The sequence below is a fragment of the Lissotriton helveticus genome, chromosome 3_1, assembly GCF_964261635.1.
Source record: "Lissotriton helveticus chromosome 3_1, aLisHel1.1, whole genome shotgun sequence".
Classification (NCBI taxonomy): domain Eukaryota; kingdom Metazoa; phylum Chordata; class Amphibia; order Caudata; family Salamandridae; genus Lissotriton; species Lissotriton helveticus.
In genome coordinates, this window is record NC_136061.1 from 259,511,530 (window position 1) to 259,655,708 (window position 144,179).

Consider the following 144,179-nt stretch of genomic DNA (forward strand, 5'->3'; position numbering starts at 1 on the left):
CAGAGATTGTGAAATGAAAGGCTGTAGGATGTCCATTTGTTTCTAATACAACAAAATGTGAATACCTGTAAATGAATTGTAGAAATATTTCAAACTATATCAGCAGTTAGGAAAGGATACATGGAGTTCGTATTTTTGTAATACTGAACTGTGCTGGAAACAGATTTTAATAGGATGAAAGAAAAATTAAGACACTTTCTTGATGTGCAAATAAACACACATTATCTTTGTGTGCTATATTGTTTTATTAGTGAAACTGAACATCTGTGCAAATTCAATCAATCAATCAGTGACACTTATAGAGCGCGCTACATACCCGTAGGGTCTCAAGGCGCTGGGGGGGGGGGGGGTGCCGCTACTGCTCGAACAGCCAGGTCTTCAGCTTCTTCCTGAAGGAGAGGTGGTCTTGGGTCAGGCGCAGGTCGGTCGGGAGGGAGTTCCAGGTCTTGGCGGCCAGGTAGGAGAAGGACCTTCCTCCTGTAGTCGCTCTTCGGATGCGGGGGACGGCGGCGAGGGCGTGGTTGGCTGATCGGAGGTGGCGTTTGGGAGCGTAGAAGTTGATCCGGCTGTTGAGGTAGCTCGGGCCTTGGTCGTGTAGGGCTTTGTGTGCGTGGGTGAGGAGGCGGAAGGTGATTCTTTTGTTGACGGGGAGCCAGTGAAGGTCTCTCAGGTGTCCGGTGATGTGGCTGGTTCGTGGGATGTCGAGGATGAGTCTGGCTGAGGCGTTCTGGATCCGCTGGAGTCTCTTCTGGGTCTTGGCGGTGGTACCGGCGTAGAGGGCGTTGCCGTAGTCCAGTCGGCTGGTGACGAGGGCCTGGGTGACGGTCTTCCTGGTCTCGGTGGGGATCCACCAGAAGATCTTCCGTAGCATGCGTAGGATGTTGAAGCACGCCGAGGAGACGTTGTTGACTTGCCTGGTCATGGAGAGGGAGGAGTCCAGGATGAAGCCCAGGTTGCGTGCATGGTCTGTCGGTTTGGGTGCGGTGCCCAGGGCGGGAGGCCACCAGGAGTCGTCCCAGGCGGAGGGTGAAGAGCCCAGGATGAGGACCTCCGTCTTGTCAGAGTTCAGTTTCAGGCGGCTGGTCGTCATCCACTCGGCTACCTCTTTCATCCCTTCGTGCAGGTTGGCTCTGGCGGAGGCGGGGTCGTTGGTCAGGGAGAGGATCAGCTGGGTGTCGTCGGCGTAGGAGATTATGCTGAGGTTGTGTTTGCGTACGATGGCCGCGAGGGGGCTCATGTAGACGTTGAAGAGGGTGGGGCTCAGCGATGATCCTTGAGGGACGCCGCAGATGACTTCGGAGGCCTCTGACTTGTACGGTGGTAGGCGGACTCTCTGTGTTCTTCCGTCGAGGAAGGAGATGATCCATTCCAGCGCCTTGTCCTGGATTCCGATGTTGCTGAGGCGCTGTACTAGGGTGCGGTGGCAGACCGTGTCGAATGCAGCGGAGAGGTCTAGGAGGATGAGGGCCGCTGTATCTCCGTTGTCCATCAGGGACACATTTAGCAGCCATTCCAATGGTAAATGTGCTATTGGGAAAAATGAGAAAGCGCAACCACACCATGGTACACGTACAGCACTATATTTGTGTCACTGCGATCTAAATTGCACCACTCTCTACATACCATAGCCTTACACTCTCCTTCTGAATAGTGGCTCATGTGTTACCCTTGCTCTTCGTGGCACTTGAATTGTTCACGATCACTTTGACTTCAGTGATGTCACTTTGATGGCAGCACCCCGGCTCCGAAGGTTGTCCCTCGCCACTCTGCCATTACAAACAACACACGAAGTACCGGCCTTTGTGCCAGGTATTCTGGGAGTTGTGAAATATTCACAACATTGATACACACATAGGCAGAGGCGGACGGAGGCACAGAGACGCACACCCACTGTTTACAACCTGTTTGATAGGTGTGTGCACACACTCCTCGCGCACCTGCGCCACGCACGCACAGTACGTGCGTGGCGCAGGTGCGCGAGGAGTGCGCACAGACGCCAACGTCACTGTCATGGCTGTTGTGGCTGGAGATTCGATACTCAGGACCGGGCAGTGGAGGATAAATCTAGAAATGAGTGTACTTTGTAGCATTCTCGTCTTGGAAGGGAGAGATTATCAACACAGAGTTTCACTTTCCCCCGGAGATATAAACGTGCGGCCCTCGGTGTTTAACAAATCACCGGCCGCGTCACGGGGCCACGGTGTCCCCGCCAGGAGAGCAGGCGTGACGTCTAGATCTAAGGTCGAGACCCTTCAATCACATCCGGCTCGGGGTCCGCCGGGCGGTGTCTCCGGCGGGGACTCTTCAGGGCCCTTTCGTTCATCTCGTTTGTTTGTGACAAACATTTACCCCACAGACCCCTAAGCTGCCCTTCCTTGGGTTGAGCGGCGCCTCTGCAGTGCCCTCCACAACCCCATCACCCTCTCTCTGCCCCCACAGCTCATGAGCACGCGCGGTCCCGAATGTGCAGCTGAACACGGCACTGCACACGCACTGCACTCCACCGTCACAGCGACACACTGCAGCCTGACCCGCGCATGCAAACAACACAATCTGATCTGATCAATAATAAACAGAAATATGAAAAAACTAGAGAAATAATCAATACATGTATTGAGAATATAAAGGGATACAATATATGTTCATCACAAAATAAATTCTAATGCTGCGCGTAAAATGTAGAAATAATACTATAAATGTTAATCGTACGGATAATAATAAAAGATATACCATACATTAACACAATGATGGTAAAACATAATTTGAAATAAGGATAGGACTGATAATAATAGCATATAATAATGTATCTTTAATAATATGTTTGTAATAATAATAATAATTATGTATTAGACAGTCCCATACAGTACAATAATAGCAATGGTAAAAGTAAGAGCAGGAATGAGACTATTAACAATAACAACAAAAATATTAATGTCAAGAAAAATAGTAATAACAAAACAGATATTGTCGTTATTATTATTATTATTTTTGTGTGTGTTTTTATTATCATCGGTAATATTATTGTTCTTGTTGTTAATATTAATATCGTTGTTATTATCATTATTATTAGGAGTATCATCTTTCAGAAATACAATCCCCGCATAATCGAATGAAAGCCCTCAGAGTGTAGAACGCTCACTCTAATGTCACACTCTTGGCAGCGCGAGCCGTGCTCCGTGGCTCAGACTCTGACAAGGATACACTTCTGCGAGTCAAACCCATGTCCCGATGGCCTTTTCCCGCAGTTTGGCGCCTGGCACGGGGCACTGCAGCGTCCGATCCGTGGTTGACTCTACCAGGGCTCTAAGTGAAAGTACCAAATGCCACCTGGAAATGATGTTTCCCCAGCCGCCCGGGAGCTTTGGGTCCGCTGTGCCCACCGCCTGCCACCACTTGCGTCCCCGGTGTCATGGCCATGCTGCTGCCCTGTCAGAATCTGGACAGGTGGCACACCGCTGTGCCCGAGGGTACCCTGGCATCCATGGTTTCCTGTGGACACAGCAGCTGTCCCTGGGAACATCTGTCCGGTGGTGGACAGGTGATACACCGCGGTGCCGGAGGGTACCCTGGCATCCCTGGTTTCCTGTGGACACAGCTATCCCTGGCAAAATCTGTCCGGTGGTGAACAGGTGGTACACAGCGGTGCCCGATGGGTACCCTGGCATCCTTGGTTTCACAGAGATACATCTGCCCCTGGCGGAATCCGTCCTCCAGAGGTGGACAGACAGGCGGTGCAATGGTGGCACGGCGGCGGTGCCCCGGCCTGTGCACAGACTCACCTGTCTGTCCCTCGCCGGCTGCAGCCTGCAGGGCCGGCAGCCACCGCGCGGTGTTTTTTGCACTTGGCTGCGCAAGTCTAAAGTTCACCTAAAGTTTGGCTGATAAACAGCGCCAATGGGGCGAGTTTGAGGAGCCGGCGCGCACACAATGGACTCCGGAGGGCAGCCTCCCCCTCCATTTGCATCCTGTAGGAATGTCCCCTGCCCTCCCCGCCCATTTGCATAAGTTATATGGGCTCCTGAGGGATGGAGGGCCGCTAGAAGTGTCAGGCGCTGGGAGGCCGGAGAGGAGCAGGTGGGATCTCCGGACTCAGGAGGACTGTGGTGGTGTCTGTGGTGGACTGTCGCTGCCCCTTCCCCGGCTCGCCATGGTGTCCAAGCTCAGCTCCCTGCAGCAGGAGCTGCTGCACGCCCTACTTGCCTCGGGGGTGACCAAGGAGGCGCTGCTGCAGGCCATCGAGGAGCTACTTCCCGCGCCCCCCTTCGGGGTCAAGCTGGAGAACCTGCACATGTCCCCCGGGGAGCCGGACCCCGACACCAAGCCCGTCTTCCACACGCTGACCAACGGCCACGGGAAGGGCCGCCTCTCGGCCGACGAGGGCTCAGAGGACGGCGACGACTTCGACACCCCTCCCATCCTGCGGGAGCTGCAGTCCCTCAACACGGAGGAGGCGGCGGAGCAGAGGGCAGAGGTGGACAGGATGCTGAGGTGAGGGCCGCGGGAGGTGGGGGCTCTGGTGACCCTCTCTATATAGGACAGGTGTGCTGTGCTGTGCTGTGCTGGCAGCTCCTCACACCTGCGGGGCTTTGAAGACCCCGGGCCCCCCTGGCACAGCGGGGAGGGCCCCGGCTTCACAGCGCTCCCTGGCTGCAGCCGGGGCCGGAAGAGGTCCCGCGATCTCTGGGCCCCAGCCCCACAGCGGCCCGCACGGGGCTCACTTATCCAGTCACTTCTTCATGGGCCCTTAGCGGGGGCTTTTACTTGCAGCAAGCCAGGGCCCCTCCAGAAAGGCCCCTTACTTTAATGTCATCCTTTCCGTTCCACTCGGACGCATAATTGCTGTTCATATCGCATATTTGTTTCCTAATGGATGCCTAGTGTATGGTGTGTGTTGTGTGTGGGAAAGTACGGTTACACACACACATAAACCGAAAGACACAGACTCAGATATATTCATAGATACATCCATATACAATGCTCACACACACGGGAATATATATATATATATACATATATATATATATATATATATATATGTGTGTGTGTGTGTGTGTGTGTGTGTGTGTTTACGCGCATGTATATTATATATGTGCATATGTATATATATATATATATATATATATATATATATATATATATATATTTATATATATATATATATATATATATATATTGCAGATTAGGGCTAGTTATGGCTCAATGGCATTACACATTGGGTCCAGAAAAAAATCTTAATTATATATATATAGAGAGAGAGGTAGGCACTCAGTTTACATAATTGTTTTACATGTTAGCGTTCGTTTTCAAGCCTAGCTTGTGATGGCCGAAGTTACATTCTCTCTATGGACTCTGTCCGAAATGCCATCGGACTCTGAGGGTCGAGGGGTTTAAAACGCCGAGGACAGAGCAGGTCAAATGTTACAATGTCCTCTGAAGTTAGGGACGTCCCTGTAAAGTGAGGCCAGACTCGGCCCACGTCGTAAACGAAAAAACAGAGCGCGTGAGGTCCGGGAGGGCCGGATTGGATTTTACTCCCCACGAGACAACTTTCGGGTTACAAATTAGAGGAAATATTGTGTCTAAAACGGGGTACAGTGACTGGGGAAGTAAGGATGAAAAGAAAGGACACACCCCGCCCCCAAACCGGCCAGAGCTCCCGAGTGAAAGTGACAACGACTCTAGCGTCATGACACTGGCTTTTTAAACCGCTCTTTAGTTTTTAAAACGAAACAACCTGCCCCGTATCCATTAATATTGGAAGTCTGACGTTTAGCCTTCTGACAGTCACCTAGCAAAACTAAAACTGCAGGAAAGCCCTTCCTGAATGACTGCTCTAAGCACAAGCACAAATTCCTGTTCACTTCAAGGGCTTTTTATAACTCGCTTACCCCACCTTGTCCCGCGACCAAGGGCACAGTCTGAAAAGTGGGGTGAGGGGACATAAATTACCCCGGCACTCGCACCCCTGGGGATAGAACAACACTTTTAAAAAGTTAAAGTGCCCGCCTTATCCCCAGCTCCCAGGAGCCGATTACTAATTATCTAAGCTGGTGGTTATTTCTCGTCTTAATCACAATATTTGCCAGATCTGCGCATTGTGTCTTATTAACCCTAAAAGATGAATGCTGCGGGCTGCGTCTGCGGGTCCGGCTCGGCTTCACACAGCCCAGATACGTTTTAAAATGTTTTTTGTTTTTGTGTATAAAGCGGTTTTTGGCTCTCGCGTTGTTAAACCGAGTTATCAGCCGCAGAACCCAGTATGGCCCCGAAAACAGCGCAGACAAAGCCGCAGAGTGTCAAAATTTGACAGTCGAAATGTCAAATGCACTTCTGGGCGGATCTTCCAAAAGAGGCAGTGGTCTTTCCACACCCGCTAAATAGGAAATGTGGTTTACAGATCCAAGTATGGAGGAAGTATGCTAAAAGCGCTATATCAATTAAATATTATTAGAATATTTTAAACAGTAGAGTGTAAATAATAGAAACGCTCGTGACAGGTATTTTTACGGAACGGTGTGTTGCCTTTCCACAGTTCTCTCGTCATTGTTGTTTCGATATTTATGTATGAACATATTTTTACTTAACCGCTGAAGGTTCACCTGGTTGGGACACGTACTGCTATACCTAATTCGTGTTACATACATTTAAATAGTTCGTGTTACATTCATTTAAATAATGTATTCTCTGTTTTACTATCACTGTCAACCAATGACCGTACGGCGCCGGATACACAATTGGCCCAAAAGTAAAATACAAGATATAGAATTACACGGACACAACCACCAAACACACAATCCTCCCCCCTCCCCCATTCTTATATTTGTCTCTCATCATAAAAAAAAATACACCGGGGACTTGTTTCCCTTTTAGACCGAAACTTTTCATTTATTTTAACTTAAAAATGTCTTTCTCAAATATCTTCTCTTTAAATGGAATTCATTAGATTTTCGGCGCACATAGTAATAATATAATACCTTCATACTTTTCACCACGATCTTAATTAAATGGGATTAGACTAGTAAATAATACTAAAGATTAATATATAATATTTTATTGTTACTTATGATTCCAAATCTCTCTCTCTCTCTCTCTCTATATATATATATATATATATATATATACATACACACACACACACACATATATATATATATATATATATATATATATATATATATATATATATATACTAATTGTGAATCCAAATATATAATATAAATATATACTGTAGATATATGTTTACGTATATGTGTGTGTGTATAAGTGTGTATATATATATATACACCCATCCTCAGGCCTCGCAGCGACTGTAATGAGCATTAATATTTAATATCTCTGATTTTCACATCTCTCCTGCCTGCTCGGAGTATTGCTTTTGTTGTTTCTTCACACATTTTGAGAGGTGGTGGGACACTTTCGAGAGCAGGGACTTGAGCACTGGCTGAGTGGTTTAATGAGGGATGATTTGCATTTCAGGCATGATAGGGAGGTGTAGGGAGAAGAAAGGGGGGTGGGCCCTTGAGGTCCGTCTCGCGTGTGACCTGGGCCGTCTTGCACTTTTCTGGCTCTTAAATGTCTCTGCTCAGACAGGCTGTCTCCGCACAGGGTCTGGTAGCTCAGCGGGTTTTGAGGGGTTGATAGTAACTTTTCACGTGCAAACCTGTGAACATTTTATTTCATTGGGAACATATCAAAATAATAATAATTGTCCCCCGAAAACAGGGACGGGAGATCCTGTCACTTTCACGAACCGAAAGTCGGTGTTTTTTTTTTACCAGTGGGTGAAAAGGGCTCAGACACCAAAACAAAGCGTACCCGGAAGCACGTGTAGTCGGCGTTATTAATTTATTTCTATAAATCATCAACGGAAGACACACAAAGAGCCCGAAGAGGGTGAATGGGAGGCGGGTTACTCATTGCCGAAGTTGTAAAAACCCCAGGCTGCCGGGAGTGGACACGGGGAGGCCGCTCTCGGCTTCCACCAAAGTGACAGTCTGCGGGGCAAGGAGAGCACCGCACCGAGCGGGGCGCCAGGATCCGGGGTGTGCGGGGACCGGAGTCCACTCCGGGGGATGTGTGAGGCACAGGGGCACGGACACCGACGAGGGCTATTGGTCCGTTGCCAGGTCCTTCTGAGGCCCGGCCAGTCTGTAGGTATTAATGGACTATAAAGGCTTCTCTGTCTGAGGGTATTAATGGAGAAGAGAGGCCCGCTTTCCAGGCCAGTGCAGAGGACTGATAGTTTGATTGACCCAGGTGGCTAGCTGTCCTCCGAAAGCCCCGAGATTGGGAATTGGCGCCGGTAGTGCGAACGTTCAGATAGAAACTTCAGGAATAAAACAGCTCTGTCTCACGTTGCTTCGGCGAGGTGACCCCAGAGTTGAATCGGCCAGCCGGTAGGCCCTGTCGGGGGACTTTTTACAGGGGGCGTACAGCGGCATCGAAGCGAACAGTAAGACCTGCTTAAGATTGTCTACAAACATTACAAGGTGAAATGATATTCAAGTTACAAAGTACTAACATTTCGGTTCTTATCTTGAAAAAACGTACCTGTAAAACTATTATAATTTACGAGTTTAGCTGCTATTTATGCTAATCACTTTTTCTGCCCCCCAAAAAATTCAACATCACTGAAATACACCAGTGCAACTGATGTTCTTAATAATAATTAAGAACAATAAACTGTCAAACTCACTGAAATCCAATTGAAGGCGGTTTTCGTATTATTCAGATAGATAAGAAGGATACACCCTAAAAAACATTGAAGCTTAAAAAAACAGCATTGTGCCCCCTAAAGTCCGAGACATTAGGAAGGCGGGGGAGGATGTGGTGTTCGGAGCTGGGGAACCAGGTTCGAGGCTCGCCAGCAGCCAAATCACTTCATCTCCTCGTGCCTACAAAAACCCTATATGACCTTGTGTAATGTGACTGGTGATCATGTAAAGCGATCCAATATAGCTCCTTCGAGCTACAGAAAACCGCAAAAAAAAAATGTCACCACATTCTGGGGATATGGACACCTGCTATCGCGTGTGGCTGCTATAGATTGTTGCTGTATTTAATAAATATGGGCTATTTGTGATGTACAGTCTTTTAAAACACTAGACCTTCCTTTTAACCGGGATTTTAGAGTTATGCTGCAGCACACACACACACGGTTTGTTTTTTTAAATCTTTGAAGTCTGGTACTTTTAGGACTTTTTGCTTGGACGTACCCGTAAACCTAGGTGATGGCGAATTCGAATTTTCGAAAACACTGGGAAATCTGAAATAAAATATCATTTGTGGCCACAAGCGTTTACAATCCTATTGCTCTGACGATGGTTTCTGATTAGTAAAATTGCGGACTGCATGGTAGCCAAGGACTTCTCCTGCTGTTTTTTGGGGCGGGGCGAGTGTTGGGGCCACAGACACTAACTCAGATGTCTTATGAAGGCAGTAAATACACCCAGCTGTGAATATTACCCTAGGATGGGGGCGGCTGGTTGAAATTCATGTCGTCAGGGGTGTGATTTATATTTGCATAATCGCATGCTCACATTGTGCATTGGGTTCCTGTGCTGTTTCCCATCCCCAGAAACGTACACACCTGCAGGGTGAAAGCAGTGGAGCGATGCAGGGTGAAAGCAGTGGAGCGATGCAGGGGAAAGCAGTGGAGTGATGCAGGGTGAAAGCAGTGGAGTGATGCAGGGTGAAAGAATGTAATGATGCAGGGTGGAAACAGTGGTGTGATGCAGGGTGAAAGAATGTAGTGATGCAGGGTGGAAGCAGTGGAGCGATGCAGGGTGAAAGCAGTGGAGTGATGCAGGGTGAAAGCAGTGGAGTGATGCAGGGTGAAAGAATGTAATGATGCAGGGTGGAAACAGTGGTGTGATGCAGGGTGAAAGAATGTAGTGATGCAGGGTGGAAGCAGTGGAGCGATGCAGGGTGAAAGCAGTGGAGCGATGCAGGGTGAAAGCAGTGGAGTGATGCAGGGTGAAAGAATGTAATGATGCAGGGTGGAAACAGTGGTGTGATGCAGGGCGAAAGAATGTAGTGATGCAGGGTGGAAGCAGTGGAGCGATGCAGGGTGAAAGCAGTGGAGTGATGCAGGGTGGAAGCAGTGGAGTGATGCAGGGTGAAAGAATGGAGTGATGCAGGGTGGAAACAGTGGAGTGATGCAGGGTGGAAGCAGTGGAGCGATGCAGGGTGGAAGCAGTGAGTGATGCAGGGTGGAAACAGTGGAGTGATGCAGGGTGGAAGCAGTGGAGTGATGCAGGGTGGAAGCAGTGGAGTGATGCAGGGTGAAAGAATGGAGTGATGCAGGGTGGAAACAGTGGAGTGATGCAGGGTGGAAGCAGTGGAGTGATGCAGGGTGGAAGCAGTGGAGTGATGCAGGGTGGAAGCAGTGAGTGATGCAGGGTGAAAGAATGGAGTGATGCAGGGTGGAAACAGTGGAGTGATGCAGGGTGGAAGCAGTGGAGTGATGGTGGGTGGAAGTAGTGGAGTGACGCAGCAGGGTGCCTTGTTCCAACCAAGGCTTCAGGGGTGAATGGGAGGGTGTTCTGGGTGGCCTCAAGTCACACAAGGTGCATGCTTGCCTGAGTAGAGAGGGGTTAATGTCCCGCCCGGGCCTACATTGCTCCGCTGTGCTGAAGGCGCGGGCTCCGAAGTCCAGGGCTCCCATAAACGGGAGTCTGCAGGGCGCAGAGCTGAGGGCGCTCCGGGAGCGGAGGGCCAGGTCAGTAGTGGGCTTCCGTGGGGCTCCCCCATACACCCCTATCCCTCAGTCTGACGGCTTCATTGCTGGCGCGAGGGCACCTTCGGGCCGTGTCCCTGGCACTGCGTGTGGTGAGTGTACACCTGTACATGGACGTCCAGAGTAGAGAAAGGGAGTTCTTTCTACTCAGACCTGCGGCTCTAACAGAACCACCAATAAACACTTGAGTACGTGGCTGGATGTCACCCCGGGCTTTCCGACGCCGTGTGACGTCATTTGCCGGCTCTCCCGTTGAAAGGCGTGTCCCGATTGCTCTTAGGCTATCCTGTCAACACGCATAGCGCCTTGTCTCTCTGGCTAGGTCTGCGCTTTATAAAAGCCCCTCAGAAAGTGTTCCAAGGAATTGACACCAAACAGTAATCGTTTGTAAAAGGCAAAGTGTGGTCCTCCAACTCATCCCAAAAAGATACGCACAGGCACAATAATCATTTTTGGGAAAGTATGAGTAACGTTTGGCAACTTTCAAAGCAACTTTGTTCCTGTTTAAAACGTTAACCTGTCGGGGAACAGAAGATTGAAACAACAGTTGACAAATAATTATTTTCATAAGGAATATATTCTTGCATCTGGCCGAACAATTTGCGGTCCGCATTGCTCCAACCCAGAAGCCACTTCAGTTACTCGATAGCCCAGCGTAGAGGATTGACAGGTCTAACCCACCTGCACGATCATAGCAAAAGATGACTACCTTGTCACTGCGCTCTTTCTGTAGGGGCATCACGGCCGGTGACAAAGGTGTCAGAAGCGTTGCCAGACTCCCTCCCCAGCCAAGCTCACTGGTGGGCCCACAATGGACTGGGAACCAAAAACAGTCCCGGTAAAAATGCTCAACCGGCCACGCCCACTCTTCGTGCACTGTCTCTCCAGCCCGCCGGGGAATGCCAGGTGGAATAGAGGCCTGGCAAGGCCTTCAGGTATAAACTGTGAGTTCCCCAAAACACTCAAAACAAACCTAACAGGAGCCATTCTAACACCCTCTCTCATCCGGCAGCCAGAAGCGGCATTGCCCCCAAACAGTAATGACAGCCTCAACACACACTGGAAAGAATGGCTGCACAGGGCAACGAGCACAAGAGGGCATCTTAGTACTTCTGCGCCACGCCTGCTTGCAACAACGACAGCAACAAACGCCAGACACAGGGCAGAGGAGTGCTCTCACTCCGACAAGCAACTACTCACTGCGAGCACACCTGACGAGCGGGGAACGCGCATCAACTCTGCCCTGACACGACATGCGGGGATGGGGCACCTGATTGATGCCACCAATACAAGGCGAGACTCTTGCGGGCAAAACACAAGACCCATGGTAATGTACCGACCTGTCCCGAGGCGCTACAGCGTGCAAAAAACAGTTAATAGAGGTGCCATCAGCAGGGAAATAGTGCAGGTGCAAGATATGGCTTCGGACTCTGCCTTTCACCATCGTAAAGCCGATAAAATGAGTGCAGCTGAGGTGGGTAAGACCTGGGTAGGATCTGTTGCATCCAGCACTAGGAAGCTTCAAGGCTGGGTAGCAAGCGCTATGTCCATGTTATTCCTTCTAGCTGATGCCCCTTGGTGGTGGCTGAAGGTCGGATGCTCAGGGCTGGACGCACCCTTCTTGCTTTGAACACAAGGTGGGCGTGCTGTCAGCCACCTGCCCGTTTTAGGGCAGACATCTCAAAGGTTTGTGCGGCGTGGGTGTGTGATCGTCGGTGTGTGCGGTGTTGTATGAATGTGAGCCCGCGGGTGTGTGAGACCGTCGGTGCCTCCGGTGGAGTTTGAGCGCGTGCTTGAGTGCGTGTGGCCCCGTGGCTCTCTGCTGGTGTGTGAGTGCATGCGAGCTTGCATGTGTCCGCGCAGGTGTGTCTGTGTGTAAATAACGGTGTCCATGGGTTTGGGACTGTGTGCTAGTGTGCGGTGTGTGCGAGCATCGTCGAGTGTGAGTGCGTCTGAGTGTGTGTATCTGTGTGTGAGTGTGTGCACGTCTCAGTCTGCCGGGCCCACAGCCTGTTCATTCCATTTATTCAAAAACAAAAAGAAAGGAAACCAAAGTCCCATACAAACAGCCCAGGCGGATCTCAGTTTTACTTTGTTCCTGTGTGAAGTTGGCCTTTTGAGGAACGCTTGTGTGTTTCGGTGGTGAAATAGTTCAAACAAGACGGGCACAGACGTGAGGCAGGAGCCTCTGCTGTGTTTGCTCTCCTGGGGCCTTCAGGCTGTCAGAACAAACCGGCATCTTCTGTGCTCCGATTATTAATCATGTTAGCAGCAAAGTGAGCCAGGCCGCGTCACATTTCTATGAAGAGGCGCCTTGTACAAGGGCAGACCCATGGCTATGTCATATCTCCTTAGACAATGTCAACACCCAACCCGAGGGCATTCGTCAAAACTTAAAATTGAGTTCTTTCCGGAAAACAATCACACGAACTCTAGGTTATGGCACCACCGGTCTACCATTCGCTCAGTAGTGACCACTATATGGACTTACTGAATCCATCCATTTATCCATCAATCCACAGATGCACCCAACCACCCCCCACCCATCCATCCATCTATCTATCCACCCATCCATCCACCTACCCACCCAACCTGCTACCCACCCACCAGGCACGGCCTGTGCCGGGCGTTATACTGGGGCGGTGACGTCAGGCAGGGGAGGGTCAGGGTGGGCAGTTGTAAAATGCGGGATATGGACCATTAGAGGTAAGTACCGATAAAAATAAATAAAACAAATTTCGTTGCCCACGCTGCATCGCCAAATGTGATGCAGCGTGGGCAACGAAATTCGTTTTATTTATTTTTATCGGTACTTACCTCTAATGGTCCATATCTCGCATTTTACAACCCCCCACCCTGACCTTCCCCTGCCTGACGTCACCGCCCCAGTATAACGCCCGGCACGGGCCGTGCCTACCACCCACCCATCCCCATCCACCCACCCATCCATACATCCACCCATCCATCTATCCACCCACCCATCCATCCAAATCCATCCATTCACCCACCCATCCGTCCATCCAGCAACCCACCCACCCACCCACCCATCCACCAACCCACCCACCCACCCACCTATCCACCCTGTAGTAACTCCTGCACTATTATTTAGTATTTTGACGAGTAGAGAATGAACATTATGCATTCCCAAGCACTTCATGCAATATAACATTTATCTAAGCATCCTGCAAAGAATGAGAAATTAATGCAATATTACACCACCAACTGATAAATACAGGCTGTATAATTAATCTGCATAACAACCACCCAGAAGTTAACTCAATTATTCCACATTCACAAACCATTCCACACAACCAGCAAAGGTGCATCCGAACCTAACAACCATGAATGGACAGCAGTTCACTTCACCAGATGGCAACACACTTCAAAGACCTTTGGCACACACATCCGCACACATAATGATCCACACAGGTCCCTGACTGGATCTAGATAGTCACCATCCAAGGAAATCCATCAATATACACCACGTTCGTCTGCCTCCTCTAATCAACATGATTCATCTCCAACGACTACAAAACACAACCAAATACAATATCAACGCAACCAACAACCTCAACACCTGTCGACAAGAATCCCAGGGCCCCAAGGAGCTTTGAGATTTCCAGGGCACCATGGAATAATACCAGAGGAATGTGCTCTAAAATGCACATAACCCAACAAAATACACAAAACACTAGTAATAGCAATAGAAAGCACGCATCCCAACAAAATACACAAAACACCAGTAATAGCAATGAAAAAAACATGCACTTCCTTTGTAGTTAAAATGAAACAACAAAATCAGGCAATGAGTTTGTTATTTAATCTGGAAACTGCCGATATCTGTTTTTTTTACTGCTACTTTTTTAAATCAGTCTATTAGGGCACGTAAGAGCATGTTATTTTAAGAATCATGTTTTAACCCTTGATTGTAATCATGTTTTATCCATTTTTTATTTGCTGTTGCGCTTTTATTGTTATCTTGTATGCACCGAATAAAGCTTCATGAATTGAATTGAATTGAATTGAAACAAGAAATGCTGAAGTCCAGGGTACAAAGACTTGCTTCAAGACCTTCTTTCTGCAGAGTTTGTGTGACTAATGATGTGACAGAAGAACTGAAACAAGTCCTGTTGTGGCCACATACTGTCGCGGCCAACAGCGTTGTTTAAGCATGCTCCTAGCATGTTCGTTACATGCATGCACTTTTTATTTCTCTAAAATTAGCAGAACAGAGGACAGGATCAGTCGAAGAAGATTACGTAAAGAGTGGTGTCACTAAAAGGGATTTTCTTCTGGGAGTATGGGGGGACGCAATGGACCACAGCCAGTACTAGTAGGGCCACCTTCAAATGGTAGTACTGAGGAGTGTGTGTGTATATATAGATATATATGTGTGTGTGTGTCTGTGTGTGTACAGGGAAGTAGCCAGAATAAAATACCCCCCACTTTGAACCATTTGGCATGACCATGTGTGAGTGAACGTGGGAAATGGCCATGACCAAATTTACCAAGGGTGGTTGGACGTAGTGGACTTTGTAGAGTATCATTTTTGAAGAATTTAGCAAAAAGCTTCACTTTTTGCGGGCATTTTTCGAGGAGTGCTAAAAAAAACTCAGGGTCTGCTCTCTGAGGTTGGCCTTCCACAGAGTTTTTTTGTGGGTCAAGAACGTAGACCTGCCTATAACTTAGAAACAATTCAAATGGTGCATCTAACCAATTTACCCAGATCGCACACCTAATCTGCTTTCATCCACTCCTGTGTTCGTATTTCGGTTTTCCAAGTTAGAAATGCAGCAACCAGTGCATATGCAATTATTTTTCGTTTGATATCTTTGAGAAAATGGGTAATACCAATTTTTGATGAGAAATATCTTGCATTTTTTCATCATTTAAGACTGAGAGCTGTTGAAGGGGAATTCGGCCATTCAAAAACGAATACTATCAAGTAACAGGCAGGCACAGCACAATTCAACTGGGCATATATTAAAGCTCTTCTCCATTCAACTTCAACTGCAAGATCGGGGAAGAAGAAAAATTACGTTTCCATGTAATTCAGCCATATATGTGAAGGGATACAGGTTTGGTTTGCAGCAGTACATTTATTAATGCCAATAACTTTAGTGTAGTTTTATTCCAAACGAGAGAGGGAAAAACAGTGAACAAAACAGTGGTGCTCACATCCAGTGTCAATGTCGCCCACGTCGAGTGTCAATGTTCAGTGGCATGTGTTGTGGCAAGCGAAAACAAGCCCCTGCTGCACTCCTCAGTCACAAAAGCAATCGTAAGAGGCCCTCTGGAGAAGAACGTTCTGCTTGTGGAGTACAGCTGCTGTAGAGCAGCAATGCGCCAGTTACTGGGAGGTGCGACCCTCACTGGGCTGTCTACACTGATAGAGCTGCTCGATTCTGGCTCAGTAGGAGCTCCGCAGGACCCTGCTTAAGCTGATGGAGCTGGGGCCTTGTGACGCCACTGTGTGTGTAAATATAAATAACATATATATTTACGTGCTTGTGTGTTTTTTAAAGTGTGTATTCATCTATGCAGATATAGGTAAATACACACATACCTACAAAGCCATATTTAAACATTTTAAGCAACAATGTATGCTCGTTTATAGGACCAGGACCCCCCAGGTTGTCCCTGCCCCCACTCCCATAAGCCCCACAAATCAATGATATGCCATCAAGCATTGTGGGTAAAAAGAAGCCATGTTTATTACAAATAATCTTGACCAATAAACATGACAATACATATCTTTGCATATTCAAATCTCCATATGAAGTTGACGATAAAACATTATCAAATGTAATATTTACAAGCAAGTTCGTCATCGAACCAAAAAATGACCAAATCTAATTCTATACAGAAGACATGTTAATTATCACTCCAGCACCAAGGGGCCTTCAAGGCTTGCGCCCCCCCAAAATGAGAACCATGCAGGTGCAACCCACCTGCGTCCTTGAGAGGTGAGCCCCTGCCATCTGCTCCTTGTGGGCAACCCTAGGATCCCACCCCCAACAACACTAGGTTGTCCCAAAGGGGGTGCTTGTAAGGTATAACCAGGGGCAACAGCCCCATGCCCTAGTTTGTATCCTGGTGCCCTCGCCCCCCTAGCCGGTGTACCCATTCTCTCCAGGGTGAGCTTACTGTCTCCCCCCCTCAGTGCTGGCCTAGGGATTATGCAGGAGGTCTCCCCTTAACGATATAAGTCAATTTATGAGGCCTCCTTACCGCCATGCTTTTCTAACCTCTAACTTAAAGGGATGGGCGGGTGGGAGGAATGAAGATGCTCCACAGGTCGCAGGGCCGGCGCTGAAGGAAAGAGGACGTGGGCCTCGGCAGAGTGCCCTAAATAGGCCCCACTCCCCCATCGGCACCGGCGGAAGTGACGTTGGCCTTCCCCTGAAAGGGATCCTTAGCCATGGGCCAAGAGTCATGTAGGCGTGGCCGGGACCTGCGGCATGAGTCCTAATGCCTCACTCCCCGAAAGTCTGCGCTTCGCCATTGCCTCAAACAATAAAGAATCACTGCTTTACTGTGAAAGGTAGTTGGATATATTAATGTATGTGGCACAGAGTGACTGCATTTTCTTTCTGTGCCATCCCCGGGCACGGTTTGACTTTTAACATATGTAGGTGGGGTCTAAGGATGAGTTAGGACAAGTGAAGCTGGGGTCCTATAGGCAGGGCCACTGGAATTAGGCGATGTTGTGACTTTTTGCATAAATATTGATTAGGCACATTTGCCACATAATCCATCACCTACTGCATAATCTGCAGATTTTAACCAAAAAATGTGTTTCTAGCTCAAATGGACAACAAGTCTCTAAAAATGTGGCAAAGTGTTTTTGGTCACAGTGGAAGGCCCTTCGCAAAGGTCAATCGATCATCTTTCAGCTGCTTATTTCTGTATTTGGTTGTTAAAATGGTACTAATGAGCTAACATTTTTGGCCAGACAGTATTATCATGTGTAAAAATGACAAAATGAGAATATACTATCAAAAGATTTACCGCATTATGACGCATAATTTGACTCTTCTAGCAGCATAATTTAGTCAACCCTGCCACATAATTTGGTACTCCATGCCACATAATTCCAGTGGCCCTGCTTATTGGCCTCATTGCCTCCACAGACACCAGAGATGTTAAATCAGAGAAATGTGTTTCATTTGCGCAGTGACCTGGCCTATCTTCATATTCAAGATATAATGAATTCATGATCTTAACTAAGTTTACCAGTTGGCATTCATTGATGGCACCCCAGTCTTGGGAAGTCACTTAACATTGCAGGTTCCATTGCAGTTAAACAAGACTACTCCCAGAATGCATGAGGTTGGTCAATAAAAAGTCCAGCGCTAAAACCATGGTGTGCCTGAAGGGATGGATTCCCCTGCTAGTGCTGACACTATTCACCGCCAGATATTTTGTAAATCCTAATGTTGGCTTTCTCTCCAAACGGGTTTAACCTCATAAATGGAGCCTGCAGGGCCTGAAAGAATTGGCAGCTCTTACCTGTCATTGACTTCCTCCGTTGGCTAATGAGAAAGTTGGAAAGCTTAAAAGGCCTGCACACTCCAACGCATATAATGAAACTTCCATCCTTGAGGCCCAGGGACATTTAATGAGCGGTGCATTATGGGATCTGCATTGAAGGGAGAAGTGTAGCATTGATTGAGGTCATGACTTGTGGAGGAGAACAGGTTCTGGGGCAGGTGCAGATTTCTCTGTACAGGATAGATGGTTTGACAATGGTGCTTGCCGTACTCGCAGACATGGTGAAAGCACAGATTCTGTGCTGATGAGATGATAGCGTCTAGCAAAGAAATTTTAAGGCACGAGTAAAGTGAGCTCTGGCCCAGGGCACCAGGTTTGCAGGGCCCCTTGTGATAGAGCAAGCTGTGTTCTGCAAAGAGTCTTGCCATGATGACCTTGAATACTTCTTAAACAGATTGTTTTAAATACTCTTTCCCTTTAATTTGTTTTTAATGCGGGTGTTGTGTGAGAGTACATTACAGACATTTTGTAAAGAAACATCAGTGGGCTGCTGCTATTACAATATTGAAAGCCCGTCACTATCCCCGAATATTAGATGTAAACACATTTACAGCGTGCCCTGCATGTTAGCGGCCTCGTCAAAGAGGGATGAAAAAGTTAGAAATTGATCATAAAATCATAGCTGGATCGAACAGTCCCCCCCAAAATACATTCGGCCAGGCCACACAAAATACTGTCCGTGGCGCCTAGTTGCACCTGTTGGGAGTCGCTTTGTGAATCTGGCCACGTGGAAAAGGACCAAGCCTGCTCAGGGTGGTGTCTTTTGAAATTCTCCAGGCAAGTAAACATAACTCCGATTCCCCTCACTGGACAGTGTGCACTGCTGTTTATTTACCTGAGAGTTAATGTGCTTCCTTTGTGTACACTTGTTTCTTGAACAAGAGGGCACGTGGGCAAGACTGGCTTTTCCAGCTACGGATGCCACGCAGGACTGCTCCCTTCGGACGTCCGCGAGAGACCAAAACAAAATCAGTCAGCGCATTAATTGGGCACAGGATGAACTCTCGAGACGCCCTTGAGCTCAGACTGGCTTCCTGCTTCCTGAGTCGGTTACAATGCCTGACAGAGCCGAGGGAGCGGTGGCCGATGGGAGAGGAAGTGACTTCATTCTTCAAGCCCATTCCACGTTCCCAGTCAGGCATTGCGCCCCGGGACAGCAGTCATGACGTCATAAATGGTGCCTAGTAACAGCATTCGGCCCTTCCCTAGAGGACGGCCGAAGTTCGTGCTGCCCTTCTTGCCCAGGACCCAAACTGGATCTTATGAGGCCTAAGGTGAGCTCCTCCTGCATGCCTCGATCACTGAGTGCTTAACTTACCCGAGGTCATCCGCCATCTTGCCTCTTGCTCACTGGCCTGATTTTTTTCTTTCTATTTTCTGAAGGTGCTTGTGGTTCCACAGCTCATCTCTAGCAAGGCTTATTGTTTGGCTTTAAGAAAGAACGCAACAAACTTTTTTTATTCACAGCCTCCTCCCCAGCATTCCGAATAAGTGCCGTGCCATGCAGTAATTTCGTTTACAGTGTTGCGGTTCAGATATATTCCATAATATGTTCAGCTGTGTCACCCCGGGAAGCCATCAGTAATGTGGGTGTGTCTAAAAACTAGATGTTGACTGGCCACAGTCCATAAATGGCAACATTTTGGAAAAACATCGCATTTGGTGATGCAGTGCGCGCAACGAAATTCGTTTTATTTATTTATATGTTTACTTACCTGTTAAACTCCGTAATCCATACATTACTACCCCCTCTCTGCCCCTCCCCCTCCCCACGTCACCGCCCTGCAGGAACTCCTACTGCCGACCACGGCTGGTGACAGAGACTTGGTACTATAGTACAGCAGGGTCTTGGTATTATAGTGCAGCAGGTGTGACAGAGTCTTGGTATTATAGTGCAGCAGGTATGAAATTAAATTAAATTAAATTAAAAGGGGTTCTTGTAAAGCGCAGAGCTACCCGGGAGTGTCCCAGCACTGATCAAACCAGAGTGAAAGGAACCAGAGATTAAGGGAAGAGCCAGGTCTTCAGATACCTACGAAAAGTGAGATGGTTGGGTTCTCTACGGAGGTGAAGTGGGAGAGTGTTCCAAAGTTTGGAGGCACTATACGAAAATATCCTGCCCCCACTTCTAGCTCTCTTGATTCTAGTGATTTCAGCTAGGTGGAGTGAATCTGAGCGAAGGTTTCTGGAGGCTTTATACAGACGAATCAGAGCTTTGATGATGGGGGGACCGTTCCCTTCTAGGGACGTATGAGCAACGCATAGGGCCTTAAAGTAGACTCTTTCCAGTGCAGGGAGCGAATTGCGGGCTTTGCAGATCAGCGATGGCTAGTGCCGGTAAGCAATCTTGCCTCCGCATTCTGGACAATCTGAAGTCTCTTAATCACCGCATTAGGCGAACCCAGATAGAGGGCATACCAAAATCTATCCTTGAAAGGATCAGGGCCTGAATCAATGTCTTTCTTGCTGGAAATGGGAGTAAGGGAATTACTTTCCAAATCATTTTCAGCCGACCGTAGCAAGCAGCTTGGTACTATAGTACAGCAGGGTCTTGGTACTATAGTGCAGCAGGTGTGACAGAGTATTGGTGTTGTATAGTTCAGTCAAGTCTAGAGGTGAAGGAGTGAGCTGAAAGTGTGTGTAAGAGTGGGATTAGGAGACCACAATGAGAGTTGGAGTCTGGATGATTGCCACTGAGATGACAAGAGTCTTCCGTCCTTTTTGGGATCCGAAGAAGTCCACTTCAAGTGTCCCATGTTTTGGGAGACCATTTTAGAATAATGAACCTAGTCCAGGAATAGATCTTTCACAAAATTTTTTACATCTGGAGGGGCAAATGGCAGTAGGGTCTGGGAGGTTGACCTCTGCATCAGTGAACATACCTTTGTGTAATGCAAGCCAGCAGGTGTTGGAATGAACCATTCGTGTACGGTGTAATCCACTCTTAAGAGCCCTAGTCATTCACTAGTGGGCACATGCTGCATGCTGTCATATGAGGGAGAAGCCACTTGGGCCCCTGGAGATCTATCCTTTCAAACTCACTGTATGATTCTAAGATAGGTTCCCATTCCTCTCTCCCCTGTATGTTCTCTCTCATTGCAGTTTCCTGTTTTTTAAACTTCTTGGTGGTGACTTCACAGTCTGACTTGTCCTTTGTCTGTCTCCACTCCAGTGAGGACCCGTGGCGGGCCGCGAAGATGATCAAAGGTTACATGCAGCAGCATAACATTCCTCAGCGAGAGGTGGTGGACGTCACCGGCCTCAACCAGTCTCACCTGTCCCAGCACCTCAACAAGGGCACACCAATGAAAACCCAGAAACGGGCAGCCTTATACACCTGGTATGTAAGGAAGCAGAGAGAGATCCTCCGACGTAAGTACATCCAAGCGCATTCCTAACAAACTCTGGCGGGCTCGTCAAACCCATCTCACCCTCTTACGGAAACACAATTATGCCTGCCTCGTTGTAACCTATCTTTTGTTCCACAGTAGTTTCCCATATTCATTCTCATACACAGCGACGTTGGGTAGAAGATATGATGCAAAAAGATGAGTGAAGGGAGCAAGTGCTATAGAGGTCAGGTTTAAACACCAACAGCCTAGGCCAATCTTCCCTCAGATAATACTGTGCCAGGGCTTGCTCTACGCAACCCGAGGGTAGCTTTTCCCTTATACCCTATAGCCTCCCTTCTGCCACAAGCCCAGGGAGTGGGGCTTTTGGGCCAGGGAATCCCTGACACAGTGTGACACTAGGTCAAGAACTGATAAAGAACACATGGACTTGGACCCAGACTACAAGTGAAATGGGGGGAAGGGTACAGATGCGTCCATATTACAAGGAGAGCAGGAACAATGAAGCCAATGTAGGCTTTACCCGACTCAAACCCATGTGGGAACACCCCAGACGGGAATTTAAAGGGTCTTGACATCATCCTGTGAAGACCGACGTGCACCTGCATATGACCTCGGATGGGCACAGGGCCCTTCAGCTCTTGCAGCTTCATTTGAGAAATGACAAGCAATCACGGCCACAGCTGACACAGCTTAGGCAGGAAATAGCAAGACCACCCATTCAGAGCACATCTTAAGGATAACCTCTGACACAGTTAACACTCAGGCAGGTTAGGCTGGAAGATCCACCTTCCAAAGACACCGTGCCCACACTTAAACACTGAACAGGAAGGGTGGTGTTACCCCCTCACCTCTCACCGCAACCTGTGGCTGAGCAAACCCACAATCAAAGACAGCCCCCTGACCAAGAGAATAACATATCTAGAGGCTAAGTGCTTGCAAAAACTGTACAACAGATAGCATAAATGACACAATATGGAGTAGATGCGAAGAGGACCATTAGTAATATTACAAATGCAAGGGTGTAACTTGAGGTTATTTTTGGCCAGGGTGTCAAAAACACACAGAAAATGAACAGGCTGATGGACCAAGAGTTATTGAAATTACATTACTTCTAAATGTTACTACATAAAGACACACACATTCAACTGAAAGCAATGCAATGTCAGTAAGAGAGCCTTCTGTGAACCTAAAAACCCTGACATCCACATAGTATCGCAACCACAACACCGTTGGCACAGTACAGAATCCCAGGCTGGAGATACATCACAAAACAAGCTCTAAGTCCAAGATTTCTATAGTGCCAGCAAACAACATAAAGACTGCGGTTAGGAGTCAGAGAGTAGATAGATAGCAAGGGCAAGTACTCTCAAGCACCAATGACGTCTCAACAACAGGTGTAAGAAGTAAGCAATAGGGTAACAGAGACCTGGGGTGCAAACACGTAGTCATAAGCTGAGGATCACAAGACTCAGGCCCACAATGGAGCTGACTACTTTTTGATGGTCCAATTTGCAGGTTACTAGTATGGGAACACTGCTGTGGGTGTACCACTATCAAAAACTCCACAGAAGAAGAGAAGATGGCACTTTGCAACACTCTCGCTCTTTTCCTATAGTTTTGCTGACGCATTACTCTTACGGCGAACACTTCACCGCTAGCAGTCATGGTATTATTATCTGCCATACTCTACTTCTAACAGTAATTTATCCTGAGTGGTGCAGCGCCACGAAATGCTGCCAAAAAAGCAAAAATAGGCATAGTGACTAGCGTTTATCGGTCTTTTACTTTGAGATGGTTACATCCTTAGAAGCCATTTATAACATGTTGACTCCATGCAGTGGCGGCTGCAACCAAACGGGGGTGGTGGAGAGGGGAGAACGGGGGAATGGAAAATACATTTAAAAAATCACTTACCTGGATACGGCCATCCGCCGGCTCTCCTCCGTCCTCTTCTTCTTCCTGTCTCAAATCCTGGCAGCACAGAAGCACACAGGCTCCCTGACTCCCCTAGCGAATCACGACTCTGCTCTCACCAGCAGCGTTGTTATTGGCCTGAGAGCCCTGGTTCAAAGTTCAGACAGGGACTGGGAGCCTGTGCATGTTCTCCACCTACGTTGTACAATATAGCTGGGTAGAGAGCAAGCTAAATGCGCATGGCTGTTTGGCCGACCCAAGACAGCCAACCAAACCGTCATGCACACTTAGAGAGTGCCACCACGCCTCCCCCCTGCTGTGCCTACCCCCGCCCGCATGAAACTGAGTGAGCCGCTGCAGTACAAAAAATTAAAATGATAATAACGTTGCATTATCATTTTATTTTTCCTTTTTGAACTGCTCAGAGAGCAGTAGGGCGACACTCCTCTGCCTTAGCTCCGTCGCTGACTCAATACACAGATTTGATAGTAGTAGAGTGCTAAATCCCTATGTATATATTTAATCAAAAGTAGGCTATCGTGATGCATGTGTTAAACACAGCAGGAAACACTGTCTACTTGCTCTCAAACTTAAGACAGCTGTGTGCATGTATACATTCTTCATAGAACTGCATACTCGGTACATGTATTTATTTTATCTTATCAGACAAACCTTATGCACGTAGAGGATAATCTTAGAAGGATCTACAGTATCTGAACATTTTTTATAAGATGCCTCTATTTACATGTGATGCACAGACAAAATCATACTATAGGTATCTTCATGAAAGATGTGACTCTTCATGCATGTGATAAGCAGAACAATGGGCATAATGTTAATATTTAGCGATCAAATGGTTGGATGGATGTATATGAAAAACATAATTAATTATTTGTGCATATCTCTTTATGGTAGTGAGGTGCCCCCTTGCACATACACAATATACCTGGGGTAAAGCACATAGCATACATATGTGATAATGAAGTGGGTTAACCTCATAGGTGATGTTATTCACCAGAAACGTGTCATAGGAACTTTTTATCGCACCCAATAAAGTCAAACCTCTGTTGGGTACAATAAACGTCCCACCAAACACTGGGCCACGCGAGGGCCAATGAGCCATTCAAAACTCGGCAGTGGTGAGTATAAGCCACTAATATTTAAGCTGCGTATGGTGGCTTAGTGGATTCATGTGCCTATGGTAGGGGCCTGTGTTCGAACTCATGGTCACAGGATCGAATCCTAGTAGATCCACTCAGCCTTTCATCCTTCTGAGGTCGGTAAAATGAGTACCATTGAGCTGGTTAACAATAAACATCTGTTATTCAGCGCCAAGACACCTTCGGGTGGACGTGGAATTTACAAATACACATGTTATGTAAGCTCCAAGCGCTAGTTTCATCTGTTATTATTTTCCCTTTAAATAAGAACGTACCGGCTTACAACAAAGACAGTTTAGCTCCTTGAAAAGCACGCGCTGAAAGACCTTGCCGCCTAAAATGTTGGCCTGATCCCCGAAGACCGCGCGCCTCCCAAGTGCAGCCGAGAGCCTTTTAATGAAGTGCAAAGGCGCATCCGAGGGGTTATCATGGCGGCGGTAAATCACCAGGGCAAGGGGGCTGTCTTGTTCCTAGGCATGCTAGGCGTCGCCATGGTGATTTCCCACGGTCCTGGACGCCCCTCGCGCTCTATCACCATAACATTGACGCAGGTCTTCCCGGTTCCTCTGTGGTATCAGCAGAACGTGGTCCCCGGCTCAGCCCATGCGCAGTGTGTTCCTTTACACGTGCCACAACATCATGCCCACACTGCACAAAATGAGGATAGTCCAGCGTCTGACGTAAATACACAGGCCCCGGGCTGGGTGGAATCCCTTCCTTGAACGGTGACTCCCCCATCCTACCCAGGGCCGGGCTGGAAATCAAAATCTCCCCTGGCAAAAACTCAAAAGGCACCCACCGCTCTGCAGGGGGCAGGGATCCGAATTGGGCCACGGGCTCTTTCACGGTTGGGCCATGGCAGCTCTGACAGCAGCCCCCTAGCCTGCACGGCCCAGAAAATGGCAGCATAGCCAGTTCGACCCAGCCACGCTTAAGACCTCATACTTTAGAGATGGCGTCGCCCCCACCCTCCCCCACCAGCTGGGTGCAGCCTCTGCCCGAGCAAGAATGCCCTGTAATTGTCCACCTTGAACCATTACTTAAGGGCAAGTACATCCCCTGCATTTCCGATGAGACATGTTATAACAGGAAGTCCCGCCTCAACGGAAAGTCGTGCTTGAAGAACAGAGAGTCAAGCAGCTTAGTGATTGGCACTCTCTAAAATGTCTCTTTTGAAAGGACAATTAACTATACAACGGATATCAGAGGTCCAAAAAAGGAAATAAAGAGTGAAAGTTCCTCTTTGCTCTTTGCCACCTAAGGAGGTGTGCTGTCCTCAACGACAGAAGGAATTTCTAGGTTCAGAAAAAGTAGACTCCTCCTTTTAATGCAGTTTTCCTGCTGCCTTTTATTAAACTATTTTGAGGTTGTGGTGCAGTTGGTGGATGTGTCTTCTTTTTGAGGCGCAACATCCTGTCTGATTTTGCAGAGTCCTCATAGGTGATCACCCACGCCGCAGTCTTGTGTTACCACCTCTTCTCTGTCCAGATTAATTCTTCTTATCTCTATTTTTGTCAACAAAACAGGTCAAAGGTTGTGGCAAAGGGGTCAAACAACTGATATTTTTTTTTACATATTACATGTTATTCGTAATTATTGATTTGTGTTGTGTTGAGTTATTTTAATGGCGAGGCTGCCGGAGACTGGGGAATGGGGATCTGGTATGTGACCCTTAAATAATGAAATGGGAACGGAGTAAGTCAAATGTGACCCAGTCCACCGCGACCCATCGGCCTTTCAGACTCTGTCCCATCCCACTGGTCTTTCAAAGTTGCTTGCCGGATTGGAAATCTCCCCATTTCTCAGTAGACTATAACTACAATGTGGCCTTGTCCCTATTGGTCCTCAAATGTCTCTCTATCGGGGTGAAGGGTGCTCAGTGGTTGAAGTAGCTTAGCATGATTTATTTTGGTCCATGTTGCATTTGTCACTCAATATTGTTGTAGCGGACCACATTGCAAATGGAGTTTACATCTGTCCTTGTAATCACAACAGTTTAGTTAATTAGCTGTCTGAAAATGAGCAATCTCTTATTTTCCCTTCGTCCTCTTTTGGTGAAATGGAAGTGTTCAATTAGCCTGGCTGTCCTGCTGTCATTGTGATCTAAGCTGATGATCAGGGGGCTTGTCTCCTGTAATGATTGCTTTGTGATTGTTTGTGGTGATTTGATCTCTAACATAGACGCAATCTCATCACATTTGTTCTTGATGTCTGGGGCTCCTGCAGACCCGGTCCAATCTACCATTTTGTTTTCTTTCAGAGTTCAACCAGACAGTCCAGGGTTGTGGAAATATGACAGACAAAAGCAGTCAGGATCAGGTGCTGTTTCTCTTTCCAGAGTTCAGCCAGCCAAGCCAGTGCCCGGGCCAGCCGGACGAGTCCTGCACCGAGACAGCCAGCAAGAAGATGAGGCGCAATCGCTTCAAGTGGGGGCCCGCCTCCCAGCAGATCTTGTACCATGCCTACGAGCGACAAAAGAACCCGAGCAAGGAGGAGCGCGAGGCCCTGGTGGAGGAGTGTAACCGGTAAGGGCACGCTTGCTCAAGTGGGTGCTTACGTAGCGCTAAACTGTGGACCGAGGGCTACAGATCGCTTATGTCTGGTCTGGGTCGACACACATATGTGGGTCACACAGGATATGTTAATATAAAGACAAGCCTAAGTCAGGACCCTTAGAGATGGTGCAGTGAGATGGTGGTAGACTTCATTGACATGTTCTCAAATAGCCTTCCTGTTATTCTTCTCCAAACAATGAAAGGTTCAGCAAGATCTTGGAGTTACATCTGCTATCCTAGACGTATTCACATATCTGATAGTCCTAGCACCAAGAGGTGTATAATTAATATGTCACTCACTCGCGCAGTCAATCAGGTAGGTGGTATGGGCAGAAGTAGTGAAACCCAGGACAATGAATATTTTAGGTGTGTTGTTGCAATGTTTAATATACCTCATTGTTTTTTTGGTGCTTTTTTTACATATAAAAGACATTGTAAGGATGGCCAAAAGTTCTTTTGATAGTGAATTCCGCAGTAGGAGTCCCCGAACAGCAGTGATGCTGCCTCTCTATTTCACTGGCAGGATCAGCTTGTCTTTGGCTGATACCTTTTTCCAGGTTGGCTATTTGACTTTTCGGGCGCCTGGTGGTGGCTCTGCAGAAGGGGTAGCAACACAGGGCCTTATTTAGAGTTTGGTGGGGGGGACATCCCCTATAGAGTGGCAGTTGTTCCTGTCTGCTGTATTTAACGTGTCATTGATATCAGTGCACTTTTAATATGGCGAACGGGGCATCTGGCACTTTTTGGCACCAAACTCTATACAAACACCTTGGCCAATCTTGTGTACACAGGGATACACTTACACTTAGAGTGGTTGAATCTCAGGCATACCTTTGTTTTCTGGCTTACAGTGCGGGGGTTCAGGCAACTTTTAGCTTTCAATTCTCTCTCATGCCCCTGGAAGAATGAAACTGGCAGGAGAGGGTGTGGTCTCACGGGTAGACTGCCGAGCTGGGAAACCTAGGTTCGAGCCTCGGGGTCGACTTCACATCCTGTGATTCTGGGCAAATCACTTAATTTCCTCGTGCCTACCAACAAAATCAATGTGTCCTTGTGCAATGTAACTGGTGCTGATGTAAAGCGCTCCAGTACCTTCGGGTCGGGTTTGCGCTATATAAATCTGCAAAAAAGATAAGAGCTACTATTAAATTTCATTGTTTCTTATCTCCCTTGGAAGAATATATATATATATATATATATATATAAAGTTTTATATAGCGCGTACAAGATCCCGCAGGATATCAGAGCACCTTACAAAAGGATGGAAGGAAGGTAATAAATGCAATATCGGCATCAAATAAGAATAACAAACAAGAGTAATTACAGGACAAAGGAGTCAGAGGATAATAATACAATAACTGGTACATAGCAGACCGAGAGGAGAGCAAACAATTAGGTAAAGAAGAATACCATCCATTTAAGGTCTAATGGTTGTAGGATCAGTGACTTAGAGCAGATGATCCTAACCCATTTAAGGTAAGAACTTGTTCATTTGGAATCTTTTGGCTTCCAATTTGAAGGCAACCATGGAGGAGATTCTGCGTACTTCTGTGGAGGAGAGTTCCAGATCTTCGGCGCAGCACAGGAGAAGGCTCGGTGCCAGGTTCTCTTTTTGCTAAAAATGTGTCGTTTCAAGAGGAAAATGTTAGTACTTCTTGAGGGTCTACCACCACCCGATAATTCATGCTTTCTTGCTAGGTAACTGGGGTGTTAATGTGCCTGATGCAGAAATGTGCATGTGTGTAGCAGTTATTTTACGTACCCTCTAAAAAGTGCTCCTTTTTCCATCTTTAGAGCGGAGTGCCTTCAGCGAGGAGTTTCCCCCTCAAAAGCACATGGACTGGGCTCTAACTTGGTAACGGAAGTTCGTGTATATAACTGGTTTGCAAACAGGAGGAAAGAGGAGGCTTTCCGACAGAAATTGGCCATGGACGCTTACACTACAGGGCCATCGCACCCTCTTAGCATGAACAATCTCCTTTCGCACAACTCTCCACACCACCCTCAGCCAAATGCATCCTCGCCCAACAAACTGCCAGGTAAGTGCCTCCTTGTATTTCCTATGTCACCACTGGAGAGAGATCTGCCCTCTTTTTAGGGTATGGTTCTTGTCTGGGTGCAGGATGTGGAACAGATAAACTGAAATGAGCAATTCAATAGTCAAAACCAAAGTGGAACAAGCTGCACCATTCCTAGACATTGTGGAGGGTAGATGGTTTGAGTTTGAGCAAAATGTGATGGAGTGGATAGAGCTACTTCAAGAGATGCATTTAATATACAGGATTTTTTCACATGTGGTTTTCTTCTAAGGGTAGCCTTGTTTGTCAATAATCCTGGTGTTGTTGGGTGTTCCAAAGACTCCTTTCCTCTCACTTAAGTCCAAGATCTACTATTGTATGGGCACTACTGGGCATGGGGATATCAACTGGCTTGCGGTTTCTCCCATACAAAGGAAGTTAGGCCTTCTTCACGACATAGGCTGATGTCTGAACGGCTTATATTTCCAGGTTGGCCATTCACCATTTTGTGATCTGTATTGTGGCCAGAATCATGCCCTGCAGCAGTGACTTCAGCATCCGGCTTCTAGGGGTAGTTATGGCATGTGTCTGGCTTCTAGGGGTAGTTATGGCATGTGTCAGACATCTGCCTGCTTACAGAAAGGCAAAGTCGGCTATATACAGACTGTGGCAGGAGTTTGTCCATGAAGAGGGCCATTGAGGTCATACCAAGTCAGCTGCGGCAGAGTGGCGGGGGGATTGAGAGCTGGTGGTGTCTCTCCTTGTGCATACATCCTCTCTCTAGCAGGGTCATTTCAATTTAGGTTGTTAAATGATGACCATGCCAGATTTGCTTCATGCCCTCAGAAGATACATTTACAAACAATGAATCTAGATGGCAATCAATCTCACTGGCAGTGGATTTCCTGAACATTGGGTATGACTTTTGCCCTGATGGACCAGTGTTGGACTGCCCTCATTGAAAAGGATGACTGCAGTAGATGGCAAAACATTATGAGCATTCTGAAACTATTTCTAGAACTGCAGCCTCTTTCAGATGTTAAAAGCGTGTAAGTGTTCATCTGCTGGACTGGTGAAGATCTTAGATGTAGGCGCTGTTTTCATATGTTACTGAATAAGAAATAAACGAAAGTGGGTAAATATGCTCGTGGGTGTGACTTTTGATAAGACAGACATTAATGACAAATCATGCCACATCCAGACATGTCAGACTGGGACACAGAGTGAGGATGGGCGTCTTTTGTGCCACAGGTCTTTATACCGTTTTACCCTATTAAGGTTCTTTTAGTGCGTTGGCACCAACATTATAACAATGTCAGTGCTCTAGCCGAAGGGAGAAAGGGCTATGTTATATGATGGGGACAATGGTACAGCTTGGGTTTTTCGTACTTTGCCGACCCTTCATGACGATTTGTTTCCATCAGTGAGAACAAATCATCCCATGGGTTACTTTTCAGCGTGCTGGGCCACACGTTTCATAGTGTGAACTTGCTTATGGTCAAGGTCACTGAAATTATGCAGCGGGGGGTTTAAATTATTCAGAAGGGTTGATTATATTATGCAGCAACAAAAGGCAAATTGTGAGGCGTAATGCAGCAAATGTTGTGATAGTATCATTTCATTATTTTGTCATTTTTCCCCGTGTTAACACTATCTGGGCATTGGTGCACATCATTAGTACTAGTTTAACACCCAAAGAGAGTAATAAGCAGCAGAAAGGTGACCAGTCAACCTTTGCAAAGGGCCTTCAACTGAGCAGCAATATGTGTTGCTGCGTTTTTAGTACCTTTTGACCATTATGAAATGGAAATTCTACAAATTATACCGCAGTGAATGGATTATGTGGCAAATGTGTCAAGTCTATAACTGAAAAAAAAACGCAGCAGCACAGTTACATAATTCCAGTGGCCCTTGTTATGGTGTTTCGGAAGACATAATGTTCAGTACATACTGATCACATTCCTATTTATACATATATGATGCCACGTTGTGTTACACATTGTTTGCGTAGCTCAGCATTCATCAATTGCTTCATCTCTTCCTACCTTACATTTTTGGTGCATGTTGATGCCTGCGATTGTAAGTTTACCCGACAGCGTTCTTCTGTTGAGGGGGTGATAAGTCAATTGATCTTTTCCACATCTGAGAAAATGTGGGTGAGCACTCTTCCTGCGGCGATGCCCCTAAGAGTGTGGTGGATGTTGTGTGCTCACCTGTGTGAGAGTAAACTATGTCCTGGATTTTGCCTGATGGGTTTCCGCAGGCCCATTAGGCCTGGTCAAACCTTTCCTCCTTCAACCCTACCCATGCCAGCTATAGCAGTGATGTTTATTGTGTTGGATCCCTGATGGCTATCTGTCTAAACAAAGGATCTTGTGCCCTCTGTACAACTTAGTGCCCCTCTGTGACACTCAGTGCTGGTCAGAGTCTCCATGTTGTGGTGTTTTTAGGTCTCGCCTAGGCACAGCATGCGCTGTCTCTCGAGACATCCTGTAGCTACGTATGGGCTTTCAGCACTCCCATCAGTTTCGATTTGTTCCTTCATGTGACTATCGAAATTCCTTGTTTTCATTGGTGAATAGTTTACATTTGTCCCTCCTTTTGCTGTTGTGGTCATGGCCTGGAGACTGGCTCTGTTACATGGATCACTTGACTATCGGCATATAAGTTAGTTTCAGTGCACTACTTTTTCTTTTGCCTGGGCTTGCTTGGCTTTCCGAACGCGTTCAGCCGAGGGATGCAAATCATGTCCTTATCTTGTTTTCCACTGTCTTTGGTTTCACAAGCACTTTTTCAGCCAGATGTTATGTTGTTTTTCATCCATTAAAAATTTTGATTTCATTAGTTCAGGTGTCCAAACATTAAATAATATCAGTGGCAGCCGGTAAGGTACGGGGGTGGTAAAGCGGGGGAGGGAGGTTTGAATACTTAAAGAAAATCACGTACCTGATCTCGCCACATCTCTCCATCGCCAAGTCTCTCCCACGTCAAGTGAGTCTTCCAGGGACCGGGAAGCTCCCAGGCTCCCCAGAGCCAAACACAACTCTGCAATACAGCGTTAGGATTGATAAGCACCCAAGCTCTCCTGAGCCAATCACAATGCTGCAATGCAGCGTGGTGATTGGTCTGAGTGCCAGGGTTCAGCGCTAAGCCAGGGAATGGGGGCCTGGTCATGTTCTCCATGCAGGCTGAAATGCAGCCTGTATGGAGGACATACGAAGTGTGCATAAATGTTTGGCCGGCCCGAGAGGAACGGTCGTACATTCATGTACACTTTACAGAGTGCAAAACCACTCCTCCTACCCGACGTCAGGGAAGGCAAGCCCCGCACTAGCAAGACCATACAAAAAATTAAATGATAATAACTTCAGTTATTATCATTTAATTTTTTCGTTTACACTGCTCCATGAAAAGTGGGCGATGCTCCTCCGCCTTAGCGGAAGAGCCGCCACTGAATAATATATTTACTTAATAGAAGTGTAATTTAAGAAGATGGTCGACAGGGCAATCAACCTATTTACATTATGCCGTTTACAGCGTGATTATTTGGATACGATTAATGAGGTAAACATGCTGATATTGCTTCGTTTTATGAAAATGGAAGCAGCTTTAAGTTGCACGCTTCTTTTAGGTTTCAATCGTTGGTGAAATGAAACCAATATCAAGGGATGCCTCCTCGTGCTCGCCAAACGCTGCATATAGTGTGAGGTTACTTAACATTATATCCTGCAAGTAGACGGTGCAACACCACCTCAGCATTAGCGCAACACCACTTCAGCAGCAGTCACCGTTACTCAGCACCACAACAACAGTACCACCGCAGCAGCACCTGAGCACCACCACAACACCAGCACAGCACCATCTCATCACTCAGCCCAAGCACAGCACCACTTGCGCTTAAGCGCAGCACCACCTTAGCACCAGCGTACCACCTCAGCACCAGCACAGCACCACCTCTGCACCAGTGCAGCACCACCTTGCTAACAGCGCAGCACAACCTCAGCATCAGTGAAGCATCACCACCTCAGCATCAGCACTGCATCGCTTCTGCATCAGTGCACCACCACCAGAGCAGCGCCAACTCGGCACCAGCGCGGCCCCACCACAGCAACAGCCCAGCATCACCTCAGCACCAGTGCAGCACCACCTCAGCAGAAACTCAGCACCAAAGCAGCACCACTTCACATTAGCGTAGCACCACCTGAGCACCGGTGAAGCATCACCTCAGCACCAGCGCAGCACCAACTCAACATCACTCAGCTCCAGCACAGCATCACTGGGCACCACCAAAGCATCACTCAGCACCACCTTAGTTTCACTCAGAACCACCTTAGCACCCCCTCCTCACAAGCACACCACCACCTCAGCACTGCCTCAGTATTACTCAGCACCAGTGCAGCAGCACCTCAACACCAGCACAGCACCCACTCAGCATCAGAACAGCACCACCTGAGCACCACCACAGCACCATCTCAGCATAGCACTACCTCCGCATCAGTGCAGTCCCACATCACTAGCAGTGCAGCCCCCAACTCACCAGCAACTCAACACCAACGCAGCATCAGCGCAGGATCACCTCAGCATCAGCGCAGCAGCACCTCATCACAGCACCAACTCAGCACCACCTGAGCACAAGCTCAGCACCACCACCTCAGCATGACTCCGCTTCACCTCATCATGACTCAGCACCACCACAGCATCACTCAGCACCACCTCAGCATCAGCACAGCAACACCACAGCACCAGCTCAGCATCAGCACAGCACCATCAGCACAGCACCACTTCAGCACCAGCGCAGCCCAACCTCACCATCAACACAGCACCACCTCCACATCAGTGCACCACCTCCAGCGTAGCGCCACCGCAGCACCAGTGTATCCCCACCTCAGCAACAATGCATCCCCACCTCAGCACCTGCACAGCCCCTCCTCAACAGCAACTCAGCACCAATGCAACACCACTTCAGCATCAGCGTAGCTCCACCACAGCATCAGCCCAGCATCACCTTAGCACAGTACCAACTCTGCATGACTCAGCACCGCCTAAGCACCATCTCAGCACCACCTCAGCACCAGTGCACCACCACTTCAGCACCAATGCAGCACCACTTTAACATTAGCACATCACCACCTCACCACCAGCGCAGCACCAACTCAGCATCACTCAGCACCACCTGAGCACAAGCACAGCACCACCTCAGCACAGCATCGCTTCAGCATCACTTAGCACCACCTCAGTATCACTCAGCACCAACTGAGCACCCCCTTGGCACAAACACACCACTACCTCAGTATCACTCAGCACCACCTCAATACAGCACTACCTCATCCCAACCACAGCACCACCACAGCATCAGCACAGCACCATCTAAACACCAGCACAGCAGCACCTCAGCATCAGTGCACCGCCACCAGTGCACCACCAACTCAGAATCAGTGCAGTAGCACCACCTCATCTGTTGATACTCCCCTAGTGTTCATCTGCTGCTCGTGTTGTAATTCAGGTACTATTTCCCAATCTCCACCCTCCCTTTGTTTATCCCCGCCCCATAACAAAAAAGCTAGAAAAAACAAGCATTAGAACAGGCAGGAAGAAGTTGCCAAAATTGCAAGGACAAAAAAACTAGAAGACATTTTTTATGTTCATTCATTTATTTAATAGTGTCGTTCAGTTGTACATAATGTCTTCTTAGTTATATATAAGGTAACATGCTTATACCACTTTTCTATTATAACTTTGTATCATGCTGCACAGCAGCCACACTGCTCTACAACATAGCTTAAATACATTGGCAAAGCTACGTGCTCTGGCTAAACACTTTTAAGTCCCCAACAGCCTGACCTATTGCCTATGCCAATGCTTGTTGACTCCTGTGTCCTTTCCAGCACATTTGGTTTCAGAACTCATTTGTAACAGACTCCAGGTAGCCCTGTCTTTTTGTTTCCATGTCTTCTTGTATTGAGGCAAATGTGTGTTCTTCTTGCCTTGCTTCTCTTAGTCCTGAGAACTGAGGCTCTGTGTACTTGTGTCGGGCAATTCCTGACCCAGCATCACAGCAAGATTCATCTCAACCTGAGTCCAATGATGTCATTGCTTTTCATATGCATAGAAACTGCTACTTCTACATATAAGTCCCTAGTTATAAATGTACATAACTATTCATGCACACAAGAAATTACATCTATATGCAAACTTCTACTTTTACATGTTAGCTGCTTTTCACACACACACACACACACCGCTTTTTTACATAAAAGATGCTATGTCTTCATACGAACTCCTATCCATACATGCATTTGTACATGCAATGTGCTATTGTGGCAAGCAATCTGCTATGTGTACATAAAAGCCACTTTCAGCACATGGAAGATACATTTCATCCATGTCATCCATGAGAGTAAGACGTGCATAAAAACTGCTATTTGTACACAGAATGTTCTTTTTCATTACATTTCATTCATACTGACTGCCATTTGCGAACCCCATGCACTGAGCCCCGGGGGAGTGATCCATGTGCATGTGGCTGCAGTGAGGGCTGTCTGCGGGTCCTGGGAGGAGAGATGTGACTGTGCATGAAGCTGCGAGGAGGGTTCAGAGAAGGAGGCAGGAGAAAGGGGGACAATGAGGCAGTGCCAGATAATCAGTGAAGGGCCTGAGCGAGTGGCCGGGAAGAGGCATTGTGTGATAAGCGGCGCACATTGTCTTTCCACCTGTAATCTGCACACCAAAGTCAGCAAACTGGAGAGGCAAACAAAAGAAAGGCAGACTGAGAAGCACTGGGGTCAAGAGGGGGCCAGCCGAGGGAAGCTGCCTCTGCCTGCAAGGTGAGCCCCCAGAATCCTCCACTTCTTTCAGAGACTCCCTCAGTTGGGAGCTACAGCTAGCGCTGCCCCTCCCCTACAGACCCAGGCTCGTTACAAGGCCACCTCACCTTACAGGCAGTACCCCTCGCTGAGCAGATGTGGTTCAAGTTGCTTATACCATCTGTGCCTGATCTGTAACCAGGTGCCCATAAGTGCCGATTTCCAATCCTCAATTCCTCCCTTGATCACATTGTGTAATCCTCGCCAATCCTATTACCCATTGTTGGGGTTTTTTCTGGATTGCCCTGGCTCCTGAAAGGTTTACTGGGCAGCCCTTGCTGGGTGTAACAATCTTCCAGGGCACCGTCTTACAGTGTTGACTAATATGCAGGGCCACTGGAATTATGGAGCAGGGGAACGTCAAATTATACGGTAAGAAAAGGCAAATTATGCTGCACATTTTGTGATAGTGTTGCTTCATTATTTAGTCATTTTAAACTTGCTAACACTGGGCATTAGTTGTACCTAATCAATACAAATTTAACACTCAAATATACCAATAAGCTTCAGAAATGTGACCCATAAACCTTTGGAAAGGTCCTTGCATTGCCAGGCAACACGAGTCGCTGTGTTTTTACTTACTTTTGAATTGTTTTGAGCTAGAAACACGTTTTTTTGGTTAAAATCTGCAGATTATGCAGCAGATGGTGGATTAAGTGGCAAATGCAGCAAATCATTGCAGCCACACAATCGCATAATTCCAAAGGGTCTGCTAAAATGTTAAGAAAATTCTAGTGCCCTGTGGGATGCGCTTATGGTTGGTGCACTTAGCACGATTTGCTGATCAATAAACTCTTCCCATGAGGCAGGTTTGCCTCTCCTGCTGTATTTGTGTGGTTCAATGAGTGTGTGGATGGTGGTTCCACAAATTTAAGGATGCCAAGCACCGAAAAGGAGGATAATTTATATTTTAAAGAAGACATTGGAAGCAGACATTAGTTTCTGAGTTGAAATTGAGAGTAGCATCTTTCTTTTGATGTAGATGGTTGAGTTAAAAATAGCACCGACGGATTGTAAATCGAGGACAGTGAAGTTTGTGCTTCCACATTGAAACAGGGTTTTGTTTTTGCGGCTGTGCAGCAAAATGCAGCTCATCAACAGAGACATTTCAATTAGTGGACCCCTGGGAACGTCAATTAAAAATAGTTCCTCTGGCCAAAGTACAATGTTTGTGATTGAAGTGTTTTAGAATGGATATTTTACTTAAGATGTGTGGTTTTAAGGTCTTGCCTAAGCTGTGTAGCTGCGAAAAACCTTAAAGTGGGCTTCTAGTGCACCCATTGCTTACCATTGGTTTACTTCATTGCCACTCTACTTGGCTCGCTTCTCATTCAGTGGCTTGCCTTGTCCATCATGTGGTTTTACTGTCCTGAAGCACAGTCTTTTAACCATCGTTTTGCTTCAATGACTTGTATTCTTCAACTGCTCACATTTAGGGAACTACTTTTTCTTTCGATACTTCATGACAGTGCATGTGTTTTCTAGCTCTCTCCTGTTGTTCTCTTACTGACTGACTGTTGTTCTACCTTGTATACTGATTTCTCATGTACTTCTCCCCTTCCTCATACTCCATGATGTACCCTTCCTTGCTTTTCCCCTTCTTCCCTCACACCGGCTTTCATTTTATTTTATATCCCCCACTATGTTGCTTCCCAACACTCGCTCCTCCGTTGCTTCCCATCCCGCAAGGGCACTTAACCTTTTTTCCCACTTTTAGAGGGCCTGGTAGCTACCAGTTGCTGCTGGAGCTCTGCTACAACAAAAAAGCACTTTCACTGACTTAACGTTGATTTTTCAGTATTTACCAATCAAAGTTTGGGTAACCATCTAAGTTTGGTCAATAAAGAAAAGAAAATAGTGCCCACATCATTCTGTAGGTGACACATGCACGCGCTTACAGAATGACATTACCAGCAACAGCGGGTGCATCATCGAGCCTTCATTTTTTTTTTTGTGCCATTGCTGCAGTATTTCCATTTCAAGAAGCGTTGGCACCATCCCTTTAATACATTGTCTCCATCCTTTAAGCGCCAGTGCTGTTTCTTTAACTCCTTGCATGCTCGTGACAGAACCATTCCGTCACGAGCCACGGTGGTGCTGTGCTGGTGACGGAATGGTTCCGTCATGGCCCGGCCGCCGCGCCTGCGCTGAGGGTTCTATTAGGCAGGCGGGGCCGTAACGGAACCATTCCGTCACAAGCACAGCGCCACCGCGGCTCGTGACGGAGTGGTTCTGTCACGAGCATGGCGGCGTCGCGCGGCCCCCCTCCCTCCTAGCGCCGAGGCTGAATTACCGCCGCGGCCAAGGGGTTAAAACACTGTGGCCATTTTGTGGATTGTTAGAGGTGTTCTTTAAAGTATGGTGTGCTACTCTCCCTTAACCTATTGCGTCTCTCTTGTCAAGTCGCTTTATAAGTATATTAAACTTATTAACAGAGCTTTAAATGGGCCGGTACTGTCCAGTACAGAGTACCGGCACTTTTTTTTTGCGAGGGATAGTACCTGCACTTTTCAAGTGTAACGTAATACTTTTAATTGGCGAGTACTGGCACTTCTTAGAAACAGGCAGGCACTCTGGTACAGAATACCTGCACTTCCATGTTTCCATTTCAAGCACTGCGGCTCTACAGGTTACAGTACACCTTAACCACTAGACCGCACTACATCCTGCACGTTGCACGTCCCCAGTCCGGCGCCATGACAGTTTACTAGTACTGATGTGTGAACCCAGCCAGTTCATAATATCGCCATAATCTCGGGGGCAGCCTGCTCTGCAAATACAGCAATTACATGATGACCAGCGAGTGACCCTGGGCTAGGAATGTCCTGGGCGGTGGGGGGCCGCAGAGCAGAAGCTGGCCTCCCAGCCATGGCCTGATTGCTTACAAGGTGTCCTACGAGCATATTGTCCGCAGCATCAGCTGTTTGCAGTGCTGCGCCCGGGCTCTGCAATAATACACCAGCGTGTCGCCTGCCGTTGTCATGGCATGCCCTTCCATATGCATGCTTAATTGACAATTACGCCCGGGCTTGGAGAGGGTCTTGTCGCCTTTGATGTGCCCCCATCCTCGCAGGCCGCACTCAGTCACCCCAAGACACCCTTTGTTTTCTTGTATTAGGGGGCTGCAATTACTGTAACCGTGTTCATTTATCTTGGCTGGCAGGCCCCCAGATACCAACGCCTTTATTTCCCCCCAGCTCTAGACTCGGCCAGCAGGGGTGTCCGGGCTATAGGCCGGGGTGACAGCCCTTTCTGAGCCCCCTTTCAGCGGGCTGGAGTGATGGTGGCCGCCTGGCTAGGAGTGACCACAATTGGGGAAGCCGCTCTGGAGAGGTCAGAGGGGTCGGCCGGGAATCGATTGTGTGGGCCGGAGACTGGTGCGGCTATTGATCGGCTCCTGAAACAAGGAGGAAATTGGCACAGTTTATGAGCTAGTCTGGCCTTGGGAAGCGGCCCTATTGGCGGGTCTGTTTTATGGTGTCTGTTGACTGTGCTGGAAGTGCCGGGAGAGGGTCTGGGACCTATAAACAAGTATCTGTCAACTGCGTCGCCAGGCAAAGGTTTACACTCCGCCTCCTGGTTCCAACAACGCCACGAGTGTTTGTTTATTTGTATGCACTGACATATTTATTGCGAAATTACACATTTTGCACTATACCTAATACACGCAGAGCATGTGTTCCGATACACATAATTTACTGGAATGACGTTTTATATATATATATATATATATATATATATATATATATATATATATATATATATATTTCCTCTCAAATGCCCTGAGCTTTACATGTGACCTCTGTAAAGCTCAGGGCATTTGGGAGGAAATATATATATATATATATATATATATATATATATATATATATATATATATATATATATATATATATATATATATATATATATATATATATATATATATATATATATATATATATATATATATATATATATATATATATATATATATATATATATATACAGGGCTCGAGTCGGGGTACCACGCGAGTGGACGGCGTCTCCCCACTTATTTTACCGGGTGGACGCCATCCCCCCTGCCAAACAGCTGGACTTCACTCTTTGGCCTCTCTGGGACGAGATCGGAGCTCACAGCACGCTGCTCATGCACTGACTTCTCAGATGCAATCGCATCTAAGGGGTGAGCAAGGGGAGGCAATGAGCCCGATGGTGCAAGCCACCTTTCGTGACGTCACTTCCTGTCATGACGTCACTTCCGGTGACAGCGTCCCCCGACTTCTTTTTTTAGGACTTTTGCCCTGTATATATATATATATATATATATATATATATATATGTGGTATGTGACGCCAACAGCCAATATCTGTAAAAGACGAGACGAGACCCAACGGTTGGTGTTTCCTCAAAGATTTATTTTGCCCAACACCAGTTTGCCACGACGCGTTTCGGCTCTCGTGGAGCCTTGATCACATGACGCAGTACACAGGCCAAATCACCATTTTTAAAGTGCACGAGTGCATAATAAACATAGAAAACATACTGTATGCGTGAATGCACAACTGATATTAACACAATTCAAGCATTTAGCAGCACTGTGACAAGAAAATAAATATAATAAATTCAATTCAATTCAGTACTCCTGTTGTTAAAAAGTAGTTAACTTTGCAATTACTGTATGAATACATAGCATAAAACACATTTCTTGCTATAGAGGAACCATTGGTGAAGTTGCTGGACACTAGAAAACGACTGGTCTGCATGTAGGGGGTCGCCATATACACAACCATGCTAATACCCCAGTTTTTGTTCATGCACCTATATCAATGACCAACTTAAACTCATTTTGCATAGAAGGGTATAACTTTTGCCAACTGTGGGCATACCTCACATTATTATCAACCGTTTGTTTAATATAAAACAACAATAAGATAATTTTAAAACACGTATAAAAATATATATATATATATTCAATATGCTGTATATAAATAAGTTGGTTCAATATTTAAAAACAATATATAAATATATGGTTTTGGTTAATAATGCCCATGTGGGCAAGACCGTCCTCTGTGCAAAGTAGCTAATGGTTTCAGTGCAAATTGGTTGATTGTGCATCTACACGCATTAAAGTGCAAATAACATAGATTAGCAAAAACAGTTGTGCCAAAGAAAAAAAGTGATTAAAAAATGTGATCATAATGATCTACCTGATGGAAAATGTGGAAGATAAGGGAATTAAGTTAATCTAATGGAAAAATAGATGGTAAGTATTTGTTCAGTATAGGCCTTAGAGACAGGAACCCCATAAAGTGACACGGTTAGAGGTATGTGTGGCAGTCTTCACTCTTGTTGAGCCCATTAGGCATCTTACTGTCCAGTAAGATGATGTAGCGGGTCTCAAGTTTACGAAGCAGGCCTTCCCTATCGCCTCCCCTGCGTTGTGGTGGCACCCAATCAATAACAAAATAAGTAAGGCCCTGTGGATTCTTATCGTGGACCAATTCGAAATGTCTTGCCACAGGATATGTGGGATCAGCATTGATGATGGCCCTCAGATGTTGCAATATTCTTTTGTGAACCTGGGGCCTGGTGCTGCCCACATACCTGAGCCCGCATGGACATTGCAAGACATAGACAGCAAATTCTGTTTTGCAGTTGAGCTTCTCTCTGATCTTAAGTGGGACTGGGGAGAAAGGTATTGTGTACTCAGATCTGCTGCTGCCATTTTTACAGGCCTTGCAAGTTGCACATTTTAAAAACCCTTTGCTTCCTGCAAGCCATGTGCCAGTGGGTACCTCGGGGCTGCTGGAGACCAAACTCGTCTCCATGGACCTAGCTTTTCTATAAGTAATGTTAGGCCTGACTGTCACCAAATTACCAATTACAGGGTCACTTCTGATGAGAAACCAATTGTTTTTTACTATATTGCGAATGGTTTTATGCTGGTTACTGAAAGTCATTATCAGTCTTGTTTCATTATTAGCCTCAGCGTGACTGATTTTGCCTTTGGCTTCCGTTGTAGGCAGCAAAAGCTCTCTCTCAACAGAGTTGGCCCTCTTTTGAGCAGAGTTGATGGTAAGCAGATCATAGCCTCTGGCCAGAAATCTAGATCTGCACTCATCTTGTGCTTTGAGACAGTCAAATTCATTGCTACATATCCGTCTGATGCGGAGCATCTCCCCATAGGGGATGCTCTTTATCAGGTGGAGAGGGTGGTGACTGTGGGCATGTAATAAGGTATTACCTGCTGTAGGCTTCCTATGTAATCTGGTGTGCATTTTGTCATGATCAATATAGACCTCCACATCCAGGAATACAATCAATTTTGAACTTATTGTACTAGTGAAATGCAAATTCAAGTTGTTTACATTCAACTGTTCAATAAATGCCTCAGCATCTGCTTCAGAACCATCCCAGATCATAAACAGATCATCAATGTAACGCCACCAACCTTTGACCTTGAGTTCCATGGTGGCTGAGAAATCCACCATGAGGACCTGCTCCTCCCAATAGCCCATATGCAAGCAGGCATAGCTCGGAGAGAAGCAGGCCCCCATTGCCACACCTCTAGTTTGTAAAAAATGTTGATTGGAAAACAAGAACACATTATTTTCTAAACACGATGAAATCATTTCTATCAACATATTGGAGTGTTCTGTACAATTACTCATTCTCTTAGCAAGGTAGTGTTTGACTGCTCTAATTCCATCCCTATGATGAATACTGGTATAGAGGGATGTGACGTCTAATGAGATGAGGAGGTAATTAGGTTGCCATACAAAGTTGGAAAGTTTGTTTATCAGGTCCCCTGTATCGAGAATGAAAGATGGAAGTGACTTAACATACTCTTGTAGAAAGAAGTCAATGTATTTGCTGGTATTCTCCAGGAGACTTCTCTTAGCCGAAATAATCGGCCTCCCTGGAGGTTGCTGTTGATTCTTGTGAATCTTGGGAATGAAATAGATCACAGGTGTGACAGGATGTTCATTTTTAAGGAATTTAAATTCATCCCAAGAGAGGAGACCCTTGCTCCTCCAGGCCATCAATTTAGTGTAGTAGTCATTCCTTGCTGCCTGTATTTCCTGTGCATTAGTTCTCCTGTAGCACTCCCTATCATTCAATTGTTTTAAAGCCTCTTCCATGTACATTGTTCTGGGCCAACTCCACATCATTCGTGAAGAAGACAAAACAGCACTCAAAAAGGAATTTGCCAATCACGCTGATTTTATTTCGCGGAAGGGGCTCACACAGACGCGTTTCGGCGTGCTGCCTTCGTCAGTGTGTGTTACACAAAATGCATTACCGACTTGTTAATAAAGCTTCCAAGTAATCATGGGCATAGACATTGACAAGGGACTCTCATCACATTGGTCAAGGTGCGCGCCATCTTGAAATGACATATAATGTGTCTCATGTCTCAGCTAGTCGATGAATATATATATATTATCTCCAAAAAACAAAGGTTAAAGTAATGTTATAGTTAGGTGCAATTACAGTGACATTAACTTTTTTAACAAAAACCTCCCTAGAAATTCACCAGTTCTAGTTAGCAGAGCTAACTATAACTTGCACCCCTTCATGCTCTGCTTTTTAACACACATATTACATCCCTCATAAAATCTTGTATGACATAATTTATAGCATCACTAATGACATCACTACTAAAATTAAAGGGGGGTTAATGCGGCCCCCGCCTGAGCCTTGTTAGGCCCTGGGGACCGTGTATTTTTTTTAGGGGAAGAGGTCCATGTTCCCCCCCCCCCCCTAAGCTGCTATTGGCCTCAGAAACCCCATCCCCCATGGCCCCCATTTTATAAAGGTGGGTGCCTTGGTGTCCACCCAGGGCACCCACCATATTCTTAATAGGGGCTGTGGGAGGAGCCCCAAGGCCCCAGCCAGCTCCCCGCTTGCAGCGCGAGGTGGCATTGCTCCCATCCAAAGGTATCCTTTCAGAACTAATACTTTCATTCTCAGGTACCTCTAGGAAGTTCACTCTTCATTGTAAATTAGTATTTTTTCCTGTACATTCCTCACCCCTGCTTGCTGTGTTGGATTTTGTGTTTGTGTACCCTTCATTTTAAGTCTCCTGTTTATCTTTGTAATGTTCTATTATGTATCACTTTTCTCTTGTAACGTAACTGGCTCTATTGTACAGCGCTCTGACATCTTCGGGTAATGTTCGCTCTTTATAAAAATGCACTAAATAAATAAAAATAGCAGCTACTGATATTCCTTCCTCCAGGCGGGAGCAACATTTCAATCTGTTTCCCTGCCCGCTTCAATGAAGATCAAAATTCTGCTCCCAGCAGGCAGGAGCATTTTCAAAGCTCCAGCCTGCTGGAAGCAGAGTTTTTGTTTGCTACTGCTTGGCGGGAGATTTGAAAATATTCTACCACACTAAACTAAACGCACATTCCCTGCCTGTGCCGGTGCAGGCAGGGAAACCACTATGTCCCAGAGGTGGGCTCCCCAGGACATATCTAGTGAGCCGGCCCGGGGGATGGGATCCCCAGAGGATTATTGGCCGAGAGGGGGGGGATGCAGCCCCCTCTTAAAGTAATCAGCCTCTGGGGTTGGCTCCCAGGGCCTTTAATGGCTTGGGTAGGGGGCTGTGAGGGGGTGAACTCCCCGGGCTCAGTAAGGGGGTAGCATGGCCCCCATCCTCATATGAACTCATGTTGGCCATGGGGGTAGGCTCCCTGAGGCCTCGGAAGGCTCAGGGAGAGGGGCAGTGCAGGTCCCCCCCAATTTTTAAATTTCAGCCCCAAGAGTGGCCTTTCCGGGGCCTTTTATGGCTCAGGAGTGGGGGTCACGCGGCCCCTCCCCATTTTGTAAAACTTCAGTCAGGGGAGCATTTTGAAGCTTTTGAGACTCAGAGAGGGGGTTTGTGCGTCCCTCCTCCCCATTTTGTTACATTTCAACCTCAGGAGTGGGCTCCACTGGGCCTTTAGAGGCTTGGGGAGGGGGGCCTCATGGCCCTGTCCCCATATAAACTAATTACGCACATGGGGTGTGCTTGAGGAACAAGCCTGCGTAGTCAACCCCCATATAAAGTTATTTCGGCCCCAGGGATGGGATCCACGGGGCCTCTGGAGGCTCAGCCCTAAAGTATAAACAAAGTAAATGCGACCAAGTGCTGTTTTTTTCGTTTTGTTGCCATTTTCAATCACACTGGAGTCTTGCAGGATTGCGGTATTTGTTGCTGATTTCTTTCTTTTATGGCCCCTGGCGGGCGGGGGGGCGGTTCTCAAGTCCCCTTATGGGGCTTAGGATATCCCTACCCTACCCTGCCCCCTTATACTATTTTTCTTTTTTAATTTCATGACAGGAGACTAAGTCTCAGAGGCCAGTAATGGCTGCCAGCAACACTTTTCTCATGTTGCTGGCAGCCAATGAGAGCACTCACCCCTATGGGAGTCAGACTCAAGAAGGCCCAAGGGAAACAAAGCTCCCTGGGCCGATCAGAATGCTCCATATTTAAAGGGGCGCTCCCACAAGAGTCTCAAGAGATTCTAGCGGACCCAACAGTCCAGACATACAATTATTTTTAACCTTAATTTCTCAAAAAGTACTGAATGAATTTACACCAAATCACAAAAAGCACAATCTGTGGACCAAGTTCTATCTTCCTTACACATTTAGTGTAATTCAGTTCAGCAGTTTTTGCTGTAGCTTTGTGTAAAAAAGTTTATGGAAAATGCATGGGGAATTTGCGTTTTGGGGACCCTCTCTTCTCTTGACCCCCTTAAACGGATCACCCCAAACCTTTCCATGCACAAACTAGTCAACAAGTAGCACATTTTCGAAAGTTTTGTTGAGATTCGTCAAAAGGTGCCAAAGTTATTAGCAACGCAAAAAACTTTTTTCCTACAAATGGTGCACTGTGAGTTACCAGTCTTAAATGTCTACCTGTGAAGTAGGAAAGAAGGAAGCAAGAGCAGAAAAGGACGATTGACAGGAGGCAAAAGGAGAGGAAAAAGGTTGACATTAGTAGCATGGGTAACAGTGAGAAGAATCATGGCCTAGCAAAGTATTAGACATCATGGTACGCTATTTGAGAGGTCACAGGGCTGGCCAGAGAGATTTCCCCGAAAGTCAGAATACTTGCTCCTATTTCTCCATGATGTTTTTATAGCTCTCATGCGTGGCTCTTCTGGCAGATTTCATGTACTTGTAGGACTGCAAAGATGTCAACGTACTTGACGTTTGGGTAGGCAGTGACATCTGGACCAGAGACTAGCTGTCTGCAGAGTGCAGGAACTCACTCAAGTTTGAGTGGTCTACACAGCTTCTCAGGCCATCACCCTCATTTTATGTTGCCTAAGTGGTTTGTCAAGTGAGGACAATTATATCTGTGGCAGTGTGAGGATCGGAGCACATGTTTGGGGTATGACCTGAATGCGTAGATGGGCTCAGGGGGAAATCCTGCCACTTTTGCTCTGCGATTTCTGGGTCAATAGCAAGAGGACGAATTTCCAGGCATTGGGACGGTCTGTACAACAGTTGGAGTGGAGAACAAGTGTTTGAAAAATGAGACAATACAGTGAAAAAGGCTCTATTAGCATGTCTTTCCAGACTTCAAAAGGTGGGCTGGGCGGGAACTTGGACTGAGCTGCGGTTTTTCCTCACATTTGTAAAATCAGATATGGTACCTGAATATTATGATCTAAAAATCATCAAGCATAAATATTGTGTCATAAATATTGTTTATTTACATGGAGTTATTAATAGAACATCTACTCCCAATAGAGCAATGTTTTTAGGTCTTGCCTAGGTAACACTTGCACTCTCTCCTCAAGAAATGCCTTATTCAGGTATGGAATTGAAGCTTCGCCCATTTTCCTTAAATCTTTTCAATTGGCTCCTCTTACTGCCCTTTGTAAATGGTAGCTTTTGATTTGTGAATAGGCTTAGTAGTCCCTCCTTAGTACTGCCTTTTCCCATTTTGTAACATCCAATAAGGACTGCCCCTGTAACATGTGTTGTTACTCTGTATGTTTTATTTACATTCTATGAGCACTATTTTATTAATGACTTTCTCCTAGCTGCTGTTGCAGGCACGACAAGCTCTCCCACTTACACCTGTACACGACCTAAATTTAAACCACTATGCATGCCTTCATCTTTAACAATGGCCGCCACACCTTTCTTTTCTTCAGAATTGCTCGCCAAACTCTACTTTTTCAACATTATATGCTTTTAGTAAGCAGCGCGGCACAGGAGGCATGCTGTGCTGCTTACAAAAAACGTACAATATTGAAAAAATAAAAGTTTGGGGAGCCGTGCCTTTCTTCTCTTTGGCGCTGCTCATCAAACTCTATTTTTTCAATATTGTAATTTTATCTTAAGCAGCGCAGCATGTAGCCTTCAACTTTAACAATGGTGGCCTCGCCTTTCTTTTCTTTGACGCCGCTTGCAATACACCATTTTTTAAATATTATATGCTTTCAGTTAGCAGCGCGGCATGCCACTGTCCTGTCCACTGTCAGCCGCTTAAAGATAAAGGCAGCATGCTGCGTTGCTTACTAAAAACATACAATATTGAAAAAACAGAGTTTGGTGAGCCACGCCTTTCTTTTCTTCAGCGTCACTCGCCAAACTCTATTTTTCAATATTGTAATTTTTTCGTAAGCATCCCAGCATGCCACCTTTATTTTCTTCTGCGTGGCTCGCCCAACGACCATCTCTCCCTTTCTCAAGCCGGGCAACTGTGGTAACCAGCATTTGCAATTAATTGGGTCTCGCATTACTGAAAGTTTGAGCTATTGGCGTTGCAAACAATAATGCAATGCCAATAGCTCAAACTTTCAGTAATGCGAGGCCTATTGCATTGCAAATGCTTGTTATAAATTATATTTAAGCTCTATTATTTTTATTTCACAATATATTTTTATTGATCTTCTAACATAACAAATGCTCACATACACATCATTGTCCATTTTTTTATGTTGTTAAGCATGAGCAAACGTTTTTTGCTAATGTTTCTACCATCAGCAAAAAACATTGGCAAAGCCATGAGGTATGCATTGGTAAATCCAAAAGGTGATACCTGTTGACTTTGCTTTTTTACTTTTATGATTTTGCAAAGGAAATTCCCAGCAGAACAGGATTTTGTTGTATGTTGGTTCATCCCAGTGCCATAATCTCACTTTTATCTCCATAGAAGGGGATTTCGCTTTCATCCAATTATAAATGTGATCTAAGCATTTGGTGATGAGTTTCCGGTTCTCCAGTCCAATTTCCAATCCAACATAATATTGTCTATACATTTGATAGTGAACCTGGCAGTGTTTACATACCTGTACTAGTAGGCTCATGCAGATATTAAATGACAGGGGTGAGAAAAGTACCCCTAAAGTTCTCAACAATGCACCCCCCAGTGTGTCCATTTCTACCAGAGCAAACACAAGCAGATGATGGACGGAGCGCTGAAACTTTTCAGACACTCACCCCCAATCATCATCGTTCTTTAGCTCACTTCGCCACCCCAGTTCAGATAAAGCTATATGCAAATCAGCCCTGTGGCGTAAGGAACCTTGAGGGGGCCCCCCTGCAGGGTACGTGAAGGGGCCCCCTCCGGACTCAATCTAGAGCTCCCCAGCAGAAGTGCGGTGCTGACGGGGCCCCCTGGAGGGTGAGGGCCCCCCACACCGCGGGGGCTGCAGGGGCCTGTGTTACGCCCCTGAATCAGTCTTGACCCTGTGCCTCATGGTAACTGTCCAGCCCGAACTGCCAAGCCATGTCTTCCCTGGACCGGAAACAAGCATCCTGGGACCGGTTTCGAGCTAACAGCCCTCATCAGCCAGGCTAGCTTGAAACCAGTGGCAAAGTGAGCAAGGGACCCACATCTGGGAATACCCTGCCAATTTAGGGCGAACAAAGCAAACACAAGGAGATGATGGATGAAGCGCTGAAACTTTTCAGACACTCACCCCCAGTCACAGCCCTGTTCATCCTTGCTGAATTTGTTGGGTGGGGAAATATACTGACTCAAAGGCCTTTCAAGGCAACTTTGTCGGTTTTCTTTTCATATTTTTAGGCATGTAATTGCCACTGGTGGTTGGAGTGTACCAGGGTGATTTCTGTTTGATATAGTGCACACCACAAAGCAAATTGTCTCTGTGAATTTAAAGTCTGAGTAGTATTATCTTCTAAATAAAGCTTACTTTAGTCACATGTCTAATTTAATTTAATGAACTGTGTTAGCTCTACAATGGATTAGAATTAAAAAAAACTAGATGTATCGCCATAATCTAACCTTTGATGTATTCCAATATCACCGGGTATTACCCTGTTGTATATTCCGATCTCAGACTGTACTGACTGGTTGAAATGGTGTGTCACAATGCGACATTCTTGAATGTCCTGGTATCTGCTGTCTTTGTTTACTCGGTTTTAAAAATGCAATAAAAAGAGTCTTAATAAAAATAAAAAAATGTTTTGGAATTATGCAACAGGGCTTGACATCCTTTGTCTGGTGGAATAAGGGGAGCTCCTGCTAGCCTGGTGCCTTTGAGAGGTTGGTCAGATCCAGTTTTACACAGGTACTGGTCTAACAGGAATTCACCTGATTACCAAGAGGCCTCTGCGTTTGGTTATTGCATGAGCACGTATTCATTGAGGTAGAGCTCGGCTGTGCTGCGCAGTGTCAAGCACAGTCCAATTGAGCAAAAACAATTATATAAAAATCAGCCTTCCATGCAGCAGTGGATGACTGGGTCAGCTGCTAAGGTCAGTTCTCCAGAGATTCCAAACTTGTATTCTTCTGGGTAGATGACAGGTCTGTGTTTCTATATTCTTTGGGCTTCCTCCCACACCCTCAAGAATACCTCCATCCCCACATTGTCCTAATTACTCAAGTCAGTTCCATAAAATGGTTTTCCATAAAATGAATTTATGATTTGGCCTCTTCCACGGTGCTGGATAAAATGTGTGTTTGTCTTTTCGCTCATCTTCCATGGAGGGGTTTTGAGAACAAGGAAGGAATGTGTGCTAATTGTATTGAGTGGAATGCTGTGAATAATAACAATAATATTGATTCTTCTCACATCTGCTCTTATTATTATTACCCAACTCAGTCGAACTTATTTTCGGGTTGCAGTAAAACAAATAGAACTAAAAGGGCAGAGTAATAAAAAGGTAAAGATAAAAAGTAATACATCAGACTACAAAAAATAGAATACACAAAAAACAGAAAAAGATATAGTGAAAAAAGTTGGGGAATGGGGTGCAAGAATATGATGGCTTGGGAGATAGGATGCTGTTTCACGCCATGAAATGGCAAAGACCCCAAAATATAAGTGAAAAAGGTTAGGATTTGAGAGGAAGTAACAGTTAGGGGTCAGTAAAAAAGATTAATTTATATCTATGTACAGTTCTCAAATGCAGCAGTAAAAATTCAAACTGTTTACCTAAAGATGTTTGTACTTTCCATCAACATACGTTAGCCACAAACTATTATACCCCTATTTTTTACCTGTGTGTTTTTTTATATCATCGTATTTTCATTGGCCTTGTGTGGTTTAAAGGGATTTCTACATGACCAAAGTGACTGTGGCCAGCTATTATAACGTTATAATGGATCTGCTCAGGAAAGTGTTGAGCAATATATGCTACTGGGTAAAGGAATACCCTCTGTGTGGTCTTTAAGGTGCGTGTTATGGTACCAGTGAGTGTGTCACAAGAGTGAACTGTTGCCCGTTGCCCGCCCAGTTGAGTTGGCTCTGTAGTTGGGAGGCCTTCCATTGCCATAGATATGCTTCCGGGGTCTCCATGCAAAAATGGCAGAAGTTCTAACTGATGATGGGAGGGAAGTGATGGATTAAAGATTGTTGTACAGGGAGTTCTTGTGCAAGGGCCCAAGCAGGCAGCGGGGCATCAAGCAGGGGAGCCAGTGGTATCAGCGCTACTTTTGATTTGCCCTTTCGTACCCCGGGTCTCAGGATTGGGCTTCAGAACCTTGCTTACGTGGTACTGCCTTGCCTTCCACTAGCCCATCACCAGCAAAAGGGAGAGTCTTGAAAGACTAAATGTGGGGCAGGGGATCAGACTGTGATATCATTGGCGACCAAAGGCTGTGATGTCACTTCCACCGCCTCTAGAACTCTGGTGAATTAGCGTCTATGGTAGGCTTAAGGACATGATCTGGATGAAGCACGAGGCAGATTAGTGGTCTGAAGAAGGTAATGCAGGTGGACACATCACTTCTGGTGCAAAGGCAGTACTGGAACTAGTACACTCGAATATCTTTTTTAAAATAGTTGGTTTACTGCGAGTTCTGCAATAAGCGGGTGCGTCAGAGTTAGCGGCTACATGGCCAGCAGACAGGCCAGGTTGTTGAAGATCTAGTCTAGGCTATGCAAGTGGCCTCAGGCCCGCATATCATGTATGCCGCCATCAGCCCGCGCAGCACATTGCCTGGTGTGACCTGAGAATCACTACTTAACACTGTTAAAAGTGGAATTGAAAGCTCCCAAAATTCAATGTGCTGTTTGGTGAAAAAGCAAGGACTGGCTGAAGGTGTCACTGTCATCCCTCACTTCTTAAAGTCATTTGAGACTCCAAGTCAGCAAACCGCGACCCTGAGGAAATGCCATTACATTTCTCAGTTTCATTTAGCTCCCTCGTCTGCTAAAAGTTAGAGATCTGGAGGTTAGACCTACACACATACAACAGGCGCTCAACTCACCGAGCTACCTTTCTGCATACAAAATTACATCCCAAGATAGAGCACGGTTTTCATTAGTGCCTCAGCTGAAAAAGGCAAAAGATAAAAACATGTTATTGATTATTCCGCCCAGGTCTGGCTCTGACGTATGGTTTTGGAAGCCTTGAAACTGCCAGATTAGTTCTGCAGACAGAGCGGCCCTGCTTTGAAAGGGCTCGGCTGCCACTCTGTTGCTGTGCCAGTGCAAGAGGCCGCCCACTTTTATTGCGGCTGCAGTTTTACAACGCTGGTAACGTGGGAAGGGCCCGTCCTCAATAAACACATTTATAATGGACATAAACTCGGCTGCAGCCCTGCCCAGCCCTTGCACTGCCACAGAGAGCGGGAGGCGCGCCAGAGACGTCCAGCAGGCCCCCGTGAAGGGGGAACGGGTAAGTCCGCTGTCGCTTTTTAGCGCACATCCCTCTGCATTCTGGTAGTTGTAGTCTACCAATGTCCTTCATACATGTATTGCTTGAAATGGACAAACAGAAGTGCATGTACCTGAAACCAGAATGCCTACTTGCTTCTGAGAAGCACCCTCCCTGCACATCAGACGCTCCCCCACCCTGCACACGTTCAGGAAGGACCGCAAGACCTGGCTCTTCGACTGACCCTGAGCCCCCCCCCCCCCCCCCCCCCCCCCCCAGCGCCTTGAGACCCTCACGGGTGAGTAGCGTGCTATATCGCTATATAAACCCCCTGATTGATTGATTGAAGTGCCCGTACTCTCCAACTGTGCTGAGAAGTGCAGGTGCTCTCCCTCTCAGAATAAAGTGCCGGTATTCAGTACCTGGCACTACAAAATAGTGTAGGACTGCCCCTCTAGCTCTTTCCGCACCCGGCTGCTCCTACACCTCATTCAGGCATTTTGATCGCTCTATATGCATGAAGTAGCGGTTGAGCCATCATATATCCTTTGACCCCAGTGACGTCACAGGATCGACCCTTTACCCCGCTCTTACGCCACCAGCAGACCCCACCTTGCTGCTGAGGGGTCAGGGAGGAGGACAAGGAGTGTGTCAGCAGAAAGTATAGAAGGCACAGAGCCCTGACCCTTTCATTTCATGCTATTGCCTCCATGACTCTTAAGACCAGGGGTAGCAAGAACAGTGCTGAGGGTAGCAAGGGGTAGCAGCTGCCGCGCTCGTTAATCCTTGCCCTGACTCCACCGGGGCATTTACAATCTGACTTTGAAGGACATTTCACCTCCATGGGACCCCAAGCACTGCAACTTTAAGCGAAAGCTGCCTCTTTCCTATTCATTTTAGCAGCTATTCTTTTCAACAGTAAATAATGGTCCCCTCTTAAATGCAGATTGTTTTTGATTCATTCATTGAATCAAATAATTCACTATTTAAGATGCTGGCTTTCTTTAAAAGCATTCCTGATTTGAACACATCTATTGAGTATCTCCGCTCTGCCTTTTCCCTCGCCCTCTATACTGCCCCCTGTAAAGTTCCCGTATCATACAACACAATGGACTCTGAGATCAGCATAGGTTATGCCAATTCTTGGCCATGGCTTCACCAAGCTTGCCAGGGATATTGAGAAAGGTGGATTTTACAACAGATCTTGAGAATGGCGTGGAACGCATCAATCCTTGGCTGTGACTTTACCAGATGGTGGATAACCCATAGGATCTTAAGAAAGGCATGCAGTGCACCTGTACTTGCCCATTACTTTACCAAGATGGTGACTATCTCAAGGGACTTTATCGTTAGGTACATGCTATGGATATGAAAGTCAATTGCATTGTTTTCCCTACATTCATAGTGTGCGGTCACTTCCTTTTTGCTTTGTAGGTCCTCTCCCTCTAGAAGGATTTAAATCATAGAGAAAAAAACAAATTAGAGCATTCTACCAGAACACTGTGGTTTAAATACTTAACTATACAAATGTACCTTCCCAGAGTGGTGGTAGTCAATTTTCTGGCTAAGTTATTGTTATAAGACAAAACTTAAAGCAGATTATTGTAGCATACATTCCAAATAAGTATCCCTAACTTTGAAATACCACGAAGGCGCTTGCTAGATCACAACATATTCAGGGAATAACCTGCAACACAAGGTCCAAAATGAAAGAACTTATTAGGAAGGGAATTTCCAAGGGAGTTTCTCAGCACTGCAACACTTGGTGAAAAAAAGAATACAGAACAGTCCTTGCAGGTTTTGTATGAAGAACATGGAAGCTTGGCGGGTAGTACATTGTTGACAAACAGTTTTTCATGAATGCTCTGCATGCCCAAAGACACATAGTACAAGAAGTATTAAAACAGCTACATGGGGGTCCGTCCCTCTTCTGAACATACAAGTTTGTAAAAAATCATCAATGTTGAGGCATACTGCATCCAGGATATAAATAAAAGAATGGTCTCCGTTGTGGCCAGTATTTTAGAATTTCCCTATCAAATAATGGGATTCCATAATCTACAATTAGGTGGCTTGGGATCTGATGGACTGTTCTATTATTGTCTTTCAAAAAAAGCCTTTCCGCTTGCAGCGGTACAAATGATCTATTTTGATCAGATCTGAAGCAATTAACTTTCCAAAAATAAAATGAGGTAATTAAACCTGATTGATACCATTCAAAACATACACTGGCTTGCAAAGTAAAAGAGTATTAGTTTCTACACTTGAAAAGAAGGATGTAATTGCAAAAATGTATAGGGACCTAAAGTGAAAGCACTGGGGCTGGGGAAGATGCAGAATATGTTGATAATAGAAGGACCTTTTGCATGAAGCTATATTCTGCCATTAATAATATTTGACCTGCCTTCATCAAAATGGTAGATATCACAATGGAATCTGAGCTAAGCATGGGTTGTACTAATGCTTCGCCATGGCTTCACTAAGATTGCCAGGGATTTTGAGAATGGCTCGAGGTGCCCCACTGTTCTGCAGTGGTGGATTTCAAAGTAGAGTTTCAGAATGGAATGAAATGCTTAAATCCTGGGCCGTGACTTTAGCAGAAGGTGAATAACATATAGGATCTTAAGAAATGTTCTTGGCTATTATTTTACCAAAATGATGAATAACCCAAGAGACTTATGAAATGCTTGGGCTGCGCCTGTGTTAGCCTTACAAAGATGGTAGATCACATGTAGCAATTTGAGAAGAGTGTGGGAGACACCAATAACCAAACTTGGCTTTACCAAGATGGTTGATATCACAGGGGGATTTGAGAAACACGTGTTATCTACCAGTGTTTAGCCATGACTTCATCAAGATGGTGGATACACACAGGTGAATATTACATTTTTTTCAGAGAGCGTGTTTTTAGTTTGCATCAATAATATTCAATTGAAAGAATCTGTTGAGGTGCCCACAGATAGTACAGAAATGTCACCTCGGGTACAAACTACCTTTAAATAGCCATGGAAGATTGTGAATTGTTTGACAATGTCACAAAATTACAGTAGACACTGGTAAAAATAAAATATTGGTGTTGGTTAGTTTTAGCCCTCGAGCTTGTAATTGACAACACTGAGAAGTTCTTAACATAAAGAAACGTTTCGGAGATTGTTGAATATCTTTGACAGAAGTCTGTCTTTTGCTGACATAAACAAGGTTAAAGAGACAATATTCTACTGTCAAAATACTCTGTTTGGAGTCATTCCAGTTAAAAATTAGCATTCTTCTTACAAAATGCATGTACTTACGTTACAAGTTGTGCATTTGTTTGGCTGTCAAATAATAATCTCTCGAAATGTCAACATAGTTATGCAGATGATCTTAGGAACATTTTACTTTGTCCTAAAAAAACACTGGATGATTGGTTTTAGTGTGTTTGTTTGTAATTGCACAGACATTCTAGAGTATATCTACAGGGTGTACGTTAAAGGTCTTTTGAAAAATAATGTAATCAATATCTGCTGAAAGTATTTAATTGTCAATGAGCCCAAATATAATGATTTGCGTGGCTTGCTCCACAGTCTCATAACACCCTTTCGATTCCCCAATTTCTATTTTTGAAGTACATCGTTGAAGAACATTATGCAGATTACTTCTGTAGACCCTAGTTCTGGAGATCGTACTAGGATCGTTCTATGACTGAACCATAGAGAAGACTAGAAGTTATCTGATCCATTCTGTATAAAAGCTGGTTTTCATTAGCCAATATATTTCAGTCCCACTGCTCTAATTTAAAAAATCAGTACGAGTAGGTATGATTTACCAAAGCTGAGAACAGCACTCAAATTACAAAAGTGCAAACACTGATAGGAGTATTTTTGTACTCACTGTACGCTAACTAAAGAATTGTCAAAATTTCTTCCAATATTAGTTTTCTTTGTGGAAACATTGTTGGGGTTGAGATTGACAGCTAAAGTGTATCCGGAGAATATCGGGTATTATAGCTACAAAAAATCTCTTGTTTTCGGTTTAATGGCCAGAAATCTCCCACAAAAAAGTCTTAAAGAACAATGTTACATTTCTATACTGTTAATTGAAGGATATATGTGTGAAAGGCCAGACAGCGGAAGGCAGGTTGAAATGTAATTGATAGCGGTTTTTACTGTGAATATAAATTTACATATCAAAAAAGTTGTTTTTTTTAGATTGGATTAGAAAGTAGGTGGTTAATGTATTGGCTGTGAAACCAAGAGAAAGGGACTTCAATCCTGCCTCCCTGCCTAATTTCTGTAAAAAAATAATTACAAAGGGGTCATGCAGTTGCTTTGTTAACTAAAAGAGGGGTCTGATTTCCACAATCACAACAAAATTGAGAGGGTTTAGAAATGTGATTGTTGCCTGTGTTACACTGTACGCGACAAATAAAACCAGACATTTGCAAGTGTAAATCTGAGGGAGAAGAATTCCTATTTTATTTTTTTGGGTCTAAATATTTCTTTAAAATTGGTCTGTGATCTCAAGAGTGGACGTGCAGTTGTTCACTGGACATGAATGTGATGCACGTATAATATGTTTGCATACAAATATTTTATTTTATGCAGACTGGTTATGGTGTGTGGGTGGTCAAAATGTTATAATTCTTACTTGTGGTCATGAATGAGGCTGTGCAAACTACACTGGCTGTCTGATATATCCTTTCTGTGTTGACTGGGACATGTCACGGGGGCTGGTTACTATACTTTGTGACCTGGGCAAGGCTAGAGCGCAGAAATGCTGGGGCGGCAAGACTGCGGGAGGTTGCGCTGGCTGGGAGGGTGGCTGGACACCTGACGCGCACAGCGATATTAGGGGCGAAACTCACCGCCTCGCCACATCACACCTTGCCAATTGTACTGAACACGTATCAAGATGTTCTAAGGGCCCCAGATAGGGGGATCAATGGGAGTATTTGATACTTGTCACCTTCGGGCCACTGGCGGCACACCCACCTGGGCAACCATCAAGCTGACCTCACACCTCTACTGAGGGTGGATCCTGTTAAAGTTTGGACGTATGCCCCTTCGGGGATTCGCCCTTTTAGTTACAAGGTTATTTTTCATTGTTTGTTTAACATGCGGCACACTGACTTCCCCGCTAGACGCTGCCCGCAGCCCCCCCCCCCGGGGTCCCTCTCAAAGCATGGTGTGGATAAGTTTCACGCAGCTACATGACACGCACTAACATCTTGGCATGGAACATCCGGGGTATGCACACACCGGCACGGCGCTACTCAGTTTTCTCCTACTTGCAGAGGCACGGGGTGGGGATTGCTCTCCTTCAGGAGACACACATGACACAGACTGAGCAAGGAAAATTGCGTAGGCGCTGGCGGGGGCAAATACACGGCACTACCTTTTCAGCATATGCGCGGGGCACATTGAAATGGGTGAGAGCAGGTGTCCCCTTCAAGAGTCAAGATGTGCATGTAAACCCTGAGGGTAGATACTGTCTGGTGCGGGGAAGGTTAAATGGTCAGGAACTCTTGCTGGGCTCCCTATACGCCCCTAACACGAATCAGCCCTCCTTTTTAGAATCCCTAAACCAGGTCCTCCACCCGTATGCTAGCATCCCTTGGCTGATAGGTGGGGATTTCAACATGGTGTTAGACGTAGGACTGGACCGCTCTTTCCCCCTGCTCCGCACTACGACCGCGATGTCCACTGCGCAGGCGTTCAGAGGCTGGCTCGAGCACTGGGGGATACAGGACCTGTGGCGGACACAACATCCCGGAGACAAGGTATACTCGTACTACTCCCCTGTACACGACCTCCATGTCAGACTAGACCGGATAGTTGGCTCACAGTCACTGCTCCCCTTGCTTGCTGAGTCGGAATATCTCGGGAGGACACACTCTGACCACAACCCCCTACGGCTCCAACTTACGTGGGAGGCGGACCGACCACCTGTGCCTACTTAGAGGCTCCAGCCGGCTGCGCTGGAGGACCCTGAGTTTCGCTCATCGTTAGGTGCAGCGGTCTTGAACTACTTTGACACTAATGAGGGGACTGCAAGCAGTGAGGCGGTGGAATGGGACGCACACAAATCGGTCATAAGGGGGCACTGTATGGGGGCCTCATGGAATATTCGCAAGCGGCTGTCCACTTCCCTCACACGCTTGGAAAACGAGCTACTGCAGCAGGAACGGGAGGGCGAGGGGAGCGGGCCGAGTTCGCACACCCTTGGTGACCTGCGAGTTACGCACGCAACCCTTATGGAACAGCTGAGGTGCCACAATTACGCGGCGCACACAGCTAGAACGCATGCCAAGGCAGATAGAGCCGGACGACTGCTAGCCTGGTTGATTCAAAAAGAGGGCCGGGGAACCCCAATCGGAGCTTTGCGCACGCTGGAGGGGCGGATGGTCTACACGCAGCGCGAGATACACCACACCCTGGTTGGGCACTACACGCAGCTGTACCGGGCTCGGGGCACTGGTCCTGTAGGTGCGCTGGGAGGTTTTCTGGACCTGGTCACCTTACCGTTGGTTCCCGAGGACCAACACGACGCTCTAGACGCACCCCTCGCGCTGGAGGAGGTGGGTGATGTGATCCAGTCCCTAGCAACAGGGAAGACTCCGGGACCATACGGCCTGCCGGCCGAATGCTATAAAGCCTACAGGGACACCCTAGCTCCCTTACTCTTGCGCACATATAATGCGGCGATAGATGAGAGCTCACTCCCCGCTTCCATGCGAGAGGCGTTCCTGGTCTCCCTGCCCAAACCTGACAGAGATCCAGTGAACCTGGGCTCGTACAGGCCGCTGGCAATGCTTAATGTGGATTACAAGATCTTAGCAAAGCTGCTAGCCGAGCGGCTGGCGCCAGTGGTCCCGCATCTGGTGCACGCTGACCAGAATGGATTTGTACCGGCGCGGTCCACGTCTCTGAACCTCAGACGGTTCTTCAGAGTGGCTGCTGAGGCGGTGGGGCAGTGGCCGAGGGCAGGTTGCCTCATGATCGACCTGGAGAAGGCTTTTGATAGCCTGGAGTGGGGATACTTAGCTGAGGTGCTGGTGCGCTTCGGGTTTGGTGTGGACTTCCTGCAGATGGTTGATCTCCTCTACAAAAGACCGGTGGTGCGCGTGAGACTGGGCCCATACATCTCGGAGGAGGTGGTGGTGGGCAGGGGCACCAGGCAGGGCTGCCCCCTGTCACCCCTACTGTTCGCGCTGGCCATAGAGCCACTGGCGGCGGCACTGCGGCAGACCCTTAATGCGGGCATTACCCTGGGAGATGCTGTGCACTAGGTCTCGTTATATGCTGATGACCTGCTGGTGTTCATTAGGGACGTGCACAATATACCGGAGCAACTGGCCCTACTCCTGGACAGGTTTGCTGAAGTCTCTGGGCTTCGGGTAAACGTAGCTAAGTCCTGTTTGTATGCGTTCAACGGTGCGGTGGAAGACCCAGATTTCCGCCTAGGAGACACAAGGGTCCAATGGAGAGCTGACTCCTTCAAATATCTGGGGATTCAGATCTACCGCCAACCAGCTGACCTTTTTGATGGGAACCTGGGGCGAGCGGTGGCAACGCTCAAGTCCCAGATGAGCTTTTGGTCCACACTCCAGCTGACAATCTCGGGTAGAGTGGCGCTGACCAAAATGGTCATGCTTCCCCGGCTCCTCTACTACTTTGTTAACTTGCCTTTATCCGTCCCGGCCTCCTTCTTTTATAAACTTAACAGGGTCCTTTGTGACTTCATCTGGGGCACGTCTAGGCATCGGTTGGGTCTGCCGAAGCTGTTCTTACCGACAGACAGAGGAGGATTAGCTGTCCCTTGCTTTGAGCACTATTACCTGGCTGCGCAGCTACAATGGATTGCCCGCTGGCTGGCAGACAGGGGTAGGGAGGACACTGCCTCGACCGAACCACCATACTCTTTAAGCCGCGTAATTGCTCTCTTTCACCCACTGGCACCGCCCACGAAACCCAAACCGCTGTTGCTAGCGGTAGCCTACAAATGCTTCCGCAGAACCCTATTCCTTACGCAAAAGGTGGCCCCATATGCACCTGCTATACCCTTAGAAGGTTCCCCTGGGAGCGGGGGGGGGGGCAAACACACACCCTTTGCTGGAACAGTGGGGAGCGGCCGATGTTCAGACGCTGGGGGACCTGTACAGAGATGGAAAGCTGGTGCCATACGACACGTTGATAGCTGAAGACGGATTGCCACCTGGGGGATTTCTGATGCACCGCTCGCTGGTGGCAAAGATGGAGGCCCGTTGGGGGGATATGGCAGCGGAGCCTGCACAGCATCTTACAATGCAATACCTACACGTTATGGGAAGGGGTAGACACTTGGTCCGCTGGTTCGCTGCATCGCTGCGAGCACACACAGAGGTTAGCCTGGCACCGCTCAGAGGCAAGTGGGAGCGAGACATGGGCAGGGCCCTTACCGATAAAGAGTGTGAGTGGCTCCTTAGAAGCCCGGTACGTACCCCCCGAAACATGCGCATGCGTCAGATACAACTTTTCATTGTCCATAGAGCCTACCTTACACCTGAGTTAATTAATTGGTACTTTCACCGCTCTGACGGGGCCTGCCCTAGATGCGATGAGCTAGATGCGGGGCTGGTTCACTTTCTGTGGAGCTGCCCCAGACTGGTCATCTACTGGCGTGAGATAGGCGAAGCGCTCGGGACGTGCACAGGCCGCGTCATTCCCCTCAACTGGCCTGAGTACCTTCTGCACCAATTCAGGAGGAGGCAGCAAGATAAGGCTTCGTCCCGTTTCCTAGACCTGGGTTTAGTGGTGGCTAAGCGCCTGCTAACAAGGCGATGGAAGGCGCGCGAGCCGCCTGCAGTGCAGGCGTGGGTAGCCTCCCTTAAGGCATGGGCACGGGCGGAATGGATAGCCATACGGCGGGAGGAGACAACCGGGCTTCGGAAAGAACCCATGGCAGAAAGGTGGGAGCGCATGCTTAGCGCCCTGCGGCCGCCGGAACAGGCAGACGCACAGGATGCTGGAGTGGCATAACCCGCTGCCCAGGATAGTCGCATATGCCGTGAGATCCTCTGCTGTCAGGGCGTGTTGCTGCACTGGGCCTGCCCGCATCCGGGCGCACACAACAGAGAGGCGTACATGCTCACACACATTGACACCCATGGGGTGGGACATCGGGGGATGGGGGGGACGGGGGCGGAGGGGACTGATTACCATGATGTAGTTGTGCCGCAATAGTTTGAAAGTTTGAATGTTTGCATTAACGGTTTGCTTACTGTCATCTCTATGTGTAAACACGCAGTAGTGGGATTCACCTCATGCTTAAGTGATTATGTTATTGTGCACAACTGGACTGGCAGGAAGCCGTGCAGCACTCCAGAGGACTCCGGGGCACAATCCTACATATATGTACCGGGGGAAAAGCGCACGCACTGCCCGAATGTGTTAATGTAAACAGGACCTCAGGACTGTACAACTAGCTGATCTGTGAATTGTTAACAAAGCACTGATGTGCCTGGATTGTCCTGTTATCCTATCTGAATATTACACTGTCTTGTGACTAACATAAAATGCTAATAAAATAGATTTGACAAAAAAATGAATGAGGCTGTGCAAACTTCTGTGCCAAAACGAGGAATTGGCAGAATACTACATATTTCTGCTGGTATTATTCCAGAAAATACTGTGCAAGATTTCTGGCATATCCAGAAATAATCTGCTGAATGATTCAGCATTACTGCTTAGACCTAGTCTTAGTGATATCAAAACTTGGAATCTGAGGCAGGGCAACTGGAGATGCAAACTTTTTCTGAACCATTTGCCCATAAGCTATCCTCCACCCTCGTGTCAACGACAGCTCTTGGACCCAAATTGAAAGAAATAATTAAATTTAATTAAACGAGGAAGCTTTCTGCTGGTCGTCCATTTTGGATTGGTGAACTCTAAGTTTACAGACCCAAAATCTCTAAATCTGCTGGCTGCAAGAGAAACATTTTCCTGTGGCTTCCATTACAGTCTGTTCGGACTCAATGTGCTGAAAAATTATCAAAGGTAACATAAAGGGGAATGGTCACTCAGGCCTCATTCGGGGAGAACCCCTAAAAGGGCGAGCCCATAGGTCAAACAGTAAAAAAGAAAAAAGAAAACAGTCTACAACCCCTGAGAGGGATTTGACCCCTGAGTCCAGTTGATGGTCCCAGTACACCTATAAAAAAAACAGCAAAAAAATACCAAAGTACAACATCCTCCAGAAAAAAACGAAAACCCAAAACCAAACAATAAGGTTTCTTTTGAGAACCACCAATAACAAAAAATAAAGAAAGAGCCTGTCTCTATTAGCTCTTGTGCCCTATACAGATGCCCCTAACAGGATGCTAGAAGGCTAGGTCCTGTAACCAGTTCCTTCTGCACACAGCCAAAAGCTGTGTGCAGTGAGGGTTGACTGGCTGCAGTGAGATGGGCAGATGCCAGGCCACGAGACCAACACCCACTGTACTTAGATATAGGTTTAAGCAGTGAGGGTTGGCTGCAAGTAACTAGAGGCCTGGGATGTGTTTTTACTTTTTAAATTGTGTATTCATATTTATATCTATATGTGTTGTGTTTGTGTACTTTTACGATAACCCGAATAAGATATTCTGATTATGATGAACTCGTAAAGCACAGGCCTGGGGGGGGCATATCCACGGGTAGCAAGAAGGGAACTAAGTTCAAAGAAGCTGGGTGTAGAATATTATAAGATCACTGAAAAAAATATTAACATGAAGTGATGGTTTGGATTGGTTATGAGACCTTAATGCATTTTTTATAACTTTGAAATTCAGTTAATTACCACAGATAAAGTGAAGTTATGGTTACAAAACCCAAAATACACTGAAATAAACAGTTGGGTTTAGTTCCACAATCCATAACTTACACAACAGACATGTAAACTATAACGCGCATACCAGGTATAATGCTTATGACCGCACAATAGTTATAACAATAATTCACAACTCCTACAAGCACTACGTCATACAATAACAACACAAACTCAAACCATTACTTTCATAGCCATCTCGTTTATAATGATAATGTTATATGTATCCTCAGCTGCACATAAGATGTGAGATGATTTATGACATTTGAATTTGAATCTGTCACATCAAGGGTGACGTCATGAAGATTGCATTGGGGGTGCGAGTTCTGGTTTGCCTGGCGGTTGCGAGAGTTATGATTTGCGGACCTAACCATAACTGGTGAATTTCAATAGTTCAAAAACTAGTAGCCTGTGGTTTCTAACTCTGTGAAATTGTGAATTGTATGGAGATTTAAAACAAAGCCATCAAAGTCTGGCACAATCTATTATTCAAGGTTACCCTGTATTTTGGAGGGAGTGCAATCATGAGTTTATTTTTGTTTAACAAATCTAATGTATTTCAGTACTACTTTTTGTGTTCCAGTGTGCCCCCGTGTAACTTGTTAGTTTTTTCACACACATGCACACAGATTCCTAGCATCATATATGCATAGGTCTAGTGGACTTTCACCCCTTGGAACATGAGACTGAAAACAGATGTTTATTGTGACGCAACTCGATCACACGCACAGACATGCGCACGGACACAAAACGCGCACACAAAATATACCCGGCCATCAGAGGCATGTGTGACCCTTTCAAGCCATTAGAGGGGAAGAAAGCCGGTTGTGACTGACACCCCGCTGCTGGGGCAAACACTGTGGCAGCGCCCCCTGCCGGCATGCGCGCCGCCGAACAAGGGGATTAGCCCGAGAGGACAAACTGGAGGCCATTCCTCTGATCATGTCCCTGGAGCTGAGGGGAAAAAACAACATCCTGAAAGGGTCCGCGGCCCTGTGATATGTAAAGGGCCCGCGCCCCCTGCTCGCCGCGGCGGCTGCCCTCATGGGAGTCGGCCTCTGATATTACACGGGTCCCGTGCGGTTTGTGGAGGAGCCGGGGCCGCCAGGGGGCACAGGGCGGGGCTGTGGGGGGCTTGCGACCTCACTCCTCCCTTTGTGGTGTGTATTTGGTGTCAATGTTTGAAGTGTTCTCTCGGGCCCAGCTCTCCCGCGCCGTTTATATAGCGCACACCGCCAACTACAAAGTCTCTCGGCGCTAAAGCGGAGTTGTTTTTCTTACTAACGCGGCGCTCCTTATTTAATTACTTAATTAGTTTAAACACTGAGAAAACACACATTAAAAGGGACTCTAGGCGCGAGACCAAAAGGCCCAGCGGACTTTGCAGACTTGAACCTGTGACCTGCAGGCGCTCCAGCCTCCAAAGTGCCCTACCTTTGAAACTAGGCCTCTAGGCTTAGATACTCAACAATTGGTCAAGTTCAATCAGGTTTCAGAATATCTTTTATGAATATGCTCGAGATAAATTTCCACGTATTGAATTTAAATGGCGATTATTTACACATTTCTTGGACATTTATAAACCAAGCTGGAGTTTACGACTTGGTGTGTGGACAGGTCCAGCCCTACTTGCTTGTCCAGAGGGCACCCGGTCACTATCTGCGCCATGGAAGCAGGCACAGGACGTGGCCTCGCGTGCACCACACTGCCATGGACCTGGCATTGCAAGAGAATGGTGCCATGCCTGGCAGCACGACCGCGCATGGGCATGGTCGTTGTGGAGTAAACACAATCTGTGTGTACAGCACCGCAGCTGTCAAAATACCTTTTAATTTCCTGGAACTTACTATTCCAAAGTGTACTGCTAAAAATTAAAATATAATTGAGGTATTTTCGTAAATAGTGCGAAGTTGGGTCTGGCCGTATCTGGTGGAAGTCCTATGCTGGCTTCAAATAAAGGTGTTCTCTGTTCTTTTAACTGAACTTATTAACAGGAAGTAGTTCTCAGAACCCAAACCTTAACAGAGATTCTTATTCTCCATTTAATGCCCTGCCCAAATCCAGAGGGTGTGGGCTAATACATAGATTACCCACTGGCGGCTCTGGGATGTCATATAATAAAATAATACATAGTGGGAGGGGCCACCATCTTGGGATTCTCCAGTTGTGCAACCATGGTTCCAGATTAACAACGGTTCTTAACAGAGACCCAAGGACTGGAAGTCATTTGTCTTGGTGACGTGGAAACATGGAGCCATCTGGTTGCCTATCTCAGGCAAGTCCCACGGGTCAGACCATCATTGTCGCTGAACACGTTTTGGGAATAACGGTAACTTTTAACAGCACCTGCACAACTGAAGGCATCATTTTTCGAGGTCTGTGAGTTCAAGCCTGGACTATGGCAACATTCTATATCTGGGTGCGACGGTTAAAAGTTTGAACCGGCTCCAGGTGATGCAAAATGCTGCTGCACGGTCTGTGCTAAGACGGCAGAGGCGGACTGACTCTAAAAGAGCATTGGACACTCTTCACTGGCTTCCTGTCAGGAAGAGAATCATGTTCAAAGCGCTCTGTTTATGCCACCGCATTGTCCAAGGCAGGGGCCCCAGAGATCTTCTAAGTCTCATCACCCTACACAAGCCCGTACGGTCCCTTAGATCTAGTGGAGCGGGTCTGGTACTCGTTCCAAGAGTGGAGAGGGATCGGATGCTCTTTTTGGCTTCTGGCGGCCAGGAGGTGGAATGAACTTCCCGCTGAGCTCCGGCTGGAGCCATCGGAGGGCAGTTTTAGATCAGTGCTTAAAACATACCTGTTTCGAAAATAGGGGACCACGCTGACATTGCAGGGTAGGGGGGTTCACTCGGCTACTCACTACAGCGCGGGGACACGCCTTCCGGCGTAACCAGGCTCCCTTATTATTATTATTATTAAGCTGAAAGAACTATGAGTTTGGTGCACTTGTACGCATCTTTTGTATTATCAAGAATGTTCTCACGATAAGATCTATGACTACTGAAGAGGCGAATAGATGTGTAACTTCTCCCTTTCTTTCTTCTTTCCTTTCCTTTCCTTTAATTTCTCTACCTTTCCTTTCTTTCTTTTTTTCTTTCGGTCTCTTGCAGTTTTTTGAAAGATAAATATGTGATATTTTGCAAAATCCAATTCCCATGCCTTAAAATTAGAAAAGAAAATAGAGATTGGAGAGGGACAGGCAAGTGGCAGAACATAATCAAATGACCAGCTTTTTGTACTTTTTCTTTTAAACTTCGGGATTTCCATCAATATAAATAAAACTAGTTCTTCTTGAATGTACTGGGTACACTGTTTTGAAAGTACTGCCTTTTCCTGTTGCCTTTTTCACAACTTGGGCCTCATTTAAGAGCAAAGAGTTTCCCTCTTTTGCATTGTATTTGGTAATCAGTGGCGTGTACAGACGGGGACCATTCAGGGCCTGAAATAGGGTGGTAGGGTACTGTTGAGTTATTGGAAATGTCGTCGCCTCAATGGGCGTCCTTCAGAAGCAGTTTTACTAGAGCTGCAGCCGAGGTATAAAAGCAGTTTATTAGGCCCGGTGTATTGTTTGGATAACAAACTGCACAGCCCATGAAAGCTTTTTATTGGCTCGCTCATGTTTTCTGGACAAACTAGCCTGGCCTCATCATCATCATTTGCTCATTGACTGGCAACTCCATCCCGGCAGCGCATGTCCATGTGGTGTGGCGCAAAGGACATTAGTCCTTTAAGAGCCCTGGCGTAGGCGCTACCATGACAGATGAGCTATCAGCTCAGCAAGCCGGAAGAAACACGCAATGAAAGAAGGGCAGAATGGTGGCGGGCGGCGAGTGGTGCCCCAAGCCTTCATCTTGAGTACCGGGTCTACCAAAGGTCAATGGTCAGGGCAGTCGCCATTGTCGGACCAGTCCCTGATCTGTCACCAGTAGAAATATCGTCCTCATCAGGGTTTGAGTTGGAAGTGCTGGTCAGAATCATTTGAATAATCGATGCATGTACCTCCTGACCCTGAGGGAGTCTAGGAGCGTGGGAGGGAGTGGTACCCAACTCATCCGCTCGTGAAACCATGCGCTGATAATCTGGTGTGTTATGTCCCTCCCCTAATTTAAGTGAAGTGTTTACTATTTATGTAATCCTTTTACTAAGCACCACGTGTTGTCTTAATATCTCTAAAGAGATGCCACAGAAGTCTGTTTGAAGGCAGGTAATAGAGGAGTTAGGAGCAGCCGCGGTCCTCGCAGGTAACAGCGGGTGGGGCCGGATAAGGGGCCATTTCGAGGGACGATGCAGAGGGAAAATTAAATAAATTAAATTAAATAAATAATTAATTTTCTCTCAACATCGTCCCTCGAAATCCCCCCTTACCTGGCCCCACCGCTGTTACCTGCACGGACCGCACCTGGTTAGGAGTCCTATTGGGTGAAGGTAGGTACCACTGTCGGATTTTCTTAAGTCGTGTGTAGGTCATTCAAAGGCAAATGTAAGTAGTTCCGTTTTTGATGATCTACATGCTAGGCCATGAACGCCCAAAGATCTGCCTCCGCGTGTCAACAGAGTGAAAGCTCGTGGGGTGGTCAAGTGTGCATTCACTGGTCATAGATTACTGTACTGAGTATCGAGGACTGCAGGTTTATGGTGGTAGCTCAGTCCGTCACCTCAGAAGACCTTGAAGTTGATCCTTGCATCCACTGGAAGTCAGTGGCGGCTGTCAGGACTTGTCAAGTGTGGTCATGCTTTGGAAGGGTCAGGTGTTCATGGCCTCCTGGTTCTGTAGTCTCTGCGACCTGTTGATGACATTCTTTGAGGGCCCCTAGTAAATGGTCTTGCAATGTTCTAAGGAGTCATTAGTATTTAGCTATTATAGCTAATACTAAAATAACTAAAAATCATGAGTTGAAAAACTTTAGTTAAAAAATAATTGTTAACTACCTTGCTTGGATTGTTTTACTTAATCAAAAATACATAACTTAAATGTGTACTATTGAGTTACATTAAATGTTTACTAATCCATAACATAATATGAAGCTGTATCTCCATGGAGACCGCTTGGGTCCATAGGGTGCAGCCTATCTTCGTAGTCATGTCCCACTGCATGGCCTATCGGCGGTCCCAGGAATGCCCCGACAGACAGTCATTGGTGCTTGTGAGGGGTGCTTTTGGAAGGAGGTCTTTACTAATGTGCCATACTATTTGAATTCCCACGGAACGGGAAAGACACCTGCACCTGCACCGGCGGGGCGTTCTTATTGTTTCACCCGCCCCTGGTCCCCTGAACTCCTGGGAGCCTCTGGCCGCGCTGCAGCTTTGATCTCGGTTCCCGTTATGTAGTTCTCCCACAACCTGCTTTGTTTTCTTGCGCTTTTGGAAATAAAAGCTGGCAGGCCTTCTCCCGGCCACGCTGCCTGCCTCCAGCGCCTTACTCCCCCACCTGAGGTCGCACACCTCCGCCACGGCCCTCTCTCCGGCTGCGTGTGGGGCGCGGGGTGACCCCGGGGCGGTGCCGGGCAGCCGTGGTCTCGTGAGAAACAGCGGAGCCGAGGGAGGCCCCGTAGGAGGGCAGGATGCAGACAGGTTGAAGTAATAACGTGATGGTCATGTAGCGCTTGATGCCAGGCTTGCTGCTTCGTAGAACTGTAAATTACAGGAGTTATGGTTACCCAGCTTAATAATTCTCATTGCATCTGCATCAAAAACGATAAAAGGAGGAGTCAGCCTCTCCTTTGATCATCCTTTTGATTTGCCGGTCGCAAGCAGGTGTGTGCAACAGGCGCTTAACCCACTGAGGGTGTTTGATCGTACAAGGCATTCCGTAAAAGTGGTCCTATTTTACACACCGACTTTTACTAAATGCATTGGTTTTTTTCTCGAACCAACATATGTTCAAACATGTTGATTGCAAATTTCGAATCATAGGGGGTCGCAGTGTGACTTACCTCATTAATATGCATGAAGTAGGTCATAAATTGTGACGAATCACTACCATCAAAGGGATGGTGGCCTGTTGGGGTCAGTAGTCCACAATGTCTGTGACTGCTTTTAAATAAAGCAACCTTTGTTTATGTAGCCTGCTAAAGGAAGACGGGATGCGTTGAGAAAGAAAAAGACGTTTCAAAAACTTTTTTTTACGAGTAAGCAGTGGTCTCAGAGATCACTGCCCACTCCTACATTTATATTTTTTACAACATTGACAAGGGGGGACCCCTTCCCATTTGCAAGTGGGTTACCACCTCCTTTGAGGTGTTGGTAACCTATCAATGATTTGTGACCACAATTCCAGTCACAAACCATAGATATATACCATAATAAAATCATAAATTGGAAGGGACCCCTAAACACGTCTTTTCAATTTGTGATTCAGTATGTAGTCACAAACCCATTTTGCGGTACAGTACAAGTTAACGAACCCTTAGATCTGCAGGTAAGGGAGACTTTGTCGTTCCTAGATTTAGGCTGGTGAAGATGGGTGGCCGCTCCTTTTCGCATCTGGCCACTAAGACGTGGAATACCTTGCCTGTGAGTCTAAAGTTGGAAACTAACTTTGTTAAGTTCCGCAAGGGACTAAAACTTGGCTTTTTCAGCAATAGGTTCTTAAGTAAGCACTGTTTTCTTTGAACAGCCGTCCCTCCTTTAAGTCTTGTAGTTTTCTTCTTCAGTCTTTCCCTTGGCGCCGGGAAACCCATTGCGGGTAGCTGCGCGCCTTACAAGTTTAAATAAATAAAAATTGTAATTTGGGTTTTGAACATCCCCAAAAGCTATTTTGCAGTCGCAGAGGCTCCGATTTTGGGAGTCAGAGCCTTTGTGACCGCAAAATTGCTTTGAACATTAGACCCTGAGTTGTTTGCTTGTGTTTAGGTGATTTTTAGATACATTTAAGATTCTGCTGCAATATTCTTGTATAGATGTGGAACAAATTTAGTCATGACCAATAACACTTCCCTCTTACCTATCAACATTGATCAGTAGAATTAATCCAATATGGAGAGACCCAAGAAAGATGATTTCATTCATATTTTTATTTTACAGTATTCCTGTTGATGCAGATACAGTACTTAAAATTCATATAATAATTTTATAAACAGCACTACACAATATATAAAGACAAATCCACACAAAACTTTACATTGGAATGTGAGAATCTCCCCACTCGCCAATGACTCACTCCTACATCACTACTATGCACTCCATACATATAACTCCTTTACACTCCCATAGTATGTCTTTAACAGTCCACCAAGGAAACCACTCTTTCTTGGACTTCCATTGATGTGTCCTGATCTGGGTAATTCCAAAAAACTGGTCAACACACGTTTCGTTGGTACATACGTTCTTATAACCACCTTCTTCAGGACCTATAAATCTTTGACTTCTTAATCAATTCAATCCAACAAATGGGGAATCTCAAAAGAGGTAAAAACGGGCATATGTATGGGTTCCATTCTCAATTTAAAATTAGCATAGCTTCAAATACTTTTTCCAGACATAGTTGCTCTTGACCATATCCCATCATTTTGCCAGAAGACTCCAGTTGTGTGAAAAATGTACAAAATTAGAAGTAACTCACAAAAAATATATTTTTTTTAAATGTGAATGAAATCATTTCTCTTGGGTCTCTCTGTATTGAACTAATTCTATCGATCAATGTTGATAGGTTAGAGGAAAATGTTATTGTTTATTGTTGTTGTTCTCCCCTTCCCCGAACCTGGAATTGTATGATTTTTGGGTGTACTCTGGTTTTATATAATCAAACGGATTCAGTCATGTCTTTGAAATTTGCAAAGGATTGCAGTGAAGGAACCTTCAAATGAGAAATATATTGTGAGAACCAGGCCTTCAAATGTGAAAAGGAATGCTGGGCATTGACTTTTAAATGCACAGTTGAATGGAAGACATGAATATTGAAATATGCAGTTCTTTGTCAGACACAAATGAGGAACTGGGTGGTAATCATAACGTTTAACATGTGCGATGGACTATTAGGCCTTGAAGATGTAGTAAATTGTAGTACTTTGGCCTTTATGTATGTACAAGGGAGCGTCAGGCAATCAGGAAATTAGTTTCGCTTGGCCAATAAAATGTCAGATCCGGCACTTCACATATGCAAAGGAATATCAGGAAATTGTGAAATGGAATGTCAGGAATGAACCGTCAAATGCGCAATGGAAAATGGAACATTTGTGCAAGGAATGTGACACACAACCTCAAATGTGCAATGGTATACAAGGCAAGTGTGCAATTAATTTCCAGGCATGAAAATCCAAATGTGCAATGAAACGCCAGGCTATTGATGATTGATTTTATAATGGGCAATAACATGCGAAATGTGGACCTTCACAAAGGAAGACCAGACGTGGGAAACGCCAAAAATTCAAATGTGCAGTGGAGCACCGGGCAATAGGAGATTCCCTGTAAAATGAGCAATCAATTGCTAAGATGGACCTTCAGAAGAGAGAAGAAATGCCAGCCATTCGTATAATGGAATAACAGTTGTGAACCTTCAAATGTGCAAAGGAACGCCAGGCACGATGAATACCAGGCCTGTGTGAAATGCCAGGCATGAAAATTCAAATGTGCAATGGAACGCCAGACAATCGAAGATTTACTTTCAAATCGGCTGCGAGGTTCCAGATATGGACCTTCACGAGTGCAAAGTAAGGTCAGTCATTTGTGTAATGGAAAACCAGATGTGGATCTTTAAAAGTGCACTCAAATACTAGGAGTGAGTGCGATAAAGAGCTAGCAGTGAATCTTCAGTCGTGCGGCCGAGTGTAAGCCATGCTGGAAGGAACATGGGTGGTAAATTTACTATGGAATTCAAGACGGAAATTGAACATGTCCAATGAAGAGGGACTTGGACTCAAAATGTTCAGTGGAAAGCCATGGAACCAAATCCACTTAGTAAGGTCATGGTCACACAACTTTTCCTGACTTGTGCCTCAGTTCCTTTAGCTGCCAACACTTTGAGACCTGCGATACAACCAATACCGTAATCTCCATGAGTAAAGTGAATATTTGCAGCTACCACTCTCCTCCTCTTCTGCGTCTATCCCCTGCTCTTCAGTAACTAACTAATGCATTCATTCATCTCAGTCGCTAAATATATATGTATTTAGTAAACAACACAGTGCGTAACGTAATTGCTTCTAGACGCTTGTGGCAATATGCTTTAGAAGTAGCCAGGGAAGGAGGTGGGATTAGAATTTTCTGGAAGCAGGGAGGTTGTTGGAACTGCGGGTAAGGGGGACCATGAGGGTGTTCCACAGGCAAGCGGCAGCCACTGAGAACCCTGTACTCTTGCGGTTTATTTTTGGGGCCACAAGGAGGTTCAGGCCATTGGAGCAGCGGCTTCTAGGATACGGGTACATCTTGATGTGGCTGTAGTAATCTGCTGGTCTAGGGCCTTCAATGCATCTAAAGGTGATGCAGAGTGTTTTCGAGGTGATTCTGTCTTTCACTGTTTCCTAGTGGTGCTTGTGTGCTGTGCTGGGTGATTTTGGTTTTTGCAGAGACTACTGAAGAGTGATACTGCTGTGTTTTGTGCTTTTGAAGGCTGTTGACCTGGTAAGACTGTACATCATTTTAAAAGGTGTTTCTGTAGTCGAGGTGGAACCTAACAAGTGAATTGACTACCAAGGAGTGATGCTCACGAGGATAAATAACAGTATTTTTTTTATAGACTTCAATTTGCGGAATGATGATTTAACCACTGCTTTCTGGAGTTTAGACACAGGTCAGTGTCCTCGATTTTACCTAATTTCCCCCCACGCCCCAGCTACATGTTACTCACAGCACCGCCAAGCATTTAATTTTGTCCCAGGCACTATCCAATCAATCGTTGTGAATGTATGTTTCTTTACTTTTGTGTAGTGCACATTCAGTCGGAGGCTTCTTGGCGCTCGTGAGTCACACTATCACCAGGCTCAGGAATCATAGTTCACCCATACAACTCTCTTACTTCGCGCCATGCATTAGACCACCCCTACTTCCTACTTCGTCTACATACTAGCCCACAGCTCGTGCCCCTCGGGCGCTCAGTCTTCACGCCACCTGCAGGAGTTTCGCTAGGGATCTTCCCACGTGCAACACCGGGGCAGATTTTGACATGAAGGCCAGTCACTGGATATTGTGATATCATCATGCCGATAAAACAGTGCGTTGAATGCAACATCCACTACAAAGGCATGCTCATTGCAGGCCCGATTCCAGGCCTAGCCAGCTCACCTTTCACCTTTCTTATGTTCACAAAATGTGTCATTGGGCTGCTATTACTGATACTCTGTGTTCGAACCTCATGACACAATTCAGTTTATAGTGTTCTATAAGTGTATAATATCACCTTCTCATGCCTCTTCCAAGCACTATATTTCACCAGTAAATGGCTGTTCCTGGACACAGACCTGGCCCTGATCATCTGCATGGCAAACATCTGCTCAGCATTTAACTATACAGAGCCTGAATGTCACCAGCAGAATTGGGTTCTGAGAGTTAGATATAGCATCATTTTAATATTTAGAATAATAACAGCGTCATTCCTTCTGCAGGATAGTGAGAGAGTTGTGTTTCTAAGCACTAGCATGCCACACATGCTGCACCATGAGATACGACAGGGCATGTTTCTGGTGTGTGAGAAGCAATGCAACACAAAGCTGGTGGGTGTATGTGGCACCTTTGTGTTGCATTGCTTCTGTTTAAACCAGCCACATAGCATTTCAAAACTTTTAATATTATTAATAAAAATGTTTTTATTATTATTTGTAGGTTTTATATAACGCCTGAATCACCCCCTACTGGATATCTCTGTGCTTTGGACTGTGCTGCTAAACAGGCTGACAAGCATTATTAAAATAGAGCGGTCTTAAGAAGAGGTCCTGAAGTGCAGATAGTCGGGGTATTATCTCAGGTGAATGGGGAGCTGGTTCCAGTAGAGGGGAGCGAGGTAGGAAAAGGATTTCCCACCTAGCTGTGTTTTCCTGACCCGGGGGACTGAGAGAAGCGATTTGCTTCCTGATCTGAGGGTCCTGGTAGGGGTGTAAGGCTTGAATAAATGTTGGCCCTGGTACATTTTCATCACCTTGGAATTTCTGTCCCACTCCTAACAGAGAGGAATTCCAAGATCACAGAAGCCTTACATTTATTATGTCTGGTTTTGCCTCTGCCTTACTCTCTTTAGAGTGGAAACATCGTCACACTCCCTGGCCTTATATGCCCCCAACACGCAGTGCTTAATTCGTGACAACAACAACAAAAATCAGGCGTTTCTTGGAGAGCATCATCACATGCAAAGGCTGCCGAAACCCGAGTCTGCCTAGTCTTGTCTCACCTCATATCTCTTTCCAAATTTTCTGTCTCTTATACTCTTTCTTTCAGGGTCTTAGTCGTCCCAGATTTCTTCCTTCGGCGGTGTTTTCCTATCTTTCTTTAACTTCTTCTTTCTCCATTTTCTTCCTCTAGCTCAAAATAATAGAAAAAAAGAGTACCGCTCCCCAAAAATAATTCCTGTGTCCCCCACCCTAAACCACAGGCACAAATTAAGCAGTGCCAACCCCTCAATCACACCTAACTCGCTAGAACCAGAGACAAATCCAAAGGATGTCTCGGGTAGTGCTTAATTTGAGCCGAAGGTTTCCGGGGCTCAGTACTTAACTGTCAACACTGGCGCTTGTGACAGTCTGCCACAAGGTGGTGCTTTCTGGCTAATTTAGACATGACCACAACAACAGTTAATTATTAATTCAATATAAATTTCCTGCCGTCCAAGCCATTCTAATAGCTTTGGGGGGCTTAAAGACTCCGAATTGTCACACTTGTAGGCGCGTGATGGTTAGTAGTTGTGCTGTTACTATCATTGGCTGCATGGCAGGGCAATGTGTGGTGCAAGCTGCAGTGGCCTCCTGACCAGAGCCCTGACACTTATTTTATTTTTTTCAAACTGAGCACTGGTCACTCGTTCTTTTAACATGCCCTACTTCAGATGAGATTTTGACTTTAAAATGCCCCCACTGTCATCTTAGTTTCATTGTTTAACGAGGGAGCAATTGGAAAACACTCTGCATGAGGTTAGAAACACAGCCGAAGAATGCACGTGCCCGGCTGCAGTTGGGTAATGTGTACACAGTGCCTGGCTGGGACACACACGCTCTAAAATTCTTTTACTATCAGCCAGGGGAGGTTTGTTTTCAGGTGACGAAGACGTGATGGCATCCCCAAGCAAAATACAAGCCTTTTAACCCTTTTTATTACAAATGTAGATTCTGAGGGATGATCTACAGCCAGAGGCGCTGTCAGCATCCCAAATAATCCGCGCAGGACTGTTAGAAGTAGGTAGAACACATTTATTGAAGGGGTGATACAATTATAAATCTGAACCACAACATGTGCCCAGCAGGATCACACACAGGTGCCCTTAGATCGGGGCAGGGGTTCAGCACTCAACACTCACCCACCCGTGTCTGGGACTTAGGTGCTTGTTTCTTATTGTACACTTTGCACTGTATGCATAGATCTCCCCATGGCCTATCAGAGACAGAAACGTGGCCAACAGAACTCTGCCAGGTCTTGCCAATATCAAATGTGAGCTATGAAAATCTAAGTACATGTTGATAATTTACAAGGCAAATTTCCTTTTCAGATACTGAGCTGCAAACAAAGCAGTTCCATTTCTCCAAAGTCAATTGAGTTATCAATCTCTTCTTTCCTCTAGTCTTAAACCACCTTCATGTTGGAATGTAGTCATGACACATTGCTGGGGTTTAGATCAGAACGAGGCAGGGCTTCCTAGCTTGATGAGCAGGGCAGGATGGCACACAGCCAGCCAGACATCACAGGAATGCCCTCGTTTAGAGCTCACTAGTAGTAGCTGAAATGTTTGTTAACAACTGCATTACCGCATATTGTGAGGGTTGTTGTAACTCTGCATCAGATCACGCCAAATCTGTGACTAGTAATCACAAATGTTACTGAAATATAGTAAACCATACGATGCACAGTATGCTAGATATTATTCCTAATTTTTTAGCACACAAACTCTAAATCCTTCGGTGACACATGCAGTAAAGATAATATTATATCTCGGTGTTACCTTAGGATTTAGTGAAGGACTGAACATTTTATGTGGTTTAATCTTCTGCAAATCAGAACTGCCACATCATGACCATGATCACAACTCACACTTCTGTCAACAGAAAATCTGACCTTAACAATCATGGCCGCTTCGGGAGGATGCGCTGAGATCCTCGAAGCAAGGTTGTACCGTCCACATCGTTCAAAACGGCTCTTTGGAAGCCGGAAGAGTTCCGCTTTACATGAACAACGGCAAGACTCTGGCAAGTGCCTGATCTGTTGTTCGGAGCAGAAGCGGACTGAAGCATTAATCCCTGCATTGTTTGAGTTCCCTCATATTCCAACCTTGGAATCCCTTGGAGCCAGGCTCATCTAACACTGACTATCTTCTTGACCCTTTTCCAGCCTTTTACATCCAGTTCTCATTTACGATCCAACACGTTGAACTTATTACTGTTTATTTCCTGATCTCCCCATGTTCCTTCTAACAGTGTTATAAATTGTGTTTTACCTCTCATTCTCCAATTTAGTTTTGAGCATAGGCCTGACGAGTCAACACATTTTGTCTGCTCCATTATGGGGAAATGTACCATTTCTCTGTGAAAGCATATGACATTGACCAACAGAGTAATAAAAAAAAAATAATAATGGTAGCGGAGGCTTATTTGGTTAGGTGGGAGCGTGGAATGCCATGTTGTAAGAACTCACCGGGTTCTTGCTCTTTAAACACCATTCACGGTTTTACAGGCCAAGCAGGAGATAACAGGAGACTGTAAATAGACCACAAATGTATTGGGCGACGCCCCCATGTTCAAGGTATTTACAGCTTAAAAGACCAATTTCAAAGGCAATGCATCTGAGCACTGTGTCATAAACTGTGCTTACATTTACCGCCAAAGTTCAACTTCAAATTCTCTTATGAAGATTGCCAAAGTGGTCAATTTCAGTATGTTCATGTGATTGTAAACTCGCTGAGGGCAAGGGCACTGTAGCGTTCAGCCACTGTCCTTGTGCATTATAAATTAGACCTGGTGTTGCCCAAGGATCACTGTGTCGCTTCTCTAAACCAGACAAAATCACTGCAGGCTTCAGGAGATTAGCAGAAGAGTTGCCGAGTATTAAGATTCTTTCACACAGGGTGAGAGATGTGTCTGTATATTTTAAAAGTTTTCTCCAGTTGGCACTGCCTCTTTGGAAGATACAACAGTCTTAGTTGAATAAGTCAGTCGAGTCCGACATTCATGTACAATTTATGCAGGATCAACAGAAATTTTACATTCAATTTGTTTGCCAACACAGTCCTTGCAGAATTGATCTCACACACAAAGTGCATAATGTAATTTGAAGCAAAACAGGAGAATTTGTAACATTTCATCATTCACTAACCAGATAAACTGTACAGATGCCCTTGTCTGACCGTGATCCAACAGATGGAATGAATAACATTGACCCCCATGGTGCACACTGATTGTACCACCAGCTGAGCCGTTAAAGCTAATGAACCTGCACCACTTTAATTTCTTATGCTCAACCACGGGACCTCTCCACGTTGTCTTCTATGAAGGATACTTTGATTTTTTTCCAAAGCAGATAATCTCATGTATTACCTACTTAATCCAGGGATTCAGCACAGATTCAGGCAGGTCGAATGAGTCACATTTAGATTTATTATGTATAAATGTATCTCATATAAAAATCCTGAAAATATGGCATGGATTATGTATAGCTTCCTGGGCCACCCTCATAATCTCTGTCTTCCATCCAGACATGAACTTGAGTTGAGGTACATATAGAGAAACTTGACCAAGGATTTCTCTCTTACTTTACAAACGGATTTAGACCTGGTTACTGTCTTTAGTCGCTCTCAAAGTCATGCTTTTGATGATGCTACCCACAGGCAAAGAGAGGTGTTAAATAGGAAGAGGATAGCAAGAAATTCTGGCTGATAATACACGTCACCATTGCCAAAAAATTGTTTTCTTGCGCCCAGGCACATGGAAATTATAAACCAACTCATGGAATGAGCGCTCTGTGCTAAGGCGAGTTGAAAGGCTCTGGAACAATAGCCTACGATTGGTCATGTGCTTACATTCCTAAACTTCTCCTATAGTCTTGCTGTTCAAACCATGCACCATTTTTATTACCCATCCCTAAAATGTCTCCAGTTTGTCTTTTTGCTTGGGAGACATGGTCTCTGGATGATAGATGGTATAGATATGGGGTCCATATTAGGATGTCTCTTGTCTCTTGCCCTTTCCTGAATAACTGCCTGGGTAAAATAAAGGAAGGCCCTGTCAATAAATATGTCCAATCTGCTTATGGGAAATTTCTTGTTGTACTAGGACTCTGAGTTCAGCCAAATCCTAAGATACTAGAGAAATGGCAGGGTCTAAGAAGCCCCTTGACATAGGCAATGGGTGAACGTAGGGAAGAGTATATTCCACTATTGCACTAATTCTGCCTTCATTTTTCCTCATCTGCCATTTCAACGGCCCCAACTTTCTATCTTTGGCTTGGTATCAGTGTTAAAATACACACATTATTGTTATTGTTAAATAGCACTTGCAGCATAACACACTATGCATCATTATTAAGGGTTTGCAGGGTATGGCTTATCAAACGTTTCCACCACAAACATTTCAATCATTACAGTGGTAAAGCCTCCCTTCTGATATCAACTGGGCTCTAAACGTATCTCTTAGGAAGGGAGCAAGAAAACCCTGTCCTGCTTTAAGTGACAATCAGCTCTGGAAGGGGGAAAATTCCAATATTGAGACACCATGCACGCACTCCTGCGCGCGCACACACACACCATACTTTAATTGGTTTGGTGGAAGGTCACTAGAGCAAATCCACTTATGGGACCCCCTACTGGGATTACCATTCTGCATTCCAGCAACAAGCAGCCAGTAGCCTGTATATGGAGGCAACCAACCGCACAAAAAGCCCGGGGATGGCTTACACTGCGTTGTACAAAAACCGCATGCCAAAGCATATCATCCTCTGGGGAAGATTGCCTATCTAAAAGTCAGCCACTTTAACCTTGCTGGCTTGGTCTTCCCAAGCAGATAAAAGTGAGCAGAGCAGAACACACTTGCAGCCGAAATCTTTACACCACCTGAATTAACACGGGGTTGACTCCTGTTGGGAAAACATGGCGTTTTCTGAGGCATTTATGTCATGAGCAAATTTGTAGCGTTGTTGTTGCCCTCCAAAGTGTCACAGTTACTGTTATTGTCGTCTTCTGAAACGTGTGCTTGCTTTGCTCCCTACAGGAATACGGTACAGCCACCAGGGGAACAATGAGGTCACTTCCTCCTCGGCGATGAGTCACCACAGCAACAACTCGATGGTGACCAGCCAGTCGGTCCTGCAGCAGGTTTCTCCTGTCGGCATGGACCAGGGACACAGCATGCTCACACCTGATGGTAAATTGGTGAGTACACCTGGTGCATTGTAGAGCTGATTAGATAAGAGAGTCCTGAGCAGGCAAAACAAACAGGGCCTTTTTCAGTTTCTCACAAGGCCCAGTGTAAACAATGGGGCATTGTGGGCCGGGGCTGGGAGGACCTCCGGTGCGCAGCCTGCTGGGAGTGAAAGGCAGCGCTGTGACCCCGCGCTTTCGCCTGTGCTGGAGGTGTGTGTTTAGAACCCGTCCAATAAACCTGACAAAGAAACCTTCGGGTTTTATTGATTACATGCTTTGCAAGGCAGCAGAGTGGGTGGGGCTGACTATGTTTGCACTTGGCTGCCGAAGAAATTCATGTTGATAAAATGCTCGTTCAGTTTTAGCCTTCTCATAACCTGTACTTAGCCAAGAAAGATAGATTACTTTTTTAAAACTTTATTTTGTTCTCAATGTGCTTTTGACGTAGCATTTATTTTATTTTAAGTATTTTAAATAGCAAAAAGCACTTCACAGGGGACATTATTGTAGCAGGACCGTCTCGATCATGTATTGCTGCATGGAGATGGTTATTTTAGGCCACGTTGAGACCTGATTATATGAGATTTGTAGGAAATAATAAAATGGAAGATTTGCACACTTGCACGTGTTTATGTTTAGTTTTTTCACAATTTGTTGCAGAGGGAACTAGATTTATTTGCTCAGCATCATGGAGCCGATATTACAACTCCTTGCCCGTGGTCACTTAAATGACTGCTAGACCACATCTCTTCCCAGGGATGTGTAGCTTCAAATGTGCGTTGAAATAAGGGTCTCCTGACTCCAGATTACTGGTCCAGCTTGAACCTTACGCTGAAAGACTTCGGACTAGAGGGATATTTTGGAGGTTCGCAGCAGCAAATGTGTCAATTTGCTTTTGAATCGAAACTGTTGTAAGATGCTAGTGAGACTGTGCAAGTGAAAGGGATTTGAGAGATTTGGAAAGGGGATCTTGGCATGTTCTTAAAAAGCGCCCTTTCCTTATTTTGTGGCTGTGCTTACTACACGAACTTGAATTCGTCCCCTGGCCAATGGAATCCGCAGTCTGGACATTTCTGGGCAGGTAACAGTAAGTGGCTTAGGCGGGCTGCCCCTCCCTCCCCCGCTTGCCTTTGGTAGGTCAGCTTGTATCTGTGGTACTGCTTGTGCTCGTGGTCTCAGAAGTTGATGCGAACCTTCCCAGGCTGCATTGCTGGACTTCGCACAATCTACAGGCGCTAAAAGTAATATGGTATTTGTGCAAACCAAGATAAACGCTGAGACATTTGAAGCCTGGATTGGTGCATGCATGAGTTAAGTGCTTGACATAGATTATAGAGAAACTACCCACGGCCTAACACAATCCCTGGCAAGCACACCCACAAACACCCACACAAACAGCTACAAGAAGCATTGTGTGATGCATCACTGCCCTCTTTGTAGCAATTGTTTGGTTTATGCCTGTTCACAGACAGACTGTAAAGACTGAACTATTGGTATAATGTACTTACCATAGCAGATACAAAGATGTATTGTAAACATTGCACTCTTGTCTCATTGGCATAGTGTCACCAGACTCAAACGTAAGCAGGCTGTAAGTAGCTGCCTCATTTGGATTTTGTACATATCACACCCCGACACTGGCACAGTGTGCAGCATGTGCTCAGTGTATGTCAACTCACAGAGAGACTTACATTCTGTGGTACTCATGTCATGTGATTGACTCCAAGCAACGCTCTAACAGCTGAAACTGTGCAGCCTGACATCCAAGTTGTAAACTCTGCACTATGTTTTATCATGTGCATATAGCAGGCAGACGTATTTTAATTGTATTTGTTCTATTAGGATTATTTATAAAGTGCAGACCTAGCCCTGAGCGGCACCAGAGAACTGAACTTAGGCCTAGATTACTTGCTGCTTTGTGCTGGTCGCAGAGATCTTCACAAACCATTGCATGAACTCAAGACTAAACCCACCGGTCCAGACAGAAACACAAATATGTTTATAAACTGAGCAGATGTCCAATGGTGAGAAGCAGTGCTTAATTTGTAAAAAAAAGTAAGTGCCATGGCCCTCGTCTGGAAGCCACCACAGTTTGCACCACACACTGTACTTATACAACTACTAACCAGCACACTGCTACAGGTGTGACAATTCAGACTGTTCGAGGCGGCCAAAGCTTTAAGAATGGATTGAGTGGCAGGTATTAGTTGCGTTTAATGTATATTGAATTAATAAACAACCGTTTTTCTGCTCACTTTTAAATTCCACAAACAGCACCACCGTGTGGCATCTGTAATAAGTGCAGGGTCTGGCAACTAAGTGCTGGTGCTGGCAATCAGGTGCAGGTGCTGAGCACTGGAAGCCACGGGCTCAAATTATGATTCAGAAAAGGGGGTGGTGATGAAATGGCAGAAACCGGTCCCCGGAAGCTTGTTTCCTTCCCAGTACAAGAATTGGCTTGGTAGTTTGGTTTGCCCTGTTCCCATCATGCACTGGGACAGGAACAGACTAATTTGCATATATCCAAGTTCTGAGCTGGGATGGTGCAGTGAGCTAAAAAACGGTGATGGATCAAGCCCTGATCTTTGGACTGGGTAAGAGTGGTCTGCTTAATTCAGGCACTCTGTTCATCACCACCCCCTTTTCTGAATCATTTTGTCCACCATAAGCGTGGAAGGGTATACTCAGATGTGAGTCCCTTACTCATTGCACCATCAGGATTCAAGCAAGCTGGGCCGATGACGCCTGAAATGGCAGAAACCGGTCCCCGGAAGCTTGTTTCCTTCCCAGTACAAGAATTGGCTTGGTAGTTTGGTTTGCCCTGTTCCCATCATGCACTGGGACAGGAACAGACTAATTTGCATATAGCCAAGTTCTGAGCTGGGATGGTGCAGTGAGCTAAAAAACGGTGATGGATCAAGCCCTGATCTTTGGACTGGGTAAGAGTGGTCTGCTTAATTCAGGCACTCTGTTCATCACCACCCCCTTTTCTGAATCATTTTGTCCACCATAAGCGTGGAAGGGTATACTCAGATGTGAGTCCCTTGCTCATTGCACCATCAGGATTCAAGCAAGCCGGGCCGACGACGCCTGAAATGGCAGAAACCGGTCCCCGGAAGCTTGTTTCCTTCCCAGTACAAGAATTGGCTCAGTAGTTTGGTTTGCCCTGTTCCCATCATGCACTGGGACAGGAACAGACTAATTTGCATATAGCCAAGTTCTGAGCTGGGATGGTGCAGTGAGCTAAAAAACGGTGATGGATCAAGCCCTGATCTTTGGACTGGGTAAGAGTGGTCTGCTTAATTCAGGCACTCTGTTCATCACCACCCCCTTTTCTGAATCATTTTGTCCACCATAAGCGTGGAAGGGTATACTCAGATGTGAGTCCCTTGCTCATTGCAGCATCAGGATTCAAGCAAGCCGGGCCGACGACGCCTGAAATGGCAGAAACCGGTCCCCGGAAGCTTGTTTCCTTCCCAGTACAAGAATTGGCTTGGTAGTTTGGTTTGCCCTGTTCCCATCATGCACTGGGACAGGAACAGACTAATTTGCATATAGCCAAGTTCTGAGCTGGGATGGTGCAGTGAGCTAAAAAACGGTGATGGATCAAGCCCTGATATTTGGACTGGGTAAGAGTGGTCTGCTTAATTCAGGCACTCTGTTCATCACCACCCCCTTTTCTGAATCATTTTGTCCACCATAAGCGTGGAAGGGTATACTCAGATGTGAGTCCCTTGCTCATTGCACCATCAGGATTCAAGCAAGCCGGGCCGACGACGCCTGAAATGGCAGAAACCGGTCCCCGGAAGCTTGTTTCCTTCCCAGTACAAGAATTGGCTTGGTAGTTTGGTTTGCCCTGTTCCCATCATGCACTGGGACAGGAACAGACTAATTTGCATATATCCAAGTTCTGAGCTGGGATGGTGCAGTGAGCTAAAAAACGGTGATGGATCAAGCCCTGATCTTTGGACTGGGTCAAGAGTGGTCTGCTTAATTCAGGCACTCTGTTCATCACCACCCCCTTTTCTGAATCATTTTGTCCACCATAAGCGTGGAAGGGTATACTCAGATGTGAGTCCCTTGCTCATTGCACCATCAGGATTCAAGCAAGCCGGGCCGACGACGCCTGAAATGGCAGAAACCGGTCCCCGGAAGCTTGTTTCCTTCCCAGTACAAGAATTGGCTTGGTAGTTTGGTTTGCCCTGTTCCCATCATGCACTGGGACAGGAACAGACTAATTTGCATATAGCCAAGTTCTGAGCTGGGATGGTGCAGTGAGCTAAAAAACGGTGATGGATCAAGCCCTGATCTTTGGACTGTGTAAGAGTGGTCTGCTTAATTCAGGCACTCTGTTCATCACCACCCCCTTTTCTGAATCATTTTGTCCACCATAAGCGTGGAAGGGTATACTCAGATGTGAGTCCCTTGCTCATTGCACCATCAGGATTCAAGCAAGCCGGGCCGACGACGCCTGAAATGGCAGAAACCGGTCCCCGGAAGCTTGTTTCCTTCCCAGTACAAGAATTGGCTTGGTAGTTTGGTTTGCCCTGTTCCCATCATGCACTGGGACAGGAACAGACTAATTTGCATATAGCCAAGTTCTGAGCTGGGATGGTGCAGTGAGCTAAAAAACGGTGATGGATCAAGCCCTGATCTTTGGACTGGGTAAGAGTGGTCTGCTTAATTCAGGCACTCTGTTCATCACCACCCCCTTTTCTGAATCATTTCGTCCACCATAAGCGTGGAAGGGTATACTCAGAAGTGAGTCCCTTGCTCATTGCAGCATCAGGATTCAAGCAAGCCGGGCCGACGACGCCTGAAATGGCAGAAACAGGTCCCCGGAAGCTTGTTTCCTTCCCAGTACAAGAATTGGCTTGGTAGTTTGGTTTGCCCTGTTCCCATCATGCACTGGGACAGGAACAGACTAATTTGCATATAGCCAAGTTCTGAGCTGGGATGGTGCAGTGAGCTAAAAAACGGTGATGGATCAAGCCCTGATCTTTGGACTGGGTAAGAGTGGTCTGCTTAATTCAGGCACTCTGTTCATCACCACCCCCTTTTCTGAATCATTTTGTCCACCATAAGCGTGGAAGGGTATACTCAGATGTGAGTCCCTTGCTCATTGCACCATCAGGATTCAAGCAAGCCGGGCCGACGACGCCTGAAATGGCAGAAACCGGTCCCCGGAAGCTTGTTTCCTTCCCAGTACAAGAATTGGCTTGGTAGTTTGGTTTGCCCTGTTCCCATCATGCACTGGGACAGGAACAGACTAATTTGCATATAGCCAAGTTCTGAGCTGGGATGGTGCAGTGAGCTAAAAAAAAGGTGATGGATCAAGCCCTGATCTTTGGACTGGGTAAGAGTGGTCTGCTTAATTCAGGCACTCAGTTCATCACCACCCCCTTTTCTGAATCATTTTGTCCACCATAAGCGTGGAAGGGTATACTCAGATGTGAGTCCCTTGCTCATTGCACCATCAGGATTCAAGCAAGCCGGGCCGACGACGCCTGAAATGGCAGAAACCGGTCCCCGGAAGCTTGTTTCCTTCCCAGTACAAGAATTGGCTTGGTAGTTTGGTTTGCCCTGTTCCCATCATGCACTGGGACAGGAACAGACTAATTTGCATATAGCCAAGTTCTGAGCTGGGATGGTGCAGTGAGCTAAAAAACGGTGATGGATCAAGCCCTTATCTTTGGACTGGGTAAGAGTGGTCTGCTTAATTCAGGCACTCTGTTCATCACCACCCCCTTTTCTGAATCATTTTGTCCACCATAAGCGTGGAAGGGTATACTCAGATGTGAGTCCCTTGCTCATTGCACCATCAGGATTCAAGCAAGCCGGGCCGACGACGCCTGAAATGGCAGAAACCGGTCCCCGGAAGCTTGTTTCCTTCCCAGTACAAGAATTGGCTTGGTAGTTTGGTTTGCCCTGTTCCCATCATGCACTGGGACAGGAACAGACTAATTTGCATATAGCCAAGTTCTGAGCTGGGATGGTGCAGTGAGCTAAAAAACGGTGATGGATCAAGCCCTGATCTTTGGACTGGGTAAGAGTGGTCTGCTTAATTCAGGCACTCAGTTCATCACAACCCCCTTTTCTGAATCATTTTGTCCACCATAAGCGTGGAAGGGTATACTCAGATGTTAGTCCCTTGCTCATTGCACCATCAGGATTCAAGCAAGCCGGGCCGACGACGCCTGAAATGGCAGAAACCGGTCCCCGGAAGCTTGTTTCCTTCCCAGTACAAGAATTGGCTTGGTAGTTTGGTTTGCCCTGTTCCCATCATGCACTGGGACAGGAACAGACTAATTTGCATATAGCCAAGTTCTGAGCTGGGATGGTGCAGTGAGCTAAAAAACTGTGATGGATCAAGCCCTGATCTTTGGACTGGGTAAGAGTGGTCTGCTTAATTCAGGCACTCTGTTCATCACCACCCCCTTTTCTGAATCATTTTGTCCACCATAAGCGTGGAAGGGTATACTCAGATGTGAGTCCCTTGCTCATTGCACCATCAGGATTCAAGCAAGCTGGGCCGACGACGCCTGAAATGGCAGAAACCGGTCCCCGGAAGCTTGTTTCCTTCCCAGTACAAGAATTGGCTTGGTAGTTTGGTTTGCCCTGTTCCCATCATGCACTGGGACAGGAACAGACTAATTTGCATATAGCCAAGTTCTGAGCTGGGATGGTGCAGTGAGCTAAAAAACGGTGATGGATCAAGCCCTGATCTTTGGACTGGGTAAGAGTGGTCTGCTTAATTCAGGCACTCTGTTCATCACCACCCCCTTTTCTGAATCACGGGCTCAAATTAAGCACTGGTGAGAAGGTGTAAGGGTGACATCATTGAAAAACAGGACGATAACCTCTCTAAAGCAAGCACTTTGTATGAAATGCCTATTTTAGGCAGGCATGAAAACAGGTAGCAGACTACACCTTTTATGCCAAGCGTTTGGTGTAGATAGACACACAAACAGCAATTACTGAATAGTTTGTTGCAAGTGCTTAGTGTAGGAAGACATTTAGGCAGGCGACAAACAATTAGCTCTTTTTATGATGTGCTTAGTATAGGCATACATTCTATCAAAAAAATTGTCTATCTGGGGTCTTGAGATCTTATGTAAAATTTTGCTTTTCAGTACTTCCTGTCGTGGCACAGTGTCCTTCCTGTTAGTTCCATTTCTAAAACCATAAAGTTAGGTTATGCTAAATAGTAGAATCCTCATTTTAGCTAGACCTAATCAACCTGTTGCGTGCTTACTTGTCACCAAAAAGTTTCTGGCTTGAGAAAAATATTGAAACTAAATTTAATTTATAGTACAGTCAACTTTTTTAACTGTTCAGAAACAATTTAGTTGGAAATGAAGCTGATACTCTCATGGAAGGGAATACAGTTATTCCCAAGGTTGATATGTTAGAGTTACAATGCTAATTACAGACACACCTCTCCCTGTATTATTAAGTTAAAAAATAGCTTTTTATTGGCAGAAATACATACAGGCAAAATGGAGTGCTTCTTATGTTCCTGCTATGTGAAATGTTGCCTTTCGGTACCTCCAGTTAGGGGTACATGGGGTCCTTGCTGCATGGCTTCTTCCTAAGAGCCGACCAGCAGGTGTCTGAAAGAGTTAATATTCCTTTTAGCCAGACTTAATGAACTTTAGTCTAGGCCCAAGTGACTCAAGATAGGAATTTGTCAGTCTCAGTTGGTGTCCAATGGCCATTGGTGCACTCTGCAGACAAAGCCTCAAACACTAGTATGGCACATACTGAAAATTATTTGGGTCTTGCCACAGAAACCAGGAGGACTGAGGCTGATAGGGCTAACAACACTGTGGCATCCATTCCTGGATCTCCAAAACTGAGAAAGTTGGGTTTGAAGAGGAGGGGTCTGTGTTTTTACCATGCATAATATGGAAATACGTACAATGTCCCATTTTGGCACAGTGTCGTGGTTCATGGCCATACCTATATTTCTTCTGTAATCATACATATTTTGCAAAAGCAATTTGTGACCTTATTGCCGCTGCCGATCTTTACATCATATGGTATGGGCTAGGTTTGAGGCAAAACCTGTTGTTCCATTGCTTATTATGCAGACAGCAAAAAGGTTGGAAATTGGATTTGCTCCAGTTTTACCCAGCCCACCACTTCCTGTGATATGGCACCCTTGTTAGAACCTGCCTGCCCTGGTAACTGTATGTGGTTCATTTGTTATATTTCAGATTTCGGTTTCTGGTGGCGGGCTACCCCCTGTCAGCACGCTGACGAACATCCACAACTTGTCTCATCACAACCAGCAACAGTCTCAGAATCTCATCATGACGCCGCTGACTGGAGTTATGGCCATTACACAAAGTAATAACAACAACAACAGCAATAATAATTCTACTATTACTATTATGACTGCTACTACTAATAATGCAATTACTACTAATTATTCCACTACTACTTCTACTAATAATAATTCTACTATTACTACTAGGACGACTACTACTACTAATATTAATAATGCAACAGCTACTAATTGTTCTACTATTACTAATAATAACTCTTCTATTACTTATACTACTACTGCTACTAATAATAATGCAACTGCTACTAATTAATCTACTACTACTACTTTTAATAATAATATTTATTATACTATTACTACTACAGCTATGTAGACCTGGGCGGAGTTCCACCTAACGGAACTCTGTGAAGTGACAAAAGAATTCCACCGTGCTACGTGTAGTTCCGCAAGCGGCGGTGTGCGTTAGGGTAATGCCGTTAGCTGTGATTTTCAGCGACGGGTGTTTGTACCGTGCTGTAAAACCATCGCGAACAGCACCATGCGCAGTGCAAGAGGGCACAGCTTTCTTTCTGCTGCTAGAGTAGATTTTCTACCCAAGTGGCAGCTTTCTCTACGCAAACGGAAGGTTTCTCAATGCGAGCGGTTGTGACCTGCCGCGACCCCTAGCATTGAGAATTCCGACTGCCCGCGTAGAGTAATTTTGCCAGGAGGATGGTTTTTCTCGCTCGCACTCGTTAACTTGACGTCAATGAGCGAGGGAAAATCTCACCGGGAGGTGGAACTTCCTCGCTCACGCTTGCCAACTTGATATTGAAGACACGAGTGAGGAAAAAAACGCTGCTTCACTCTGCGGAGAGGAGTTTTGGGGAACTCTGCGTGCTCCGCGGAGTGCGGGAAAACTCCACAAACTGAGCGGAGTTCAACTCCCAGACCTACTAATAATAGCAATAATAATAATAGCAACAACAGTAGAAGTAATACTAATACCGTCACTGGTGTGCATCATCTGCGTTTGTTTATTTGTGTAATTGTCCTAAAAACATTTTTGTTGAAGATTCTTTGGTGTTGTCTTTGGCAGGTAGTTGTTGATCAGACAAATCTAAAAATCTTAAAAGAAATTGGGAGAGTTCCCAACAGCTAGGCGCAGAGTTAGTGATAAGGGACTGCCTGTGCTCAAGGTTTGTTGGACCTTTGCGATCACTGTAATGTTAAGACATTTTTCAATGACTTACAGGCTCTCCAATGGCCACAAAACCTTTCTTATGTTAAAATGTAGTAGCTGGTCAGGCGGCGTAGTGGGCACGTGTTGGTGGATGGATGACACAGGCACAGAAGAGACTGACAGAATGTGTTGTCTTTTCTCTGTTTCCTAGATCTCAACTCCTCCCAAGCACAGAGCGTTCCTGTCATCAATAGCGTGGCGGGGAGCCTGGCAGCGTTGCAGTCGGTGCAGTTCTCACAGCAGTTACACAGCCCACACCACCAGCAGCAGATGATGCAGCAGTCGGCAGGTCACATGTCCCAGCAGCCCTTCATGGCCACTGTCGCACAGCTGCAGAATTCCCACAGTAAGGATCTTCTCGGCTTCTATTTTGTGTTTCCTGGAAGGTGGGTGGGGCTTGAGTGTTATATGCTTGTACCAAACATCCCTGTGAGCAGCTGCAGTCAGGAGTGATGGTATACTCATTACAAATACATATGTTATTATATAGACACAAATAGTAGTGTCATTGCACTGTGCAGCATAAGATGATAGACATGCAGCTGGGCAACACATCCGTATGGAGCCGAATGTGAGTGCAACTACATCCAAGCATTTGAGCTTTAATCATGAGTTGACTGGAATTAGGTGGTCACATGCAAAGCCAGTACTAGGCAAAGGCAGACTGCCATGCTGCCTCCGGTGTAGGAGGGAAATTGATTTCCCCTAAAATGGGGCAACTGTTGTCCCCATGCCAGGACAAACAGTTTCAAATATAACTTTGCAGAATCCTTCCAGTCTCTATGTACACCAGGGCCTAGAGGTATGTCTGACTAATAATATTTACTTATTAGTTTACTGAACATTGTAAGGCCCTATATATTCCAGCTGGGGTCCCCTTCAGTGCGTAGAAGGTCTAAGGAAGGATGTGGGTCCCGGGAGATGGCAATGGAGGGAATGAAGTGATAGTGAGGGGCTGAAGGGTAAAAAGTCATGGACACACCTGCACACCACTGTAAGAATCATAAGCAGATGTGACCTTTGCATTCAAATTCTGCTGCACAGAACTCAACCTGTCACTCAAACTGAGTTAGAGGAATAAAGTCTCTGCCATTAAAGTGCAGTGAGGATTTGTTTCATAAATCAGGCCCGCCTTGATACTATGGGAGCGTCGCCGAGCACGCAGTTGAAGACGGCACCACATGTGATAATTAGTTTAGTATCTGCAGGACAGTGTTGCCAAGGACTCTGGAGTGCCATTTTTTGAAAGTTTTTATCGTGCTGGCAAAGACCTGGGAAGACGAGAGGGAGAATACAGCGTCAACAGTGAATGGTCACTGTAATCACTATAAATAGTCAGCCATTTTGAAACCTGCTTCCATGCTTTGGTTAGAGTTGATATGGAAGGTATGGGATGGTGTATACGTGAGCAGAGGCATAAGGTGATGGGTGACACCATAACAATAATCTTTCACCAGCCTCGTTGTTTGCGTTATGGACTCCGCTTGAATGCTAATTGGCAAATGAAATTCATATTTGTGAATTCTTAATGTGTTAATCTGTGTTCAATGATCTATTTAAGGAGCAGGGATACCAAACAATACCCTACAGTTTAGTACACACTTCTAGCTCTTTCACCTAGAGCAGTATCAGTCTTTTAAGCTGTTGAGTGTCTTCCAGCTAAGCCACTGACATATTCCTACATTTAAATAAGATGCGAGTAAGTGTGCAGAGTGCTGTTGTCGCGTCACCATTATGTATCCCACTGTTTGTATAGGATCAGAGACTGAGGTGACACCTCCCATCACTTGGTGCAATTGCTGATGTAGATTATTTAATCGATGTCATGAAAAGTTCCATGGGAACACATTACACACCAAAAATCGCATAGAAAAAATGCACGTTGGTGAGCCCCTGATTGACCCACACAACCCACCCCTATCCCCAGGCAACCCCATTGCTACCACTTTGCATCCCATTCAGCAAGAAAATATACACTTACACCGTTGCCTAGACACATTCTCGCATCTATGCAGGCCAGCCATCTGCCCCAGATGGATCTTCTGTCCTCATCCTGGACACCACACTGCCCTCCTCCTCACCTCATAATGCTGCACGCTCCCACGTCAAAAAGGCAGCATCTTGGAAGAAAGAAGCATTGACTGCAAAATAATCACACAGAGGGATAACCACAAAATGACTGCAGTATTGCAGTACAAAGTTATGTAGTAACCTAACAGATTTCCAGCTATGGGGATGCCACAGAAGGAAAGGATGTACACTACCTTTCAGAATGTGCATTAATAGTTGGGGATTTCACCCAGCGCTGGTGTGCCCAGCTTTGCGGTCATACTCTTGTTGCATGTTGTTTTAAGTAAATTCTGATAGTTGCTGTTTCATAGTACTTTCTATGTCTTAGCTTTCTGTAACGCCACATGAAGCTATGTGCAGAGTAATTTTTAGATTAGACCACCAAGTAAGCGGGAGCTGCATGGCTTCTGTATAATGCACATGTTTGGGGTTAGTAACTTTAGTCAAATTGTTTTTGTTTTTCTCTTGATATTTGCAGTGTACGCACACAAGCAGGAACCGCCCCAGTATTCCCATACGCGCTTCCCTTCAGCCATGGTTGTCACGGATACCAGCAGCATCAGTACGTTAACAAACATGTCTTCCAATAAACAGGTAAGCGGATGCCATACAATTCTGTGTATGCATGTATTTCTTACTGTGACTTTCATGTGTTGCTATCTACCACCCAAAGGTGAGTGAGCATGGCTTTTTTTACAACTGCAAGTAATCCAGTAAAACCTGTATCAGTCCCTGCAGTGTTTCTAATTAAGCAACTACACTTGTGTGTGCCAATATTACAGCTGGTAATATGTCTGCAGCCTATCAGCGCCTGCTTTAAGCCGATTAATATGAACCTCTTATTTCTTAAATGCCAATGGATAGGGAACACCTCGCCCTAGAAAAACCCTGCAATAAACATAAGCAGGTTCTTGTAGGGATAAAGAGAGGCATGAGGATTAAAAAGAGAGAAACAAATGGTGAAGTGCTGGAGAGGGGGAAGTAAAGGTAGGGAGATGAAGAGTAGTAGAGAAAGCTTAGGTGTTATCTATTCGTATACCGTCCGCTGTAAACACGGCATGTAATATGGGTGCCCCTATCTCGGGCCTAGTCTATTCCCCTACCTTACTATAGATACAGAATCTTGAATGTGCCTTCATCTCCGCACACAGCCTGCCTTTACACAGAGCCGGTAAAGCTCTCCGCTGTGAGGTGAGATGTGTTGTCTTGTTCTGTATCATGACAGTATTCTGACAGTTGCACTCTGCAGCACTTGCAAGAACTAGATTTTCTAGTATACAGGTTGTTGGCATACCACCATGGTATTGTACATTCTGCAGAACAGGTTTTAGCACACTCCTCTTGTCTTGCCTGTGATCATCATCCATGCTTGGTCACCATGTATTTCCTTAAAATCCAGCAGACTTTCTCTCTGGAACTCACTAGAATTTCATGCTGTGCCTTTCGCCTTGCAATATCGTGTTTGCTATCTTTCCTTTACATTTCATGCTTGGTTTTTCTCCACTTCTTTGGATTTTCATGCCTCTTCTCTACAGGTTTCTGTGATCTCTGGTTTCTATTTACTGTAATGAAATGATTGGTCTCTGTCCATCAAATTCGGTGGATTCTTACGCCGACTGTCTTTCCAAGAATCCCCATGTTTAGTGTCCTGTCATTCTGTGGCTTTCTAGACTCATTACCATGGTTGACCATATAGTTCATAGTCTCAGATGCACACTCTTTTCTCCATTGAATGACATGGATTTTCATGCTTGGTCACTGACCATGAAATGTTTTGCTGGGTCATTCTTAATGTAATTCCACCCTTGGTATGTTTCCGTGGGATTCCATGCTTGGTGTCCGCAATTGTCCATGCTTGGTCTCTGGATTTGTATGGCTTGCCATGATTGGTCTTTTTTGAAGTTCCATTAAAGTATATAACAGGTTGATTTCTGACCATGTAATAAGCCAGATTTAGTTGATGGCGCTTTCTCCATGAAATTTCAAGACTTTCCATGCTTGATTTCTCTCAATGAAATTCTAAAGATATCCATGACTAGCCTTTCTACATGAAATATTAAGGATTTCCATATTTGACCTCTTCTCGACATGACCTGGATTTCCATACCTGGCAACTCTGTAGGAAGACCTAAGGAGTTCCATACTTGGTGTCTTCGAATGGAACTCTGAGGATCTAAATTATTGATCTATCGATGGAAGTCCACGCTTGTCCATTTTGCATTAATAGGAAAATAGTGTGATGCAATTTAACTCATTCCTGTCCTTTTCATAAACGTCCACAATAGTTTGTGGCTGTCTGTAGGCCACAGTGTGTGATTCTATGTTTTCAAGATTTTTCAGAGACTTATTTAAAAAGTGTGAAATTGACTTTACCAAATGTATACAAAGTGGCTTTTTCACATGACGACGGTCTCTTTGCAGACTGTACTACTTTGTATAGATGTTTGCTAATATGGACACTGATGCATCATGATACTAATGATAACTAATAGTGGACTCAGGTATGTTATCTTATTTCCAGTTAACCTATGAGATTCAATTAGTCTGATAAATTAGTGGCAAGGCTGTGGCTACCCTGTGACACTCACATTTATTTGGGAAAATGCAGTTTAGATAAACCACAGACATTTTACATGTGGATAGTTTCCAAAATGTGGTGCTAATCCAATAGCAGTGCATTAGCTTAAGAAAACACCCCCATTTTAAATGCTAGCTCCGACTTGTCGGGAAATGTGTGGCATGTATCGATTGGAGATAAGGCGGCCTTGAACTTTAAATGTGATAAGTTTTTTTGCGAGTATTGACATTGCTCTTGCGATCCTGATAACGAAGTCGCAGGAAAGTCTGCTATTTCAGAGCGCTCCATGTGAATTTTAGCAAAATTTGTCTGGAGAAAGGCAGTCTGTCAGATTAGTTCCTGAGAAATGGGACGACAAAAGCCTATTTCTTATTCCGTGAGTATTTACTTTGCAAAATTCATTTTTACGTTAGGATGTGTAAATTCCTTCCTAGCACAATCAGGAAATTGCAGAGGTGTCAAGCTAGCCCCGGCCTTCCACTGCTTTTAATAAGATACTCATAAACGTATAGATACAGTTGAGACTTGTATTGCGAAAACCTTGCAATAAAGAAACCTGGCGTACAGTTGTAAGTCTCAAGGAAGGCAGTAGGGAGCAGGAGAAGGTAGCACTGTGATACAGGGATTCTGGTAATCCCCTAACAAATGGATAACCTATAATTAGCAGAAAGGGGCAAGAAGGGTAAGCGTAGCGATAGAAGAAGCCATGAGAGAGTTCAGCTCCGGGGAGATGATATTGCAACAAGTCTATAGAGGAATATTTTACTTAATGTGCTTGATCAGAGTTTAAAAGGACATTTTTTAATTGGGTCACAAAGTTTTTGCCCAGCTACCAATCAGTCTGTAGGTCTCTGGATGACTTGATGGTGCATGTTGGTATTTTGGTAGACAGAAATATTTTGGTAGACGGAAATGTAAGCAATTTAGCATAGTAAAGTTTAGATTTCATGATAGTTATGGTCCCGCAGATATGTCTTTCATGGGATGTTTGTTTTCAGGTATCAGAGGAGACTGAATAAGTGGTGGGATATACCAACCATTGATTAATTTTGAGTGTTGAGTTTCATGATGAGTCAAGGCGTCCCACTTAAAATGTGTTGGTGAACCTGATAAGATAGTTTGTCCTAAGGGTGGAGGCTGTGTAATGGTGGTGCTTGGGGACTTTGTTCCGTTTGAAGCTGAACGGCAACATGTTGGTCTGTGAATGCTCTTAGCAATCATTTGGAAGGTACATACATTTGCTGTTGTCTTCGGTCTTTGCTTGTACAAACCTGTGACCTTCAAGATACACTCTTTTGTTCCTCTCAAAGCTGCGCAGAGGCTCCAGTGCTGGTGAGTGCCATCTTGTTTAATCTCTGGATCATTATGTACTGTACATGGACCATTCAAACAAATGTTCAAGGATAGTGAGAGGCGAAAATATAAATTCCACATACATGATCAACCCAACAGGTCAAATTTCACTTACAGATAATGCCAATAAGAGACGAATGAGTATAAAAGTAACCGCACAGTGTGATATTTCACCCCAGCTCTGTCTGCCAGATGTTGGGAACTTGTTTGATGCATATTGTTTATGTATCTGAGCTGCCATTGTTATCCCTTTTGGCAATTAACTTTGCTCTATTGATTACCATCTCTTAACTTTTTCTCAGATGATCACTGACCTGTAGCTTACCATAGATGCCTTCCTCATAGAGAGCCACTGATCTATAGGTTTTCATGGATGGCCCTTTCATAGATGTGCATTGAACTAGCTATAGGATATCATGGATGCCATGTTCCTACATAAGTGTTGATCTGTGGTTGTATGTCTGAATATTATCTCAGTAAGATTATGCTACCAGAATAACATGGGTAAAATATCGAGCAGATAAGTGCATGTAGGTAAGCTTAGACTAACTATTCTTAACTCCACATCTATGTATGTTATAGATATATATATTAATTGTTATGGTACATATATGTTGAGTTACGTAAGGTAAACCTATACCTACCTACATATACTTACCTTGTTGATATGTTGGTCCTAGATATTATGGTCACGTTAATATGAGTATGCGATAATATTGAGACGATGTTCTAATGAAATAACTTGATCTGTAAGTCAAGATATCAGTCCGTATTCCTTTATGAATAGAGATCTATAGGTTACCATAGATGACCCTGCTCATATGTGAACTCTGATCTAAAGAGATGTGGATACTTATACAACTACTCTAATATATACATACGCTATAAATGAGTTACCTCTTCAAAGACAAACACTAAACATTGGGTTGCCATAGGTGTCTTATGTTTGCTTATGAACTCAGATCTGTATGCACCATGTATGTGCGTGCTGGTGTTAAGATGGCTACTGAGGCATCAGAATGAAGGTAACCTTTCTCCGTGCCAAAGTTCATACATATTTGAGATTATCGTGGTCAGAAACCAGCGCCTACATTGAAAGTAGAAGGCAATAGTAGACCCCCGTGGTTCAACATTAAAGTCCCCTGATCGTTCGATATGTCCCCCGATGAGGATTCATAATACATTCGTAGCTGAATTCCCCCCTCAATTAAAGTGCTCCCACGCACCTTGGCAAGTTTTTAAAGCCACTCCTCTGTGTTCGTGTTTGCAACAAAATTCTAATACATTGTCCAAACCTGCATTAGAAAGTGTGAACTCACAAGGCCCCTGCACTTTTTGAACAGGTCAGGCTGTACGAGATGGACATAAAAACCATTTCGCCATAAGTCCTGTTGCCTCCGATAGCTTAAAGGGTCCCCCCATTGCAGAGAGAGAAGCTGTTCCATGTGGGGAAACAGCCACTACAGCGAAGCCGTTTCCACGAAAGCACTAACCACGCATGCTTTACAACGCATGCGTGGTTATCACTATAACCTTTACCACGCATTCCTTTACTACGAAATACGTAGTAAAGGAATGTGAGTTAAAGGTCAGAAAAAAAAGGGGGGGTTGGGGGGGTCTCCCCCCTCAAAAAAAAACCAAAACACGTTCTCCTGTGCCTCAGTCCTTCATGGAAACAGCCTCCCTAACAGACGTGATAACGTACGTGCGTCTACGTACTGAATCAAAAATAGAGAAAGGACCACTTAAAGAGTTAGAAGAAGGAGAATAGCGTCGAAAGAAAATGTAAGTATATTTTTTAATTATAATAATTTATTAGGTTAGGCTTAGTTAAAAAAACATATATATATATATAGATTTCAACTACATAATAAATCATGCAGTCGGTTTAACATAAAAATGCTAATATCATGCATAGCTAAACAACGAAAAACGTTGTTAAACTATGCGTAGTAAAGGCATTTTCGTGGTAAACCATATGCGTGGTAATGGCATTCCGTTGTAACGCATGCGTGGAAAAGGCATGCGTTGCAACGGAATGCGTTGTAACATCATATAATCTTCCATGTGCTCAGACCCACACCTCTTGCAGTTGCCAGAATAGGCATTCTAGAATGCTGCCTTGTTTGGTGACGTCTGATTGGCTTTGAGGTGTATTGTGGCGTCAGTCACCGGATGGCCCTTTAATGTGGTTGTCCTGAATGGTCCCTTGCTTGGTCAGCAGCCATGATTCTTTTTATTGAAGGGCAACAGGGTGAAATAATACCCAGTCACAATGTAAACAAAATATCTTTATACCAGGGCACATTATTAAGGCTGTTTGACTCTGATTTCAGCTTAGAAACGCATACAAAGTCTTGGCAAGGGTCCACCGCAAGCCTTATTTGATGCCCCCCTCTCTCTAGTAAAAGGTGAGGGGGTAATTCTAAATTTTTCTTCCCGGCTACTCCTGCTGAATTTCCCATTCTTTGTAGTGCTGAGAAAACCGTCTCTCTGGGAGCCACAAATCTCAATCAGCCAGGCGGCCAGGCACGTCGGGCCCTCCCCAGAATATCATTTCCTTTGAAAGGCTCCCTACCCATCCATCTGCGGGGCGCTGGGCCCTGACTGGGCCTGATGAAGTCTCCCATCCCACCCCAGCTGACTTTGATGCTTGCTTGTTGAAACAAGCCCTCCGCATCCAGGAAATGTTGCTGGGCTTTAATCAAAACAGGGCGAGATGCTGCCCGCGAGGGATGCCGCTCGCAGGCCAATAATGACTGCACCCTTCAGTGGCCAGGGTGGGCACCCTACCTTGAAGCCTTCCGCACCCGAGCCAGCCAATGAAGCGCCTCTCCGCGCCCACCGCTCTAGCGGAGCTAGCCAGGCTCTTGTTTGTATTTGCATAATAAATGATTAGGGCAACTGTTTTTTCTGGTATTTCTTATAACATTTCTGTCTGTCCTTATGCATATTCCTCTTTGGCAGCTCATCAGTATTGTTTTCATGTTCATTTTCTGTTCTATGAAAAATGAAGTTGCAGCTGGTGCATTTCCTTATCAAATTGACCTATGAAATGTGCACTTGCGCTTGATGCCTTCCTCTTTAGCACTCGAACCACCCGAGGCGGTGTATGATAATCTGGAAACATTATCCTTATGCACCGCTGCAGCTGTTTAAGGAAGTGTCATCCGTGTTTTTGCCACGCAGTGCTGTCATTCTGCGTGGATGTTGGCCTGACAGGGATATTCGACGGAGTGGAGAATTGCTCAAATTACGATGTATTTTTTCTGGGTTTCTTTTGCTTTTTAAAACAGCTACAGACAGATGAACGCTTTATTTCATGTCTGCGTTTAATAAGTAGAATAATCGGCAAATAAAAGAAGGCTACGAGCCTTTTGCCTAATGTGGCCCTGGATTTATGATATTGTATGTATCTTATTGTTTCTTAGGATTCTCTTGGGATTTTCGACATTTTTCATCCACCTAACATTTTACAGAATATTCCCACCTGCACATCATTGTTTATAGACTTACTTGACCGTGATTCTTGTGTTCCTTTGCCTTTTACAGCATAATAACATTTGGAATGAACAAGTAGAATGGATATAAATTTAGCCAACAACTCAGCTCAACTTTTAGGCTACAGGTTCAGAGCAAAGAATACGGTCATTGATGAATTTTGTATAGAGATTGCACCTGTTTAGCATTTACTGAACTTTGCTAATGTATCAGTAATGTCTGAGGATGAATACATTTAATTATCTGAGAGTGATCATTGTCTTTCACTCCCGAAAATTAAGGTAGACTGCTAGACGTCAGACACCTTTGTTTCTAAAACCAATCAAAGGTTACATCAATATCCCATCCACTATTTTCCATTGATACTATATGGCTTAGATATTTTTTGTACCCTAATTTTCCAGTTCTGATCTTAATGAATGAGTGTAAATCTGAGAGGATACAAGTAACACAGACAGAAAAATAAAAGAACCAAAATAGGTCCTTTTAAGGTGTAATTAACTCTGTGTGCACCGAAACAAATTTGCAGGGCGAAAGAATACAGGTAAACACATCTGTACATGGACTGACTACGAAGAAGAGAGACAGGCAAACAGAGCCAGGCTGATGACTTAAGTTATACAGCCAGACATAGTGATACACCGTCCAACAGAGCGACCAATAGTTAGAAACATCAGCTAGACAGAAGGATTAATAGATCGGCAGACTGAGAGAGTGATTACTATGTAGCCAGAGGGCAATAGGTAATAGAGAAACAGGAAAGCATAAGGACAGATGGACCGATAGCTAGGCACACAGGCTAATGGTTAGATATATATAGACAAAGGGATGGATAAAAAGATAGCCACAGAAATTCTGATCAAAGATAAGCTTTCAAATATAAATAAAATCCAAGAGACATGCAGAAAGATAGCCACATTGACGCAAGAGAATGAAGGACAGTGTGGAGAGTGTTCTAATGAAAACATTGGTACATTAGCGATGGGAATAAGCTAGGAAGGTGGGTTATCATATACATGGGCTCACCACAGATCGAATACAATTTAGACAAAGGATACTTACGGGAAGGGATTTAGAAAGGGCAACAGTACGGACCGAAGAAATAAAGGTAATAAGTTGCGTAGGCCTGTGATATAGATAGGAGATTTAGATTAAAGGTTAATATAGGCCGGGTCCTCTATAATAGACAAAAAAAATCGATGCAATAGATGTGAGTGTTCTTTAGGCTCATTGTCTCAAGAAGGAAGGAATACATTCCTAGGTTAAGTGAGAACTTGTGAAGAAAAATTATTCAGATGAGGTAGAGTGAAAACTCGCAATTTCAAATAACATTATATTTTCTTCCTGATAGTATTAATTTCATCTCCAGGTTGGAGTCAGGCTAAACGGTAAAAATAGTTGGGCTCCTTGAGCCAGACTAGGAAAGAGAGGTTCTCCGTCCATTTTCTTACGTTAGATAAGATTTGATGTTTGCAAGTGCCATCTCAAGTGATGTGCCCTAGAGTCTGGCTGACGTTTCCTTATCACCTGCCATGTTTGCCTGAAGCAAGCCTCTCTGTGCAAGGCCAGCGGCAGGGACCCACCCATCACTCTCAGCCCAACATGGACACAGACATATTGCAGTTGTTTCCAGTGTCAGAGGGGGGACAGGGGAGGCAACGTAGAGAATACATAAAAAACACCTTAAAAGAATCACACCTCAAGAAACTTGTCTTTCAGGCTTGAAACATGCTTGCCAGCTGTAAAATCCTTTCTCTAGTAGGATTTCAATTTTACCTATTTGGGCAAAATAACTGTCAAACATCTATTGCGTGTCGCCTGAATGATGTGTCATATTAATGCACTGCTTGGGTATAGCTGTACAACTTGGTTTTTGGCTTAGAATCATCTATCTCTTCAGCCTCCATATGGGGGTTCATTCACTATGGTTTTTATGTTTACTAAGACTGTGATTGCACAGACTTGGAAGGAACAGAGGCAGACCAATAGTTCCAAGAGTTACTGCATGTTTGTGTTAGAAAGCTGGAAAATTGGCTACAACTAGAACAAGGAAACTGAAGAATTGCCCCTTGCCCAGCTAGTAACTTAAAGAGGGGTAGATACTGTCCGGGGCTTAGGCGGCCCATTACGAACTGTTAAATATGCAAAGGCAAAATTTCATGGAAATGCCTAAAAAATATACCGTATTTGCAGTGTGCTATTCTGACTTTTTCTCTTCTCTCTCTAGCTCTCTCTTGTGTTTTTTCCTTCTTCCTTGTTTTCCTGTTCCATTTTGCTTCTTTTATTATTTACATTGTCAGATATTACCCCTCGTATTCCCATATCTTGCATTATTTCATTTAAAAAAATAAAAGAATCCCTCCACGTATATATCTCTTGTCAATATATATCTCCTGTGGGTCCATCTGAGAAGAAAATGAAATGACAAAGTGGGTGTGCCTTGTGTTTTTATGACGATGTGAAATGTCTCAAAAGCGTTCAGTTTTCGAACACAGAGCAAGTGATACATTCTGCTTTCTCTTCTCTCTTTGCAGTGTCCTCTGCAGGCCTGGTGATATTCCACACTTCGCTTGTCTTGCGCATAGCAACAAGAACTTATTTTCCACAACATCATGCTGGTTACCACCAAGACTATGTGGGGGGTGCCGAAGGAAACCGACAGAGCTGACCCGTGCCCTGTGGATGGGTCTATCCAGCTGAAACGAGGCTGGAGGTCTCAGGCTCCAAGTCTGCAGCGTTCAGGCCCAAGGCCAAGTGTCGGCAGGAGAAGCATCTGAACAAATACCTCCGGCGCATCAACCAGGGATCAGACGCAGTGGCGGATAGGCGCACACCCAACAGGTTCAATGCTCGCTGCTGATCTGATCGGCACAGGATATGCACAAGCGGGGTTCGATTTGAATTCCCTCTCACAGTATTTCCAAACATGTCCAATGTGTGCCTTCCTTGGCCCAGTTCTTGGCAGCAGAGCAAACAAAATAAGAATACCAGAAGTCACAGAAAAAGAAGGCACAATCAATTTTATTTAAGTTGGACATCTGCACCAACCAGGCTGCTGAGAACTTTTATTCTGTTACGGGATAGTGGCAAGCAGAAGGACCATGTGCTGTTGAACTGAGCCAAAACATGTACATATGATTAGGGAAAAGAAGGACGCAAAACAAGGCAAATAAACTATACATGTATGTTTCTTATAAAGAAATATAGCCACACAATGACTGCTGATCATAGGAAGACCAAGTGCAATTTATTTGACTTGTACATACTGAACAATTTGTAGTACTCATTTGTAAACACCAGAATCAAGTTTGACCCTCTAACAGGTGTGCGGGATATGGAGAAGATGAGACTCTTGTAAAAGACATCTACACACCGGCCGGGACTGTGCTTAGCAACTCCTGTACGACTGTTGTAGGAGTGACGTATAACAGTGCAAAATCCACGTCACAAGTCTTCTACTCTTTGCTGGTATTAACCTGGCCCTACAATGCTTATGACAAATGTTGTCAGGTTTTAAATGCTGAGGTTTGTCTATATCCAGGATGGCTTTAGTCACACAATATAGGTTACCCAAGTACAAACATGTACACCCTAGAATAAAAATGAAAAAACCCTTTCAGAAACGAGAGCAAGTGAGAGATGGGGGTGTTCCCCCTTACCGAAGTGTGATATTGTGCTTTCTGTTTTTACTGGGAAATACATGCTGACACCACCTTTTCCTTCCTTTAAGTTCGGGGTGCGGGTCACCCCTTTCTTTATTGTAAGCGACTCCTCCTATATTTGTTGAACTTTGGACTACTTAACAGCTATGAGATCCCCCTTCTCCATTCCTTTAGTACATGGTACATTTCCTGCTGCAATCCTTACTTGGCTTCAATCATTGAGCAATTACGTTCTCTATTAATTTATTAGCTATTACATTACCTTTTGCAATTCTTCCATCTTTAATAGTCGTGGCATTCCCTGATCCAGAACTTCAGTGGATATGACATTCCCTGCTCCTGTCCCTTAGCTGAAAAAGGCATCACTTGCACATGCCTTCTGTGGATATGACATTCCAAGCTCCAGTCCCTTAATAGAAAAAGACATTCCGTGCACATGCCTTCTGTGCATATGACATTCCATGCTTCAAACATTTATCACAGGTGACATTCCATGCTTCAAACATTTATCACAGGTGACATTCCTTGCTCCAAATATTTATCACAGGTGACATTTCATGCTCCAAACATTTATCACAGGTGACATTCCATGCTCCAGACATTTATCACAGGTAACATTCCATGCTCCAAAAATTAATCACAGGTGACATTCCATGCTCCAAACATTTATCACAGGTGACATTTCTTGCTCCAAACAGGTATCCCAGGTGATATTCCTTGCTCCAAACAGTTATCACAAGTGACATTCCATGCTCCAAACATTTATCACAGGTGACATTCCTTGCTCCAAATATTTATCACAGGTGGCATTGCATGCTCCAGACATTTATCACAGGTGACATTCCTTGCTCCAAACATTTATCACAGGTGACATTGCATGCTCCGAACATTTATCACAGGTGACATTCCTTGCTCCACACATTTATCACAGGTGACATTCCATGCTCCAAACATTTATCACAGGTGATATTCAATCCTCCAAACATTTATCACAGGTGACATTCCTTGCTCCAGACATGTATCACAGGTGACAATCCTTGCTCCAAACATTTATCACAGGTCACATTCCTTGCTCCAAATATTTATCACAGGTGACATTCCATGCTCCAGACATTTATCACAGGTGATATTCCATGCTCCAAACATTTATCACAGGTGACATTCCTTGCTCCAGACATTTATCACAGGTGATATTCCTTGCTCCAGACATTTATCACAGGTGACATTCCATGCTCCAAACATTTATCACAGGTGACATTCCTTGCTCCAGACATTTATCACAAGTAACATTCCTTGCTCCAAACATTTATCACAGGTGACATCCCATGCTCCAGACATTTATCACAGGTGACATTTCTTACTCCAGACATTTATCACAGGTGACATTCCATGCTCCAAACATTTATCACAGGTGACATTCCTTGCTCCAAACATTTATCACAGGTGACATTCCATGCTCCAGACATTTATCACAGGTAACATTCCATGCTCCAAAAATTAATCACAGGTGACATTCCATGCTCCAAACATTTATCACAGGTGACATTTCTTGCTCCAAACATTTATCACAGGTGACATTCCTTGCTCCAAATATTTATCACAGGTGACATTTCATGCTCCAAACATTTATCACAGGTGACATTCCATGCTCCAGACATTTATCACAGGTAACATTCCATGCTCCAAAAATTAATCACAGGTGACATTCCATGCTCCAAACATTTATCACAGGTGACATTTCTTGCTCCAAACAGGTATCCCAGGTGACATTCCTTGCTCCAAACAGTTATCACAAGTGACATTCCATGCTCCAAACATTTATCACAGGTGACATTCCTTGCTCCAAATATTTATCACAGGTGGCATTGCATGCTCCAGACATTTATCACAGGTGACATTCCTTGCTCCAAACATTTATCACAGGTGACATTGCATGCTCCGAACATTTATCACAGGTGACATTCCTTGCTCCACACATTTATCACAGGTGACATTCCATGCTCCAAACATTTATCACAGGTGACATTCAATCCTCCAAACATTTATCACAGATGACATTCCTTGCTCCAGACATTTATCACAGGTGACATTCCATGCTCCAAACATTTATCACAGGTGACATTCCTTTCTCCAGACATTTATCACAAGTAACATTCCTTGCTCCAAACATTTATCACAGGTGACATCCCATGCTCCAGACATTTATCACAGGTGACATTTCTTACTCCAGACATTTATCACAGGTGACATTCCATGCTCCAAACATTTATCACAGGTGACATTCCTTGCTCCAGACATTTATCACAGGTGACATTCCATGCTCCAGACATTTATCACAGGTGACATTCCATGCGCCAGTCATTTATCACAGGTGACATTCCATGCTCCAAACATTTATCACAGGTGACATTCCTTGCTCCAGACATTTATCACAGGTGACATTCCTTGCTCCAGACATTTATCACAAGTGACATTCCTTGCTCCAGACATTTATCACAGGTGACATTCCATGCTCCAGACATTTATCACAGGTGACATTCCATGCTCCAGACATTTATCACAGGTGACATTCCATGCTCCAGACATTTATCACAGGTGACATTCCTTGCTCCAGACATTTATTACAGGTGACATTCCATGCTCCAAACATTTATCACAGGTGACATTCCTTGCTCCAGACATTCATCACAGGTGACATTCCATGCTCCAGACATTTATCACAGGTGACATTCCTTGCTCCAAACATTTATCACAGGTGACATTGCATGCTCCGAACATTTATCACAGGTGACATTCCTTGCTCCACACATTTATCACAGGTGACATTCCATGCTCCAAACATTTATCACAGGTGACATTCAATCCTCCAAACATTTATCACAGGTGACATTCCTTGCTCCAGACATGTATCACAGGTGACATTCCTTGCTCCAAACATTTATCACAGGTCACATTCCTTGCTCCAAATATTTATCACAGGTGACATTCCATGCTCCAAACATTGATCACAGGTGACATTCCATGCTCCAGACATTTATCACAGGTGATATTCCATGCTCCAAACATTTATCACAAGTGACATTCCTTGCTCCAGACATTTATCACAGGTGATATTCCTTGCTCCAGACATTTATCACAGGTGACATTCCTTGCTCCAGACATTTATCACAAGTGACATTCCTTGCTCCAAACATTTATCACAGGTGACATTTCTTGCTCCAAACAGGTATCCCAGGTGACATTCCTTGCTCCAAACAGTTATCACAAGTGACATTCCATGCTCCAAACATTTATCACAGGTGACATTCCTTGCTCCAAATATTTATCACAGGTGGCATTGCATGCTCCAGACATTTATCACAGGTGACATTCCTTGCTCCAAACATTTATCACAGGTGACATTGCATGCTCCGAACATTTATCACAGGTGACATTCCTTGCTCCACACATTTATCACAGGTGACATTCCATGCTCCAAACATTTATCACAGGTGACATTCAATCCTCCAAACATTTATCACAGATGACATTCCTTGCTCCAGACATTTATCACAGGTGACATTCCATGCTCCAAACATTTATCACAGGTGACATTCCTTGCTCCAGACATTTATCACAAGTAACATTCCTTGCTCCAAACATTTATCACAGGTGACATCCCATGCTCCAGACATTTATCACAGGTGACATTTCTTACTCCAGACATTTATCACAGGTGACATTCCATGCTCCAAACATTTATCACAGGTGACATTCCTTGCTCCAGACATTTATCACAGGTGACATTCCATGCTCCAGACATTTATCACAGGTGACATTCCATGCGCCAGTCATTTATCACAGGTGACATTCCATGCTCCAAACATTTATCACAGGTGACATTCCTTGCTCCAGACATTTATCACAAGTGACATTCCTTGCTCCAGACATTTATCACAGGTGACATTCCATGCTCCAGACATTTATCACAGGTGACATTCCATGCTCCAGACATTTATCACAGGTGACATTCCATGCTCCAGACATTTATCACAGGTGACATTCCTTGCTCCAGACATTTATTACAGGTGACATTCCATGCTCCAAACATTTATCACAGGTGACATTCCTTGCTCCAGACATTCATCACAGGTGACATTCCATGCTCCAGACATTTATCACAGGTGACATTCCTTGCTCCAAACATTTATCACAGGTGACATTGCATGCTCCGAACATTTATCACAGGTGACATTCCTTGCTCCACACATTTATCACAGGTGACATTCCATGCTCCAAACATTTATCACAGGTGACATTCAATCCTCCAAACATTTATCACAGGTGACATTCCTTGCTCCAGACATGTATCACAGGTGACATTCCTTGCTCCAAACATTTATCACAGGTCACATTCCTTGCTCCAAATATTTATCACAGGTGACATTCCATGCTCCAAACATTGATCACAGGTGACATTCCATGCTCCAGACATTTATCACAGGTGATATTCCATGCTCCAAACATTTATCACAAGTGACATTCCTTGCTCCAGACATTTATCACAGGTGATATTCCTTGCTCCAGACATTTATCACAGGTGACATTCCATGCTCCAAACATTTATCACAGGTGACATTCCTTGCTCCAGACATTTATCACAAGTGACATTCCTTGCTCCAAACATTTATCACAGGTGACATTCCATGCTCCAGACATTTATCACAGGTGACATTTCTTACTCCAGACATTTATCACAGGTGACATTCCATGTTTAAAAAATGTATCACCGGTGACATTCCTTGCTCCAGACATCTATCACAGGTGACATTCCATGCTCCAGACATTTATCACAGGTGACATTCCATGCGCCAGTCATTTATCACAGGTGACATTCCATGCTCCAAACATTTATCACAGGTGACATTCCTTGCTCCAGACATTTATCACAGGTGACGTTCCTTGCTCCAGACATTTATCACAGGTGACATTCCATGCTCCAGACATTTATCACAGGTGACATTCCATGCTCCAGACATTTATCACAGGTGACATTCCTTGCTCCAGACATTTATTACAGGTGACATTCCATGCTCCAAACATTTATCACAGGTGACATTCCTTGCTCCAGACATTCATCACAGGTGACATTCCATGCTCCAGACATTTATCACAGGTGACATTCCATGGTCCAGACATTTATCACAGGTGACATTCCATGCTCCAAACATTTATCACAGGTGACATTCCATGGTCCAGACATTTATCACAGGTGACATTCCATGCTCCAAACATTTATCACAGGTGACATTCCTTGCTCCAGACATTTATCACAGGTGACATTCCATGCTCCAGACATTTATCACAGGTGACATTCCATGCACCAGTCATTTATCACAGGTGACATTCCATGCTCCAAACATTTATCACAGGTGACATTCCTTGCTCCAAACATTTATCACAGGTGACATTGCATGCTCCGAACATTTATCACAGGTGAAATTCCATGCTCCAAACATTTATCACAGGTGACATTCCATGCTCCAGACATTTATCACAGGTGACATTCCATGCTCCAGACATTTATCACAGGTGACATTCCTTGCTCCAGACATTTATCACAAGTGACATTTCTTGCTCCAAACATTTATCACAGGTGACATTCCATGCTCCAGACATTTATCACAGGTGACATTCCATGCTCCAGACATTTATCACAGGTGACATTCCATGCTCCAGACATTTATCACAGGTGACATCCCTTGCTCCAGACATTTATTACAGGTGACATTCCATGCTCCAAACATTTATCACAGGTGACATTCCTTGCTCCAGACATTCATCACAGGTGACATTCCATGCTCCAGACATTTATCACAGGTGACATTCCATGCACCAGACATTTATCACAGGTGACATTCCATGCTCCAAACATTTATCACAGGTGACATTTCTTGCTCCAGACATTTATCACAGGTGACATTCCATGGTCCAGACATTTATCACAGGTGACATTCCATGCTCCAATCCCTCATCAGATTCAGCATGCTCTGCTCCAGTCAATTAGCAGACATCACATTTTACGTGTTACAGACATTCAACCAGTGAATGGCAGTTCTGTACAGGATTCAATTCAAATCTTTACAAAATGGAACTGTCTCTCTCCCTCCCCCAGCCCTCCTAAAAAGATTTTTCTGTGTTCACTTTCAGAGAAATCAAGGCAAAACCGGTGTTATTTTCACTCGAGTGTCTCATTTTGCGATTTCTGACGTACAAACAGTATTAATTGTTATCTCCAAATGAACTTCGTGCATTTCTCCCGATGCTCTGATATTATCATTGCAATGTATATATATTTTATATTTGAATCTGTGACGCAGGCATGGCCTTGACTGACTTTCCATGCTTAGGAACAAATGCCTTGCTGGTGAAATCCTGGCAGCAGACACGCCACAGAGTTGCTCCTTAAGATTTTGCACTTGCAGGAGGAGGAAGGTGGGACATTGATTTTTATGGCGGAGGAGGAACTCTAGCAGTATTCGCTAATTTTTTATTGCATGTAAAGATTTGGTCAGAATCTGGAACACTGTGTTTTCCTAGACCAAACATCTTCAATTTGCTCCGTTACAAAAATCAGTTTGGACCAGTGCAAACCTTTGCGTGCAAGGGCCGAACCTTCCGAGTACATGCACACTCCAGGCGTGCAACGCATCAGTCACACAAGGCCCCCGTCCCCTTTCTTATTCTTATCACCCTATGTACTGCCAGAGATCTCCGTCAGCCTACTTAGAAAAGGGAAAAATTCACCCAAACTTGATTGTTCCTCATGTATTATTTTGTACAAAATTAAAATCGATCTTTTAAAATCATATTTATATTTGTAAAGTTGACATTTGAGTAAATATAAACGTGCCTGTACAGAAAGTGGTTTCCTTTCGTTTTTTAATTCGATTTGTAATTGATGAGCTGATGAAACCCTCTAGGTCAGAATCCTCCATTCATTCATCCTGAAAGGCTAAATGGATGATTGACTGCATCAAAGCCCCACACTGCTGGATGGTACGTGGGTGACTGTCCTGTACTCCGAAATGATGGCAAGGTGGTCATTTTGTGCTCATGGTAATATGCATAGCAGTGATGACGAACCGATAACCTTGGGCTTCTGAAACATGCCTCGTGTGTAGCATTGTACCCCAACACCATGTGTGGTTGATAGCTCATGTAGTTGAGAACAGCGCCTGGTTGATGACTTGTGGATAATATGATCAAGAATATCAATACCTGGTTGATAATGCACTGGTGAATAATGCCTGGTGGGTGATATCCTCAAGAATAGCAATGGGTGGTTGATAAGTGCCTGGTGAATAATGCCTGGTTGATAATATGATCAAGAATATCAATACCTGGTTGATAATGCACTGGTGAATAATGCCTGGTGGATGATATCCTCAAGAATAGCAATGGGTGGTTGATAATTGCCTGGTGAATAATGCCTGGTTGATAATATGATCAAGAATATCAATACCTGGTTGATAATGCACTGGTGAATAATGCCTGGTGGATGATATCCTCAAGAATAGCAATATCTGATTGATAATGCCTGGTGGATAATATGCAGGGGTGGGCGGAGCTCATTCAGTTTCACTGTGCAGAATTCTGCGGAGTGATAAAAGAGCCTCAGTGGAATTCCACAGAGTTCCGCAGGTGTGCGGAGTTCCCTAAAACCAACATGTAGGACCATCTCTGTCACTTGCTGCTTTTGGTTTATTGCTCAGCCCAGGATTGGAAGGGAAGGAGGCACAAGGGGAGGGTGACAAGGCTATAATCCGCTCAGGATTATTTCACTAGTCTGCAATGCATACAACAGGCCGTTGTGCTTTGCAAGCGAGGACCTGCTTCCAGCCGAGGAGTTTCAGATTACCTGCAGCCTCCAGGGGAGGACCCGGCGCCGGCCCAGGATTTCATGCCCAGGAGTGGAGCTGCCTTCACAAGTGCTCCTTGACCTAACATGATGTTAAGTGGCCGGTCTAAGATGGCCTCAGGAGGAGACTAGGGTTGGAGGTTACTGCTGGTTCTTGCTCTGGTCCTGGCGGGCCCAGTGGTGCAGGCCCCGCCTCCCCATGTTGCTAAGCTTGCAACTCAAAGATCTCAGTCCTGGGCAAGCTCAGCCTGGGGTCCACAAGCCCTGCCCGGTCCCCTCCATCCCCCGGGAGCCTCACCTGCAAACCCCAGGGACAAGCAGGCAAACCAACAGAGCCAGAGGAAGGGCTTAATTTTGCACCTAATCTTGGCCGCTCCATGCTTCTCTCTACCAGCCAGATAAGCAAGCCAAAAACTCTATGAACTCTGCCGGCAGAGTGTAGTTCACCACCCACCCTTAATAATATGCTCAAGAATAGCAATGCCTGGTTGATGACGCACTGGTGGATAAGGCCTGGGGGATAATATGCTAAAAAATAGTAATGTCTGGTTGAAATTGCACTGATGAATAATGCCTGGTGGATGATATGCTCAAGAGTAGCAATGTCTGGTTGATCACGTGTCACCAGCGATGCCTCATTGATAATGTGCTTATGATTAATGCCTGGTGGATCACATTCTTGGAATAATTGTTCGGTCAATATGGTGTCGTGAATGATGGTTGATGACATGCTTCTGAATAATGTCTAGGAAATAATGTGTTTGTGAAGGATCCCTGGTGGATAAAATGCCTAATGACAGTGTCTGGTTGATAACGTACAAATGATGCCTGGCTGATAAAGTGATGGTGAATAATGCCTGGTTCATAAAATGCTAACAAACAACGTTGTCTTGATGACGACATACTCTTGGATGATGCCTGGTTGATCTCACATGATGGCTAGTAAATAATGCACTTGTAATTAATTGGTCAAGAATAGGCTCACAAATAATAATGCTTTGATGATAACTTGCTTACAAAGGCTGAGGCTTTACCACATTGTAGATGCATGCCGATGGAATCATAAAGTCCATCAGCGGATCAGGAATGGCCCTGGAAGAGGCAGGTGATAGCAACTGGCCCTTCAGATAGAGCCATCATGAACTTTCAGGAGCCTGCAGCATTCCTGGGGGAAGGTAAGTTAAAGTAAAGATATAGGGGAAGAGTTACTTTTTATTCAACCAATCAATCGGGTTTCTTGTAAAGTGTGACTACACACCCATTACGTTCTCACGTTGCTGTGGGGGGGCGGGTGTGGTTCATTCAAAGAGCCAGGTGTTGAGGTCCTTCCTGAATGGAGGCAGTGACGGTGATTGCCTAAGATGCAGAGGCAGGGAGTTCAGGTCTTCGCAGCAAGGTAGGAGAAGGATCCTCCTCCAGGGAAGGTCTTGCAGATCTGTGGGATGGTGGCCTGGGCCAGTTGGGCAAAGCAGAGATAGATGTCTGGTGGGTGTGTAGAAGGAGAGGTGGAGGTTGAGGTATGCAGGTCCGGCATTGTGAAGGGCTTTGTAGGCATGCATGAGGAGCTTGAAGGTAATTATTTTGTTGATCGGGAGCCTGTAGAGGTCTCTCAGGTGACTGGTGATGTGGCTGCAGCGGGGGATGTTCAAGATGAGTCTGGCAGAGGCGTTCTGCAGTTTCTTTAGGAGTATGGGTGGTGCCCGCATAGAATGCATTGCTGTAGTCAAGTCTGCTGCTGACAAGCGCATGGGTGACCGTTTTTCTGGACTCAGTGGGGATCCACTTAAAAAATCTTCCAAAGCAGGCGGAGCATGGGGAAGCAGGAGGACGAGACAGCATTGATTTGGCGGTTCATTGAGGTGGAGGAGTCCAGCATGGTGCCGAGGTTTTGTGCGTGGCACGTGGGTGTAGGGGGGTTCTGAGTGCTGTGTGCCACCAGGAGTCGTCCCAAGCGGCAGGGGTGGAGCCCAGGATGAGGTATTCAGTCTTGTCTGAGTTGAGCTTGAGGCATCTGTCCTTCAACTGACCTTCAATTCAACTAAGTTCAGCATTGATCAGTAACAGGGTTTCGTGAACACAAACTAGATTCTTCCATACCAAGGGTAACCCTGAGGTTCCACCACAGCACATAGCATGAAGCGCTCATGGTGGTCTGCTGACGAAGTACTCAAGGAAGCTCTTAGCCCATGGAGAGGAACAGCAAAGTTGACAAGCTACAATAATTCTAAGGATGGAGCCGGCCGTTTCTTAAAGGCAAGACAAATGAGCAATTTCAGCTTTTTACCATTATTAGAGATCTGCTAGAGTTTTTGGGATTCAGAGATGTGTACATAACCTGGCATAACTGCAAATATATGGCTATACGTGCCGTCTGCATCTCAGGTTCTCAAATGGACCAAATTGAAATATATGGGGTAACATTAATTTATTTTAGGTGCTTTGTAGGGTTTTCATGATGTCTCAAGGCCTCTTAAGTCAAACCTGTTGAATTAAAATTACAAAACATTTTGTTCACATGCACCATATTCCATGGGGTTTTTGGCAAGTGTTGCACATTCTATTTAAACGATGAAAATGTTTTGACAAATGTAACAACTTTTGTGGGAAACAGGGTTATTCAAAGGTACAGTGGAATAGTCATGTTTTGATTTCTAAGATTGCAGCACTTTGACTTGGAGAAACATGTCTTCTAGCCACTGGCATTCAACCAGGGATCCATACTCGGACCTTCAAGGATAAACTAACGGTGGCAGTTTGGGACCAGAGGAACGAAGCAGGCCAGACTAGAAGAGTTTTATTATAGGGTCAGATGTGCAAATCATTTTTATAGTCTAAATATACTCTAATTGGGAATTTGTAACATCAAAGAAGCTTTATCTAATGTATCGATTGAACTTTAGGAGTTGGTAAAAGTTTCCAGACTTCTTAAATTGAATTTCAACCCTATACTAATTCAATGTTTGGAAGGGCTTTTTGTAGGCATCTCAAATGCTGAGTCTGTGTGAGATGTATCATTGCTTTGGGATCAAAAAACAGTCTCAAAACATTGAAATGTTACCCTCTGCCAAGCTGGAGTGGAACCCCATTCGCAAAAGAAAAGGGGTCCCTTTGGGGCCCTTGCCACATTCGGAATGTAAAAGCAAAGTTTGTTGAAGAGTAGGCAATAGTCCAGCGGACTACTATCAACTCACAAACACATTTTTTTTTAAAACACATCATTGGTTCCTTAGCAAAAATGGGCTGCATTAAACAAAAAAAGGTTATTCCATTTAAAGGCGATCACAGACATGGTGATCTGCTTACCCTAGGAGGCCATCATCCTGGTGATGGCCACCAATCAGAGCGAGTCGAAACTTCCCACCTACCTCATTAGTATTCATGAGATAGCTAATATTATGACCCACTCTGAATCAGAATTTTAAGTACAAATCAGTACAAATGTCGGTTTGTAAAACTAAATACTGATCACAAAAATCCAGGTCACAAATTGCAAGCAGTTTTTTGCTGCCAGTATTTAGTATATCTGGCCCTATGTCTTCTATTCAAGCCTCATAAAAACGGTAGAGATCTTCGCTACTGTCAGGTTTTCCGGTCTCTTCTCAGGTAGGTGTTTTAATGGCTAGGTGTTGGTACTTGCCATTGGTTCAAGGCCTCTTTGTCAGGCTTCTCTATATTACCCCCTTGGAGTATATCTGGCCATTGAGCTGGGTACAGAGAGAAGTCCTAACCATCAGTGCCCATGCACCTTTGATGCCCAGTCTCACAGCCACCAGGGCCTGAATCTGTCTTACTGATATGGGGAGATGTGATTGATCTTTTACCTCCTTTTCTGATCTTCCCTGAATTGACATCTTTCTCGCCTGGAGTATTTTTTACTATGGGGTCCCTCCCACTGTTTAGCTAAGCACCCTTAGTACCTGCCTCTACTGCCTTTGCCTACCTCCTAGCTTAAGTTCCCCATGACCTGCACAGGAGTCAAGGAGCTACCACATGTCACAGAGTGAGAAGTTACCAGCCGGACCCAGCAGATCCGGCCGGCCGGCACATAGGAGGAAGCAGCCAATCTACAGATACTTGCAGAACTGGAGTGCATGACGGCGCTGGGCTGCTGCAGAAGGCTGTGCTTGAAAAGGAAGAGCATATGGGAAAAGATTTCGTGTAACAGTCAGAGCTGCCGACTTTGGAACTAGCGAACCCAGTTCGAGTCTAGGCGTTAGCTTAACATCCTGTGATTCCAGGCAAATCACTTGATCTCCCCTTGTCTAAAAACCAAAAATAAATTTGTCCCAGTGTAGTGTCAGGGGTGCTCATGTAAAGCGCTCCAATACCTTTGGGTCGAGCCCACGCTATAGATAAAAAATTAAAACTGCATCGGTTGGAGGTTAATAGGCCGGATACCTGGATAACTTGAAAAGTTGCTCAATTATTGCCAGGACCCTGGAGTCTCTTGAGTGCCACAGCACAGCTGAGAGCTGCAGGAGATGAGGATGTTGTGACATAGCATCACAACCTGCCTTAAGTGAGAAGCAATGGGCACTGTATATGGCTGTGGTACAGAAGACCATCTAGTAGTCCTTGTACGACCTACCCTACAGCATTCCCTGCCTCTGGACAGAAGGCATCAGAGCCACTGGCTGCAGCAAGTGTTCCATATGAGTCTCTGGGGTATCCCTCTGATGCTTGACAGCAAACACTGAGGGCTGGAGAGATTAACCTTGTTCAACACAGTTCTATCAGGGTCAGGGCCGGCTTTAGGGCAGTGCAACTGATGTGGCCGCTCCTGGCGCTGACTTGGAGGGGGGGAATGAACTCAGGGGGGAGGCGCTGTCAGCCGTGGCCCATGCAGGTAAGAGCAGTGGAGAGGTGACGCCGAGTGGGGGGATTTTGACAGACGATGATGAGAGAAAATTAATTATTTATTTAATTTTTCCCGTCATCTGTCGAAATCCGCCCCTCTCGACCCCTCCACCTCACCGCTCTTACCTGCACTATGCCTGCTGCAAAGAACAGATCTGTATGTTATGTTGATAGTTGAGTGGATTAGTAAAGCCAGCCCTCTCCCAGCCGATGCTGGCCCGCCGCTGGGCACCTCTCGCGGTTTAATAAGGTCAAAGGAAGGGGGCGAGAGTCAGAGCGGACTCCGAATAATGGCATTATGTCTGGGGACAGGGGGCAGGGCCGCGTAGACCCCCCAGGATATAACGGCATGCTTTAGCTTTTGTAAAAATGCCGTGCGATTTCTACAAAAGTGCCGATTTCGCGGGCACTTTTGTAAAAATCGCTGCATTTTTACAAAAGTGCCGATTTCGCGGTAAATCGCGAAATCGTGAAATCCTGGCGGGTCTATATAGGGGAAGAGTTACTTTTTATTCAATCAATCAATCGGGTTTCTTGTTAAGTGTGACTACACACCCATTAGGGTCTCACGTTGCTGGGGAGGGAGGGGTGTGGTTCAGTCAAAGAGCCAGGTGTTGAGGTCCTTCCTGAATGGAGGCAGTGACGGTGATTGCCTAAGATGTAGAGGCAGGGAGTTCCAGATCTTTGCAGCAAGGTAGGAGAAGGATCTTCCTCTAGCCGAGGTCTTGCGGATCTGTGGGATGGTGGCCTGGGCCAGTTGGGCAAAGCAGAGATATCTGGTGAGTGTGTAGAAGAAGCAGTGGTGGTTGAGGTATGCAGGTCCGGCATTGTGAAGGGCTTTGTAGGTATGCATGAGGAGCTTGAAGGTAATTATTTTGTTGATCGGGAGCCAGTAGAGGTCTCTCAGGTGACTGGTGATGTGGCTGCAGCGGGGGATGTTCAAGATGAGTCTGGCGGAGGCGTTCTGCAGTTTCTTTAGGAGTATGGGTGGTGCCGGCGTAGAGTGCATTGCTGTAGTCTAGTCTGCTGCTGACAAGCGCATGGGTGACCGTTTTTCAGGACTCGGTTGGGATCCACTTAAAAAATCTTCCAAAGCAGGCGGAGCATGTGGAAGCAGGAGGACGAGACAGCATTGATTTGGCGGTTCATTGAGAGCGAGGAGTCCAGGATGATGCTGAGGTTTCGTGCTTGGCTGTGGGTGTAGGGGGGGTTCTCAGTGCTGCGGGCCACCAGGAGTCGTCCCAAGCAGCGGGGGTGAAGCCCAGGATGAGGAATTCACTATTGTCTGAGTTGAGCTTGAGGCAGCTATCCTTCAACTGACCTTCAATTCAACTAAGTTCAGCATGGATCAGTAACACAGGGTTTCGTGAACACAAACTAGAGGCTTGCATATCAAGGGGGACCGTGAGGTTCCACCACAGCACATAGCATAAAGCGCTCATGGTGGTCTGCTGACGAAGTACTCAAGGAAGGTTTTAGCCCATAGAGAGGAACAGCAAAGTTGACAAGCTACAATAATGCTAAGGATGGAGCTGCACGTTTCCTAAAGGCAACACAAATGAGCAATTTCAGCTTTTTACCATTATTAGAGATCTGCTATAGTTTTTGGGATTTGGAGAAGTGTACATAACCTGGCATAACTGCAAAGATATAGCTATACGTGCCGTCTCCGTCTCAGGTTGTCAAATGGACCAAATTGAAAAATATGGGTAACATTAATTTATTTTAGGTGCTTTGTAGGGTTTTTATGATGTCTCAAGGCCTCTTAAGTCAAACATGTTGAATCAAAATTACAAAACATTTTGTTCGCATTCTACATATTCTGTGGGGTTTTGGCAAGCGTTGCACATTCTATTTAAACGATAAAAATGTTTTGACAAATGTAACAACTTTTGTGGGAAACAGGGTTCTTCAATTGTACAGTGGAATAGTCCTGTTTTGATTTCTAAGATTGCAGCACTTTGACTTGGAGAAACATGTCTTCTGGCCACTAGCATTCAACCAGGGATCCATGGACCTTCAAGGATAAACTAACTCTGGCAGTTTGCGACCAGAGGAATGAAACAGGTCAGACTAGAAGAGTTTTATCATAGGGTCATATGTGCAGATCATTTTTATGGTCTCAAACACCCCAATTGGGAATTTGTAACATCAAAAAAGCTTTATCTAATGTACCAATTGAATTTTAGGAGTTGGTAAAAGTTTCCCAACTCCTTAAATTGAATTGCAACCCCATACCAATTCAATATTTGGAAGGGCTTTTTGTAGGCATCTCAAATGCTGAGTCTGTATGAGATGTATCATTGTTTTGCAACCAAAAACCAGTCTAAAAAACATTGAAATGTTACGCTCTGCTAAGCTGGAGTAGAACTCTATTCGCAAAAGGGAAGGGTCTTTTTGGGGCCCTTTCCCCATTCTGAATGTAAAAGCAAAGTTTGTTGAAGAGTGGGCAGTGGTCCAGAGGACTACTACCAACTCACAAACAAGTTAGAAAAAATAACCACACCATTTGTTCCTTAGGGAAAATCGGCAGCATTAAACAAGCATTTGCAATGCAGCAGGACTCGCATTTACGCGAGTTTAAGCTATCGGCATTGTAAATAACAATGCCTTTTAGTTATGCTTTAAAAGGGAATATAAAAGGCATTGTTATTTACAATGTCAATAGCTCAAACTCACGTAAATGCGAGACCTATTGCATTGCAAATGCTTGTTAATATATACGTTGGCCAAAGTTGTAAGATCTTATGGTCTGGAGATCATCTCAAACACAGATGTCACACACCTGTTCATATCAAAGGGTCCTAATCCCGAACTCATAAAACCTAAATTTGGTGACTGCAAGCTGAACATCGAAAAAACAGAGATCTTGCTGTTCGGCAATGCCTACTCCTACTGGACAGTTGACTGGTGGCCGCCCGAATTGGGTGCTGCCCCCCAACCTAAAAAGATAATCAAAAACGTAGGCATCCAGATAGACGACAATCTCATTATGAAAGAACAGGTAGGGTCTACATGCAAGCCTGTTTCAGAGCCATGTGAATACTTAAAAAGGCATTTCAATAGCTACCTTTAAACTAGGAAAACTCTTACGCAGGCATTGGTAGTCAGTCGCCTAGATTACGGAGACTCTCTTATGGTGGGAGCTAATGAAACCCTGATAGCAAAACTTCAAGTAGTTCAGAATACAGCAGCTCGCCTAGTCTGTAAACTCCCTCCAGACAGTGATGGAGTGCTATAAGGTGCCCGGATGTATTTGTTGGTATTGAACTGCGGGTATTTCCCATCCCTCTGTGAGATGGAAGGGAAGTTGCCACTAAGGTATGATTGCCAATAATCTTTTGGTTGCCCTGGGTCGAGGGCATGGGCGACGGATAAGGGAAAAGGGGCCTTCTGGAACTATGCATTCTAGAGTGTTGTGCTGTAATGGAAAGTGAAAACAATTGTTGTATTGCTTGTACAATCTTTGTACTTTTTTGATTATCTTACGTCCTATATTCTCATAATAATATCTGCTTAACTCTGCTTCTTATTTCTCACTGACACTGTGTAGATAAAAGGTTACGCCTTGGGTGGACCGCCATAATCGAAGTTGTCTCTCTACTTAGGAGTCGTTTCAGTGGGGGCATGGACTTGCACGTTGTGACCGCACTATGACCACACTATGACAATAGTGCCACTTTTGCTGTTGGAGAAATGTTGTACCCTCCTGCTGGTTGCACTCAAGATGGCTGCTTGGCTTTGTTTTTTACTCAACCGACCCTGATTGTAAAGTATGTGTGAGTAAATGTGTATACAAGTGTAGTTTCTGTGAGTGTGCATATGTGTGTGTGTGTGTGTGTGTTTCTGAATGTAAAAGTCTCAGAATAGACGGCCAAGTGTGCAACCAGTATGGTAGACAGTGAACATAAAGAGCACCTTAAAATGATCTGTAGAGCTAATTAAAGCTGCATGCATTACCACGATGCCTGCAGCGTGGTGGTCATCACACATGAGAAGGAAACACTTTCCACGTAGGATCAATACAAAGACAACACCCTTCCAACCACACACCATTCATGGTGTAGCATGCTGCCTTTGTGGACATACCCCATAGGGGTGGTAAGGGCTATATATATGTTACAATACAAATGTAGCTTTTGAAGGAGCAACACTGCTTGAAAACAGGACATGCCTTTGCACTCAGCCCCCCCCCCCATCACCCCCTTCAATACTGTCCCTTCTGAAATTCCTTTTCCTGTTTTGCAGCCAGTGAGTTGTGGAGTTATGAGGGTGTAGAGGTGGCAGGGAGAAAGGCCATTCAGTCCCAATATCAGTGTGGCTAGTTCTCTTTTAGGGACATATTCACTGTGAGCACATCTGCTATTGTACTCTCACAGGCTTGCTTGTATGTCCTTTAAAAACAAACAACATTTTGTGAAACCAGGCGACACTTGTATATCAAGCAGAGTCATCAGCTCCAGCAAATGTGAACTTCTAGTTCGCAGAATCACGATGTGTAGGTATTTATAGGCAGAAAGGCCTCGATTATAGGGGGAAATCCACGGTGGCTGATTTTCTGCAGCTTTAAGGGTGGGTTTGTATGACCACGAAAAATGGATGACCCATAAGCCTGCAAGAGTAGTATTATATTATTTTATAAATATTTAAGAGATCTTATATACCAAACTTATTGGTGTTAAAAGACGCATCAACAGAACACATCCTGCGCTGTTTATGATGGAGGAAATTGCTAAGCCTGAAGTCATTTCTTCAATATTTGTAGCATAGGCTCCTGAGTACGTGCAGAGGGGGGTATTCCAAAGCTGTGTTGCCACCAGGAGAAAGTTATATCACCCACACCAAACTGATAACTCGTTCGTCGACCAATGGCAGCTTAATCAAAAAGAAGGCTTTTTGTGGAATGTACCATCTGAATTTCTCCGCCTTACATCCGCTCATATGTTGATAGAGAACCCTATGCACAGTGGTCAGCACTTTAAACTGCCTCATTTGTTCGCACTGGAAACCAGTGTAGAGACCAAAGAGTAGTGGGCACACGGTCCCCTTGATTTAGCCGCACAATCAGCTGTTCCGTGGTGTTCTGAGTTAGCTGCAGAAGAGCCATTATTGTTTCTTCTGCTCCTAGATAATTGCTATTAGCATTGTCAGGCCACACTTAAATTATAGTAGTGACTACGGTCAGAGAAGATGGGGAATGACACAAGGCAATATTATCTGTTGCCCCTTCAGTTTGAGTGCCATGTGCAAATGTGCGGAACATCCGCATAACTTTCTGCATAAGCACACACTTTGCAATTGTTTTTTTAATTCATACCTCACATTTAAACCAGCACCAAGAAAATAGAGGAGTACGTGGTACAATTTAGGTGGGGATGACCCTGGGCCATGAAAGGATAGTCATTCTGGAATTTTCCTTTGATGACGTCATCGTGGGTTTTGAGATCTATCGTTGCGACATTCTACGGATGGTCCATTTAAAATCATTCTAGGGCCAGTGTTCCTCACATATTTTCGTACAGGGCTGGGTTAACGACGCAAAAACCCAGAACCCTCACTGGAGCCGAAGGAGCTTTCTGCTGTCACTTCTGCCTGTTAAGCAACAAGCTGGCTCAGTGGAGCCGACGGGGGAGAGAAACCGAAAGCGCGCGATGCGCATGCTGCCAGCCTCCGGGAACAGGAGATGTGCACGTGTACAGAGTGCACATCTCCTGTCCGCGCGTGCCACCTCCTGTCTCCCTTCGAGACAGAAAGCGGCAGCAATAGTCTCGCAAGCGAAACAGCACATGCGCTGCATTCGCACGCGAGACCTAAAAAAAGATTATTCCATTTAAAGGCGATCACAGACATGGTGATCTGCTTACCCTAGGAGGCCATCATCCTGGTGATGGCCACCAATCAGAGCGAGCCGAAACTTCCCACCTGCCTCATTAATATTCATGAGATAGGTAATAATATGACCCACTCTGAATCAGGATTCTAAGTACAAATTAGTACAAATTTCGGTTCGTAAAATTAAATACAGATCACAAAAATCCAGGTCACATATTGCAACCAGTTTTTTGCTGCCAGTATTTAGTATATCTGGCCCTATGTCTTCTATTCAAGCCTCATAAAAACAGTAGAGATCTTCGCTACTGTCAGGTTTTCCGGTCTCTTCTCAGTTAAGTGTTTTAATGGCTAGGTGTTGGTACTTGCCATTGGTTCAAGGCCTCTTTGTCAGGTTTCTCTATATTACCCCCTTGGAGTATATCTAAGTTGGCCATTGATCTGGGTACCGAGAGAAGACCTAACCATCAGTGCCCATGCACATTTGATGCACAGTGTCACAGCCACCAGGGCCTGAATCTGTTTTACTGATATGGGGAGTTGTGATTGGTCTTTTATCCCCTCTTCTGACCTTCCCTGAATTGACATCTTTCTCGTCTGGAGTATTTTTTACTATGGAGTTCCTCCCACTGTTTAGCTAAGCACCCTTAGTACCTGCCTCTACTGCCTTTGCCTACCTCCTAGCTTAAGTTCCCCATGACCTGCACAGGAGTCAAGGAGCTACCACATGTCACAGAGTAAGAAGTTACCAGCCGGATCCAGCAGATCCGGTAGCCACATAGAAGGAAGCAGCCAATCTACAGATACTTGCAGAACTGGAGTGCATGACGCCACTGGACTGCTGCAGGAGACTGTGCTTGAAAAGGAAGAGCATATGGGAAAAGATTTTGTGTAACAGCCAGAGCTGCCGACTTTGGAACTAGAGAACCCGGTTTGAGTCTAGGCGTTAGCTCAACATCCTGTGATTCCAGGCAAATCACTTGATCTCCCCTTGTCTAAAAAACAAAAATGAATTTGTCCCTGTGTAGTGTCAGGGGTGCTCATGTAAAGCGCTCCAATACCTTTGGGTCGAGCCCACACTATAGATAAAAAATTAAAACTGCATCGGTTGGCGGTGAATAGGCCGGATACCTGGATAACTTGAAAAGTTGCTCAGTTATTGCCAGGACCCAGGAGTCTCTTGAGTGCCACAGCACAGCTGAGAGCTACAGGAGATGAGGATGTTGTGACATAGCATCACAACCTGCCTTAAGTGAGAAGCAATGGACAGTGTATATGGCTGTGGTACAGAAGACCATCTAGTAGTCCTTGTACGCCCTACCCTACAGCATTCCCTGCCTCTGGACAGAAGGCATCAGAGCCACTGGCTGCAGCAAGTGTTCCATATGAGTCTCTGGGGTATCCCTCTGATGCTTGACAGCAAACACTGAGGGCTGGAGAGATTAACCTTGTTCAACACAGTTCTATCAGGGTCAGGGCCGGCGTCAGGGCAGTGCAACTGATGTGGCCGCTCTTGGTGCTGACTTGGAGGGGGGGACTGAACCCAGGGGGGAGGCGCTGTCAGCCGTGGCCCATGCAGGTAAGAGCAGTGGGGAGGTGGGGCCAAGTGGGGGGGGGGGATTTTGACAGACGACGCTGAGAGAAAAGTAATTATTTATTTAATTTTTCCTGTCGTCTGTCGAAATCAGCCCCTCTCGACCCCTCTACCTCACTGCTCTTACCTGCACTATGCTTGCTGCAAAGAACAGATCTGTATGTTATATTGATAGTTGAGTGGATTAGTAAAGCCAGCCTTTACCAGGGCTTTAAAACAAATGGAATGTATGTGAGAGAATGGCTAAGGAGAAATGACTGGTACTTTCGCCGGCTGGCAGTGAAGGAATCAGAGGAGGAGGTCATGGGGGTGAGGGCAAAATAGGCTGTTGCACTGGGCGCCTCCAGTGCAAAAGCCGGGCCTGATCAGGGTGAAACACGGTCCAAGAGATAATGCTTTCCAAAGCTAATGGCCAATTGGATGAGCTCCCATTGTAGCATAGTGTATTACAGCTATTTCTATGAGTCTCCCCTGATTATGAGTGAAATCATTCAAACATGTCCACTTCCAAGAACCTGGTTATGCGACTAGCCCCATACATCACCATATGGATACATAAATCCTCATATTTCAAAGAGTTAGGGAAGGAAGTTTCTTCATGGGAAAAACATCTTTTTCTCCCATGAAGAAAAAAATACTTTTCCACGTTTCTGCCATGCTTTGACCAGCAAAATGTCCCCGAACGGACAATGCATACGAGTATCCGTAGTGGACCAAGAGGTTTCCTGGAAATCCATGATCTGCGTAGAGTACCCTGGCATTATCATTTGCATACATTTATATATAATTTAGACCTATGTCTGCAGTGAGTGTATGCATTATGGGTAAGTTTGTCCCCGTGTAACCAATCTGCTGACAGTGACGTTGTGGGATGACCTGGCACTATATGCAGAGTTTCTGGTAAAATGCTTCATTCATAAATGACTAGAAATAAGTTCATTTCGGCATATAGTTCACAGACCAAGGCTTCTAAGGGGTGGGAAAGTACTCCACTGTCCTGTGCAGGGTGTGTGGACGCGCCGGAGAGAGCAAGCATTTGGGTATGGAAGACTTGGATAAAAAATGATGTATTCCACCCTCTGTTGAGCAAGCCACAAGATCAGAAGCCGCTTCCACTTGGAGGCGACCCAAGAATGATAAAGCTGGCGGGGGTTGGCGCGTATTAGAGATGATGGATCTAAATGTAAATGACTAGAGATAGTCTACTAAGAACTTCTGAAAGGGAGCAATTACAGGATTTGAAAAGAAGATAACCTTAAAAAAAGTCACCTGTCTGGGCAGAAATATTGTGGAAGCAAGGAAATGACATTCAGTGTACTAGCTCAAACAAGCCTGTTTTTTTGCATTTGATAACTGCAGGATTTACCCCAATGTAGTGCTTCCCAAACGTTTTAGAACCACAACTCAATTTTTACTACAGCAAAGTTTCAGGACCCACCTCGCTTTAATGGAAATGAGGCAGGCGATTTTTTAATGTCATATATAGGGCTCCCAGCTTTACTGTATTTGTTTTTAAAACATTTCCGTCTGTATTCATCCATATTTATTTTTTGCACTTTTTAGTGGTACTTATCCATATTTATTTTATATTTTCAGGAAAAATGGAGTTCTAAAATGGTGCAGTGTCACATTTATTTAACTGATAAACATGCAGTCATATTTTTGTTTTAACAATTTAAGCAGCCAAATATAACAAAACACTACATCAACAGGTAAATATTAGCATTATGTACAAATATATGTTAACATATGCCTGTATTTAAGGGAATCTCATCCTATTTTTAAATCCCCATGGTGTTTATCTACTTAGCAGCTGGTCTGGAATTCATGAAAGTCTACAAGGAGAGTCACTCACAAGAAGCACAAATGTATGTCTTTTTCAACTTTTAATATAAATACAGTCAGAACATGGATTGATTTCTGTCTATATTTATCTGTAAAAAAACAAACAAACTGGAAGCCTTAGTCATAAAGCATCATGTGGTTGCCCACTGTTATTTGCAAACTGCACATTTTCCATTGAAATGGTCACTAGATTTGCACAGACATACAGTTTCATAGATACAATTATATTGCACACATATAATAATGTGTGGCAATCGGGTTTCAGGGAATATCTATTATGTGTGCACCACTAAGCAAAGTGTCTTGATTTGTTCTGATCCTACTAATATCTTTGTTTTCATCACACTTCAGAATTGCAAAAAAATGTGTTTCATTTTGCTTTCCAAACTGCTGTATGTGTACAGTTCATTTACAGGTATTTACATTTTGTTGTGTTGGGAAAAAATGACACCCTCCAGCTTGCCTCTTACATTTCTTTGACCCCAACAGGATTGCCACATCTTTCACCTTATTTTTCTTTCTCTGACTGCAAAGTGAGAGATGCTCGTAAACACCAGTCTCCCTCTTAGAAAATAAGGAGCAGAATACAAATCCTGACATTTGACCTCTGTCTTTGAAGTACAGAAAATGTGACACAAAAAATAGAGGATTTAAAAGTATCTTTATTTATTGCCTGGATTTGGTAACCCTCCAAAAATCGGTTCAGGCCGCAACAAGTGGGTCACGACCCAAATTTTGGGATACATTGTCTTAATGGCTTATTAATGGTGGCTGTGGAGATCAGCCCTAGTTATGGCATGGGTTCCATGTGGGGATGCAACACATATTTAAAGTCTTCGTTAGGGATCCTTACAGCATCCTGTGGTTTCCTCTACAGCACCACTGTTTCACTTTTCTCCTACGGGCACCACTGCATTGAATGTGTGTTCTTTCAGGAGTTAGGGATCTCTATTCAAGAGCCCAAACTTATTTGTCAAACTCCAGTTTCCTTTTGGGTTTCTAATCTCCATAACCAAGGATATCTGAGACCATAGAACCTCCTGAGCAGCTGTGTTTTCTCTCTTTTTTTATTTCCCATTTCCCCTCACATAACATGGTGTATAACCCTATATTAGTATTACCCAGGTTGGTGAAGGGAGGTTTGGCTTTGTCAGATTCAACCTGCACTCGGACCCAGGCACCTGTGCACTGCGGTACAACCCTTCCTTCCTCACAGAAGTGGTAGAGCGGGGCAGTGGCAGAACAAGCTTCTCTACCCCTTAGAAAAGCTACAGCGCAGGCCATGACTTCACTCCCTTCTGAAACAGCTTCATCATGAAAGTAGTGGTCCAACCCTTCATGCCATCAGCGCTAATCTGCTCCACATGGTATGGGGGCAGCAAGAGAGTTCTGGCTATGGAGCAGGCAAGGGTGGATCTGACATTAAACGTAGCTGACTAAAGGGGGCGTGGCTTGGTGGAACATGGAGTGAGCAGCAACTCCTGTGAGCACCCAACCCACCGGCCCTTAGAACTATTTAATACCAATTAACTTCAGTGTAGAAGTGAGCTAAGGGTATGCCTGAGCCAGCTATAAGTAAACAAGGAGAAGAAAATCCACTGTTGTGTAGTTCCTAGGACTCCCCCCAGGCCCTGCGCGTTTTGGATGACCTAAACTTAGGGCTTAGTGTACAGACAGACCTTGGACACCCCCACAGGATGAGTCAGCCGTTAGACCAGCTAGCTCTACAGTGCCACTATCACCCCCCTGTATTCTACAGCGTGGTAGGTAGTTTCTGGCAACCACTGAACATGACAACCCTGATTCCTATTGACGCATTATAAGCTCCATGCAGTGATATTTCTTTACACACTAAAGACCCACTTAAGGCTTTTTCGCAGTTTGAACCACTCAGAAAAACTTTCTTGTCTTTGTTCCTGCACCTATATGTGTACAGTAACTCCCAGGTTTCTCGTGTGTACCCTTTGTCCAATGTTTCATATCTGCCTACTGAGTAATATTTTAGGCAGTATTGGAATTGGAATGTCATGATTGGCAGTGTGATATAGCCATGGATTAACCATTCATAGATGGTGGCTCTGCTACAGTAAAAGGTAACTTCTCTAGTTTTTAATTGAGCAGCATGGTGTACTTCGCATATATGCGAACCATGGTCAATTGTCTATTGGTCAGATTGTAAAGCCGGAAACAGATTTGTGTCCTTAATGTATCAGCATGGAACGAGGGCAGAATGTAATGATTGAAGCGTTCAGCTTAGAAGCATAAAAGCGCGTAGCTGTGATTGCCCATGTTGTAAAATAGACACATCTTGTTCCATTATATCGATAGCTGACAACACAATGTTGCCCAGTGAATAAATACAAGACGAGAGTGTGGTCATGCCATTGTCTACCACAGCTAAGGCCTTTTCGATGTTAATTTTATCGATTTCACGTAGTCTCTCAGCAGCTTCCTTTTGGGAGATTTTCCACGGTTCATTGTAGATGGCATACACAAAGAGTTTCCTACGTGGTTTTTTGGGACCTAACAAGAAATCCCTAAGATACATGTTGTCTGACAAAAGGGACAAGTGTTGTTTCACCTGTGATAGTGTTAAGGTCTTTAGCCAATCTAGGTACAACTTCCCAACACTATAGGAAGTCACTACCCCTGGGCCGTCTATGTGTACCTAGCCTGGGTCGGGCCTATTGATACTGAACCCTTCGGTGGTACCCTTGAATCTTGAGTTACACATATTTTTGTCTATGGGCCAAACCAACCAACCCTTCCAATCGGGAGATGGTGAATTGCATGTTTTTTTACCATTTGTCCCTTTACTTATTAGCGTGTTATTTGAAATACCCTTACTAGGAGTGGGTGAAGGGATGCTCGATGTTTTCAGGTCTTTGATTTTTGCAAACCCATACCAGGTAGTCTGTTGCACTGTTCTATTCAGAAAAATCATTTATAATGGTATTTGGCAAGCTCCAAATATTGCCTCAGTTCCCTGAACCTGCCACTCTCTTGTCTCCCAGATTGATTTTGTGTCTATGGTGTCTCTCCAGTAGTCAAACCCCGGTATAGACAGTTGGTAGATAAAAGGTACTGAATATATCAGCTTTGTGTTTGTCAGCATAATTTTCTTTGCAGTTGCATTAGTCCATGCAAGTTTATAGTAGAATGATTCTAGGTCTGATGGGTTGAACCCTGAAAAGCATGCAAACTTCTGTGTGAATGTGGCAGAACTATCTTTTGGTGGTGTTGAGCAATGTTCCCATTGATGATACATATTAGCAGTGCATGGTACACTCACCCTATGCAAAAATTGATGACCATAATGCAGGTAACAAAACATGGTATCGTATTCAGTTGTATCTTCATACAATTCCCTGTAAGAAAATGCAGCAGATTGTTCTAAATCTGTGAGCATAGTATTTACAGTTTCAATGTCCCAATCATTAGAGAGTGTACTGGGGGTATTGAAATCATTTAAAGAGATTTTGAACAAATGTAGAATCTTCAAATGTTCGGTGGGGCCATATACATCATACGATACTGCGTCCCAAACAATACCATCAGGTATTAGAATTGCTCTAATGTTCACCAGGCACAAGTCTCTTTGTTCACGATGTGATGACGTATGTGGTTTCAGGACCAAGTTCACAGATTGTACTGCAGAACGTTCTGAGAGATAATGTCCATTCAAAAGCAGTCACTGTGCCAATCCAAATCAACAGATATACTACCCCTATCGCAAACCAAATATGCAACCAAGGTGGCACTAAGTAAGTCTTTTTGAGAAAAAGATAGAATTGGCGAAATTTTTCTTTCTTTGAAGTTAGCGGCGTTTGATCAGGTTCACTTGGATCTGAAGAAAAATCATCGAAGTTGATGAAGTAGCCAGACGCAGATCGATCTATCTTTGGTAGCTCAGCAGGTTTTGTAAAACTGGCAGATGTGTCATTTGAAGGCACATTAATGTAGAAATCATTGTTGGGACGAATTGCAACTTGCACTGTTATTTCTTCTTGATGCTTTACAATTTCAACTGGTGTGATTTGTTCTCCATTATTCGTTACTCCCTCACTCTGTGTTGCGGAGTCTTGACACGTTATCAGTCTTTCCATCAGAATTTCCTGTAGAGTAGCAAGAGGAGATCTACGGCTACTCAGGGCCCCACGCGGCCTACTGTTGAGAATTGGCCACATGATTCGGTTTGATCAGATCAATGGAGACAAATCTTTTTTCTTTTTTGCCGGCAAGAGGTGGGAGAAGTACTGTTTTTGTACCAACTACCGCTAGGACAGGTACCGCGGTTCTGTAAGATGGCCCAAACTCTCTTCTGTCCACGATCTTTTTCCTGACCAGGTCCCCAATCTGCGGGACCCAGGCAGGTCTTGCCTGAACTGGTTTCACTTCCCCAGTGTAGGTTCGTTTGACTTGAATGTTGCTTTGTAGTGCTCGGAATTCATTGAGTTCCTGTAAGACAGCCAAACAGTCATTCAGTTCAAATGGATTTGCATCTGCCACTGTGCTGGCACAATCGAGATCAGGTGCCCACATTCTTGTCCCAAACATGATTTCATAAGGGGTACGGCCTCCCAAGGACTTTTTTGGCATGTTGGTGAGTGCCCTCTGGATCCCATAAAGGTAGTTGACCCATGTACCACGACGCATAATGCCCTTGCTGTTAAGGATTGCTTTTGGTCCCGGTTTTTCCTCTCCACTACCGAATTTCCCTTGGGATGGTAGGGGGTGGAGTACCAAAAGGCCACGCCCATACCTTCCATGACTTCCTTGTAAGCCCTAGAGCTAAACGCAGGACCACCGTTGGAATGTAACGTGCCAATTGCGTATGTCCCGATGAAGACTCACAAATCCTTTATACAGTTCAATCGTCAGCTGAGCGCTGGGGCCAAACCACAGGAATCTAGAGCAAGAATCCACTGCCATCAAGATGTACTTGTAAGCCCCATCTGAATTTAAGGGGCCGCATTGGTCCAAATAAACACATGTGAGGGGTCTGTCTGAACTCAGTAATGGGGTTTGTGGTGGCTTGTGAATATCACACATCAGGACACATCAGGACATAGTTCTTTGTTTGTTTTAGCAGTCCCGACCACCAGTAACGCTGCTTGAATAATGAAATTGTCAGAGTGTCTCCTGTGTGTCCTGAGCCCAGACCCTTGTGGGTAGCTACTATTAAACCTAATCTGTGATCTTTGTTTGGTATTACTCCACCCCCCACTCCTGGAATTTGAGCACACAGTGTGTTATGCGCATCTAACTTATAGAAGTACTTGAGTGGAAAGCCTTTTGGCAGGACGGGTGAGCCGTTCTTTGAGCCATTGATAGCTACTATTACATCTCTGTCTATTCTTGTGTGTGAACGAGTGATTTCAACCTTGGCGGCTTCATCCGCCAATGAATTTCCTTCAATGTGTATGCCAACATGCTGATGACTCACGGTGTGAATAATTTGAGCCCGTGGCAGGCCTGCTCTCAGCTTTGCCACTTGTTCCTGTAACAATTTATGTTTTATTATGCCACCCTTGGCGTCTCTAAACCCGTTCTGGCCCCAGTAGTGAAGATATTCATTGTAAGATTGCACACAGTAAAACGAGTCACACACAATCAGTGTGGGGAATTCCCGATCCGTATACAGTAGTGCTAGTGTCTGGGCTTTTAGTTCTGCCAGTTGCGAGGTACAGTCTCCTAGAGATTGTGTGGTCGTATTGCTAGGGTGGAACTTACCATCCCCCATCTGACCTTTCACTATAGCGCATGCACCACTTTACTGCTGTGTGCTTCCTATGGCAGGTTGCGCAGAACCGTCAGTAAAAATGATGCATTCGTACTGATCTAGAGGCAAGATTTCACTCGGGAGAGGATTTTCTTGTTCGTACTGCAAGAATGTTTGTGTTCTAAGTCTTGGATCGTATCTATATTCTACATCTGTAGAAGTGAGAGAATTAGCCCATTGTATCCATAGTGGACACAGGGCTTTTCCAATTGGCATGCTGGCTTTAGTTCTCGCTACTAAAGTCGGTATTGGAGTAACAACAATGATGTGTTTCCCCTGTGCCAGAGCTCTTTCTCTCACTACAGCAGTCTGTACTGCTGTCAGAATTAATTCTGCTGCTGCAAATCTATGTTCAGCATTTGTGTACAGATGAGTTTCATATGCGATAGGAACTGTCTCACCTTCATTGAACGTGATGTAAGCATACCCTGATAACCCAGGGACGAACCGTATTACCAGGTTGTGGACTGTTACTCATGTCTGCAAGTGTTTTGAAGCTATCATGTCAGCTTGAGCTGACCGTAGAGTGTCTGTATGTATTTGAGTCCACTTGTTTGCTGTGAAATCAGGTTTGATTAAGTCGTAGAAAGTTTGACGCTTTCTGCGTAGTCTGGAATGTATGTTCTGCTGAAATTTAAAAATCCTAAAATGGATTGTCAACACTTCAGAGTCCTTGGAGGCTGGATTAGTGTGCACTTTTCTAGAAAGTTTGTGGCCTGGCTTTTGCCTTCACTTGTTCACCCTGCACAAGCGTTCAAGTAATTAATCATCCGTCAGATAAATATCATCTACATAGGACACTGCCTCTTCATCGCAAATTTGGAATAGCTCTGACACTCTTGCCGAAAATAACCCGGGGCTGTTCTTATAGCCTTGGGACAGGCGACAAAGCAGATGCTGAGTGCCGAGGGCAGAAAATCCCGTCAAATATAGGCTTTCAGGAGCTATCATTTGGCAGAAAAATCCATTCGAGATATCTAGTGTTGTTTTGTATTTCTTCTGCACAATGTTATTCATCAATGCAGTGCGGTTTGCGTTATGAACTGCAAATGTTTTTGTGTATGTATTCAAGTGTCTGTTATCTAAAACCAAACGATATTTGTTGTCAGGTTTCATTACAGAAACAAAGGGTTGTTCATTGACGAGGTGCAAGTTTCAATCACACCTTAGTATTCAAGTTGGTCTAAGATTTCTTTGACCTGTTTCTTTGCCTCATTTTTAATATGGCACTGTCTCTGTGGAGTTGGAGTATTTTTTCATAGGATTTCATGGTGTTTGGACTCCACGTCTCACCCTACATGGTTGGGGTATAATGCTGGAGCTAGCGCTTGCGCCCACTCCCACCCACTCCCGCGCATATGAGTGTTTTAAGGAAACAGGAACGAGGTTGGAAAAAGCAGGCAAACTGATGCTTTCAGCTTTTGGGCAATCCATTATAAATTCAGGTGGCCATTCTTTTCCTGCTAACAGGATGTCATATCCAAATGTCAAATTTTCCCAAAAAAGACCTTTAATTTTCCTTGAGATGTCCCCTTCTATTTGGAAATTAATTTTGTGTAGACGATGTGGGATACTCAATCGTGTATCTGGTATTTCCACCGTGATATATTCATTCAATACTGCTGTCACTAGAAATTCCAGCAGGTTCAGGCGAGCTATTGTTACTTCTGCCACGCTGTCTAGCATCGTCAGAGCCCATTCCCCATTTAGAAGCTGAGTCCTCAGTAATCTGGGCATTACTAATTTTTAAGCCAGCTACTTTCTTCTTTTTGAATTGAGTCTTTGTTTTAGGTTGCTCTTCCTGTTTGATAATGAATTCTGAAGTGTGAAGTTATCCATTTTTCCCTTGGTAGATCTTCAACTTTGTGTTCTGACCGTCCTTGCCTCTCTGAGCTTTTTGATGAACCCTGAAAGGAACTAAAAGAACGTGGTTAACTAATATTATCACAATTCCTAAGGTTGTACCTCTTTTCAGAGGACTCCTGTTGTGGAGACCCACCCTTTGATTGTGAAGTATTTCTGCTGTTATTATTTTTAGGTTGACTGTTATCCCATTTCTTTTTAGAAGAAGTGGGTGCTTGCTTTGAGTTCTCTTTTTCAGAATTATTCACCACTAGTGGTTTCCCAAACTATCTCTGCCTAATGAAGCATAGGTGTCTTCGATAATTTTTGGTAATGTCCACTCCTGATTGGCAGGAGTTTTTTCCCTTAGGCATTGCTGTATAGCCACCGCTGCTGCTTCCGCCTTAATATTGCTCAGCATAATTGCCAAGACTTGGTAAAAAATAACCATCAGTTTCATCCCCAAATCCAGGGCAGGGCCCGCCCCGTACTCATTCTGTATCTGTTAATACCTCAGGAATAACTGATATGGTTGGGGTATCATGTATTCTGATATATACAGCAACAAAGATTGTTCCCCATGTGCTACAACCCTCAAATGAGGGAACCATTCTCATTGGCAAGCAAATTGATAACATTGTATGTTTTTCCTGCGGACCCGTATGGTGAAATGCTGCTTCCAGCTGTGCTATTTTTTGAGAAATCCAGAAAGGTACTTGAGCCCTTCTTGATGGGAACACACCCATTATTGCTTTTAGTGTTTGTGGACCAATTATTGGTGTGGCTGGGTCTGGACTATCCCAGGTGGAACAGCTCTCGCAGGTTGTAATGTGAGTGTTCGCATGATGCACTGGAAAATATGTCTGTATAGCCTAACTACTTCTTTGTAAAGTGTATGCTCTTTCCCTACTGGGAGTGTTTCTATCTCAGGATGTGGAGTGTAAGCCGCTAAAACCGGCTATGTCGCTCCTCCTATGCTGAGCGGACCTAGTCTTACGACTGAAGTTGTGTGTTTTAGGGCGCCTATAAACCAGTTTTTATTTTCCTGGTAAGTTAACGGGACTCCAATGTCCTCGTATGGTATGTATTCTTCTGGTGGATCCACTTCAATGTATTCATGACATATACGTGTCTGTGAGCAGCCATCCGGAAGCATTGGAAGAAAGGAATGGCGGGACCTCTGACTTCTTTACCATGTCAGTATGTGGTATCAGCGGCCGGGACGATCAAGGCGGTCACCGGCCTCTACAAGCGGCTCACCCAAGAGATCAGGCGCCCCTTGGAGAGCCTATGTGTCAAATGGGAAACAAACCTTGGGATGCCCATAGAGGAGAAGCCGTGGGAAGCACTGGTAGAAAGAGCATGGAAGTGTTCCGGAAACGTGAGATTCCAGCAAATCCAATTCTATGTCCTCCACAGAGCATACCGCACTAAATTAATGAATATTTTGGGACTCGTACAGCCTGTCCACGGTGTAAATTAGAAAATGCAGAATTTTGCATATGTTCTGGGAGTGTCCATTATTGGAGGGGTTCTGGAGAGCAATATCGAATAAACTAGGAGAAAGAATGGATAGAGACAGCACACTGACCCCGGGATATTGCTTAATACACTGGTTCCCACATACTGCCCGCAATAAAGTTACCAGCAAATTCATTCACCTGGGCTTAGTCCTGGTTAAGCGAGAAATTACCAGTCACTGGAAGGCGGCCAGCGCACCTAACATTTCAAGGTGGCTGCGGGAATTCCCAAAATGGGCTGACTGTGAGGGGATTATTAGGTTGCAGATGGCCCAGAGAACAAGTAATGAAAAAATGCTAGACAAGGCGAGAGCATGGGTGGAGTTAGTGGACTTACTCAAGCACCTGACTGATGATACCGACCCACCCCTTGAGTGAGGAGAATTGTGTGTGGGGATTGAAACATGGCCTTACCTGAGCAAGTAGCTTGGGGGTTTGCACGCATGTACTATATAGTGGCTCCCCTATGTGGACACCTTCCTACTTGAATTATGGAGCCAGATGCCTTACATGGCTAAATACTATGCTCCACTGAAAAGATGGAGCGACATGCCTGAAAAAGGGGGGGGGTGGACAGGGGATGGGGGGAGTTTTGTTATTCTACTGGTTGTTGAGATAGTTGAGAGTGTGGATTGGAACAGACACTTGAGATGCCGATCCCCCGGCATAGGGATTTAGAACACAGCTCTCCTGAGAACTCTGATAGGATCGATGAACACAGTTGCCCTTTGAGAAGATGACCACATGTGGCGAGAAGCCGTGAGTAGCAATATAAGACTGCAAATATGATTGTCGATAACTGCTATCAGCAACGTGATGGACACTTTTATATCCCTTTGTATTGATTCTACTTGATATGCTGTCACTGAATAAAATGTGTTTACAAAAAAAATGAAATATATGTGTCTGTTGATCTGCAGGTGGGAATTACTCCCAGGAATAGAATACCTCTGGTCTGAACACCTTGTGTGCCTTAATCACGAAGGTAACATGGTCAACTGTTGTAGGTAATCCATGTTCTAATAATTTCAGAGTTAATGCCTGTGGGCAGTTTTCTGTAATGTTAAGGGCATTAGCAAATTTATCTCCTTCCTCACTTCCACTGCTATTTGCAGATTCAGTCATTTTGGAATGAGAAGCAAGCAAACACTTAAGAGATGGGTTTTGCACAATATGGGACATTTTAGTCCGTACAAGTTGCCTAAGACCTTCAGGCAATACACAGAGTGTGCCTGCTCAGCTGAGGCGGATTAACCTTCCCACTTCAGACGTCTCTGAAAAATGTGAGTAGGATGTCTGAGAAAGCACGATTGAACTACCCAGATTTTACTGTTAATATAAGAACCGAACCAACATTGGCGGCGCCATGTCGTTGAGTTCATAGGACCCCCAGGACCTGTGCGATTTGGATGACCTAAACTGAGAGCTTGGTGTGCAGACAGACTCTGGACACCTCCACAGGATGAGTCAGCCGTTAGACCAGCTAGCTCCACAGTGCCACTATCATCCCCCCCCCTGTATTCTACAAAGTGGTAGGTAGATCCTGGCAACCATTGAACATGACAACTCCGATTCCTCAGGTATCATAGAAACAATACGGTATATTTTGTTCAGTCACAGAATACATAGAATGACGATTGGTATTGTTTCAATAATTATTTATTGGTCAAGCGTCAGTCTAGTGTGAAACATGTTAGCTGTAACAATCAAAAGACAGGAGCAGACAAATATAATCGCTAGTATCAATATCGTAAAAAGTAGATGCATTTCTACCATAGTGCTAATAAGATTAATAAAAACATATTACATAATACAATAGTGTTGGCATATTACTACGATGCGTAGCCTACCTAACCGTGCCTAGCCTAGAGGTGTAGGTGAAGCATGTATGTGTAAGTGCTAGGATATGTCCTAAGAGAGCCTAATATAGCCAAGAATCCCTCAGGGAAGTGCTAACCCCTCACCTAATGGTTCTGAATGAAGGACCGAGTCTCTGCGTCGAGGATGGCACCACACAAGGGATGTCAGATCTCTGCTTGTCAAAGGATCAGCTGGCAGAGCCTCGTCTCAGCTTGGAAGGAATTCTCCTCTGTCTAGTAAGGGTGAGTAAGGGTCTTTTATACTAAAGTGGTCACCCCGGGATTTTTCTAGAATCAACATGTTTTGAAAATCTTCGCTAATCCCCTGCTAATCCTTTTCTAAACAAACATGATCATGCACAGCTGGCTGTTGGCCATGAATGAAAAAAGTGGTGACCCTTGTACAGAATAAATCTACCGTGCCTGTGGACATGTTTGTGTACGTCAGGGACAGGGATTAAGATATGGTACCATGCCCCGTACCAGGAATAACTAACGAGATGGAACCCTCAATCCTGGTAGTGGAGTTAGTCATTGGTTCCTGCTGTGCAATTGTTATATTGTTATTGTTTAATTTTTACTCATACTATATGATCTTTACCCTTGTGATTGTGGCATACGGACTGGAAAGATATATGAAGAGTGGGTTTGAGATCCTAGAGTAACTTACACATTGTAATACAATTCGAATTATTAACACCAGTGTAAACTATGTAAAAAAGAAAAAGAATAAAATGGAATGCAATGATGTTTGTGATTAACAATGCAGTATTATAAAAAAATAAGTTACAAAAAAAAAGATATGGTACCAAGAGCCTGATGTCGGAGAACCAGTAGCAAGCTACTAGGCAAAAGGTCACATATGTAAGAGCCTTATATCGTGTGGATGGGACACAATGTATATAATTGGTATGTACATGATGGGACTAACCTAAGGGATATGATAGCACAGTGATCACAGTCTGGAGCAAGATTTTAGCGGATAGAGGTGGGTTGTGTTGATGCAGAGATCTAAGATGGCAACAGCTGATGCACAGCAGCAGTGACGGAAGGCCAAAAACACAGATGCGGTGGACAATATAACTGCTGAAAGGGTCTTGACACGGAAGTGCCGCAAACAGGGGCAGAGGATCAAAGTGCAGTACGCTATCCTGGAGACCATGGTTCAAGGGACCACAGGAAGGAAAGACATGCCCAGCCCATGGGATTCACCTGCACATTAACCACAGAGTGCTAAATGCCCTTTGATAGTGCATGAAAATGGAGTCAGATTGGAAACCCTCACTGCAGGCAGGAGATTGGGGAAGCTAACGTAGAAAAACAGTGAGCACTAATGAGTGGCATAGCATAGGGAAGGCCATGAGGCTGGAAACAGAAGGAGTTGGTCGGCCAGGCACCTGGAAGGAAGAGGCCTTCTGAGGGTCAATGAGGGGCATTATCCCTCTCTATTCCTGGCCATTACAGGGTCCCTGTTTGCATGTAACTGCTAATGTTAGACATATGGGGGCTTTCAACTTGTTAGGGAACTCACATGCCATGGCAATGGCCCTGTGGAAGTGAACTCAATAGACTCACAGCATAAGCAGTAGAGACTTCGGGTGAGAGCAAGGTGGCGAGTGGGCTCGGTGGGCCCCCCAGCTAGCCTCTCACATGGTGGACCAGTAATAACTGAGCATAGACAGTCTTGCTGAAAACATCTACACACATGCTTCTTGCATGGCTGCGTAATACATCATGGTATCTAGAAGTGTCCTAGAACCAGGATGAGGGAATCACTTTCCTGACACATCAGACAAACATCGAGGGGGCAACGTACCTACCATAGACAAATGGCCAAGAATGGTAGTGTCTAACTGCAGGGACTCCTCAATATGCATAATCGCTAACAAAGGCCCTCAGTAATATCCCTAACTCACTCAACACTGGGAGACAGAACTCTAACAAAGACCAGGTTGATTAGGTGGGCAATGCACTCCACATCACAGAGGGCAGACTGACAAGGCTGAAGCCTGCCATAATGTCAAGGATACACGCTCTTAGAATGCTCTGAGGGATACACAAAAGTACAAACTGGATATGATTTTAGAGGCAATATCATCCACCAGAGAGGCACTTGAAACCAACATTGACGAAGCAATTATAGACATTGGGTTATTAATAGATGAACATAGAAAACTTGCAGACAGTGTTAAAAACACCAAATCTACCCAAGCTCAACTTCAGCCATTGCCAAAAAACTGTATAGCATAATAGAAGATCTCACCAATCACGTGAGATACTTGGATGGCCAAGCCAAGGATGTTGAAGGAAGATCGAGGAGAAATAAAATCAGAATAATTAGTATCCTGGAGGGCGTGGAGGTCAGAGACATTGTGGATGTCTTGGAATCTTGGGAAGAAAGAGAGTTGGTTCCATCAGCACTGAAAAAGTGTTATATGTTATTCAGGGAGCATAGAGTCCCATCAAGGGATCTGTCTGCAGGAGCACCATCTAGACCAGTAGTAGTAAAACAAATGCCTACAAGGACAGAGACACTTCCCTCCATAAAGCACACACACATGACATTCTGAAGATTGAAAACAGAATTGTCCGTGTATATTCAAACTACACACCACAGCCAAACAACAGAGAAGGGCATCCTTCATTGCTATCAAAAGGCATCTCAGAGCCCAGTATTTGCAGTACAGGTTACTTTTTCCAGCAAAGCTGAAAGTAATCAAAGACAGAAAAACGTTATTCCTTCTGGTGCCTGGAAAAGTGAGAGATTGATTAGACAAAATGGGTCAGATTCTACTGGTGTACCACAAAGAAAAAAACAAAAACAACACTAGCCACTGCATACCCACCCCTCCAGGCAGAGACAGAAAAAGAGACTGCAATTTCTTCACCTGTGCCCACGAGCAGAAACACTGAATTCCTGAAGTGCTGGTATCAAACTTCTGGGCGGCCCAAGATGGCCGACCAAACAGTCTTTGCGTACTCAGGAATGGGCAAACCACTCCTCCCCTGCCCTGCTCAAAGAGCAAAGCAGCTCTGTCCACTTGCCCGCCCGCAATGCGCAAAGGAAACATAAAATGGGAATAACTTTGGCTTTCTCGCACTGCGAGAAAGCAGTGGGGCGACGCTCCTCCACCATAGTGGAGGAGCCGTCCCTGTGAATATGCACCAACAAAAGACCAAGTTGTATTTTTAGCAGAAATGCCCCTTAACTAGCACTGTGATCACTAACACCTCTGATCCTGGTGGTTGTGGGGATTTTAGTGCTCTCTTTAACTTTATTTTGGACTGATCATATCTTCTACTTTTTCGTACCCAGACAGAGATAGCAGCACAAGCAAATTGGGTAACACAATGGAATCTAGTTGACATCTGGCGCTGACTACACCTAAACACAGAAGAGTTTTCCTTTTAATCCCCAGTCTATGACCTTATTGTTCAACTGGACAGATTTTTATGCACACCAGATATTAATCCTCTAGGACAAACGTTGAGGGGATCAGGCTACACTCTGGTATACCTATGTGGAGACTTTTGTAGTGTAGTTCCTATATTCCCAATAGGCTCTGCGCATTGGAATAATATAAACAGCAGTTTAGACGTAGGACTGAGGTCATATAGGTCTCTACTGACTATATTAGACTTAATTAGGTTTGCCAGCTAGCTCAGAGGTCACTAGAAACTTTCTCGAATCTTCAGGAAAGAGTTAACTCTCCTGATTTAGACAAGAAGGGATTAGCTTCTGACAACCGCATAAACATGACAACTTTGCTCCCTCAGAATAAAGAGTATATCTCTAGAGTCGTGTGAAAACAATACACAGCTATTTCACTCAGTCAATCGTGCATAATTAGTTTCACCAGAGTGCAGAGAAATAGAGAGACGGGCGTTTTCAATAAAAGGTGTTATTTATTGAGCAGTCTTCTTTCTCATGCAAGAGAAATGAATTGCCACAATTGCAATACTTATCATGAAGTAAAGTGCGTACAGTAAAAGGAGTATTATGAAATAGTACTGTAAAAGCATTGACATGGTTTCTTAGCCATATGATACTTTAAAACGGATAAAATATATACATACATAAAAACATTGACTAACGTACTCAACTGGTGCTTCTAAGATACGCCTACCCCGGTGTACCTGACCTAAGCCTAATACGTGGGAAGGAGTAAGTAAGTTGCAGTTTGAGTTAAGTTGGTTTTTGCCAAGAATCTGAATCAAGAAATCTCTTTAAGGGTGTAGTCAGCAACGTACCTTGGTTCTAGAATGTCGGAGGTCTTGTATCTCTCTCTCAGGATTCGATCTCCCAGAAACCCGCAAGGGTGACTGGAAACACCGGAGCTGGATTTCTCGGCAGGAGAAAAGACAGCGTCTCGCTCAGTGCATCAAGGGAGGGTCGGCTTCCTTCGGCTCTCGCATCAGCTGGGCATCGGGCAAGTAGATAGCCGCTCTGCTCCAAACCACCGTGTGTTTGCTTAAGGCAACGTTGGTATATTTATACCTGAAAGGTGCCGTGTTTGACGTTGTTAAAAGTTAGGCTGAAAACCGTCAACATTATCGGCGCCCTCTTGCTCTCCTTAAACCTTTTGTGCGCGTAAAACAGCCGCCATTTTGGACACCATGGCTTCCCTGCTCTCGCCGAGAGCCAGCGCGTCTCTCTCTCTCTCTCTCCTAACTTCGCTGGCAAACCCCCCCTGCCTGCACCTGCCTTGAGTCATAAACCCCTCTTCGGCGCTGCTCTGCCCCAGGCCCTCATCCTGTTCCCAGCGCGACATCTCCCTGCTTCCCCGTCATGACCTCCGGCCCTTTTGATGCAAACCCCCTTTTCCCCGTGTGCCCGTCTGTCTTCCCCGTTCCCAGGCCGACACCTAGCTCTGCCGATACCAATCTCTTGCCCCTCCCCATACAATAGGAAGCTTCCCTCCTCAAAGGACCCCCGAGATGATCAAAGCCCCCCCCCCATCCCACAAGATCCGATCGAAACCCGCGCACTCCGTGAATCGGCGGAATACCCAGCTGCGCAATGATCATCACCTGTTGTGAACGGGGCGGGGACTTCCACTGTAGCCTTGCATGGGAACGGGCTGGGAAAGGGGGGGGGGGGTTCTGAGGATGTCTTTCCGTACATCAAAGTATCAACGAGAATGTGTTACATGTAATAAAGAGATAAACTCGTGTATAAGAGGCCAGGCCTCAGGGATGCAGTTAGAGCACCTCAGAACGATACCTTCTGTCCGTTTCGTTGTGTTCTCCTCCGGAGAGAATAAAAACCTTGTTTCCTGCCTTCCAGTCTCCAGCGCCTGCCTCTTCAATAGTTTAACTTCTTTGTGGGTTCAAGAGGCGACATCGCCGGGCAATAATTAAGGATCTTATATTCTGGTTGGTAGTGCCCCCCCAATTTGTATTTTTCCACAATTGGCGTCCCAAGCGTGGGGCCCATCAGCGACCCATGGATCCAGTGGGAGAGGTCCTGACGACAAAGTGAACGACTGCAACGATCGGGAACGCGTCTGTCCGATAGACCCTCGTCTGACAGCCGATCATCCGAACTTCACTGGTTCCGAACAGACCTCTCTCGAGTGATCTACGGTCCTGACTGGGAACCATCAGGAGTGCCGCGAGGATAACGAAGAAGAGAGGACGATCGGGCGCTGGATTCGGAAGTCAGGAAACTGTCCATGCGGTCCGGGTAAGGTCGTGTTACCACGACAAATTGCGAAAAAATTGCTTGATTGTTAAATACTAGTATTACTCTTTTTGTTTATTTGGAGATTCACTGTCTGCAAACGGAGAAACAACAGGCTCTCTCTTTGCAAGCAGTGGAGGATAGGTAGGGCAGACAACCGTGCTTATTTTTCCCCCCACTCAATAGTCACCTGAAACTGAGCTGTTGTTCACAAATTATTGTTTCCTGGAGATTCCCTGTCTGCAAACAGGGAAGAGACCACCCTTTTTGCAGATAGTGAAAAGGGTAGGTAACGCAGATCTTTGCGGACCTACTCATTCTCCCCATTGCTATTTGTCGGTCTTTTGTTATCTTGATCCATGAGGGATTCACTGTCTGCAAACGGAGAAACAAAGGTCTCTCTCTTTGCAAGCAGTGGAGGATAGGTAGGGTAGCAGCCGTGCTTATTTATTTCTCCCTCACCCTATAATTGCTTGAAACTGAACTGTTGTTCGCAAAATTATTGTTTCCTGGAGATTCCCTGTCTGCAAACAGGGAAGAGACCACCCTTTTTGCAGATAGTGAAAAAGGTAGGTAACGCAGATCTTTGCGGACCTACTCATTCTCCCCATTGTTATTTGTTGGTCTTTGGTTATTGTGATCCATGAGGTATTCACTGCCTGCAAACAACGTAGAATAGAAATATTCTGTCTAGTCTTTGCACCTAGTGATAAGATAGGCAGTGCTGACTTTTTAGTCCCTCGTTACGAGCCGTCATGTCTGTCTTCTCCCCATTGATTGGTAGCCTGTTTAGCCCGGACCGCTTATTAGAGATGGACCATCCAGCCCCACTGGAGGGCACCCCTAATAAGGACATGTTCATGAAGCATGGATTGACCGCTATTGCCTATAGTAAACTATGGCATAAATATACAAAACAGGGTCAAGAAAGTCAATGGCCCCTGATAGGATCCTTCGATGATGATAAAATAAAAACGCTAGAAACTGCCCTAGGTAAAAACAAGACAACACCTACTATGCTTGATAGCTTCGGCATGTGGCGAAAAGAAACTGAACAGCGTAAAAAGAAAACTGAGAGTAGGTTGGAAAAAGAGCTGCAAAAAGCAGCCCACCTAGCTGCTCAGAAACTAAAAAAGGAGATAGAGGAAAGAGAGAAAGCTAAACAGAAACTAGAAAGGGAAACGCCAAGCCAGTGTCCGGTTAGAACCCCCTCCATGCTCTACCCTGATTTACCCTCGAAACGACAAGCCAATGAGGACCTGCTGTTAGGTCCCCCTATCATCTACATGCCCCCTCCATATGCCCCTTCTCGACCCTTGGCGCAGCACGCGCCACCTCCAGGTACAAACGAAGGTACCACCGCAGCGTCGGCCCCAATGGCCTCTGTGCCAGCCGAACCCCTTGTATTAAAACCCGCATCAACGGCAACGTTAGACGAGCATGAGACTCGAGGGCCTGACCTTGCAAGAACAAACAGATTAGACAAAGATGAGCGAGCGGGGATCGACAAAATAGCAAGGACACTGGTAGAAAGGAAGGATGATGAAGAGTACATCACAGATATGTTCAGCTCGTATACAGGGAGTCACAGGCGACATTTTACCGTACGACTGTGTTATCATGTCTTGAATGCATACGAGGACCGATATCGAGACAAAGTCCCGAGAGCCTAAGGACTCTGTACCGGAAGGTCGATATCGGGGATGAGGGCGAGTGTGATGTGTCGGACCTCCTTACGCGTACGCTTGAGGTTTTCCGCCACCTCACTGAACGAAAGCCGGGAGCTAAATCCGCGGCCCCCGTAGTGACCGAACCACCAACCGAGCAATCTAACACCATGATGCCGATACGTGAGGCTGCCCCTTACTGGGTTCCTCCTCGGGGTACAGGGACTCACGATGATGCAAACAACCAAGATGCGAAGGGAAGGGTAGTATACAACTGGGTCTACCAGCCATGGGACCGGCAAGAGATACTGACATTCCGGAAATCTCTACCCGACCTACGTAAAAACCCCACTGCCTTCTATACTGAATTGGGTACAGCCCTGGGTTCAACTATCATGACCCTGGCTGACATCGACTTGTTCTTCGGGTTATGTCTACCAGCTGATGTGTGGAAGCAAATCCGGAAAGTCGACCACCTTGAGCTGTTCGGACATACCTGGCCACAACTCGATGACTTGGACAAACAACGGGGACCAGGGCAAAAGCCGTTGAAATCCATTCTAGACCTCCCAGATAAAATTGTAGAGAAATTAAAAACCCTAATCCCAGAAAAGAAAGTGGACTGGTCGATAGTAACAGCCTGTCGCCAAAAACCCCAGGAGGATGTATCGGAATACTTCTCCCGGTTTGAAACGGTGTTCTCCGATTACAGCGGCCAGGACATGACCACTGCAACCGGACACCATCTGTTTGTCCAGAATTATGTTAAGGGCCTATCATTGGACATCTCCCAGAAACTACAGGCCAGCGAGAGTAGTTGGGCAGCCTCCAAACCTACAGCGATTCTCCAAATGGCCCAATATTATGAGCATCAGAAAAATGAAAACGATAGGGCGACAGAGAAAAAGAAGAAAGACTTAAAAGAGAGGGTGATGATTGCCAAACTGCAAGGGGTGACTATAGGACGAGACCAATACCGGGGAAACTACCAGACAAACGTCCCTAAGACTGCATTTCCCCAGGACCGCACTCTGACTCCCTACAGTGGACGCACAGACCTTAGAGATGACCAGTGCGCTTTCTGCAAAGGGACTGGCCATTGGAAATCCCAGTGCCCAGTTCTCCTGGAAATGATCAGGAACAGAGACCTCAGGGATGTAGCAAACGGACCGAGACCTAAGGGACCACAACGAGGGCCTCCGAATGACGCGACTAATGACAGATCAAGCAGACCGAATACGTTCGATCGACCCAGACAGAACCAATATCAACAATCTGACTATGACGACACTCACACCTTTGCATAGGACAGCCAAGGGCGAGGGAGGGATCCAGTCGAGCTCTATGTTGACCAGCAGGGCCCTTATGTCACTGCTAAGGTCCTGGGTACCAAGTCTCCATTTCTGGTAGACACTGGCACAACACGTATGTACGTGACCAGGTCACAAGCAGAAAACTGGACTGACGCCAAGGACACAATCAGAGACATACAAATGGCTAGCACACAACACGAATTGACTGAATGGGCACGGGTGGGATTGAAAGACGATGAAGGCTGCTGGCGGACAAAAGACACGAACAGATGGTTGCTACCT

The 144,179-nt window shown here is 45.2% G+C and overlaps 1 protein-coding gene across 2 annotated transcripts; it reads left to right on the forward strand.

Annotated features, from left to right (window-relative positions):
- Nucleotides 1-3,884: 3,884 nt before the first annotated feature.
- On the forward strand, nt 3,885-109,109 carry HNF1B (HNF1 homeobox B). 2 transcript variants are annotated; one of them, XR_013608605.1, is made up of 13 exons: nt 3,885-4,488; nt 21,465-21,664; nt 26,980-27,244; nt 29,069-29,313; nt 79,379-79,539; nt 87,750-87,882; nt 89,194-89,388; nt 91,591-91,706; nt 101,079-102,785; nt 103,650-104,097; nt 104,930-105,345; nt 105,762-107,905; nt 107,970-109,109. XR_013608605.1 is itself a non-coding variant. In XM_078679771.1 (9 exons), exons 1-9 carry the CDS (start codon nt 3,974-3,976, stop codon nt 101,097-101,099), a joined length of 1,851 nt encoding a protein of 616 aa, XP_078535897.1. In that variant the 5' UTR covers nt 3,885-3,973; the 3' UTR covers nt 101,100-105,480. The 2 variants fall into 2 exon arrangements, 1 of the variants encoding a protein (XP_078535897.1); XM_078679771.1 differs by lacking the exons at nt 105,762-107,905; nt 107,970-109,109 and having other exon boundaries at nt 101,079-105,480.
- The last annotated feature ends 35,070 nt before the right edge of the window (nt 109,110-144,179 follow it).

What these genes read in the sequence shown, in the direction of transcription:
- HNF1B (XM_078679771.1), top strand. Translation starts at nt 3,974, where the DNA reads ATGTCCCCTGCCCTCCCCGCCCATTTGCATAAGTTATATGGGCTCCTG. An exon ending in GCAGAGAGAGATCCTCCGAC is followed by an intron (nt 21,665 to 26,979) that starts GTAAGTACATCC and finishes GTTTTCTTTCAG; the next exon opens with AGTTCAACCAGACAGTCCAG. An exon ending in CTCGCCCAACAAACTGCCAG is followed by an intron (nt 29,314 to 79,378) that starts GTAAGTGCCTCC and finishes TGCTCCCTACAG; the next exon opens with GAATACGGTACAGCCACCAG.